A 116002-nucleotide genomic window follows, 5' to 3' on the forward strand; every position below is an offset into this window, starting at 1 on the left:
CGGTCTTTGTATCAGCAGCTACCCATTATACTAACGATATACCCCTCTTATAAGCCCCGCCCACATTATGCCTGTCGCCTATCTTTGGGACAAGGTGGTATATCATTGCCTACACGTCTACGTACTAGTTTCTTACTAGTAGTATCCTTACCGAATACTGCCAAAGCGAAATAAGCAAGCCACGTCTTTGAAAAGAATATAGACAGGGATAGAGTTTTAAGGATGAGAAGTCTGCTGCAAACTGGATTTGAACTCACCTTCTCCAGTTTTGCGGACATCCATATACCATATCCAATTCACTACAATACTCTGCAAATCATGTTTTGCATTATCTTCAACAATATTATTTTATTATATAATTTTTACAAGCAAAAATATTTTCATCTCGGCATAAAACTTTTATTAAAAATATTCATCAAGTTGTGGCCACTCAGATAGTATTAGCTGATACAATAAGAGAAATTCATCTACTGCAAAAAACTCAAACAAAACATCATGGCTTATGCAGCACGCATTCAAGTCTCTCTTTCCACTTTATGGCAGTTTCCACACTGACAAAGCTTCCTCGGCTGGTTGGACGACATAAACATTCTGCAATCAGTAAAAAAATGCAATAAATATATGTCATTCATAGATATGTCATTCTAAAGCGTATCTACTGACAGCTTCCAAATTGGGAGTTAAATAGATTGCGAGTGTAATTTTAAAAACGAATAAACATTTAATAAAGGCACAAGCAAGCCAAGCCAACGATTCGAAGCTTTGGTTCTGGAAATTAAAGATTTGCAATGATCAATCGATTTACCCACTTCCTACGAGTGAAAATAATTGGTAATCATGACTCTAATTTACCAAAGAAAATTCGAAAAAAATATTAAAGCTAGGTAAAACGGCGGATAAGCTATGAAAAGATGATTGGAGATAGCAAAGAATTATCATTTTATTAATTAGTAAATGTATTTATGACTATAAAAATATTATATTTACTCAAGTATAGACGACTCTAAGTTAATTTGCCTCCATTCCGTCTTCCTCTGCAGCAAAACGCTGCTGACGCCTGTCAACAGCCATAGGCTGTCTACTCCAATCTTTTACTAAAAGTTGCTCAAATAACTCTGAGTCGCAGTCGCTATACAAAACTATGTATAACTGAGTAATTGTTGAAACGCGTTGAACCAGTAACGTTGAGAATTCTCTAACGATGAGATTCTTCGAGATCACAGACAACGCGTTTTACGAGTGATAACATTTATTACGGCCTACATAAAGATTTCGCGCTCATGATTGGCTAACGAAGCGACCTCATATTTATCGCTCGTGGTTTCGTTTCAGATACCTTGCTTGTGACGTCACGAAATAGGCACCCGCTGGAACGTGAGCTTTTTAAAAGAGGGCATCATTCAAACGCATATATCTCTGGACAGGATTGGTCTACAAAGACAAAAATGGCATCAAATTGTAGCCGATGTTTTAGCCTTTTATGGGTCTTAATTGACTTTTTTGACGGAACTACTACACGACGCAAGATTTAGTTTGCATTGACACGTTTTCAACACAAATAACAAAATAATGCAGGCTATTATTTGCATTAAATGAATCAAACAAAGGATGAGATTGAATAAAAATTTTATATTTATAACCCTATGGATGCAAATTAAATTAATTTCTATTGGTAATGATTGCTTTGATGCAGCATTATTTAGCAAGAAAAAAATCAGAAATCCCAAGATTATCTAAAAAGCACAATAGCTTACCTATTAGTGTAAGACAAGCACTTAGTAAACAATGTATTATTAAAATATTTATTTTAAATAAAATTCACTGTAAGCCCTGATATTTGCTAGCAAGGGCAAACAACTCATGGCACTGGAGTAGTATGCAGAATAGTGTCGACTGTGATGATTGACAATGTTCACACACACTCTCATCAGTATTACTTTATTTTAAAAGAAGACAAAGCCAACCTATTTCATTGAAACTAACATGGAGCAGCAACTCACAATGTTTTTTACAGCCATTGTTTGGTATATTCTGTTTTTTGTAATATAGTAAATATCATTGTTTTGTTGAATATGAAAACCGGAATCATTGTATGTTAGCAATGCTAGTGTAATAATAATAGTTGATTAAAATTTTCATGCTCCCAACATAAAATCATTTAGCAATGCCTGTGTTTTATGACCAATTATCTATAAAAAACAGCTAGAAGTGTCAAATGTCCTAATTCACCAAGTTTTTGATGGAGCTATAAATTTTACAAGTAAGCCTATCATTATTTCTGCCAATTTTAAAGAAAAGCATGACACTGTAATACAAATTTTAATAATGGCAAAATGGCGTTTGACCAGTAAAATGAATGTGAATTACATTTAAACTGTAACCAAATTGTCTCCTTTCACTCTGAGAACATTTTGGATTTTGTATTTTAGCTTTACGCAGAGAACGAATGCGATGAAACTGAATGATAATTTTGGATGCATTACCATCATCACTTCAACGACCAATAAAACATTCATTTTAATTTCATTTAAAGTTCATAATTATTATACTCTACATTTTCTGATAAAATGTAAAGATTATGAGAATAAAGAACCTTGTTGAAAAATGGCATGCTGAAGTACACTTTTTTTGGCAAATTTTGACAAGTTTCATCATTTTGTGATTCTCACCATAAGAAATTTTACTAATATACAATTGATAAAAGCACCCATCCAAAGATACCTCGAAAGTTTTCATAGTTGTTTTATTGCATGCATAAAGCATCCTGTAAGCTGATAAAGGGTATTTGTCTAAAATATAGTAAAAGGGCATCATTGATTAGACTGAATGCACTGTGGTAGTGAATGTTAGCATAAATAACTTTGTTATCTGTTGACTCAGGTATATATAGCGACTTAATTTTCAATTCAATTTATAATTGTTACGTATCAGCACTTCAACCTCATTATGAACAATTTGGACAAAAAGTTGAGCGTTAACGCTTTCTGAACTGATGCAGAATACAGTGATGAATTCATTTTAATATCTTTCAAATGGTTTTAGATACTTATAATTTGTTATAATACCTATGGTTATTCAGACCTTTCAATATTTTATAGAATTTAAGATTGCGCTTAAATCATTAGTCGCTTCCACAATGTGTAATCCATATTGTAAGATTTTGAATTATCGACTGCAAGTAGAATATATCACCCTGAAAAGAAATTGTTTGCCTTGATGCCGTACATTAATTTTACACACTGCAAAACGTTGGAGGCAAATTAAAGCAGCTTTATACAGCGATGCCTAAAGTTAAACTTGTGCTACTAAAAGGTTCTGCATTTACAGTGCAGACGGCATAGAGCCGTGCACACTCATTCACTATAGAGTTAAGTGAGATTGAGACGGCTATGACATGTTTTCATCAAAAATAGCCAAAGAAAGCATGCTGTTCTCTATGTTAAGTATTTCAAACAAAAGATGAAATTGAAGCTGCACCTACTTTTGTTCCACATTGTTTGTTCTTTTTAATGACATCATTGAGAAGTAATCTGAACTCACTAAAGATAAAAGCCATCTCATTTCCCTAAAGAGCTGACAAACTTAACCACAGTTTACTTAGCTAGTTTTAGTTAAGATCGCTGTGCTTCAAGATGAAGGCTTTTATAATCCTAGTACATGTAGTTTTACTCAAGTTAAACATACTTTACATTGAAGGTAAGCAGTCGGAGTTTCAAGAAGTTGTAGAAAATCATTATTTTTACTAATGCATTGAAAATATCTACTTGTATTAATAGGTTAGGTGGCTTCAATGTTAGCCAAACTTCTAATGTACTTACTGAAGTAAATTCCACAAATTATTATTTCTATAATTTATTGAAATAGCCTTTATTGAAAAATTTATTGAAACATTATTGTGTTTTTTCTAAACTGGCTAACACTAAAGTTTTTCAAGGTTGAGTAATAAGGAGAGTCTATTCATGCCTTCGATTATGAGAAAGTAGACTTACTCTGTTTCATATTTTCATTCGTGCAAACTGCATAAGAACAATTTAACCGTGGTAGTTTCTATAACTTCACATACCATATTTTTTATCCATTTATCAATGTAACATGATTTCTATAAAATTATTTTAATTTTAACACTAACATGATCATATAAAGTCACTGTAATTATAGAAAAAATTATTTTGTCTGGTCTGACCCAAACAAGTTTACTATAATATAATATTCATTGTTTGACATGAATATTAAATTGGTCTTATTCCCTGAACAACTGGTTCATTCATAAACTGGATACAATCTTAAACACTTAATAAATAATTAATCACACATTCATCACAGGCAAAGTCAATCTAGCAGCAAGAAATGCAGCAAGTCAGAGTGGAACCGCTGGACCTTATTCAGCTAACAGAGCTGTGAATGGAGCAACAAATGATTTCTCCCATACAACACAAAACCAAGAAATAAACTGGTGGACAGTAGACCTTGGTGCAAAGTACAGCATTGGTGGAATAAAGATCTTCAACAGAGAAGGACATTGTAAGAAAGTTTAGATTCATGATTTGCTTGTTAAAAGTTTACAAATGCTAATTTGAGCTGTTTAGCTGTTTTGTTGTTTGATTAGTATTTTTGAAACCGCACAAGTCTATTTCAAACCATTTGGGTGTAACTGTACATTATTCCCCTCGAAAATATACCAGCTGTTTGATGTTTGTATGATACTTTAGGTCTAATTCATTTGCTGCAACCAATTTCAGAAGGGCAACAACCTGCAAGCATAGCCTATATGACATTTTATTGAGAGCATACAAGGTCTAACTTTATAAATAGCATTCCATGACATGTTTTGACAAAATTTATAATGTTAGTTAAAAATTCAGGCTCTTTTAAATTCCCAAACAGCTTTAAACAAACCTAACACTGTTTTTATGAGAATGTGCCAGAAGCCTATTAGATCACAAGAATATGCAATAACTCTCCTACTGTAGAGCTTATTAAAAGATTGAGCAGACAATTCTAACTTAATGAGAAATGGTTGACTTAGATGCATATTTACATCTGACATTTTGTATCTGTAATAGGCAAGTGGTTAAAACCTGAAAGCCCCCTCAACTACTAATTGCCTACAAAACCTGTTGAGTAAAATGACTTGCAATTATAGTTCTTCCGCTTGCTGTTGAATGAAATAAACAACAAGCCTTCGATGAAAATACAATGCTAGAAAAAAATGGATGCGCTCTAAGAGGCCCCTAAAATTCCTTCATCGATATTTTTCGCAGGATATAAACTATGATGTAACTGATAATTCTTACATTTCATGTTTGCATCTTAGCATATCATTTAATGATTCCAAGTAAGGCTCATATTTAAGTTAAAGAAAATCAGAAATCCGATTTAATGGTTAACTTAGCAGTTTAGTTAATGAAATTCCATGCAGCTTCCATTGTGAACATGTTAGTAATACTGATAGAACTGATTGGCATATTTTAACAATGGTTGTCTAAGATGTGAAAAAGACTTTTATATTTGGCTCAAATACTCATGATATTTACAATCAAAATTCACCAGTTTTGCTGTGACTAAGACATATTACCATCTGCAAGCAGAGAGTGAGCCGTTTGGGTTTGTGCTTGTGCTTGCATGCATTCATGCATGCATGCTGTGTGTATGCATGCATGCGTGTATGTGTTCATGTGTACGGGTCTGTGTGCATGCGTGTATGTGCGTGTGTGTGCATGTGCACAAATGTGCCTGTGTGCGCACGCACATGTTTGAATGCATGTTTGTTGCATTATAATAAGATCGCAAATAAAAAAAACTATGTTCGCAAATTCAACTGACAAAAAGTTTAAAACTAGAGACAAAACAGCCTAGTAGCGTTCCAAATTGCTAAAAAAAATTTAGTTTACAGCGGACATATTCTAGTTTTTTGCAAAATTTTTTGCTAAAAGTAATTTTTACGAACTGTTGTCAATACAATAAGCTGTTGTCAAAACAAACTGTTTTAGCAAGCCCTAAAATTGTGGTCTTTCAGAGTAGAGCAATACTTTAATAGAATTGAAAGAATTAATTGACATACATTTATATGTTGCGTGTCTGTGTTGCCATATTCACTGGAGCAAAAAGTACTTTCAATATTGTAAATATATTTGTGTAAAATACATTTTTGAGAAAGATACATGGAAAGTTAATACTTTTCTTCTTTCATCAAAAGTAACAGACAGCAAACTCTCAATCACCATACTCTGCTGAAAAGATATAATTGCAAAGCTAAAGACACTCAAAACTAATAATTCAATAATGTGTACCACAAAAAAATTTCAATTGGAAACAGTATTGATAATTCACACCAGATACCTGTGCCTGCTTCTGCTACATTGCTCAACATTTTCATGTAAAAACCGTCTTATTTTCAAGAAAGCCAAAATTATTTGATTAAATACTAACATTGCCAGCATTGCTGATCAATCTTCTCCAACTACCATATTTTAAATGTTACCAAAACTGAAAAAGTATTTTGCCATATTTTAGTACAAAAAACTATTGCTGACGAGCTTTTTGCGTCTATTACCTATAAACTAGTTAATTAAATAGGCGAAATATATATATGCTGCGTCTTTAGTCATTTTTGACTAAGGAGTTGCTATATTTGTGTACATACAATGCTTAAAGCATTTGATTCAAATTGTCAATTTCTAATCACACACATACATGTAAACCTCTTTATCTTGTAAAGACCAAACAAGATTTTCATTTTTCCACTTTAATCTAACCAGCTTTTTTTTCCTCTCACTACAAAGGAATGCGCTTTTTTATTTCTAACTTTTTGATAAACATTTAGTTACAGATGTGGAAATTTAACATGTTAGCCTATGAGATATACAGTAAAACCATAGGTTCCCCATTACAAAATCAATTGGGAAAGTAAGACTTCTAGAAAGATAGTTAACAGGAATGCACCATCATTAGTAACTATAGTTATTACTTTGTATCTTGTTAAAAAAACAAAGATATCCTGTTGTTTATCTGCGGTGCTAAAAAAGCTTTGTGGTTTTTGAATGCTCTTTGCAACACATTTATAAGTTGAATATCAATTGTACGGAAAACCCAACTAAAATTACTTTAGTATTGTTAGGGTTGGATAAGTTATTGTACTAGGTGAGAACCAACTCAATTTACAAAAAAAATTGTAAAAGTTTACAACAACGTTTCAAAGTATTAATGTTCAAAGTAATGTTTTAAATTTCTACCTAGCAACACTTTCAATTACATAGTGTGTGTTCTAAATCCAATTATACAAATACAATTATAAACTAAGTGATGGGAGTTGACTCCTCTGATATTATTACAGATGACCGGTTAGAGAAAGTGAGTATTCTCACCTCTAACAATACTAACCCATCAGATCCATCTCTATCATCTGATGATTGGACTAGAATCAACTACAGAGAGCCATCATATCCTGCTGCTTTGACTCACAACTTTGATCCTCCAGTAGAAGGACAACATGTCGCTATACTCAACACTCATGAGGAAGGTTTAGCACTGGCAGAAGTCAAAGTATATGGTAAAGTTTTCTACACATTAACTTTGTACCTAATAGCAACTGCTGTCATGTCTTTATGCACTAATTGTGTAGAAACGTAATGTTGATTTGTGGATACAACTTACATGTATATAAATTGACACTAAGTAGTTTACCGGTTTATTGTCATATGATTATTGTAATGTTAAAATTTAAACTTTTGACTATTTAAAATGTTCCATAGATCATTGCATCATTTCCATTCTGCTTTAGCTAAAATTACCATTTACATTTAGTAATTTTTGATAGTAGAACTCATAGCAACCACTTTATACAATAACCTGTTTGATCAGTTTCTCTAACAGCAAAAAAATATTTCAACTCATTTTAGCTTGTTTTAAAACCATTATTATAAATTGAAATACCTAAAAATAGGATAGAAAACTATTCAAACATAGATTTTACAGCTCAAATTATTAAATATACATAACAATATTGCTTAGAAGTGTGTTTTCTATATTATGCAATGCTGGTTAAAGATTTTACATATGATAAATAGTTAACACTGATGAACCGTTTACACCAAAATTTTATAGATGAAAAGGTATTTTAATACCAGAGATGAAAAACTTTTTAAGGAACAAAGAGTAATCATTTTAATGTCACATATACATTTTTAATTTGAATAGCTCAAAATATGATCTGTATGAAAAACTATGTATCAAAAGAGTACTATGAAGGAGAGCAGTCTACTCAATTAGGTTATAGCTAGATTAGAACAGGTTTAATATTTGCATGGCTTTGATTACGTCTCACTCAAAGATTTTCTCACTCAAGCAGCCGAACAGCAACAGATTCAAAATCTTTTTTTTCTTTTGCAAGACTTCTAAGGTCACCAAATGATCCTCAAAACTTGCTTATAATAAAAGAAAACTTATGCCATTCTTTATAACAAATAATAAGCCTTTGATCATTTTAAAATAATTACAAGTTTAGCGAGGTATATCATAGCCACTACTAAAGAAAAACAGTTTTTTAGCAGTTTTCATAAAAATTTGGGACTGAAATAAGCAATGCATAAGAATGTGCAACTTACAAGTTTTTGTCAGGTATACAGAAAACTGAAGCTCATGCCTGATTGGACGACTAATTTTACCGAATGTGATATGCCCTTTATTATTTTGCTTTCATCAAGTAGTATACTTTGTGATATGTTAATCAATATCCTGATAGGTAGGGTTACAAGCTAGATAAAAATTCAACAATATAATTAGAATCTTCTAAAAAAAGAACCATGAAAAGCTAGAGCAACATCAAATTTTGGTGATCATTTTTAAAAAATAAGGCCTTTATAGACTTGAGTTACTTCAGGAAAGATCGACTTGTGCATTTTGAAAGCTATGCATCGTTTGCTATATAGCGATACTTTTCAAGAAAGTGTATTTATAAAATTATCGTAAATTTAAAGTCATTTTATCAAAAACTAAATTGCACCATATTCACAGTTGCGACAACAATTCAAATGAGTGTATTTCACGGTTTTGTTGAATTGTTAGATTTTTTAAATTATTCACTTGTGGCTTTTTGGATTACTCAAAGTAGAATGTTTCAAGTTTCATAGCATTGGAGTTCTGTAGCAAAATGATAATTCCATGTCTACAAGTAAACAGTGACACATACTGAGTGCCGGTAAATTTTGCTTCGATACTAATGCAAATAATTTAGACTCAATTTTAACCTTGCGTAAACTCTGCTTATTACTCCTTTGGTTCATCAGTTTTATCATAAGCTAAGAATTAGTGATTAAACTTAATAAAACATATTAGAACTCGAAAGAGATTGGCGAAATTCAATTTTAGAGTATATAAACCATGTTTGCCTACCGAGTTAATTATATTTGCCAAATTTATCTTGAAATGGTTTCAGAGTTTTAGATTTATATTTTTCCTTGAAACGTCTTAAAAATATTTGGAGCTGCTTAATTTGCTGTAATGCAGGTGTTTAAATTTATACTTAGCTTACTACTTGACCTTATCATATCATAATAAATTGATTGGCTTACACTCACAATTTCTGTTATGGGGGAAACTATGTTTAATTGGATAGTTTTTTGGTCACAAAATCTTTCAATAGTCCAAGTAAAGCCTTTTGTTCTATATACATATATTACTAATAAGTAACAAAACTCCATTACTTTATTTTAGATTGTAACCAACTTCATGATGTATTTCAGACTATAATTATGCAAGAGATAAAAATGTTGATCAATCAACTAATAAACCCTCCCATCCAGCTTCATACGCAGTAGATGGAGATCTTAATAGATTCTCTTCAACTCAAAAAGGGCAAAACAGCTGGTGGAAAGTGAACATAAATCGAAATATCCTATTCAGAGCTGTGAAAGTCTTTGTCAAAGCTGGTCAGTGTCAAGTGGATAACGTTGAAGATTTGGAATGCTGTAAGTATAAAAATCATTTATACTCTGTCTACAGTATTTGAAGCTTGTAGAGAATTTTTACTAAATATTGTGAGTTCAAAGTGATTTGCTTTAAAGACAAATGTTGTCAGTATAAATATTTGTATGCGTGAAGGTCAGCAAAATCATTATAAAAAATTTCATTAAAAAATGTGATTTTTAGTATTTAGAGATAAGCAGTTGCAATATGCAAATCCTAAAATGTACATTTTAGTGAGTATCTGTGTTATATGAAACCAAATGGCCAATTTATATCGAGAAAAAAAAACTTCAGGCAAACTGAAAAAATATTTCACTAACATTTTTATTAACTAGAAATTTCGCTGTCATACAGCCCACTACCGAAGTGATATTAGAAAAAAAGAAAAGGTACGGATGGTTGAGAAAGGCAATATTAGCAGTCAAATGGCACTGCAGCGCAACAGGATGACTGCAATGGTAGCTGTAATGTACTGGGTGTAGGTGTTATTATATACAACAAATAGCAATAATGAAAGGAAAATATTATATGTTTATATTTTTCCTCCAGGAATAAGAGAAATGTAATATGGGCCAATATTGGAAGCAAAATGCACTGATATTATTAGAATAACCACTAATATTAATATAGTAATAATAGAAAATTAATGCACAATTTTGTTCATGTTTCAAAACGTCATAGCCAACAATATCATGAAGTTGTAATATTTATATAGATTTTTAGAAATTCTATTTAACAAAACTATTTACAAAAAATAATAACAGTAGCATATTACCCATCATCGATGTTGTTAGTGTGACTATAACACTTCAATAGTCATCCAAACTTATAATTAAATATTGTAATAATCTCATAAGAATCGTTAGAAAAAAATATCATCGTCGTTTCCTTTACTTTTGCTGCTTTGAACATCAGTTAGAATACCAAAGTACTCAAAAGTTTCCAAACTGTCAGTTACTTTGAAATCGGCAAAAAAGAAACAATTTCTGTACTTCTACGTTAATTACAGAAACCTTCGACAATTCGACAATGCTATAGACTGGTGAAATGTGCACGTTATTTTTTCGTGAAATGCGCACGACTTAGTGGTTCTATTCTCTGTTGCTCTGCGTTTCGTTTGCCAGTCTTAACATTTATTAAACCAAACTTTTCAAGCGTTTTGTGAAGATCTTTGGTCAAATTAATCTGTCTATTTGCGTATAATTCGATCAGGTGGGTAAGTTTTAAGAGACTGTCAACCATTTACAAAGACTTGGTAACATATTTAAATAGGCTTGTATGTGTTTTGTATTGTTATTATACTTTAACGACTCTTCAAAACGATGGTTAAATTTGTTGGTGTGATTTTAAAACAAGGGTTTGTGACGTTGTTGATGAATAATTTTCGTTAGTTTTGTGCACATGCATTTAACATAAAAACTCTCAAACTTCGCTCCGCTCGTTCGGTCGTGGAAATATTGAATGAAGTACATCAAGAAAAGCGTTAGAAACTTTTGATGGTTTTCGCACATTTAAAAGTTTTTGTGAAGTAGCTTATTAATTAGAGGCTACATGGCTACATTTTTTAAATATGATAAGTTGGAACCTAAACATAAAAGTTTACTTACTTCATGAAAAAGAAGACACTGGCTACTCATACTTTTTGTCTCTTTTCCTCAACTTTACTCAATAATCTTCTGTGTGTCGCAGTGCAAAAATTTACTTACAAGAGATGAATGCAGTAGCAGGACCAGTAAAGTGACTGTCGGGGCTGCTTGCTTATTTAACAAAAAGCATGAATGAGCACGTAAGGAAAGCCATAGTTAAACGTATATTAAAGATAAGTTTTAAAGAGACATCAAAGTATGTTAGACCAGCTGATCTCAATCTTCGCAACAAAGACATACAAAAAGTCGGTTGCCCATCCTGTTGTACACAAGTGAGTAGCATTGTCTACGTAAGTTCGCATCTTCTACCGGAGACCTAGGAGTTTGAGGATTTCCATCAAGTTGTTAGTAATTCATAAGAAAAACCTGTTCCATAACTCAAGTGTATTGATTGTTACCAGTAATTGAACAGACTACATTTAATGTGAATGTGTTATTGCACCTAATTCTCTGATAACTACCGGAATTCCAGCTGTACTCACAACCCAGCAATTTTCAATACCTCTCTATGAGAGTGAAATTTTTTTACTTTTTTTTGCTGACTATGTTGTAGCTATTGAGCACAGCTATATATATTATAGTTGCCTTCTTGTTGTCTTTGTCCATCACTACAATATTTAGTCTGTTTACAATTAAATACTTGCCAGTCTTGATGTAGAATTCCCAGAGCAGCTGAGCATGGTCATTCTTATTGACATTCTTTAGAGATTCTAATCAGTGTGGTAGTCTAATTAAGCTATATTTATTGCGTAGACCTTCGTGCACTACATTTGCATATATGGCCTGATTATGCTGCTCAATGTATTCAGGTCTCGTCAGCTGCTTGCATCCACTGATGAATTGTTGGATGGTTTCTGGTGCATTATTACACAGTCTGCAGTATGGATCATCTCTATTAGGATAGATCTGTGTTTTGGGATGCTCAGTTGAAAGCATATGCTCTTGTGCAGTATAATTAATACCTCTGTATTGACCATTAATCACCTTTGTTCAGACATGTAAGTTTCTGATGGAAGTCATCATACCTCAGATACTGGTTAGCGCTAGGCTCTATGGAGAGGTTTGGTATGCCAGTCAGGTTTCTCATAACAAGGGTGAGGTTCCATTGTCCAGCCATCAAGTGAAATTCATCTAGTAGCTTGCTCATGGCAGTCATTGAAGCTGCATAGGCTTTCACGCCTTATTTTTTTTAATATACAAAGGTAAAGAAATATGCACGTAATAGCAAAACTTAAACTGAGATCTCTAAAAAGAAAGCACACAACAAGTTAGTAAAGCTTTTTATAAAATACCATAAAATTCTAATGTTTATTTATCTTTGTTTCTAGCTATGGCAGGTTTAAAAAAACTGTTATGCACCAGATTTGAACTTGGAATAGCCTACTCTGTACTTAGGCAAGCTAACCAGTGTGCTGAGCAGTCAATAGACCATACTATGAAACCATTGTGCAAATAAGTATTACACCATCGAAAATATGTATCCTGAAAGCATTTGCAAAAATACTATGAGTTACTCCTTGCAAGCTTGAAGGTACTCTAAGCGCATGACTATTAGCAAAATTATTTCAAACGCTTCAAAATGGCTGCATGGCTGAATGGTTAGTGCACTGGATTTACCTTTTAGCTTAATTGGATCCATTCATGTGAGGTGTAATAGTGTTTCTAACACAGGCTTTTTTTATAACAAAGTTTTATACCACTGTAAGTTATGAGCTCAAGATATTCTAATCAGTTGGGTAAAAACACTTGATTATTAGCAATTATCTGTAATGTATTATAAGCAGTCTTAAATCTTTAACAAATGAACAGCATGAAAAATAAGGAATTGTTTCATCAAACTGTTTTAAATATACCGCAAGCTTTCAAATATTTGAATTATGCTCTGGCTGGAGGCACACTAAAATAAACAAATGTAATCAATTAAAAGATAAGTTGGTAAATGTTGTATGATGATTATAAATACATTTTCTGTGCTAAATACGTTTTGCTACTCATGCGAAGCTGAGCATTCAACTAGTATATATATATATATATATATATATACCCATATTTCCAAGTTAGGAGTTGAATAAATATATACCAGTTAGGAGGTTTCGGAATATAAGGGATTAGGAGTTAACGCAAATATATATGGGTAAGCCTCCTATATGGTCTAATTTATCTACATTGTAGATATATATATATTTATTCACCTCCTAATTATTATATATTTTTATGGAAATTTTAGGAGAATATGGTATCATACAATATATATTCATTGCCTTATCATACTTTGTATATATGCATACTAGAAAAACTATCAAAACTTGGAGAATGTCTAGATGGTTGTCGTAAATTACATATCAATTTGAAGGTAAAATAATTCATAACTCAATGAGTAAGCAAAAATAATGATTACCAGTTAGCAGATTGCTACAAAATACACATAAATTAGAATGTTACCATTGTAACTTATGTAATAGTTACAATGGAAACATTACATAGCATGGCATAGCTTACATACCCTTTGGTAAGATGCCATAACTTATATCATTAAGGAGTTTGCTATAACTTGTTTCTTTTAGAGGCTGCTCTGATTTACATATAATAAAGTATGTTGCTATAACTTATAGATCACTTGAGAAATTGCTATAATTTGAATTTCACATAGTTGGTAGCAATTATCTATATATCAGTGAGGAGGCTGCTATAAGTTATATATTATTTAGGAGGCTGCTGCTATTTATAAATTGTTTTGGAGGTTGCTATAACTTACATATCATTGCAGAGGCTGCTATGAGTTACATATAATTTAGGATGTTGCTATCACTTATAGATCACCTAAGACCTTGCTATAATTTGAATTTCATCTAGTTGGTAGCTACAGTACTATTTATATATCAGTTAGGAGACTGCTATGGATTATATATTAATTAGGAGGCTGCTGATATTTATATATCATTTAGGAGGTTGCTATTACTTACATATCATTGCAGAGGCTGCTATGAGTTATATATAATTTAGGATGTTGCTATCACTTATAGATCACCTAAGACCTTTCTATAATTTGAATTTTCCATAGTTGATAGCTATTATTTATATATCAGTTAGGAGGCTGCTATGGATTATATATTAATTAGGAGGCTGCTGATATTTCTATATCATTTAGGAGGTTGCTATAACTTACATATCATTGCAGAGGCTGCTATGAGTTACATATAATTTAAGATGTTGCTATCACTTATAGATCACCTAAGACCTTGCTATAATTTGAATTTTCCATAGTTGATAGCTATTATTTATATATATCAGTTAGGAGGCTGCTATGGATTATATATTAATTAGGAGGCTGCTGATATTTATATATCATTTAGGAGGTTGCTATAACTTACATATCATTGCAGAGGCTGCTATGAGTTACATATAATTTAGGATGATGCTATCACTTATAAATCACCTAAGACCTTGCTATATTTTAAATTTCCCATAGTTGATAGCTATTATTTATATATCAGTTAGGAGGCTGCTATGTATTATATATTAATTAGGAGGCTGCTGATATTTATATATCATTTAGGAGGTTGCTATAACTTACATATCATTGCAGAGGCTGCTATGAGTTTCATATAATTTAGGATGATGCTATCACTTATAGATCACCTAAGACATTGCTATATTTTGAATTTTCCATCGTTGATAGCTATTATTTATATATCAGTTAGGAGACTGCTATGAATTATATATTAATTAGGAGGCTGCTGATATTTATATATCATTTAGGAGGTTGCTATAACTTACATATCATTGCAGAGGCTGCTATGGGTTACATATAATTTAGGATGTTGCTATCACTTATAGATCACCTAAGACCTTGCTATAATTTGTATTTCCCATAGTTGATAGCTAGTATTTATATATCATTTAGTAGGCTGCAATGAATTATATATAAATTAGGAGGCTGCTGCTATTTTTACATCATTTAGGAGGTTGCTATAACTTACATATCATTGCAGAGGTTGCTATGAGTTACATAGAATTTAGGATGCTGCTATGACTTATAGACCACATAAGAGTTTACTATAATTTGAATTTCTTATAGTTGGTAGCTACTATTTATATATCAGTTAGGAGGCTGCAATGAATTATATATTAATTAGGAGGCTGCTGCTATTTATATATCATTTAAGAGGTTTCTATAACTTACATATCATTGCAGAGGCTGCTAAGGGTTACATATAATTTAGGATGCTGCTATCACTTATAGATCGCCTGAGAGTTTGCTATAATTTGAATTTCATCTAGTTGGTAGCTACAGTACTATTTATATATCAGTTAGGAGACTGCTATGAATAATATATTAACTAGGTGGCTGCTGCTATTTATATATCATTTAGGAGGTTGCTATAACTTACATATCATTGCAGAGGCTGCTATGGGTTACATATAATTTAGGATGTTGCTATCACTTATAGATCACCTAAGACCTTGCTATAATTTGTATTTCCCATAGTTGATAGCTAGTATTTATATATCATTTAGTAGGCTGCAATGAATTATATATAAATTAGGAGGCTGCTGCTATTTTTACATCATTTAGGAGGTTGCTATAACTTACATATCATTGCAGAGGTTGCTATGAGTTACATAGAATTTAGGATGCTGCTATGACTTATAGATCACGAAAGAGTTTACTATAATTTGAATTTCATATAGTTGGTAGCTACTATTTATATATCAGTTAGGAGGCTGCAATGAATTATATAGTAATTATGAAGCTGCTGTTATTTATATATCATTTAGGAGGTTGCTATAACTTATATATCAATGCAGAGGTGCCATGGCTTACACATAATTTGGGATGTTGCTATCACTTATAGATCAACTAAGAGTCTGCTATAATCTGTACAATAAAACAAAAATCTGTATAAAACAACAATAATTGTTGTTAGAACTTACATATTCTATAGTATGTTAAACTTTAACGTAGGAATCAATAAATTTGTATTTAAAACAACAACAGCCACCATGCTTGATACTAAAAAATTCAACTAGTCAAGTACCATAGAATGGTCGTTGCGTAGTCACCAAACGGAGTAAATTTATTCAGACGTCAAGTTTAATGCGATATTACAAAAGCCTCAACAACAAGAAGACCCTGCTGCCAGTTTAATTTTGCCGCTTCTTGAGTAAGTTGTGGGCTCGGGCATAAGTCATCATTATAATTTTCAAACACCAATTTCTTTTAACAGTATACAGCTCTGGCATTTTTGGTAGTTTGCCTCAATCTTCCGATCATGGCTTTTTGAACTCTCAATTTTCTTTTAGGCTGCATAACTTTCTGCTCACTAAAATAAACGAATAATTTAACTCAATATTTACAAATATGGTCTATGTTATAGTTTCTTATTCGGTCACATATCGCTGCTGCACTGCATACAAAAACTTTAAAAAATTAGTTAGTAACAATGCATGGACGCAACTCAGTTACTGTGATTGCTAAAATGAAACACACACATCTTTGCTTGCTGTGCATATTATCTACAGTAATAATATGAATTACTTGCACAACATACTTAGTTACTCAATCTAACATACAATAACAGCAATGTCTTTCTATTCATCTTAAGCCACTCTTAGAACGTTAAGTAAAAACATTTCCCCACTCGGGAATGGAGTGTCAGGTTGCAATACCACAGCACCATAAATTGGGTAGATTCCAAACAAGCCCATTGTGCCTATGTAGAACCCAGGGAAAAACTTAATGTCACATAGAGAGCCAATAAAAATACAATAATATTCTATCTTGAGGGCATTTTCGCTTTTCAAAACTTCTTTCTTACTGCAATTTATTGTTAGCAATGATCAGTCGGGCTGGACCCAGCACAGTACCAAATTTTTTATAACTTTAGATATCTTGACTTTGGGTGGTTTTATTGATCAATAGTAAAACTGAGTGCTATTATCCACATTTTACCAGTAATAATAATGCCCTGAACTGTCAAGAAATTGATAGAACATTCTACTCAGACACATTCACTTAAATTTGGAAAATGACCCAAAAAGATATATTTCTCATTGTGTAGTGAATTTCTGATTGTTTTTAGTCAAGCACAACGTTCTAAGTAATCTTTTGGGCTTGTCGGTTTTACAGTAAGTTGTCAGTAGACTGGCTGCTGCGGCATATTTCCTTATATTTGGTTTTTCTTTAAAAGAATTATTATAATTTATCTTAGAGCTTGTTTCTTGAATAATACATAATAGTGTACAGTGCAGTACAACAGATAATATCTATTGTCGGTATTGTATTATCTATCAAAGCCATTGTTTTATGCACATTTTCTGTACATAAAATAATAGCTAAGACTGCTTAATACAAAATAACTATACAAGTGCATTACTGCGGAGTTGGCCACTTTTAGTCTTCAAAAAGAGCACATTTATTGACAAATACAACGCAATGATAATAAGAAGGTTCAACAACATAAAAAATTCAGCTGGCATTTTTTCTCGCAGCCTTCTTTAGCAAGTTGTTGGCTCGAGCCCGAATCACTATAACACTTCTGTTAGGCAGCGTTGAGTGTATAGCATCCAACACTGATCTTGTTGGCAGTTTGCCTGATTTTTCAGTCCAGTGCTTGTCAAATTCTGCTATTTCCTCTGCACTTTACCGTTTTCTGCTGACTGAAATAGTAAATAATGTGAATTATCATTTATAAAAATCTGATAAGCTATGGCTTTGATGAATCACATATCATTGCTCAGCTCCATTCAAAAGTTAAATTAGTCTTAAATTAAAAGTTAATTAGGCTAATACTTGACCTATGGGGTCAACCACTGTGGTTAAACACGCATTGTTCAGGTGTTCATTGAAACCACTAATGCCTAGATTGCTCTAGATACCTAAATGCCTCTGACTAGGAGAGCTATGTTTTGTAACCTGACAGCAGCAGAACACAAAAACTAGTGTCAGCATTTATGTAGGCAACGAATTTGACTGAAATACTTGAAAAGTTAGACACTTTTATTTTTTCTACTGCATTTGAGCTACAGCAAAATAATCACGCTTGTTTCCCTAGTACATTGTGTTAGTTTAAAGCCACTTATCATAGCATCACCCACATTTAATCTGATGTCTAAAAATCACTCTTCGGTATTGATAATCCATGTATGTCACTCTGCACTTATTTAAAATCAATGCATTTTTGATTAGATGCTACTACACAAAGAGAAATATACCCTTGGGTTCTTTTTTTAAATTCATGCATTAGTGATTTGCAAATATATGAAAGCAGAGCCTTATTTAAAACTAAAATCTTTTTGCGTCGATATTTGCAAAGTTATGCTTGCTATTTTAACCTTGACCCAAAACTCCAATATTATAACATTCTGAAATACAGATAAATTGACATAAGGTAGAATCTTAATTTGAAGGCCATGTTCATTTGAGTGCTACTCTAGAAAACTACTCTTGAAAACTAGAGTGTCACCCTTTAATTGACAACCACATCCAGCTGACTGCGACTTCAACATTCTTTGATCTTTGGATCCGATTTTGGACAGGATGGATAGAAAAATGTTGACAAATTTTTACTAACAATGACTCAGTTACAACAAAAGCAATTAATACTTTTGTCAATGCATATTGAAGCGAGTTTTCTAACTTCTAAGCTTTACAGTGTTTTCGTTGAAGCTTTGAAAGCAGCACCGTGGAAATAATTAATAACTCTATCAGGCTGATAATAATTTTATTGTTTAAGCGGCCTTGATAGTTCGGCATATATGAAAAAACCGTTTAGCAAATATGATGAAATCTGTACTACTATTTGAGGCTAAAATTTCTTGCACATGCTACAGCATTAGAATAAGCAGTTAACGATGGCATTTTGCAAGCTCAACGCCCAGTGTATATGTTATCACTGGATCACAGCTTAGTTTGTGTGTTATATAGTTTTTATGTGTTTTTTTCAAAAGAAGTAACGTTCACTTGAACGGTGGCGTTCTATCTTTAACCGTCATCTATTATAGTACAGGTCTAGTAGAGGGGCGTTTAAATGAATGGGGATTCAATTAGAGATTACATAATATTTTATTAATCCTTTCACCGCTGCATGCGCATTTAGGTGAAATCAATGGACGACTGGCATATGTGCATGTTGCGAATTTCCTGGCAATTGCGTAGTAACTTAATTTTATTATTCGTTGACAACATAACTAACAGTCTTTAAGACTTTTTATGGTATTGACAGTGTTGTCCAAAGGTTTCCCTGTAAAATTACCCTAAACTCACGAAGCAATTTTAAATTTTTGTTTAGGACTTTTCAACATAAAAAGAAACTTTTGTTCTTTCTGATTTTCGAAATATTTAGTGCTATTATAGCTTTCGCAAGTACATCCAGAATTGAAAACAGATAATTACTTATGTTGATAACAATATTGATGATTGTTGATGACTGACGGATTAAGATTTTAGTGATTACACATATAATTAAAGTAGCAGCTCCAATAGTGACTCCAATGGTGGTCAAAGTAATAGTTTCGTAAGAGTAAGGAACATGGTAGAGCATTGTTTTTCGAGATTCGAAGGGATCGTAGCTTCACATAGCATTAGCAATGCACAAAGTAGGAATGCATTAAGTTTTTTGAATAGTACTATTTTTTAACGTGTTGGATAAATAAAATCTATAACAAAAAGGTTTTAGATAGAGTTGAAGCTAATAAAGATTGAACATATATTATGAAGCACAATCGACAATTTTTGCCACTATAATTGGAAGGGTTAAAAAATGCAGTGCCATGGCATTCAAACATAGATTTTATAGTAATATTATTTCTTATAAATTTTTTGAAATAAAACTTTTATTAATGTGGCACGCTCTTGTGGAAATTAACCGTTAATCAGCAACATACCCCCTTCAAGAAAGCGTCCAGCTGTGCTTCGTACCATTTTCCATCTGGTGGATATAGTGCTTGGATGCGGTGACCAGGTTTCTACCAAAATAAGCAAAACAATTTTAATAGCCCAAACAGATGTTATGCAGATTAAAAATTGATGCAAAAGATGCCTGATGTTTTTAGGTTTTTCAGCAAATCCGTGTCCCTACCTCCCATTACTAAAATTCTATGAAGCAGTAATATTTTATCTCTTGCGATATTCTTCTACAAAATTGAAACATAGATTTTAAAGCTTCAACGATTTAAAGGATTTCATTTACTCCAGTCACTTACTTATGACTCAGCCTCTAGTTTAAATCAGTATCAAATTACGACTAAAATGCATCAACTTGTTAATTACAACGAAAATAATACATTATCATAACTTTATACTGCCCTAAGCGAGCAAAACGCCCTATCTGAAAAGTTTTTCAAAATTCACTTTTTTGTGCTTATATGTAATTTAGGTTGAGATCTAACATGTCTCGAAATTTCATATATCTGAGACCACCAGAAATAGCACTTTTCACAATGTGCAAAATGCCCTATCCACATTTACCACACATAAAGTGGCAATCAAAGCTCTCTATCTGCAGATACAGCGTTTTGATTGGCCTGAACATACACAAAGTTGGACATTATGAGCAGCATTATGTAATCAAAGAGTATATAAACAAAGGGAAGCGAAACTGAAGCATATATATTTGGTTGTTTTAAGGCAGCTCATACAAGCTAGTGCACTTCTAAGTGCTCATCTTATTGCTATATTTTTTATCATAATATATTTATTATGACAGGACGATATCTAAGTGACAAAAGTCTCGATTTAAAGATCCGACTCAGAGATTTGATGAAAAATTTGTTTTAATTACATGTCCATTGGAAGGTTTTGCTTTTTTAAAATACTGACATTATTGCACTCAGTTGTTTGCTTTAAATTATTTTCAATAAAAGCGTTTGATCTTTTTTAAACTACTATTTTACTTACTCCTTTCATTTCATGACATCAGGTTTGAAGGATACCTAGATCTTTGATCATCTCTTAACTTTTGAGCTAAATATGGCTATTACAGGGCTTTAATCCATGTGTTGACTTGATGAGTAATAGGAATTGCAACATATATTATTTTGTTGACTAATTGCGGGTTAATATCAGAATTTAAACTTGTAATCCTTTGATAATCCAGTCATGGCAAATGGTCTTGTGGCAAACTAACAATGAGAAACCAGTCCAATTAAGCAATCAAAAGGCCCTATCTGCAGTGATAGGGCGTTTTGATTGCCTAGTGCCAGCTTAGTAAATTGTCAATTTAAGCAAACAAAATGCCCTAAGTGAAATAACTCCTTTGATTTTAAAGTTTCTCGAAAAAAAATTCGGTAAAGATTGTTGGATATCTCACCATAATAAATAAAAAAAAAACAACTAAAATACTGCTAATACTGATGCCAGGTTCGACCAAAACGCGTTTGTGCTTGTGCTGAACAATTTACAAATATCAAGATACAGCGTTTTGCTTGCTCAGGGCAGTAAAGTATAGGCTACTAATAATTCTGCCTGTTTGGTGCTATCAATCAGCTAACACTACTAATCAGAATAAAAAGCATCCATAATTATTTTAATGCTTTCTAAAAAGTTACAAAAGTTAGGAGCATCGACAGAGTCACAGATATTCATCAATTGCTGGCTACTGTGCTATATGTTACCATAACTATTTTAATGTGTGTCGGTTAATCTCACAAAGCTACCCTCGTGTATAATTACAAAGTTATCATTTTATGAAAATTAGTAATAATTTCATTCTTTTAGCATTATAAAGTTGGGGTTTCTTGACCTTTTTAACTTGACAATATTACGATCTTGCAATTAAGGCAGTAAAATCCAAATCCAAAATAGCTGCGAAAACCTATGCATTGTTGTTTGCCGTCGCAATTTGATGACATGAGTAAGTTGCTTTGATATAGTATTTAAAGTGGCTCGCCCTACAGGTAAAAAAATGGCCACTACCGGTCTAACCTTTTGCATTGGTATTGAGGCGAAGTAAAATACTTTTTCATGATGCCTTTTCACCATAATATGGTACAATTAATTCAATGACAAAATTGGCAAAAGTAATATCAAACAAATGTGACAAACAAATATACCAATTGTGACATGATTAGTCTGTTCTTCTGCTGCTGCAAAACCCTAAATGGCTAGACGCATGAAAAAAGCAAAATGTTTAGCGGCTACAATCTCGCTAGAAGGTTGAACTTATGTGATAAGTCTTTAGGTTGTGTAGGAGTGAGAGGTTGGCTTGTTTCTTACAATCTATTTAATCAATTGACTAGCATGCAAGAAGATAGCAAGCCATGCCACATTAGGAGAATGAGTCACTTTAAGCACAAACCACAATTGCATAAGTACATAGGTCATTTCTGCTAGTGAGAAGACCTTGGAGAATAAGACCACATTATGCAATTCTGTGAAGATTTTATTACTGCAGTTATACTTGTGCTGCAATATTTCTAAAACAGTGATAAGCAAATGAGCTGCCCAACCACAACCTCCTTCATTATAAAGTTACAAAGAATAGGAATAACAACAATAGCTTTCATTCGGAGGCTGAGGCTATTGAGAAGTAGAAAGTGAATTAGCTAAGAAGGCAATAGTAGAACACACATAATAAGAGCATAGGCATCATGATTGACGTGTATGCAGGCAATGAATTCATGTACAATTTCACTACCAATTTTTTTAGTAAAGCTAGACACCTTTGGCTAAAGAGTGCTAGATATAGGTCAAAACAGGCCAGTGACAAATCTCATGTTATGCATCCTTGTTTGGACACTTTATTTCTAAAGTGTTTAATGCATTGGAAGTTTAACATAAAAGTGTGCTAAGAATGCACAAAGAACATTGACAGCAATAACTGCATAGTACTGACAGCAATAACTGAATAGAACATGATGTTTAATTAAAATGTAACATAAAAATAAACGTTTTATTTTGTTTTGGTAAGCTTGCAGCAAAAATGTTTGCTGTGCACATAAAATATTGTTTTGCTCCAAATACTTTACAAACAAGTAATAATAACTTTATTGATGCAAATTGTACTGAAATTATAATTGCTACGAGCACCAATGGAAGTCAAAATAAGTAATACAATTCTTACAGACCTTCTAAAAACAATGGCCTTTGCTGCTACAGAAAAGTGAGTAGACCCATAGGAAGAGAAGTATAGGTTCTTATACTGCTAAAACTACCTTTGGTTCAGAAATCAGATTTGAAAAGAGCAATGAATTATTATAAGCATTGGCAAAATGTTTGGGATGGATAGGAAACAAAGCTGAGTATTGCACATGCTGGTAATTTAGCTAATGTAAATAGATTTCCTACACTACCTAATTGAAAGCATCAATGCAAAATCTAAATACATGTAAATACTTACTAGCCATAGTACAGAGTGACCGTTTAATGTTTGTCAACATAACATCCGTACCGCTTTGAGCATCTTGAAATTATATTAAAGTTGCTTTCATTATGAGCTCCCTATGACATTTTAAAGTATTAAAATGGGCAAATACAAGTTGCATTTTCAGAGAACTTTTAAATTCAAGTCAGATGCCACAAAAAGTTCCTCTGCGTTGTTTGTAGTATATTCTAAAAGTGCTAACACTACATTTGTTTTAAATTTTAAAGTTGACACAAATAATTGAGCAAATTATGTAGCTTATTAGTAAAACTTTTGTTAACATCAGCAAACAAACTGCATACATGCTGCCCGATATCGAAGGCCAAAAATAATAATGTATATTGCTATTTATATTTTAACCAATAGTTTTGCAGTTTTGTTATTGTATAGCAATTTGTATAAAACCTACTGTATTTCAGGTTTGAGTAACTATGAGTTTTAGTAGTGTTCTGGCCCTTCCTATCGCGTGTTTTCAACATTTTGAGGTAATAATTAAATGCCATGAGTTGAATTGCGCAACTTCAGCAGCATCTTATACATATATATCATTCGCCAAACTCATTGTCTTGAATCATCAAAGTTCACTAAATCATTCAAAAGGAAATACATACACTTGTATCTCTAATTCTGTTATAGCTTTACCCTTTTACTGCCACCCATGTACAAACTAAGCTACCGGCCTACCGCCAGCCATTTCACCGAAAATTGCCAATTTAGCTTCATGATATGTACATGAAGCATGTATACAATTTTGTTTCAACTTCAAAGTTTATCTAGAAACTTTTTGTAATATATTTTATTTTGCTAAAATGTTAACATATAGTGCTATGCAAAAATCAATGTACCTTCACTTTGTGCATTGCTAAAGCTATGTGAAGCTACAATCGCTACGAAGCTAAAACAATGCTCTACAATGTCCCTTACACTTAAAAAACTATTATTTTCACTATCATCAGAGTCACTGCTGCTACTTTAATTATCTGTGTAATCACAAAAATCTGAATTTGAATTGGCTATAGTGTCATCAACATACATGTAAGTAATTATATGTTTTCTGACTTGCGCGATACTTAACAAAACTTACACAAAAATTTCCATTTTTATTTTGGAAAATCTCAATAAAAAATTTGAAACTGCTTGGTTATCTTAGACTAATCTATTAGAGAAATATTCGAACCACACTGACATTACCATCAAAGTTTTAAAATCATCCGTTATGTTTTTAACGGATAATAAAATTAGGTGACCACGCAATTGTTGGAAAATTCGCAAAAATGTGCATACGGCAGTTGCTGACAGATTTAGCATAAATTCGCATACGGTAGGGTAAGAGTAAAAACCAACAAAATATTTGTCAATCTCCTGCCTCTAAACATGACATCTCAAAACTGATAATTACTCTCAGTGTTGACTGAGTAACTAAAAGTGGTAATGAGTAACCATGGAAAACTATTCATTTTATATAATTATGCAATTGCTCAGCAATTGCAACCATGACTCATAAAGACTAAGAAGAGCAATACTAAATCTCTTTGCTATGCTACATTCCTTTGATTGGTTTGCGCTATTTATATTATGTAATCTGCCAATAATAGAAGAATAGAACACAAAAGTGGCGTAATGGTTTATGTAAGCGTTTGAAATAATACAATGCCTGTAAAAATTGACAACTTTTCTTACTGAAGCTATGGCTATATCAAATTATCACACTAATTTTTGGCTCGCATGTATAATGTGCTAGTTGACAGCAACTTATTGCAATATCGCATACCTTTAATTTTATGTCTGCAAATCAGTCTTGGGTGTGGGCCATCAATGCTTCTCATCCAGCAGTTATCTATAACTAATTGATTAATTTGATTATGAAGCGTCATTGATTATTTGCAACTATACAAAGAAAAACTAATTTTTGGCATGCTGTTACATTCTTACGTCAGGTATACATTTGCTAGTTGCAGTAAAACTTTGTACAGTATATTTTGTGTTGGTGAATTTAAAGTTTTGCTTATCATAGTAACTTTGCCAAAACGTCAAACATTACTACATTTCAAAATACAACCTTACTGATATAATGTTTTATAGTTTGTAATCTATACTTATGTACATGTTAAAAAATATTATAAAGTTCGGTAGATGAAACCTTGATTATTTTGACACATTTTTTATGCAAACCAACGTGTAATTAGCAACATACCTTTTCTAGAAAAGAACATCCAACTTTGTCTAATACTCTCTGCCATCTGATGAATATACTGGCATTAATGCTTACCAAGTTTCTAAAAAAAATGAATAGATAATTCAAATAGCATAAACAGATATACAAACCGAAATGAATGCAAAATACACATTTTAGTTCACTGGTTAGGTTTTTTGGCAAACTTGAATGTCTGCCTCCTACTACTGAAGCTCTATAAAACAGCTAAGCTCTTAATTACTACACAATCGCTACACAAGATTCAAACTAAATATTAAAAGTTTTAAAATTCAAAGGCCGCATATACACCACTTACTTGCTTATGCCTATGCATGTACTACTATTACTTACAAAATCATAACTGAAATACGCAAACTCTCACTATTCATGATAACAATAATACAATTACATAATGATCATGATATTCTAACAACAGTTTTGACTGTTGGTAGAACCACATTAATAACTTTACTTATCATTATAAAAAAACATCAAAAATTATTATATTAATAACTGAAAATAGATTAATGTTAGAGAATTAACTGCTTCACTAAAATAACTATTAATTGTCAGCTGGCGTGTCTGTGTTGATGTTACAAAACCGAACATTCGTGTAACAATAATAAAGTCCAAAATTAGGATTTTACAAAAAGTTTTGATATTCTCCTTTATGGTATTATAATGCTGAACTTTCTTGACTTTTCTATGCAGAACAATATCAGCAGTTGGATGACATAAACAGGTGTAAAAAAATATATATCAAACGTGTTCTATGCTACATTCCTTAAAAATTATAATAATTGAAACATACTTTTTTCACGCTAGTCCTATTTCTTTATTAAATAAAATTTATACTGCTTTTCTACAACTGTATGTTTCAAGTAAATAAACTGTAAATTGACTAAAATAACATGAACAACTTACCAAATGTGACGTGCTCCCTTACATGTAGTTATTCTGCTGCTACCAAGCTCTAGTAGACTACATGGGTGAAGAACTAATAGTCCTAACAGCCACAGCAACATTATAACAGCCACATCTCGCTAGCTGTTATATACTGTGGTTATACTTTTGCCACTTTATTTCAATAAATTTAAAAAATCAATTCTTCGACTAAAAAACCATCTCTCAGGTATTGCATTCGGATGAAAAGTTTCAAAAAAGATTTATTTTGTGGCTGGATGCAACGGCAGCAAAAATATGAATTGTACTGATTATACACTTATTTAAACTTTTACTACAGCCATGCTTAAACATCAGTGGAAACCATAATGTGCAATTATTGTGAATTTTCACAAAAAAGAGCAGATCAATGAGAAACCGTGCAAAAAAAGGAAGTGCTTAAATGGCAGTCTTGAAAACCATAAAGAGGGTCAGCAAATAAATTGTAATGTATTGTAGTTTGTTAATATACAACTTTATTTCCCAAATCTAATAAAGCTATCATGAATATTAGCAAAACTGACTGTATCCGACATAACTGCTAATTCCTTGTATTGGCTGATGATTAGTCATAAGCTTATTGCAATATGTTTTTAAATAGATTGTGCTATTAACTGAAACGATACCAAAACACTTAGAAGTAAGAATATTTTAAAATTGATATATGCCTCCTAGTTCCATATATAAGAGCCTCCTAGAGTTGGTAATTTATTGATAGAAAATTACACATTTTTGTTGGAGTTGTCTCCTCTTTTCCATATATATATGAATATAGATATATAAGGCAATTATGGGAATCATGTTTAAAATACTTCTATAGGGTTGTTAAGCACTATAAACACTGCTAGAATTAGGAGGCTCCCTGGACGCCTCCTAATTTTTCAGAGCCTCCTAACATGGATTATATATTGATAGAAGCCTCCTAGTTGGGAAATATAGTTCTATATATATATATATATATATATATATATATATATATATATATATATATATATATACATATATATATGTTAACTAAAAGCAAGTGCAAAAGCATATAAAAAGAGAACTCTACACTAAAAACCTAAAAGATTGTTAGTGGAGTATGAAATATTTGAAAAATTATTGCGAAAAAAGTAAACTTTTAGTATTTGCGTTACAAATCTGTTTCGTGCGAAGCACTCCTCAGACGCAATTGTACTAAAATGAAAAGCTTTACCGAATGTGCCAAAATATCAGAAATGGGCTCGCTGTGTTAATAATGTAATTTAGTGCTAAGTGTAACCGAGAAGATAACTCCTAGCATGTCTGCAATTAGAAGTCAATTCATTTCTTTTATTTAATGTGCCTAAGTGTGGTTTGCATATTATGAAGTATTTTTCAAGTAAACATAATTTGCATCGTTTTGTCTTGTTTGTATATGGTTGTGCTTGAGCTAATATTTTCCATGTTATGTTGTATGTTGAGTTGTTTTCTTTCAACTTCCAAATGTGTTTGCTCAATTCTGTGTGGTGTTGTTTGTTTTTGTGATTAAACGAGGCTTTATGGTTGCTGTATCTAGTTTTGAATTCGGTTGAGCAAAGTCCTATGTAGGTCGCTACGTGGTTGTTTGTATTGTTGCTGACTGTTGCTTGATATATCACATTTTTGGCTCTGCATTTTCCTTCCAAAGGGCAGTTGTTCTTTTGTCTGCAATTGCAACTTTTTTCATTGTCTTCTTTTTGTAGTGTACTGGTTTTATTAAGGGTTTTGTTGCTCCCATCAATGATTGTTTTCATGTTTGGCATTACTGAGTAGCTCAGTTTTAAGGTTTGTCTATTAAATATTGCTTGGAGTGGGTGTTTCTTTGGAAAACATGTTGTAACTATGTTGAAGAATTTTTGTCCAATATTGGTTGCAACATTGGCGCTGAATGGTGGGTTGTACCATGTAATTTTTCTTTGTCTGTTACGTTTTTTAGGTTTATTCATGTTGGTTTCATATTGTAGTTTGTTGTTGTATCCACTCTTGTGGAGTGCTTCTTGGTATGGTTGCACTGTGCTGTTAAATTGTTGTTCATCTGATGAAAGTGCGTTTAATCGTTTGTTTATGTTGTCTGGTAAGTTTTTCAATATGGAAGGTGGATGGTTGCTTTGTTTGTGCACATATAGTATTGTGTTGCCGGATTTTTGGAAAGGCTTGAAGCTGCCATCTTGTAGATTTAAAGTTACGTCAAGAAAATTCACTGATCGTTTGTTCGCCTCAATAGTAATTTTCAAGTTGTTCTTATCAAATATGTTGCATATTAGTTTCTTTGTTCTCTCTATAGCTTGGGGTGTACCCTTGCAAACCGCAAGTCCGTCGTCTCTGTATAGTCCAATGCTGCAAGTCAATTCTTTGGGTATTTGGGTCAGTAAGTAAGTCCCTACTAATTCACAAGTCTCCGCTCCGTCGTAGCTACCCATAGTCACGTCAAACAATTTATTAGAGTTCTTCTTTGACCAGGCCGTGTCGTTGTGGAATACAAGCGATCTTTTTGCATGTAGTATGATTGCCTTTTCGTCTTCTGTGATATTTGTTATGTTGCTTGCAAAATCTAATGTTTTTTTTAATAGTGTCTCTGTTATTGAAGGGTAAAATTCACAAACGTCAAAAGTAATAAATGCTTGCTGTTGCTTTTCCTTTATTTCTCTAAACCAATTCAGTACATCACCCGTACTTCGCCATAATTTTACACTAGTTTCTCTTGTCACTTTTTTGTTGATACCTGTGAGCAGAGTAAAAAAAAAAACATTAGATTTTGCAAGCAACATAACAAATATCACAGAAGACGAAAAGGCAATCATACTACATGCAAAAAGATCGCTTGTATTCCACAACGACACGGCCTGGTCAAAGAAGAACTCTAATAAATTGTTTGACGTGACTATGGGTAGCTACGACGGAGCGGAGACTTGTGAATTAGTAGGGACTTACTTACTGACCCAAATACCCAAAGAATTGACTTGCAGCATTGGACTATACAGAGACGACGGACTTGCGGTTTGCAAGGGTACACCCCAAGCTATAGAGAGAACAAAGAAACTAATATGCAACATATTTGATAAGAACAACTTGAAAATTACTATTGAGGCGAACAAACGATCAGTGAATTTTCTTGACGTAACTTTAAATCTACAAGATGGCAGCTTCAAGCCTTTCCAAAAATCCGGCAACACAATACTATATGTGCACAAACAAAGCAACCATCCACCTTCCATATTGAAAAACTTACCAGACAACATAAACAAACGATTAAACGCACTTTCATCAGATGAACAACAATTTAACAGCACAGTGCAACCATACCAAGAAGCACTCCACAAGAGTGGATACAACAACAAACTACAATATGAAACCAACATGAATAAACCTAAAAAACGTAACAGACAAAGAAAAATTACATGGTACAACCCACCATTCAGCGCCAATGTTGCAACCAATATTGGACAAAAATTCTTCAACATAGTTACAACATGTTTTCCAAAGAAACACCCACTCCAAGCAATATTTAATAGACAAACCTTAAAACTGAGCTACTCAGTAATGCCAAACATGAAAACAATCATTGATGGGAGCAACAAAACCCTTAATAAAACCAGTACACTACAAAAAGAAGACAATGAAAAAAGTTGCAATTGCAGACAAAAGAACAACTGCCCTTTGGAAGGAAAATGCAGAGCCAAAAATGTGATATATCAAGCAACAGTCAGCAACAATACAAACAACCACGTAGCGACCTACATAGGACTTTGCTCAACCGAATTCAAAACTAGATACAGCAACCATAAAGCCTCGTTTAATCACAAAAACAAACAACACCACACAGAATTGAGCAAACACATTTGGAAGTTGAAAGAAAACAACTCAACATACAACATAACATGGAAAATATTAGCTCAAGCACAACCATATACAAACAAGACAAAACGATGCAAATTATGTTTACTTGAAAAATACTTCATAATATGCAAACCACACTTAGGCACATTAAATAAAAGAAATGAATTGACTTCTAATTGCAGACATGCTAGGAGTTATCTTCTCGGTTACACTTAGCACTAAATTACATTATTAACACAGCGAGCCCATTTCTGATATTTTGGCACATTCGGTAAAGCTTTTCATTTTAGTACAATTGCGTCTGAGGAGTGCTTCGCACGAAACAGATTTGTAACGCAAATACTAAAAGTTTACTTTTTTCGCAATAATTTTTCAAATATACATATATATATATATATAGTGTATAATAATATATTCTCCTAAAATTACTATAAAAATATATAATATTTAGGAGGTAAAAAAAAAAATATCTACCATATGAATAAATTACACCGTGTAGGAGGCTTACCCTTATATATTTGCGTTAAATCCTAATCCCTTATATTCCAGAACCTCCCAACTGGTATATATTTATTCACCTGCTAACTCTAGAAATATGGGTATATATATGTATATATATATATATATATATATATATATATATATATAATGCGCTATAATCAGAAGCAAGGAAAACATAGTGTAGATAGAAAAACATCTTTTGAGCAGACAAAATAATTTAGGAGAGCAAATAAGACATAGATGTGAAATAATTTTCAGGTAAATAAACTACAAAACAAATGGTTTGGTAATGATACAATCAATACAAACCGAAAAAATCAATTAAAACCGTTTTTTTGTCGTAATCAGTACAACAATCGTCAAATTTCTATTGTGAGAGAATTTTTGTTCATATCATGTGGAGGAAAACAATTTTGCCCTGGAATTATATGCAATGACAAAAAGGCATCGTATTTTATAGAGCTGGGTAAAAATATGTTATAACAGAGACATCGCGACTCGTAAGTGCAACATATCAATTAATACGTCATTCGACGTGTGAAATCAAAAAAACGATGTACAGTATACATAGCAAGATATATGAAATCGTGAAAGCTTTTGCAGGATTGTGACTAGACTTAGTGTCAACAATATTTTCTACTCAAAAAGCCATTTTGACCCGTTTTTCAGCCCGAAAGAAAGCATTGAAAGTTACAAATCCCTTTTGATATCTTGATTTTTTTTAAAAACTATATGAAAAGTACTTGGTTAGCTGTTAATGCTTTTATACCATGTTTACACAATAAAACAGATATGCGTGGCATGTATAATGATTTAATTGCCAAGAAAACAGTATTGTAGTTGACGATATTGCAGACCTAAGTAGCTGGCCAGCTTTATTAGATTTCTAATTGTTTAACCCAGTTTGTTGACTTAATAGCAGATAGTATCTAGTATCCCGTTTGATCCTACACACAAATGTGGTAGGAAATTTTTCTGTACTTTTATGTTAAAATTAAATCCATGTGACAATTATGTAATAATGTACTAATAATAATATAACATAAGTAATGATGCATAACAAACGACGATGTTTGATTTATGGCAAAAATTAAATTGTTTCTATTAAGTTGCACAATTTAGTAATAAAACTTTTATACTTTTATGAATTACTTAGCTTTTTTCTAAAGTTTTAGTAGCTATAGCTGGACACACCGATCAACGGAATCACAGAATCACAGACGACACACAGATTTTGAGATTTGTATATATAGATAGATACACAGATAGACCCAGTTGATAGGATAGATGAAAAACATTGACGAATCAATGAATCATATTTCCATACCTTATGTATTTGCAGCCACCCAGCTCAGAAAGGTCTACTTCCTGACTAACCCAACAAACACAAATTCTCAACCAAACATAAACAGTAGTAACGACTGGAAGATATGTTCATACAGTGAGACATCCCTAGGAGATGATTACATAAGATCATGTGACAGAGACCCACTCTATACTCTCACTAGACAGTTCAGTATCTTCAGTACGGCTTACACTCTCATACAGCTGAGACAAGTAGAGGTGTATGGACATGGTGAGTATTGCCTACAACTTAGCTCTGATATAGCTATGCGTACTTTCAAAAATGCCTTTGTCTATAAGAACCATGCATCTCTAACAATTTATTTTATAATGGGAATAAATTTAGTGAAAGTATATGCTTATCATTTTAAAAATTTATGGAAAAGCACAAGTTTTTAAAACTAGCTAGAATTGGCACCATATTTACCAACTTAGTCACGGATTATGTTGCGGTTATTATTTGATAAAATAGATAACAAATATTAAGCATTTTACTGTTTAAATAACAAATGCAGTAGATGATCATATAATTTAAATCATTTGAAGAACTTATGCAAAGCTTTTGCTATGCATTATTCATCAAAATAGATCGTCAAGTCAGAATAAGGTTTCAACTTTGATTTGAATAATGTGATTGCCATAGCTAGTTAGCTTTAAAAAATTGTTGTTTACTTTGCCACATTTGAGAGATAAAATGACATATAGAGATATCTTTATTGTATATACTAGTAACCTGACAGTCTAGTGTGATATGACAAATTTTCAGGGAGGTCGGTAAACCACATGCAAAAAGTAGCTGCCAAATTATTTAGAAATACGTAAGGGGGTTCTACCATGTTTTATGACAATTTTGACGGCCTGACGACAGGGATAATTGCAAAGTGACAGACAAGGCGATCATTTATCTATCACTGTAGGTGACGTTGACGAGGGGACGATGACTGCGTAAGTAGGATTACTGACTGCCTTATTATTTGTCCAAAAATCAACACGATCAAACGCAACTTCACTAGTTTCGGTTTGAAGCGTCTGGCCCAATGTTCATAGACTGACAGGTAATTTATGTGAACAGCTGTGAAATGCCATGATAGACTGACAGATGATCCATTTCAAAGTCTGTGACTGACAGTGATTATTAAAGACAATCTCCGTATATGTTCAGTACAAGAAGTGTAGCCATACCAACCTACATGTAAGATGCTTGTCACTCTTTGCAGAGTAATTAGCAGCGCTCCCAAATGTCACGCATAGTTTGTGAAGGTCGCTGGTTGAGCCATGTTTTTGGCTAGCAGAAGTTCAAGCTGAGTAAGTTACAGGTTTTTAATGCAACCCAGTGCCACTTGAATGGATATTTGTAATAAAATAACGAATGTGAAGAAAGAGGTTGGTTTGGCTACCGAATTAAAAAAGGTTACGATTGTGACGACAGTGATTTTAAAAGTGAAGACAGTGATTTTAAAAGTGAGCATTTTGACAACAACTTTGTGTGATAGGACCCCTGCTTAAATTAGTTGTCGAGTAGTGCAATTGTTAAAGTGTCGGTCGACCAAGATGTCATGCGTTGGAATTTCGTTTAAATCAAAACATTATTGTAACCTCAAACGCTGGATTTGGGCAAATAAGTAGATAAGAAAATATTGTTCTTACTATAGCTAATGTATATTTTATTCTACTTGATTTTAGATACAAACATTACTGTTCATTTTTTCTTTGCAACAGAGGCATTGCAGTCTAGAAGTTTTACAATGCATTATTTAGTAGTAACTTTGCTTCAAGCCATCTAAAGCGCTAAATATTTTCACTTAACATCCTATTTGTATCAGCCAATTATTTGTATTGTATACTTAGATACATGTACTGTAGAGCTGTGTCTAGCATAATGAACTGGTGTTTTAGGTTATCTGCATTTAGATACTACCTATTGAACGTCTAAAGAAACCTCACATGGCGTGCAATTTTACTCTTAAAAGAGTGACTATGAAAACCATATGTGTAGTTTTTTGGAAGCATTTTCTCTGTTGCAGTTTACTATGCTTGATTACTTTGGTTAGTATGTAATAACTTGGTGTTAAAAGCTGAGCTAATTGTTCATATGTGTTTGAGGGCTTATCTGTTATTATTATTATTTCATTCAGAGAATTACTTCATTGTGATTGTTAAAAAGAAAAAAAGCTGCAGAGTAACGCATAAACGTTAGTTGATTCTTAAGTCAATGGGTTTTAAAACACATATGGGTTGTATTAAGTCTCGAGCTATTTTGTAGGGCTTACAGATACAAAAAAAGCTAGTGGTATTTTCAACAACAATAAATTTTTTTGTAATTTTTATTGCGAAGCTGCTCTGTAATGTTTGTTGATCAAGATGAGTATTTGTCTCATTAGGTTTAACATTTATAACACGCAGCTAGCATGACTTATGTTATGTGTTTAGTACACATGGCAAACACTTTCAAGAATTTCCAGTATGTGTTTAGAAATACAACAATGGAGAACCTAAAAAATCACATCTGGAGTGTAATTTTACTCTCGAAATGTGAGGTTCCTGTAATTTTTGAAAGCATATTTAAGGTGTTTCAAACATGTTAACAATTTTTTGTTGCAAGAATACGCAAGAAGAAAATTACTAGCAGCATTTTTATCAACAAAGATTAACTTTGCTTGTTTTTCTGCAATAATGCTTTGTTGTAATGTTTCTTGAGCAAACCGGCTGTTTTCTAGGTATATTCAACATTTGAAAATTGTGCATACCAGAAAAAAAAACGATAACGAAAAGCACCTGCATAAAAACTTATTTTGCAAACAAAAAATGTTAATTTGTTGTTTATAGCTGTTGGTAGTGTTTTTTTCAATACAGTTTATCTGTTTTTTTAATCAAAGCTTTGGAATGCTCGTGAACAATTTAAATGATCCGAAAAAACTATTCTAAACAGTTTAAACAAAGCTCCACAACAATTAACATTTACTGCTCTCCATTCAGGATTTTTTATACAATGCAAAAGTACCTAGATATTTTATAGACATAGAATTATTCTGTTCCAGTATTTGTTTTGCATCACTTCTAAAAAAATTAAGAAACTAACGCTACAGTGATTACGATAAGTACATTCAATAAAAAATTATAATTCAATATAACAGGGACTTTCTTGTTACATTTTATTTGTATTCTCTAGAAATTTCTCAGCTCAGTGGTGATATTGATGTTCAATTGAGTGAAGTAACCGCCAACTCAATAACCATTTCATTCCAACAGTGGAATCAGTCTATGATAGGAGGTCTTCCACCTACTGAGTAAGTATTACCTAATATCAATAGGCCTATAAAACATAAATTCAACTTTATTAAAGGTTTTATATGTTACACAAGCTGCATTACCTGTTTACAGAAACAGATTCACAAACAGCAAGAGGTTTATGGTCTTTCATACTGTAAAACAACTCCAAATATGCAGACTACTGAAATTGTTGCCTTAAGCAGACTAAGCATACACATATGCAGTCATACATGTTAATAATTTTTGGGGAGAATAATGGAAATCTGCAATGTGTTTTACAGCTAATTGCGTGTAAAATCTAGCAAATATTCTAAATTCAGGCGTCTAGATTTATGCATCCGTTGGAGTTGTCCTATTTTTGTACAGGGAACTGACAATGAAATGGACATTGCTAGACAAACTGAAGAGCTTCAAACTGGCAGTATTGAACAATTTTGCATCATTTAAGAAATTCTACACAATAGTTTGCATTTATTGAATGGAGACTTCTACATGCTCAAAGCACTAATTATGGCTCGACAGTTTTTTTGTCTGTAACCTGCATTTTGACATGGTATATACAAACATTGCGGCAGAAATGTGGTTGTGTTGACAAAATTTAAATGTATAACAGCACAGACAATATGATGTCAAGGCAAATACAGCATTAGTACCTCAAAATAATAATAAAACATCACCCCAGCATAATAGCCCTTTTATGAGATACAATGAGGAAAACGAATGCATGAAAATATATATATGCTGAAAATATTTTAGAAATTGCTGCATGTGGATAAAATTTAGGTATAGCAGAACATGAAAGCCATAGAATTACATAACAATAACATAATGTAGATTCAATGCAAGCATGACATAGCAATAACACAATGTTAATTCAACTCAACACTTGCGGATAGACAACGTTTTTGGTTTTTCTTTCGGGTGTATGAACAAACAGTTTTCAGCTTGTGCCTACTTTTGAGCAGGCTATGTACAGCTGACCATGGCTATAGCAGGGTGACAGTAAGTCGATATCAGCTGCTCTCTTTCTTTTCACCCTTGCCTAACGCAATGTTCGGAGTACCCGTGCAAGTTCTGTAGTAGTAAGTTACAGTACGTAAAGCTGAAAAAAATAGTAACTCAGCTGAGGAAGCCAAATGAACATGTTTACTATCACGAACAGTAGCAAACTCAACGTTTTCAAGTAGTGGAAGAGTGGCAATTCATAGACAATACTCCATTGAATAAGAAATACTTACCTTTTTGAAGTAGGAAATTTCTGACGCAAAAACAATTTGTCTAGGTGGCCAGGAAACACAAACGTTTACGTGACTTTTTTCATGTGCTGGCAGTAAATATTAATTTCATTAAATTTATTACTCATTAATTTATTAAATGAGTAGTAAATTTTATTTAATTTGGTTGATTTATTTACTACTCATACTACTTCAGTTCATTTCATACGACCGAATCAACAAAAGGAAAGACTGCTCTGTAAGGTAGACACACACACACCCCCACACACCCACCCACACACACACACGTTACAATATACAATGGCTGGTCTGCTATTGTTGTTGTTTAATGTACTTATAATTAACTGGTTATTTCTAATCGTTTAGGTAAAATTTCTCAAATAACTAAATTAAATACGTTTGTACAGTGTTACGCGACAAGTGCTTTGTGTTTCGCTATCAGAGATTCGTGCAGAATGAGACAAAAGTTTGTAAATAGACTCAAATTTTTGCTTTTAAAAATTCTGCTAAAAAAATTTAACCGTAAGTTAAAACTAACTATCGTAAATGTGGTAACAGTTTTGGAATTTTGTAAGTTAAAAGATTTAGTTATTTCAGTTGCTAAGCAATCATTGTTCCACTTTTTACTGCAGGTACAGAGTAGTATCAAGTGGTAATAACAGCACACAAACTGTTCAACATGATCCAGCTTCTCCAAGACTGACAGTAGAATTTACCAAACTGGAAACTGGAAACTTATACACTTTCACCATATCTTGTTTAGTACAAGGTGTCAAATGCCCTGGAGATTCGTATCCAGCTATTATATTTACAGAGTGTGATGGTAACACTATTATTGGTTATATCATCTATAAATATTATTTTTTGAAAATTATGTAGCAAAAAAGATCACCTTTAACCCATCTACAACTTTTTTCTTAGAACTCACTATTGACCTCCATCCATTACAAATAAATCTGTTGATAACCAAATGAGTATTTTTTAAACTTTCTAAATTTTTCATGAATAACTAATACATCTATGAAAATTGTTGAATCAACAAAGCAAATACCTTATTCTATACATAAAGTATCAAAGACTTCTGGAATGAAACAGAACTTCAAACTAAATGTTCATTTCATTACAAACTATTTGTGAGCATATTCTCATTTGGTTTTCGAAAACTTCGTCTAAAAAAAAATTTTTCAGTTTACAAAGTTTAAAAAAAACTTCAGCTGGGTTACTTTAGCAGTACTTTACGCAAAATAGAAAAAATAATTTTCTCACAATTTAGAAAACAATTTTTTTCACATTTTGCAATCAGTTTCTGCAATCAGAGTAGTGATTTAGAGTTTAGTATCTACAAGAAAATTAAATAATTGCTATTAGGCATGTTCTAAAAATTATAAAAAGAGTGTAAAAGTTGAGTTACGACTTTTGCTGTTATTGTTGATCTGTTGGAGTTTAGAATTTAGTGATTTAAATTACGAACTTTCGGACCATAAGACTAATAAAATTCTAACCGAGCTTTAATAAATTTAATATAGTTTTTGGTTTGGTGGCCTAAATGAACACTCAGTATGATAATTTGATACCATTTTCTTGCTTCAGAATAATAAACAAAGCGTTTCCACATAGCTAATGCGATCATAAACTGCATGTGGTCTCAATCATACATTTGTACTAAGGTTTGTTTTTAAATCTTGAATAATTGGTGTTTTGAAATGACAAAAAACTGTTAGATTCTGATGGTTTCTAGAACACTGCCAATGAGTCATTAGTAAAATTTTAGATATGTACATGTAAGTCTTACGTGATACTCAGCTTTCACATAATTTTCATTGAACTGAAGGTTAACTCATCCATTGCTTTCATGGTCTTCAGTTCCAGACCTGCCTGGTCCAATCACCTTTACATCTGAGAAATTCCAGCATGATGGCCGACAGAGATGGAAATACACTGCATCCTGGGAGGTGAGAAAGTGCCTAAAATGAAATTATTTTTAAGGTCAAACTAAATCATGGTTCTTATAAAGGTTGTTATCCAGAGTTAATCATGTTTTGTCAAGTCTGCTAAAGATTCTCTGATTCATCATTCACAAGTTATTTTGTAGGTGCTGCAATCAAGATGAAAGTCTGCTACAGAGAGACATTTTTATTTAAAATAGTTTTATAAACTACATTTATTTTACCACAATATAGCCTGTACAGTAAATGCTCATACAGCGTATAAAATTTGTTCCAAAAACATTCACATTATAATGATTTAAAGTTATACAAATAGCAAAGCGCATTTAAACTGCCTAAGTTCTTTCAAAATCATCTTAAGCTCACGCCTTCAGTCTCTTAAATAAATAAAAGCTAAACCTAACTATTCAATTTAAATTCTGCACAATAACTGGGCTATTTATTACTGCTTTTCATTGACAACTTTTCTTTTTTTCAGTCTCCATTTTCATTTGATTTAGAAATTATGATTACAGTAATGTTATGTCAAGTTAATTGTAGTGCACATTTTTGATGTCAATTTATATTGATTAGTTTTACTTTTTCTAAACAGCAATGTCAAAAAGAATAGAAAACATCGGAAAAATAAAAAAGTATTGCGCATGTCTCAAATAACGTAAAACAAAAATATATACTTACTACTGTAAGAATGGTGTTCATCCATCTTTTCGTGCCAGGTTCAGAGGTTAGGATGAAAGACTGATTTCACCAAAACTGCAGTTTGTGAATTTCAGATTGGTAGAACAACATTTTAACTCCTGCACCTGTTAATCATTGTTAAGCATTTCTGAATAATTACTCAGCTATGTACTTAGGCAGAGACACCTGATAATCTCTCATGGCATCATAAACTGCAAGGGTACTAGTACATACAATAGTGATGCCCTTATATATCGTTTTCTCTTCGATGTCTGATAAGAAAGAACTAGTATTTTTAAGGCAAAATGACTCTTTGATATTCCAAGAGAATTGGGAGCTAGCACCAACTTGATGTTTACATTATATGAAATTTTTTACTTAGTACGAAACAAAAGCATACACAATTTTTTATATAAAGTAGAATTTACAATGTATAGAATCGTTTACAAAATTATTTTTATTGCTAGAGTGCACAATTATAACTTCAAAAATAATTGTAAATATGTGCATGCATGTGACATTTTAGCTAGCTTAGCTATTCCAAATATTTTATTAGTAAATAATAAAATACGCTTCATGCATGACCATAAGTATGCATCATCTGCATTTTTTTAAAAACAATCTTCTTTTTTTTCATAACTTGATGATACTCATCAAAAAACCGCTTTGCAATTTTATTTTGAGACATTGTAATTCAACTCTTACATTTTCCCAGTTTGAGAAAACTTTTGTCGTTTTAAAATAATAAAACTAATGTAACATTTGTCCTATTTATTGAGTGGAGTATTAGAGCTCATGAACAAGTGTAAACCAAAGTGGTTTTCCTATATCATTTCCTTCATGAATCAGTGTGTTCACTGTCTTATCAAGTTGTGAATATTTGTGTTATTCGTGCAATTTTGTCGCTTTTTTAAAATCGCTTTTAAAAGGTTTTAGCATCATCTTTATGCGGTGTATATATTTTTGGTCAAACAGACGGTTTATAAAAAAAGACAATATACATAAAAGAGCCCATAGCTAACTAGTGTCAATAATGTGCTAGATCAGACACCTAACCATTTTTTTCATAAATAATGAATAATACATAATAACAGGTTTGCAGATACGCGTTTAGCAAAAACTAAATCAGCTTAGCTAATGTAAAAAAATCCGTAATTCCTATCAAGTTTTATTATAATTTCCAGGCATCTACAAATGTTAATTGTGGAGGAGTGCTGAAGTACAGGTACAAACTGAAGGAAAGAAACACATCTGATCAACAGGAAGAGACTACTACAGTTTTCTATATAGATGGAAGTGAAGAGTTTGAGTTTATGGTCAAAGCTGAGAACTCTCAGAAAAGTTCTGAGTTTAGACGCAAAACTGAGACATCAGGAGTCCTGAGTAAGTTTATACAGCACTAGAACTATGGATTCTACTGATGAAAGATGTAGGGTTACTAAAACTATCTCAAGTATTCTTTACATTAAAGATAGGTTTAAAATACAAAAAATATTTCTTAATTATAACTTTATATGCTTACATAAGTTAATATCATACACGTACATGCAAATGGTTCTGTAGATCCACAGTTCAAGTCTTATCAGCCAAGTTTAACAGTGGTAAATACCAGCTGTGTGAGTCTCACTTGGATTGAGCCACAGTATCCAGGTGGAAGTATTAATCTGTATCAGGTATCAGTTTATAAAGGTCGTATATTGTTTCTCAATTCAAAACAAAAAGAACATGTGTAGATATTATTCATCATTTACACTGGCAGTAACAAATGTGCGTGATTGTAATCAGACCTTGAGGTAATGCAATTTCTTGCGTTTGGTATTAATTATACAGTTCAGATGTGATAGTGGAAACTGGAGCAATGTTACAACTTCGAAATCTGTCAAAATATGTGAGTACCAACCATATACATCTACTCAGTGTGAGGTGAGAGCTTGGAACTCTGCTGGCTCAGGCACTTCAAATAGCATCTCAGCTACTACTCAGTGTGCAGGTATGCGTTAACTTCAGCTAGTTATCATTTTAAGTTTGTCCTCACTATTCCTTCAGTTATTGTTGCCTCTTTATTTGTACACAAGTTCGATTATTTAAAAAATATTCACATACAACTATTTTGAAATTTTTTGTCTCTCAGCTCAAGTTTACTGTAACTCAATGATTAGTAATATACAATGCACAATAGTATATCTAGTTTACTTTCCATTATGGCCGATATTCTACCTTTAAACAAATTATATACTGTATGTGTTTATGGCTGAATAAAATATAATGTTGTCATGTGGGCTTGTTATCAGATGGTTTCTGTATATCATTGCTACAACTAAGCTATGAAAATCAAAGTTACCCTAAAACCGATGCAGCCGTTAAACTATATGTGAACTATCGTTTAGCATGTATATTTTCATTAAAAATAGAACACTGCGTATCTAGTTGTTTTGGAACCCTTAATTGTCATCTATTTGGCTTTTGTCAACTAATTTTTCTATAACAACTTGTAGCTCTAAAAATATGGCTCTAACACAAACCTATTTTTGCATATAGCTCACAGCAATGGCTAAAAAGGTTTGTTTGCTCAGTTTTCTTGATTTTAAACTTTTTAAAATTTATTCAACAAACTGTAAAACTTATCCATTTATTTAAATTTAAAGGTTGACTTGCAATAAAATTCACATTGCAGTTATTTGGTATCAAAAGATTCACCATGTCTTACTCTGTTGAGTTGTAGGTGCCAATTATGTGGAAATGTGATTACAAGCTCTTAAAAGCACAAAAACAAACAGTTAATTGCAGCCACACGAGACCGCCGTAGTTTGGATTCTCTTTCCAAAACGGCTCAACTGTGACATAGTCGTGAGAGATGGTTTCTGTTTACACTTTCGTGCAACCTTATTCGTCAAAATATTTTCACAAATTTATTTCATGCATTCAATAAAATCATGTCTATTGTTCTTACGCGTCTGTTTTATCGTCATTGTAAATTCTGTCACTTTTAGCAGTGATATCTTATAACGTGCCGTAAAAATTCGTTTAATTTTTAGCCTTACCTCGAAAGAATACATATAACTGTCTGATAATCATGACGAGCCTGTTGGTCACCAGTGATAATCGAAAGGTGCTGCAAAAATTATTTGCGAAGTGTTGGGTCACGTAATCAGATTACTACTTGCCAATTAGACCAGGATGAAACAAAATTGTAAAGTAGCGAGCATCTATATTTGATATGAGGTCTTCGGTAAAACCTGAAGTGTTTGTCATCAACTATTGCTACGATAAGTTTTATATTGGTTTTTTTTATTGGCATTTCAAATCATGTGAGAACATACGTGACAAGACAATAACCAAATTTCATGGCTACGTCTTCGAAATAAAGAGATTCTAATCTACGGCAGCTTTTCGTTTTGAGCTTTTAAGAGTGTGTAATGAGAGCTTAATTTTAAACTTTATAAAATTAGTAAAACAAACTAGAAAACTTATCCATTTATTAAAATTTAAGAAATTGAGTTTGATGCACTGATGTTCGAGCTCATCTAAAAACTCCTGTTCGCAAGTTTTGTTGTTACGTTTTTTCTTTTATACATTTTAAAGCTTTAATTACTGTTTATGTAAAGCAACTAAGATGAATTTACCCCTTACACTGACTTTTTTAGAAAATTTATATTTTTTAGAACCTGTCTTCTCCAAACCACCTACTTTCGAAGAGGGATATGATGGGGCAAAGCGCAGAAGACAAGTCATTGTTACAGTTGAGGTGATTATAATTTAATTGTTCATGTGAAAGAAACAAGCATCTGACATGATTATTTACGTTTTATCACAAAGTCCAATAGTATGACATGTTTGACAACATTTTTTGCATTATCAGACACTTCAAACTTACTTGAGTCAATCAAACTCTACCAAACTGTTAGCTTTAAAAACTAGCAATGGTCAAAGTAACAATCAGTTTTATACGGTTAAAAAAGAGTACTACTGAAGTGAATATTTATATCATGTATGATTGTTAGGCAGGTCATGGCTAAACACTATAAAGTATAACGTACCTCAATAAAACACTAGTAGCACAACCAGTTTAGTCACAAATAAGATAATTCCTTTTTACAGCATGAATATTATTGCAGGAATACTAGGCAGTGATATTTTTTATATATCAAATATCAACCAATTTTTTTAATACAATTCATTCATATCATAACCTAATAGTTTTTACATACATTTCTATATGACTCAAATCTAAAGCTAGTATTTTTTACTGCATTTACATGTATGTGCTTGTTAAAAATTTCAAGTTATATTTGCTTTAATGTATTCATTTATACGTTAATTATCATTAAAAGTGCACAGGGAGCTTCTTGACTGTTTGCTGTGCTAGACTAGACTAATTTATTTCACTGAAAGATTTTGTCACAAACAAGTCAGCAATGAATCAGACGACACACAATAAGATAAACAATATTATAGATTGCCACACTGAAAGCATAACAAGGAAACATTTCTGCACTAGCTTGTAAAAACTGTTGATTCACATAATGTGTTGCATCAGCTGACATACAGGTGTGATGATCATGAATAATCAGAGAATACAAACATTGGTACATTACATTTGCAAAATATACTTCTTAGTCAAAAAGACTCAATGCTAGCTCAAAACCTATATCTATTAAAAATTATAATTTTGTTGAGAATTTCGTTTTATAAAAATATACAATATAATTACCGATGTTCACTTTATAACACTTTTTACCCACTTTTAGGAAGTTGCACCACAGTGCGCTTCTCTCAACCCTCTGGAGTATAAACTTACAGGTAGAGGTTATTCGACTAACATGATTATAAGAGACCTGAATGCTCTTACGCTCTACAACATTACCATCAGGGCCAGTAACAATGAAGGTCTCAGAAGTACAAAGTACATCACAGTTAAAACTGGAGAACTTGGTAAGCTCTTTGTTTAACATTGAACATTAGAATAGTTATATTTGGAATGCTGGAACTATCAACCAATTCATGTCCTTTTGCTGACGATTTTCAATGGAATAAGTCCCTTGGTTATGCGAAATTGGTAATGTTTTAGGAAATTAAGGTAGTGTTCAGGATTTATTGTGACTTTCTCTAGCACGAGAACAGCTACTAATTCAATTTAATTCAGTAGCTAACATATAAGGTTATTTGACAACAGCAATGCCAACAGTTCATATTTTGCAATGAAACTTATGTTAAAGAACCCTGGAGTAAACCAAATCTTACAGATAGTTACTCTGCAAATAAGAGCTGTGTTGTTGCTGAATGGGAGGAGCCTGTTCAACCTAATGGAGTCATCATTATGTATGAGGTAATCTTTTTTTTTCTTATTTGTATATGAACAAGTACGTATATGAATGAAACATAATTCAGAATTAATATGCATAAAATAATTAAACCAAATTTTTCAGTTTAATTATATAATAAAACATAACTATTCTGTTTAATTACAATAAACGTAAGAATTATTTTAAAATGTTGTATGTTTATAGGTGGTTTCTGATTAACTGACTTTTAGGTGTTTATATATTTTGAAAATTAATTATAGTAAAGATGCCTATAGCAATAGTATAATATAGCATCTCTAACAACTCTACTGCTTTTATTATTATGTAGGGTGTAAACATTACTAATATTAATTGTCAAGTTACAAACAAACATTATTAATTATAAAATAATAACTCCCAATTATTACATAAAAATCACTGAAAGTTTATTGACCAACACTTAATAAAAGTTTTATAACTTTAATACATCTGACAGAATAGTCATTGCTAAAGAAAAATTCTGAAAAAAATCAAGTTTTGGGAAAGTGAAACTACACTCATGATGGAATGTAAATACATTTTCCATTGACCCAATGCATGCAAATATTCATTTCCTTTTGTTTACATACAGATACAATAATTAATAATTAATTCAGGTAATTAATAAACTATGCTAATCAGAAAGGATATGTACAAAGCCTGGTAATGTCGAACCATGCGTCTCTTGGGCATATGCAAACGTTTTTTCGAGCTGTACTACGCAGCTGGTAGTTGTGAAAGAGTTTATACATAAAACTATAATAGGTTCGAGTGACAAAAAAAGAAAACAGTTACAATTCATGTTATATTGAAATATTGCCTCAATAACCTTTCTAAAGATTAGTAGTTACAGTAAGTTAAATAAAATTTACTCAAACACTGAAGTTTTATTTGCTTTCTGTTAGATTTTATTACATATTTAGCGGCTAAACTTGATGACAACTCATCAGTAACCATGTAATAATTGAAATGTTCTATTGATATTTGTTCAATAGTACCAATGCGTTAGAGAAGAGAAAGAATACCCACAATGGACATCTACAACAGAGCAAGTATTGGAGGATTGTGGATATGAACCGGGAAGCATAGTAAAATGCAAAGTACGAGCTTGGACTGCTATTGGAACTGGTCCTGCATATGAATTCTTTGTAAACATCAAATGTGACAGTACGTACCGAGTTGAAATATTATATACATGCAGACTTAAGCAAAGTTACTTGAGAAAATAATATTTACAAAGCACAATTTGCCTGAATTTCTCGAACTTTAGTTTTGCATTGCAGAAGCTGAATGGCTTTTAAAAATATTTGTAGTCCAGCAATGAAAAATTTTATTATGAACATTATTTATTTGCAAAAACTTGCAACCAAAGGACTTGCTGCAAGAAATTGCATTCTAATGTGCTACTTATGCAGTGATTTAATTGAGATAGTAATAATCTTCAAATAAAATCCTCATTGCATAATTTTGATAATAACTCGTTTAGTCAAGTGTCCTGCATATAGACGTATAAGTTTATAAATGTTTTTTGTATGATATGACTATCATCACGATTATTGTTTTGACAGATCCATCTACACCTTCTTTTCTTCTGAACTCGACAAAGGTTTCATCAGAGGAAACTACTATTATCATTTCTTTGGAAGTAAGTGATTATGAACCTGTTCATACAAAGCATGTTAATTGATAGAAGTCACTTCTTTAATTTAAACTGATTTCACTTATCAATTATGGATAAAATTGACAAGCCTTCATCGCTATTAAAACAATCAGAAAAAAATACATATAAAACCACATCACTAGTTGTTATCATTGCTACAGTTGATAATGACTATTGCATTCATGTTACAGCAATACATATCTTTATTATGTCGGTTTTTCTGCAACTATAGATGCCATAATCACAATTCTGCTTGGCTTGAGCATTTTAATGCCAATCAAGTCTGGTCGATTTCAATCCTGGAGCATCTGGGCAATCATATGCTCTCAAATGATTAAAATTAATTGCAAAGGAAAGAAAAAAATCAACACCTTCTGATAGATTTTTCTGCACAAGCTCATATTTTAGTAACCTAAACACAATATATTATTAATTTACTTTAGCAGTTTATTACTTCAACAAACAATAAAGTGTGTAACTAGGAGAGTAGTTTTTTCTGCAGATTTAGCCACAAATTACTTTTATCATCAAAACAACTAGAAATTATTTCAATATGAAGTTTAAAAATGAATGGCGATGTTTATTTACATGTAAATAAACATCGGTTGTCTGTTTTTTCCAATTAATCAGTTTTATTTTCTGTTTTATGAACATCATATATTTTTTTCAATGCTTTAAAATTCATGATGTTTCTCAAAGGTGTTATTGATTGTGAAATAAGGCGCAAAAAGCTTTGAATATTTTATATGCCTCAACTCATCTCTCTAATCTTAATGTTAGATGTAACAGTTTTTTTAACTGAACTTTTAGCTCAAACACAATTGTTCAAAAAGTGAGTAAATCCTCTATTTAAAATTAGAGCTAGAATATCATTTGCCAAATAATTCGAGCATCTTCAAAATGATCTAAAATTGAGTGCTGGCATTTATATGTTTTTGTATACTATTTACGTACTTAGAGCTGTAGTCCTTTCGAGCATTCTCAGTCTTATATAGTCAGTGACAGAATAAACAGATCCTCTCATTTTGAAGTATTAACAAACTACATGGTATGTATAACTCTTTATTCACCTCATTACACAATATCATTAGTTACGCTACACCATTTAGGCTAGATAATAATTTATACATAATTCCAAGAGTTGTGCTACATAAGAGTTATGATACACAAGAGTTATGATACTAGATAATAAGTTATACGGAACTTTAATATTTCAGGAGTCAATGCACAAATGCAGGTCAATTGAGAACTATACAATCCTTATTCATGATCCTGAAGGGCAAATGCTATACTCAGATACAAATGCTACGGCTGGTTACATCACTGTTGAAGGAGCACTTCCATTTACTAGATACTCTGTGCTCATAGAGACAATCAATGATGCTGATTTAAGAAGTCAGACAAAGATGTACTTGACTACAGCTGAGACTAGTGAGTTATACTTTCTAAAATATACAAGTCACATTCTTACTAGCACATACTGTCTAACCAGGTACAATTGTCAGCATACACATTTGATATTGGTCCGCTGAACTCTGGATAACTGTATATCAACTGCCGCAATAGGCTAATACGGTATTCAATTATGTTAAGGGTACACAGATTTCAATCCTTTTTGAGGTTAGTTAATTAGATTTTGTGGTTAGTGACAATTGAAATATTGAAATTCTTATATATTTTAATGGTTCACATTGTGATAATTTTCTCACTAAAATCTGAAGCAATAGAATCAATTTGTAGAAACCATAGTTACCAAGTTGTGTAATTAAAAGCTATAAGACAAGATAGTACGCAATGATTTTATATAAGTGTAAATCTCAATTTTCCATAAAAACATACACAAAACTAAAACTTTATAAAATTAGACTTCAACAAACTGCAAAAAATGTTGAACATGTGTAAGCAAAATCTTATAAATTCTTCAGAAACTGGTGCATCTCTGCAACAACTAAATGGTGGCAACAGATCTGTTGAAACTTATCTTAATCGATACTTGTAAAATAACTATTTCAATTGATGATTATAGAGTGATTCTATAAAGACACTCATTCTGTTGGTACTATCGTAACTCTAACTACAAACACCCAACTTTTTGTTTAATTTATAGGTATAACACTACCTGGAAGTAAACCTAATTGTTTCCACATACCATACACTGATTTTGTGCTAGTAATAACTAATAAGCTTAGCAAATACTTTTAGAAAGTTAATCATTGCAACGGATCATTTCATTGAACAAATAATTAACATTTTCTAAATTAATAAATTAATTTTAATTCTTTGAGGTTTCTCACAAAACTTTGTGCTTTGTCTGCCCAAATTACTACCTCAGCGTAAGCAGAAATCCGCCTTGGAAAACACATAATATTATAGCATAACCCAGTATCAAATCTACATGAGTATTTTTTGCATAATAAACTTGTTATGTTGCAGCCCAAACTTGTATGAGTGATATACGACATTTTAGAAGTTCCTCTTTGTAATTTGCTTTAAATTTCCAATCTTCGGATGATCCAACAGGGAATCAACACATTTTACATAAGGAGTGTTTATATGTTACAACATATTTGATAGACTTAAATGAATTTAAACTTTGTGCTGTCTGCCCAAATTACTACCTCAGCGTAAGCAGAAATCCGCCTTGGAAAGCACATAATATTATAGCATAACCCAGTATCAAATCTACATGAGTATTTCTTGCATAATAAATTCGTTATGTTGCAGCCCAAACTTGTATGAGTGATATAGAACTCTTTAGAAGTTCCTGTTTGTAATTTGCTTTAAATTTCCAATCTTTGAATGATCCAACGGGGAATCAACACATTTTACATAAGAAGTGTTTATATGTTACAACATATATGATAGACTTAAATGAATTTAGACTTGGTTTGTTGTAAACATTGTTGTGTGTGCATGCATAAAATTAATAGCTAGTCAAATGACCAATGCCATAGCATATATATATATATATATATATATATATATATATATATATATATATATATATATATATATATATATATATATATATATATATATATATATATATATATATATAAGTAAGTAATAATATAGTAAGTAAGTAAGTAAGTAATATATATATAAATAAGCAAAACTCTGCTCACAGGTATCAACAAAAAAGTGACAAGAGAAACTAGTGTAAAATTATGGCGAAGTACGGGTGATGTACTGAATTGGTTTAGAGAAATAAAGGAAAAGCAACAGCAAGCATTTATTACTTTTGACGTTTGTGAATTTTACCCTTCAATAACAGAGGCACTATTAAAAAAAGCATTAGATTTTGCAAGCAACATAACAAATATCACAGAAGACGAAAAGACAATCATACTACATGCAAAAAGATCGCTTGTATTTCACAACGACACGACCTGGTCAAAGAAGAACTCTAATAAATTGTTTGACGTGACTATGGGTAGCTACGACGGAGCGGAGACTTGTGAATTAGTAGGGACTTACTTACTGACCCAAATACCCAAAGAATTGACTTGCAGCATTGGACTATACAGAGACGACGGACTTGCGGTTTGCAAGGGTACACCACAAGCTATAGAGAGAACAAAGAAACTAATATGCAACATATTTAATAAGAACAACTTGAAAATTACTATTGAGGCGAACAAACGATCAGTGAATTTTCTTGACATAACTTTAAATCTACAAGATAGGAGCTTCAAGCCTTTCCAAAAACCAGGCAACACAATACTATATGTACACAAACAAAGCAACCATCCACCTTCCATATTGAAAAACTTACCAGACAACATAAACAAACGATTAAACGCACTTTCATCAGATGAACAACAATTTAACAGCACAGTGCAACCATACCAAGAAGCTCTCCACAAAAGTGGATACAACAGCAAACTGCAATATGAAACCAACATGAAAAAACCTAAAAAACGTAACAGACAAAGAAAAATTACATGGTACAACCCACCATTCAGCGCCAATGTTGCAACCAATATTGGACAAAAATTCTTCAGCATAGTTACAACATGTTTCCCAAAGAAACACCCACTCCAGGCAATATTTAATAGACAAACCTTAAAACTGAGCTACTCAGCAATGCCAAACATGAAAACAATCATTGATGGGAGCAACAAAACCCTTAATAAAACCAGTACACTACAAAAAGAAGACAATGAAAAAAGTTGCAATTGCAGACAAAAGAACAACTGCCCTTTGGAAGGAAAATGCAGAGCCAAAAATGTGATATATCAAGCAACAGTAAGCAACAATACAAACAACCACATAGCGACCTACATAGGACTTTGCTCAACCGAATTTAAAACTAGATACAGCAACCATAAAGCCTCATTTAACCACAAAAACAAACAACACCACACAGAATTGAGCAAACACATTTGGAAGTTGAAAGAAAACAACTCAACATACAACATAACATGGAAAATATTAGCTCAAGCACAACCATATACAAACAAAACAAAACGATGCAAATTATGTTTACTTGAAAAATACTTCATGATATGCAAACCACACTTAGGCACATTAAATAAAAGAAATGAATTGACTTCTAATTGCAGACATGCTCGGAGTTATCTTCTCGGTTACACTTAGCACTAAATTACATGATTAACACAGCGAGCCCATTTCTGATATTTTGGCACATTCGGTAAAGCTTTTCATTTTAGTACAATTGCGTCTGAGGAGTGCTTCGCACGAAACAAATTTGTAACGCAAATACTAAAAGTTTACTTTTTTCGCAATAATTTTTCAAATATTTCATACTCCACTAGTAATCTTTTGGGTTTTTAGTGTAGAGTTCTCTTTTTATATGCTTTTGCACTTGCTTTTAGTTAATATATATATATATATATATATATATATATATATATATATATATACCCATATTTCCGAGTTAGGAGTTGAATAAATATATACCAGTTAGGAGGTTGCGGAATATAAGGGATTAGGAGTTAACGCAAATATATATGGGTAAGCCTCCTATATGGTCTAATTTATCTACATTGTAGATATATATATATATTTATTCACCTCCTAATTATTATATATTTTTATGAAAATTTTAGGAGAATATGGTATCATACAATATATATTCATCGCCTTATCATACTTTGTATATATGCATACTAGAAAAACTGTCAAAACTTGGAGAATGTCTAGATGGTTGTTGTAAATTACATATCAATTTGAAGGTAAAATAGTTCATACCTCAATGAGTAAGCAAAAATAATGATTATCAGTTAGCAGATTGCTACAAATTACACATAAATTAGAATGTTACCATTGTAACTTATGTAATAGTTACAATGGAAACATTACATAGCTTGGCATAGCTTACATACCCTTTAGTAAGATGCCGTAACTTATATCATTTAGGAGTTTGCTATAACTTGTTTCTTTTGGAAGCTGCTCTGATTTACATATAATAAAGTATGTTGCTATAACTTATAGATCATTTGAGAAATTGATATAATTTGAATTTCACATAGTTGGTAGCAATTATCTATATATCAGTTAGGAGGCTGCTATGGATTATATATTAATTAGGAGGCAGCTGATATTTATATATCATTTAGGAGGTTGCTATAACTTACATATCATTGCAGAGGCTGCTATGAGTTACATATAATTTAGGATGTTGCTATCACTTATAGATCACCTAAGACCTTGCTATAATTTGAATTTTCCATAGTTGATAGCTATTATTTATATATCAGTTAGGAGGCTGCTATGGATTATATATTAATTAGGAGGCTGCTGATATTTATATATCATTTAGGAGGTTGCTATAACTTACATATCATTGCAGAGGCTGCTATAAGTTACATATAATTTAGGATGTTGCTATCACTTATAGATCACCTAAGACCTTGCTATATTTTGAATTTTCTATAGTTGATAGCTATTATTTATATATCAGTTAGGAGGCTGCTATGGATTATATATTAATTAGGAGGCTGCTGATATTTATATATCATTCAGGAGGTTGCTATAACTTACATATCATTGCAGAGGCTGCGATGAGTTACATATAATTTAGGATGATGCTATCACTTATAGATCACCTAAAACCTTGCTATATTTTGAATTTTCCACAGTTGATAGCTATTATTTATATATCAGTTAGGAGGGTGCAATGGATTATATATTAATTAGGAGGCTGCTGATATTTATATATCATTTAGGAGGTTGCTATAACTTACATATCATTGCAGAGGCTGCTATGAGTTTCATATAATTTAGGATGATGCTATCACTTATAGATCACCTAAGACCTTGCTATATTTTGAATTTTCCATCGTTGATAGCTATTATTTCTATATCAGTTAGGAGACTGCTATGAATTATATATTTATTAGGAGGCAGCTGATATTTATATATTGTTTAGGAGGTTGCTAGAACTTACATATCATTGCAGATGATGCTATGAGTTACATATAATTTAGGATGTTGCTATCACTTATAGATCACCTAAGACCTTGCTATAATTTGAATTTTCCATAGTTGATAGCAATTATTTATATATCAGTTAGTAGGCTGCTATGAATTATATATTAATTAGGAGGCTGCTGCTATTTATATATCATTCAGGAGGTTGCTATAACTTACATATTATTGCAGAGGTTGCTATGGGTTACATAGAATTTAGGATGTTGCTATGACTTATAGATCACCTAAGACCTTGCTATAATTTGAATTTTCCATAGTTGATAGCAGTTATTTATATATCAGTTAGTAGGCTGCTATGAATTATATATTAATTAGGAGGCTGCTGCTATTTATATATCATTTAGGAGGTTGCTATAACTTACATATCATTGCAGAGGCTGGTATGAGTTACATATGATTTAGGATGATGCTGTCACTTATAGATCACCTAAGACCTTGCTATAATTTGAATTTTCCATAGTTGATAGCTATTATTTATATATCAGTTAGGAGGCTGCTATGGATTATATATTAATTAGGAGGCTGCTGATATTTATATATCATTTAGGAGGTTGCTATATCTTACATATCATTGCAGAGGTTGCTATGAGTTACATAGAATTTAGGATGTTGCTATGACTTATAGATCACATAAGAGTTTACTACAATTTGAATTTCATATTGTTGGTAGCTACTATTTATATATCAGTTAGGAGGCTGCAATGAATTATATATTACTTAGAAAGCTGGTGCTATTTGTATATCATTTAAGAGGTTGCTATAATTCACATATCATTGCAGAGGTGCCATGTGTTACACATAATTTGGGATGTTGCTATCACTTATAGATCAACTAAGAGTCTGCTATAATTTGAATTTCATATAGTTGGTAGCTACAGTACTATTTATATATCAGTTAAGAGGCTGCTATGAATTATATATTAATTAGGAGGCTGCTGATATTTATATATCATTTAGGAGGTTGCTATATCTTACATATCATTGCAGAGGTTGCTATGAGTTACATAGAATTTAGGATGTTGCTATGACTTATAGATCACATAAGAGTTTACTACAATTTGAATTTCATATAGTTGGTAGCTACTATTTATATATCAGTTAAGAGGCTGCTATGAATTATATATTAATTAGGAGGCTGCTGCTATTCATATATCAATTAGGAGGTTGCTATAACTTACATATCATTGCAGAGGCTGCTATGGGTTACATATAATTTAGGATGTTGCTATCACTTATAGATCACCTAAGACCTTGCTATAATTTGAATTTTCCATAGTTGATAGATATTATCTATATATCATTTAGTAGGCTGCAATGAATTATATATAAATTAGGAGGCTGCTGCTATTTTTACATCCTTTAGGAGGTTGCGATAACTTACATATCATTGCAGAGGTTGCTATGAGTTACATAGAATTTAGGATGCTGCTATGACTTATAGATCACATAAGAGTTTACTATAATTTGAATTTCATATAGTTGGTAGCTACTATTTATATATCAGTTAGGAGGCTGCAATGAATTATATATTAATTAGGAGGCTGCTGCTATTTATATATCATTTAAGAGGTTTCTATAACTTACATATCATTGCAGAGGCTGCTATGGGTTACATATAATTTAGGATGCTGCTATCACTTATAGATCGCCTGAGAGTTTGCTATAATTTGAATTTCATAAAGTTGGTAGCTACAGTACTATTTATATATCAGTTAGGAGACTGCTATGAATTATATATTAACCGGGTGGCTGCTGCTATTTATATATCCTTTAGGAGGTTGCTATAACTTACATATCATTGCAGTGGTTGCTTTGGGTTACATAGAATTTAGGATGTTGCTATGACTTATAGATCACAAAAGAGTTTACTATAATTTGAATTTTATATAGTTGGTAGCTACTATTTATATATCAATTAGGAGGCTGCAATGAATTATATAGTAATTAGGAAGCTGCTGTTATTTATATATCATTTAGGAGGTTGCTATAACTTACATATCAATGCAGAGGTACCATGGCTTACATATAATTTGGGATGTTGCTATCACTTATAGATCAACTAAGAGTCTGCTATAATCTGTACAATAAAACAACAATCTGTATAAAACAAAAATAATTGTTGTTAGAACCTACATATTGTATAGTATGTTAAACTTTAACGTAGGAATCAATAAATTTGTATTTAAAACAACAACAGCCACCATGCTTGATACTAAAAAATTCAACTAGTCAAGTACCATAGAATGGTCGTTGCTTAGTCACCAAACGGAGTAAATTTATTCAGACGTCAAGTTTAATGCGATATTACAAAAGCCTCAACAACAAGAAGACCCTGCTGCCAGTTTAATTTTGCAGCTTCATGAGTAAGTTGTGGGCTCGGGCATAAGTCATCATTATAATTTTCAAACACCAATTTCTTTTAACAGTATACAGCTCTGGCATTTTTGGTAGTTTGCCTCAATCTTCCGATCATGGCTTTTTGAACTCTCAATTTTCTTTTAGGCTGCATAACTTTCTGCTCACTAATATAAACGAATAATGTAACTCAATATTTGTAAATATGGTCTATGTTATAGTTTCTTATTCAGTCACATATCGCTGCTGCACTGCATACAAAAACTTAAAAAAAATTAGTTGGTAACAATGCATGGACGCAATTCAGTTACTGTGATTGCTAAAATGAAACAAACACATTTTTGCTTGCTGTGCATATTATCTACAGTAATAATATGAATTACTTGCACAACATACTTAGTTACTCAATCTAACATACAATAACAGCAATGTCTTTCTATTCATCTTAAGCCACTCTTAGAACGTTAAGTAAAAACATTTCCCCACTCGGGAATGGAGTGTCAGGTTGCAAAACCTGCGCAATACCACAGCACCATAAATTGGGTAGATTCCAAACAAGCCCATTGTGCCTATGTAGAACCCAGGGAAAAACTTAATGTCACATAGAGAGCCAATAAAAATACAATAACATTCTATCTTGAGGGCATTTTCGCTTTTCAAAACTTCTTTCTTACTGCAATTTATTGTTAGCAATGATCAGTCGGGCTGGACCCAGCACAGTACCAAATTTTTTCTAACTTTAGATCTCTTGACTTTGGGTGGTTTTATTGATCAATAGTAATACTGAGTGCTATTATTCACATTTTACCAGTAATAATAATGCCCTGAAATGTCAAGAAATTGATAGAACATTCTACTCAGACACATTCACTTAAATTTGGAAAATGACCCAAAAAGATATATTTCTCATTGTGTAGTGAATTTCTGATTGTTTTTAGTCAAGCACAGCGTTCTAAGTAATTTTTTGGGCTTGTCGGTTTGACAGTAAGTTGTCAGTAGACTGGCTGCTGCGGCATATTCCCTTATATTTAGTTTTTCTTTAAAAGAATTATTATAATTTATCTTAGAGCTTGTTTCTTGAATAATACATCATAGTGTACAGTGCGGTACAATAGATAATATCTATTGTCGGTATTGTATTATCTATCATAGTCATTGTTTTATGCACATTTTCTGTACATAAAATAATAGCTAAGACTGCTTGATACAAAATAACTATACAAGTGCATTACTGCGGAGTTGGTCTCTTTTAGTCTTCAAAAAGAGCACATTTATTGACAAATACAACGCAATGATAATAAGAAGGTTCAACAACATAAAAAATTCAGCTGGCATTTTTTCTCGCAGCCTTCTTTAGCAAGTTGTTGGCTCGAGCCCGAATCACTGTAACACTTCTGTTAGGCAGCGTTGAGTGTTTAGCATCCAACACTGATCTTGTTGGCAGTTTGCCTGATTTTTCAGTCCAGTACTTGTCAAATTCTGCTATTTCCTCTGCACTTTACCGTTTTCTGCTGACTGAAATAGTAAATAATGTGAATTATCATTTATAAAAATCTGATAAGCTATGGCTTTGATGAATCACATATCATTGCTCAGCTCCATTCAAAAGTTAAATAAGCTGGTTTACGTGCTGCAAGTCAAAACAGAATTGATGGTTTCTAAGATACAAGTGAACAATAAGGACATTAATGCTCGTTAGTGTCATTTCTCATTTAGTAATATAATACTTAACCGATGTATTGTTATTCAAAACACACATATACTGTAGAAGGTTCTTTGATGACCACTTCTATATACTACTTTAGTAGCTAATTATGAAACTAAATGGTGTGCCACTTGCATGCATGCGATAGAGCAGTTTGGATTTCTATTTGCTTCAAATTATTAGAGAAATGATCAGGATTAACATTTATTGAGCAGTCTCAATGGCCAGTGTTCAGAACGATTGCTGCTAAGCTTAGTGTGACCTGACTGGGTAGCTATTTATTGAGTCATTAATTAGGCTAATACTTGACCTATGGGGTCAAGCAATGTGGTTAAACACCATTGTTCAGGTGTTCATTGAAACCACTAATGCCTAGATTGCTCTAGATACCTAAATGCCTATGACTAGGAGAGCTAACCTGACAGCAGCAGAACACAAAGACTAGTGTCAGCATTTATGTAGGCAACGAATTTGACTGAAATACTTGAAAAGTTAGACACCTTTATTTTTTCTACTGCATTTGAGCTACAGCAAAATAATCACGCTTGTTTCCCTAGTACATTGTGTTAGTTTAAAGCCACTTATCATAGCATCACCCACATTTAATCTGATGTCTGAAAATCACTCTTCGGCGTTGATAATCCATGTATGTCACTCTGCACTTATTTAAAATCAATGCATTTTTGATTAGATGCTACTACACAAATAGAAATATACCCTTGGGTTCTTTTTTTAAATTCATGCATTAGTGATTTGCAAATATATGAAAGCAGAGCCTTATTTAAAACTAAAATCTTGTTGCGTCAATATTTGCAAAATTATGCTTGCTATTTTAACCTTGACCCAAAACTCCAATATTATAACATTCTGAAATACAGCTAAATTGACATAAGGTAGAATCTTAATTTGAAGGCCATGTTTATTCGAGTGCTATTCTAGAAGTGTTGAAAACTAGAGTGTCACCCTTTAATTGACAACCACATCCAGCTGACTGCGACTTCAACATTCTTTGATCTTTGGATCCGATTTTGGACAGGATGGATAGAAAAATGTTGACAAATTTTTACTAACAATGACTCAGTTACAACAATAGCAATTAATACTTTTGTCAATGCATATTGAAGCGAGTTTTCTAACTTCTAAGCTTTACAGTGTTTTCGTTAAAGCTTTGAAAGCAGCACCGTGGAAATAACTAATAACTCTATAAGGCTGATAATAATTTTATTGTTTAAGCGGCCTTGATAGTTCGGCATATATGAAAAAACGGTTTAGCAAATATGATGAAATCTGTTCTACTATTTGAGGCTAAAATTTCTTGCACATGCTACAGCATTAGAATAAGCAGTTAACGATGGCATTTTGCAAGCTCAACGCCCAGTGTATATGTTATCACTGAATCACAGCTTAGTTTGTGTGTTATATAGTTTTTTATGTGTTTTTTTCAAAAGAAGTAACGTTCACTTGAACGGCGGCGTTCTATCTTTAACCGTCATCTATTATAGTACAGGCCTAGTAGAGGGGCGTTTAAATGAATGGGGATTCAATTAGAGATTACATAATATTTTATTAACCCTTTCACCGCTGCATCCGCATTTAGGCGAAATCAGTGGACGACCGGCATATGTGCATGTTGCGAATTTCCTGGCAATTGCGTAGTAACTTAATTTTATTATTCGTTGACAACATAACTAACAGTCTTTAAGACTTTTTATGGTATTGACAGTGTTGTCCAAAAGTTTCCCTGTAAAATTACCCTAAACTCACGAAGCAATTTTAAATTTTTGTTTAGGACTTTTCAACATAAAAAGAAACATTTGTTCTTTCTGATTTTCGAAATATTTAGTGCTATTATAGCTTTCGCAAGTACATCCAGAATTGAAAACAGATAATTACTAATGTTGATAACATTATTGATGATTGTTGATGACTGACGGATTAAGGTTTTAGTGATTACACATATAATTAAAGTAGCAGCTCCAATAGTGACTCCAATGGTGGTCAAAGTAATAGTTTTTGTAAGAGTAAGGAACATGGTAGAGCATTGTTTTTTGAGATTCGAAGGGATCGTAGCTTCACATAGCATTAGCAATGCACAAAGTAGGAATGCATTAAGTTTTTTGAATAGTACTATTTTTTAACGTGTTGGAAAAATAAAATCTATAACAAAAAGGTTTTAGATAGAGTTGAAGCTAATAAAGATTGAACATATATTATGAAGCACAATCGACAATTTTTGCCACTATAATTGGAAGGGTTAAAAAATGCAGTGCCATGGCATTCAAACATAGATTTTATAGTAATATTATTTCTTATAAATTTTTTGAAATAAAACTTTTATTAATGTGGCACGCTCTTGTGGAAACTAACCGTTAATCAGCAACATACCCCCTTCAAGAAAGCGTCCAGCTGTGCTTCGTACCATTTTCCATCTGGTGGATATAGTGCTTGGATGCGGTGACCAGGTTTCTACCAAAATAAGCAAAACAATTTTAATAGCCCAAACAGATGTTATGCAGATTAAAAATTGATGCAAAAGATGCCTGATGTTTTTAGGTTTTTCAGCAAACCCGTGTCCCTACCTCCCATTACTAAAATTCTATGAAGCTGTAATATTTTATCTCATGCAATATTCTTCTACAAAATTGAAACATAGGTTTTAAAGCTTCAACGATTTAAAGGATTTCATTTACTCCAGTCACTTACTTATGACTCAGCCTCTAGTTTAAATCCGTATCAAATTACGACTAAAATGCATCAACTTGTTAATTACAATGAAAATAATACATTATCATAACTTTATACTGCCCTAAGCAAGCAAAACGCCCTATCTGAAAAGTTTTTCAAAATTCACTTTTTTGTGCTTATATGTAATTTAGGTTGAGATCTAACATGTCTCGAAATTTCATATATCTGAGACCACCAGAAATAGCACTTTTCACAATGTGCAAAACGCCCTATCCACATTTACCACACATAAAGTGGCAATCAAAGCTCTCTATCTGCAGATACAGCGTTTTGATTGGCCTGAACATACACAAAGTTGGACATTATGAGCAGCATTATGTAATCAAAGAGTATATAAACAAAGGGAAGCGAAACTGAAGCATATATATTTGGTTGTTTCAAGGCAGCTCATACAAGCTAGTGCACTGCTAAGTGCTCAATCTTATTGCTATATTTTTTATCATAATATATTTATTATGACAAGACAATATCTAAGTGACAAAAGTCTCGATTTAAAGATCCGACTCAGAGATTTGATGAAAAATTTGTTTTAATTACATGTCCATTGGAAGGTTTTGCTTTTTTAAAATACTGACATTATTGCACTCAGTTGTTTGCTTTAAATTATTTTTAATAAAAGCGTTTGATCTTTTTTAAACTACTATTTTACTTATTCCTTTCATTTCATGACATCTGGTTTAAAGGATACCTAGATCTTTGATCATCTCTTAACTTTTGAGCTAAATATGGCTATTACAGGGTTTTAATCCATGTGTTGACTGGATGAGTAATAGGAATTGCAACATATATCATTTTGTTGACTAATTGCGGGTTAATATCAGAATTTAAACTTGTAATCCTTTGATAATCCAGTCATGGCAAATGGTCTTGTGGCAAACTAACAATGAGAAACCAGTCCAATTAAGCAATCAAAAGGCCCTATCTGCAGTGATAGGGCGTTTTGATTGCCTAGTGCCAGCTTAGTAAATTGTCAATTTAAGCAAACAAAATACCCTAAGTGAAATAACTCCTTTGATTTTAAAGTTTCACGAAAAAAAAATTCAGTAAAGATTGTTGGATATCTCACCATAATAAATAAAAAAACAACTAAAATACTGCTAATACTGATGCCAGGCTTGACCAAAACGCGTTTGTGCTTGTGCTGAACAATTTACAAATATCAAGATACAGCGTTTTGCTTGCTCAGGGCAGTATAGTATAGGCTACTAATAATTCTGCCTGTTTGGTGCTATCAATCAGCTAACACTACTAATCAGAATAAAAAGCATCCATAATTATTTTAATGCTTTTTAAAAAGTTACAAAAGTTAGGAGCATCGACAGAGTCACAGATATTCATCAATTGCTGCCTACTGTGCTATATGTTACCATAACTATTTTAATGTGTGTCGGTTAATCTCACAAAGCTACCCTTGTGTATAATTACAAAGTTATCATTTTATGAAAATTAGTAATAATTTCATTCTTTTAGCATTATAAAGTTGGGGTTTCTTGACCTTTTTAACTTGACAATATTACGATCTTGCAATTAAGGCAGTAAAATCCAAATCCAAATTAGCTGCGAAAACCTATGCATTGTTGTTTGCCGTCGCAATTTGATGACATGAGTAAGTTGCTTAGATATAGTATTTAAAGTGGCTCGCCCTAAAGGTCAAAAATGGCCACTACCGGTCTAACCTTTCGCATTGGTATTGAGGCGAAGTAAAATACTTTTTCATGATGCCTTTTCACCATAATATGGTACAATTAATTCAATGACAAAATTGGCAAAAGTAATATAAAACAATTGTGACAAACAAATATACCAATTGTGACATGATTAGTCTGTTTTTCTGCTGCTGCAAAACCCTAAATGGCTAGACGCGTGAAAAAAGCAAAATGTTTACCGGCTACAATCTCGCTAGAAGGTTGAACTTATGTGATAAGTCTTTAGGTTGTGTAGGAATGAGAGGTTGGCTTGTTTCTTACAATCTATTTAATCAATTGACTAGCATGCAAGAAGATAGCAAGCCATGCCACATTAGGAGAATGAGTCACTTTAAGCACAAACCACAATTGCATAAGTACATAGGTCATTTCTGCTAGTGAGAAGACCTTGGAGAATAAGACCACATTATGCAATTCTGTGAAAATTTTATTACTGCAGTTATACTTGTGCTGCAATATTTCTAATAGAGTGAAAAGCAAATGAGCTGCCCAACCACAACCTCCTTCATTATAAAGTTACAAAGAATAGGAATAACAACAATAGCTTTCATTGGGAGGCTGAGGCTATTGAGAAGTAGAAAGTGAATTAGCTAAGCAGGCAATAGTAGAACACACATAATAAGAGCATAGGCATCATGATTGATGTGTATGCAGGCAATGAATTTATGTACAATTTCACTACCAAATATTTTAGTAAAGCTAGACACCTTTGGCTAAAGAGTGCTAGATATAGGTCAAAACAAGCCAGTGACAAATCTCATGTTATGCATCCTTGTTTGGACACTTTATTTCTAAAGTGTTTAATGCATTGGAAGTTTAACATAAAAGTGTGCCAAGAATGCACAAAGAACATTGGCAGCAATAACTGCATAGTACTGACAGCAATAACTGAATAGAACATGATGTTTAATTAAAATGTAACATAAAAATAAACGTTTTATTTTGTTTTGGTAAGCTTGCAGCAAAAATGTTTGCTGTGCACATAAAATATTGTTTTGCTCCAAATACTTTACAAACAAGTAATAATAACTTTATTGATGCAAATTGTACTGAAATTATATTTGCTACGAGCACCAATGGAAGTCAAAATAAGTAATACAATTCTTACAGACCTTTTAAAAACAATGGCCTTTGCTGCTACAGAAAAGTGAGTAGACCCATAGGAAGAGAAGTATATGTTCTTATACTACTAAAACTACCTTTGGTTCAGAAATGAGATTTGAAAAGAGCAATGAATTATTATAAGCATTGGCAAAATTTTTGGGATGGATAGGAAACAAAGCTGGGTATTGCACATGCTGGTAATTTAGCTAATGTAAATAGATTTCATACACTACCTAATTGAAAGCATCAATGCAAAATCTAAATACATGTAAATACTTACTAGCCATAGTACAGAGTGACCTTTTAATGTTTGTCAACATAACATGAACAACATAACACTTTGAGCATCTTGAAATTATATTAAAGTTGCTTTCATTATGAGCTCCCTTTGACATTTTAAAGTATTAAAATGGCCAAATACAAGTTGCATTTTCAGAGAACTTTTAAATTCAAGTCATATGCCACAAAAAGTTCCTCTGCGTTGTTTGTAGTATATTCTAAAAGTGCTAACACTACATTTGTTTTAAATTTTAAAGTTGACACAAATAATTGAGCAAATTATGTAGCTTATTAGTAAAACTTTTGTTAACATCAGCAAACAAACTGCATACATGCTGCCCGATATCGAAGGCCAAAAATAATAATATATATTGCTATTTATATTTTAACCAATAGTTTTGCAGTTTTGTTATTGTACAGCAATTTGTATAAAACCTACTGTATTTCAGGTTTGAGTAACTATGAGTTTTAGTAGTGTTCTGGCCCTTCCTATCGCGTGTTTTCAACATTTTGAGGTAATAATTAAAAGCCATGAGTTGAATTGCGCAACTTCAGCAGCATCTTATATATATATATCATTCGCCAAACTCATTGTCTTGAATCATCAAAGTTCACTAAATCATTCAAAAGGAAATACATACACTTGTATCTCTAATTCTTTTATAGCTTTACCCTTTTACTGCCACCCATGTACAAACTAAGCTACCGGCCTACCGCCAGCCATTTCACCGAAAATTGCCAATTTAGCTTCATGATATGTACATGAAGCATGTATACTATTTTGTTTCAACTTCAAAGTTTATCTATAAACTTTTTGTAATATATTTTATTTTGCTAAAATGTTAACATATAGTGCTATGCAAAAATCAATGTACCTTCACTTTGTGCATTGCTAAAGCTATGTGAAGCTACAATCGCTACGAAGCTAAAACGATGCTCTACAATGTCCCTTACACTTAAAAAAACCATTATTTTCACTATCATCAGAGTCACTGCTGCTAATTTAATTATCTGTGTAATCACAAAAATCTGAATTTGAATAAACTATAGTGTCATCAACATACATGTAAGTAATTATATGTTTTCTGACTTGCGCGATACTTAACAAAACTTACACAAAAAATGTCCATTTTTATTTTAGAAATTCTCAAAAAAAAATTTGAAACTGTTTGGTTATCTTAGACTAATCTATTAGAGAAATATTCGAACCACACTGACAATACCATCAAAGTTTTAAAATCATCCGTTATGTTTTTAATGGATAATAAAATTAGGTGACCACGCAATTGTTGGAAAATTCGCAAAAATGTGCATACAGCAGTTGCTGATAGATTTAGCATAAATTCGCATACGGCAGGGTAAGAGTAAAAACCAACAAAATATTTGTCAATCTCCTGCCTCTAAACATGATATCTCAAATCTGATAATTACTCTCAGTGTTGACTGAGTAACTAAAAGTGGTAATGAGTAACCATGGAAAACTATTCATTTTATATAATTATGCAATTGCTCAGCAATTGCAACCATGACTCATAAAGACTAATAGAGGAATAAAGAAGAGCAATACTAAATCTCTTTGCTATGCTACATTCCTTTGATTGGTTTGCGCTATTTATATTATGTAATCTGCCAATAATAGATGAATAGAACACAAAAGTGGCATAATGGTTTATGTAAGCGTTTAAATAATACAATGCCTGTAAAAATTAACAACTTTTCTTACTGAAGCTATGGCTATATCAAATTGTTACACTAATTTTTGGCTCGCATGTATAATGTGCTATTTTACAGCAACTTATTGCAATATCGCATACCTTTAATTTGATGTCTGCAAATCAGTCTTTGGTGTGGGCCATCAATGCTTCTCATCCAGCAGTTATCTATAACTAAAGCGTCATTGATTATTTGCAACTATACAAAGAAAAACTACTTTTGGGCATGCTGTTACATTCTTACGTCAGGTATACATTTGCTAGTTACAGTAAAACTTTGTACAGTATATTTTGTGTTGGTGAATTTAAATTTTTGCTTATCATAGTGACTTTGCCAAAACGTCAAACTTTACTGCATTTCAAAATACAACCTTACTGATATAATGTTTTATAGTTTGTAATCTATAATTATGTATATGTTAAAAAATATTATAAATTTCGGTAGATGAAACCTTGATTATTTTGACATATTTTTTATGCGAACCAACGTGTAATTAGCAACATACCTTTTCTAGAAAAGAACATCCAACTTTGTCTAATACTCTCTGCCATCTGATAAATATGCCATCTTAGCAATAATGCTTACCAAGTTTCTACAAAAATGAAAAGATAATTCAAGTAGCATAAACAGATATGCAAACCAAAATGAATGCAAAATACACATTTTAGTTTACTGGTTAAGTTTTTTTTGGCAAACTTGAATGTCTGCCTCCTACTACTGAAGCTCTATAAAACAGCTAAGCTCTTAATTACTACACAATTACTACACAAGATTCAAACTAAATACTAAAAGTTTCAAAATTCAAAGGCTGCATATACCCACTTACTTGCTTATGCCTATGCATGTACTACTATTACTTACAAAATCATAACTGAAATACGCAAACTCTCACTATTCATGATAACAATAATACAATTACTTTATGATCATGTTATTCTAATAACAGTTTTGACTGTTGGTAGAACCACATTAATAACGTTACTTATCATTATAAAAAACATCAAAAATTATAATAATAATAACTGAAAATAGATTAAAGTTGGAGAATTAACTGATTCACTAAAATAACTATTAATTGTCAGCTGGCGTGTCTGTGTTGATGTTACAAAACTGAACACTCGTGTAACAATAATAAAGTCAAAAATTAGGACTTTACAAAAAGTTTTGATTTTTTCCTTTTTGGTAATATAATGCTGACCTTTCTTGACTTTTCTATGCAGAACAATATCAGCAGTTGGATGACATAAACGGATGTAAAAATATATCAAACGTGTTCTGTGCTACATTCCTTAAAAATTATAATAATTGAAACATACTTTTTTCACGCTAGTCCTATTTCAATATTAAATAAAATTTATACTGCTTTTCTACAACTGTATGTTTCAAGTAAATAAACTGTAAATTGACTAAAATAGCATGAACAACTTACCGAATGTGACTTGCTCCCTTACATGTAGTCATTCTGCTGCTACCAAGCTCTAGTAGACTACATGGGTGAAGAACTAATAGTCCTAACAGCCACAGCAACATTATAACAGCCACATCTCTCTAGCTGTTATATACTGTGGTTATACTTTTGCCACTTTACTTCAATAAATTTAAAAAATCAATTCTTCGACTAAAAAACCATCTCTCAGGTATTGCGTTTGGATGCAAAGTTTCAAAAAAAGATTTATTTTGTGGCTGGATGCAACGGCATCGAAAATATGAATTGTACTGATTATAGACTTATTTAAACTTTTATTACAGCCATGCTTAAACATCAGTTGAAACCATAATGAGCAATTATTGTGAATTTTCACAAAAAAGAGCAGATCAATGAGAAACCTTGCAAAAAAAGGGAGTGCTTAAATGGCAGTCTTGAAAACTATAAAGAGGGTTAGCAAATAAATTGTAATGTATTGTAGTTTGTTAATATACAACTTTATTTCTCAAATCTAATAAAGCTATCATGAATATTAGCAAAACTGACTGTATCCGACATAGCTGCTAATTCTTTGTATTTGCTGATGCTTAGTCATAAACTTATTGCAATATGTTTTTAAATAGATTGTGCTAGTAACTGAAACGATACCAAAACAGTTAAAAGTAAGAATGTTTTAAAATTGATATATGCCTCCTAGTTCCATACATAAGAGCCTCCTAGGGTTTATAATTTATTGATAGAAAATTACACATTTTTGTTGGAGTTGTCTCCTCTTTTCCATATATATGAATATAGATATATAAGGCGATTATGGGAATCATGTTTAAAATACTTCTATAGGGTTGTTAAGCACTATAAACACTGCTAGAATTAGGAGGCTCCCTGGACGCCTCCTAATTTTTCAGAGCCTCCTAACATGGATTATATATTGATAGAAGCCTCCTAGTTGGGAAATATAGTTCTATATATATATATATATATATATATATATATATATATATATATATATATTAGAAATTCCACTGTCATACAGCCCACGACCAAAGTAATAATGGAAAAAAGAAAGGGTACTGTTGGTTGTCGAAAAAGTAGTTATCAGCAGGAATTGACAGAGTATAATGTAAACGAGACTTGTTTGAGATGATATAAAATAAATTTGAGGGAGCACGACTCTGAAAAGGCGCAAAAGAAATAACAGAAATGTAACAGAAATAAATATTAATAAAATAAATAATTAACTATCTCAAACTTATGTTTTACAATAATAAAATAAATATTAATTCAAGCTGTAGACCTAAACTACTGTACGTAATTTAAATAACAACAGCAATAATGATATATGTTTATTATATCTCTTATTATATTGAAATGCAATATTAAAAGTAAATGGCAAGCTGCCGTGTAATATACAATTTGAAAGTTGTTTGTTGGTTAAAATAAATATTAATTCAAGCTGTAGACCTAAATTACTGTAAGTAATTAAACTAACAACAGCAATAATCAAATATGTTTATTATATATCTGAAATGCAATGTTAAAAGTAAAATATATTGTAATATACAGTTTGAAAGTTGGTTGTGTTGAATGTAGAACGGTTTTGACAGCAATATGTAACAGAAATAAATATTAATAAAATAAATGTTTAACTATCTCAAACTTATGTTTTACAATAATAAAATAAACATTAATTCAAGCCGTAGACCTAACCTACTGTACGTAATTCAATTAACAACAGCAATAATGAAATATGTTTATTATAGCTCTGAAATGCAATATTACAAGTAAAATATATTGTAATATAGTTTGAAAGTTGGTTGTGTTGAATGCAGAACAGTTTTGACAACAATATGTAACAGAAATAAATATTAATAAAATAAGTATTTAACTATCTCAAACTTATGTTTTACAATAATCAAATAAATATTAATTCAAGCTGTAGACCTAACCTATTGTACGTAATTTAACTAACAACAACAATGCCAACAATAAAGAAATCTGTTTATTATATCTCTGAAATGCAATATTAAAAATTAAATGGCAAACTGATGTGTAATATACAGTTTGAAAGTTGGTTGTGTTGTGATGAATGTAGAATGGTTTTGACAGCGATATGCAACAGAGAGCAAGCGTTGGCATTTACGCGTCTGGAAGTTTTATGCAAACTGGAGTGAAATAAAGAAATATTCTTGTCATAAAAGGGCGTTGTAGTAACGCCCTACCTTGCAGATAAGATGTAAAGAAATCTGGCTGGTGTTCTAGATAATTTGAAAAACCTTCAATAATTGGACAAAAACGTAGGCTGATAAACTGTGTACCACATTTTCGTACCTGTAAATCGGTCAACGCCTCAAGCAGTAGACAAACAGTAACCAGTAAACAGTTCTACTATCTGTCGCACGGCTTTATTGGCGTTTCGTAGGTCGGTCGAAACTATTAATAAACCAAGCTGTTCAAGCGTTTTGTGGCGATTTGTGGCAAGACTTTATCGTTCTATTCTCTGTCGCTCGGCGTTTCAATTTCCGGTCTTAACTTTTATTAAACGAAGCTTTTCAAGCGTTTTGTGACGATTTTTGTCCTAATAAATCTGTCTATTTATGTATAATCCGATCAGATGGGTTAGTTTTAGGAATTTGCGTCAACCTTTCAAAGGCTTGGTAACATATTTAAATAGGTTTATATGCGTTTTGTATCATTATTATACTTAAACGACTTTACTGAAAAATATTTAAATTTGTTGGTAGGATTTCGTTGCAAGGGTTTGGTGACGGTTGTTAACGGATAATTTTTCGGGAGTTGTGTGCACATGTGCATTTATCATAATTCTCCCAATCAATCGTTTCACTCTTGTTTGGTCGTGGGATTATATGTACAGTAGCAGTGGTATAAAAAGTTGGGACACAATTTGATAATACTAAGCTATCTGCACAACTGGCAGCCATCCTGAACATGACTGGTTGTTTTTACTTTAGAGACACCAGAGGAACCTAAAGCCATGATTCTATCTAATACAAGTTGTATTACAGTCAGTCTAGAGAAACCCAATATACCAAATGGTGTAATTGAAAGCTATGAGGTGAGACAGTGCACAAATATGCTATTTAAGTATCAATCTCGACTTTTCATAAAAACATACGCAAAGCAAAAGTCCCAGAAAATTAGAGCTAAAAAACTTAAAAAAAAGACTGAAGCTGTGTAAACAAAAAATTATAAATCATCTAGAAATATGCGTATAGTTTGTTATTTTTGAAAATAGTCATTCAAACTCTTTTTTGGTGAGGAGCTTTCTCAACTACGCAGTTTTCGTCAAAACTGCAATAAATGTGTTTTTTGCGCTATTAATCAAGCCCTTTATCCCTCTCAATAATTGGTTCTGTTTTACTTTACATCAATGTCATTAGATTCAAAAAATTAAAGTCAATTTTATCTGCCAATTTATTTTTCATTTTCACAACAATAGTTCAGTGACCGAAAAAAACTATCATTTGTGTGTTAGAAGTAAATATACAGTAGAACATTTAAAATTGCCTAAAATTTAACTTCTCAAACGCCAGACTGTCGCCTTTCTAGCCTTCCTATTTACATATACGTGTTAGCATGCTCACACAAACACCCTACACAATACACACCACAACATACACCACCTAACACACACCACATACCGCACTACATAACTTTATATTATCCAAATTGCTTCTTATGAAGGAGAATCTTATTTTGGCATCCAGGTTTCCTGTAGCTATCCAGAACAAACTGAGATATTGCTAACAATGAAGGCGGATGCAAATGAGTCAGCAAAAGCAGAATTTTGTGCCATCCCATCAGCAACTCTTGTTGAATGCTGCAGTTCAGCTACCAACTCTATTGGAAAAGGAAATGAGACACAAAACAGAATCTACACCCAGCTTAAACGTGAGTTTTGTACACTTCTATGTAGAAAATTAACATCGATGAAAAGGAACAGCAAAGAATTTAAAAATAAGCCATTGTAAGGCAAAAACATAAAGGCCTTTTATATCATTTACTGACTTTCCATGCTTTGATTGTATTAGGAAATTTTTCAACTTCATATGATAGAAGCCGTAAAATCAAATGGACTTGGCGCTGTTTCAATTCGCTAAATTTGTAAGAAGGTATTCATAGTGAAACTGCCATTTGAAATCACAAAAGCGCTCATTGCGAACGAATTCGAATCAATCATATCTGGCAAGACTCCATAGTAGAGGTGAAAAAGTCACCACATTTGTTCATCATGCGAGTATATTCTAACTACTACCACCAACGATGTGTTGCTCGCTCATACAGCGATGATGAGATTATTACCTTTTCATTAATTTTATTACCTTATTCAATGTTGTACATATTCCCACTGCAATGATGCAGACCTCTTCGTAAGCTTAACTCTTCTATCATGGAAACAGGTTTTTCACTAAAAGCGGCTGTCGTTCACGCAACTTTTGAAATAATTACTGTATAGCAATTAGTAAATTATGTTGCTGTTTTTTCACATGAAAAGCAGCAATGAAGAAAATAAAAATAAAAACTCCAATCAGGAATCTAGTTAGTACAACAAATATACGAAGTGTGAATTCAAAAGTAACCATGACTTAAAAACAAATCTGTTTTAACAAGTTCTGGTTTGAGGAGTAGTACATTGCTAATCTAGAAAATATCGATAAAGTGCAACTCCAAATAGTTAAAATTGCAGGATGCAAATACATCTGCAGAGGCCAATTTTTAATTCATTCAAAGCATGGAAATCTAGTGATAGGAAATAAATATTGGTGGAGTATTTCAAAAGCAATATTAGTGTTTTGTAATTCGTCGTTTTAGGGCTAAATGTTTCCCATTTTTCATGTTTGATAAAGTTACATTTTCCCTAGAGCACTGTATAATTAATGACACAAAAATTGCAATTAGAATTTAGATCATACTTACAGGTATGTTTGTTGTTTTGTATTCATTTTTAATTGTACACTTCAGATAGCTAATTGGCTAACAGATTAAAAACATGCAGCTTGCAGCTAAAACAAAAAAATTATAAAAAATAATGATAGCCAAAAGAGAAAAATACAAACAAATTGTATTGCAAACATAATAATAATTTGAGTCCAATGGTATTCAGTGCATCTTACTGTACTGTATTGAATTTATCAGTGAATATAGAGCTGCACTGTTGCACTATTGCACTTATATTGCAATGTTAAATGTGTTGGAAAAAATACTGATATGTTTAATTTTAACTAATGATTCAATAGTTTTAAACGTTGAAAAGCCAGTTTTGGAGGAGACTGAAAACCCACGAAAGGGCACATCTCTCAAGATAAAGATAAAAAAGGTTGAAGCAGAAAAAGGAACAATAGGGTGAGACACACATTTATAATGGTTACTATTTGTATATGTATGTTGTATACAACTGTATAAACTTATATTTATTCATTTCCATCTGGTAAAATTTTCAATAACAATAATAATAATAATGATGATGGTAATAATAATAATCACCTCTACAGTCGCTCGCTCTTCCTCTGTTATTTGTACGATCAGTTGTTCATTCTCTCGTTGCCTGATACCATCCAAATCCTCATTCGTAAGCCATTATTTTTTCATAATTGTCTTAGCTTGCATTGCTATTTTGTTTTCCATAAGCTCAAATCCTCTTCGATCATGCCAGATCTTTGTCATCCTTGCTAAGTATCCTCTCCTAGCAAGTTTACTGGAATAGTAGGATTCTATGATCTTGATGGTAACATCCCTCGAGTACCTCATGCGTTAAGCTGCTGTTCTTTTTTTTCCAGTAGTAGGATAGGGACTGACCCCTGCCTGGTTCACCACAAGAAACGTTCCGAGTGCGGCAGATCGAGCGTTGCTTTCTCTCCTATTCACACCTATTCCTAGTTCGTATTGTACTGTTCTTGTTTATCATAAGATATGAGTGTAATTTTTTGTTGGGGTTACTTTCCTTAAGTCTAGTGAATCGTTGGGTACCAAGCTGGTATTGAATAATTCTCCATAAAAACTCCCCACCGGCACGGAAACAGTGACAGAATTAAGAAAAGACATAAGCGGAGTAATACCAGCAAGAAACAAACCACAGAATGACAGATGCAGAAGAAAGATGAAAAGGAAACACAAAATCAAACGCAAAAATTTCCGACTTGTATTATAATAGCTGAAAGACAGACTGATAGCGACAGTGGCAAATATCAAAATATATGATGATAGAGTGAAAGAGTACCAACAGAGCAGAATGTTGGAAAACAACTCGAAGAAATTCTTTGATGACATACAGAAAGAAAAGGATAGAGAGAACGAAATACCAAACGGAGATGAATCTCAGGAATTCTGAATAGGGATTTGGGGACATGCCACCGAACATGACAGAACAGCACCATCTATTGAGAGATTAAGAAACAAACTAGGAGGAAGAAACTAGGATGAAATACTAATCACATAGAACATGCTGAAAAGTACATTAGTGGAACTACCAAACTGGAAAGCTCCAGGCCAAAATTCTGTACTGGTTTCATGGATCAAAACCTGACAAACCTGCACAGGAAGCTTGGACTATACCTGAATGAGTATCTGGAAACAGCATAGACACTCATCTAGATGACAACTGGAAAAACTGCTTTTATTCAGAAGAATAAGACCAATAGAAGGACACCAGGAAACTATAGGCCTATTACCTGCTTACTGATTGTTTGGAAGCTGTTGACTGCCGTTGTGACCAGAGAATCTACAGACTTCATGAGGAAAACAATATCATAGGAGAAAAGCAGAAGGGATGCAGACCAGAATACATGGGAACCAAAGACTATTTGATGCTTGACAAAGTGATACTAACGGACTGTAAGAGCTGGAAAACTTGATTAACCATGGGCTAGGTTGACTACCAGAAAGTTTATGATATAGTGCCACACTCGTGGATTAGTGAGGCACTGGGAAAGGTGGGATACAGGAGAGGACTTGGAAATTGCTCAAGGAGAGCATGAGCAAGTGGAATACAATCTTATACAGACGCACACTTGCGAATGTAGACATCAAGAGAGGGATATTTCAGAAAGATTTTTGTCACCATTGCTGTTCATGGTGTGTCTGATTCCTCTAATCGTGGTACAATGCGAGACAAGGCAAGGTTTTTTTGCCAGACCACAGTCAAGTAAGATAAACCACTTGCTCTATATGGATGACCAAAATTAGATGGAGTCACTCGTGAAGACAGTGAGGACTTTTACCCAAGACATATGAATAAAGTTCGGAATACAAAAATGGGCGACACTGGTTATGAAAAGAGGTACACGTGAGCAGGATGAAAAATATGAAAAATTGATTACTATGAACAGAGCACAACACTCAAGGGCTTCTGTGGCAAGACTGTATTTGACCAGGAGTAAAGGAGGAAAAGGACTGAAAAATGGGGTTGAAACCATCCAAACAGAGGAATATGGATTATCCGACTACGTTAAATGCAAAGACAATGGGCTCAACAAATATCTGAAAAGTTTTGAGAAGGAACAACTTAAGCATGAGTATAAAGACACCAAGGCAAGAGAAAAACAACAAGAATGTAAGAACAAACACTGCATGGACAATACACCAAAATCGCAGAAAAAACAGACACAAAGAAAATATACAAATGGCTAAAGAATGAATTTATGAAGAAGGAAGCAGAAGGATTACACACTGCGGAAAAGGATCGGGCACTACCAACATGACTGAAGAAAGTTCACATAGAGACACAGGAAAAACATCATTGTGCAGAATGTGTAACAAAAGGGAAGAGACAGCCTTTTATATACTCGGCGAGTTTTCAAAAAATGGCACAGACCAAGTATAAGAAACGACACCACAAGACTGCACAGCTGATTCATTGGCATCTGTGCAAGTTGTATCGATTAGATCACAAGAGTAATTGGTATGATGATTAGGCACACACTGTGACAGAAATTGACATAGAAGAGATACTGTGGGACTTTTCTATACAAATGTACCAAATCATACCAGCCCGCAGAACCAGATATTGTTGTGCAAGACAAAGAGATTGACCATACAAGATACAATGTTAACAAAAGAGAGAAGTATCAAAGAGAGAAGTATCAAACCTGGCAAAAGAGATTAAAAAGAATATAGAAAACATCAGTGGCTGTAGTACCAATGATCGGGGGAGCACTGGAAGCAGTGGGAAACCTGCACGAGCAAATGCAACTGCTGGACATTGAGAAGAACGACTTAAATAGAATGCAATTAACTAGGATTGGCGAGAATACTGAGAAAGGTGTTAGATATCCCAGGTTAGGGGACCTAGCCCGACATCAACATATCACCAGCTGAAGAGCTGTGAAAATCGACAAGGACAATACTAATATCGATAACGACAATGGCAATGACAACAATAATGATAACACTAATAATAAAAATAATAATATAAGCAACAATGATAATGCAATGGTGCAAAAGACAGAAAACTATTTGCACAGTTGTGGAAAATATTAAAGTTTGGTGTAGCATAATAAAATAACTCCAACACAAAACTATTGAAATACATTCAGAAGATGTTTGATTGAGGTATAAAATCGAAAACAAAGTAAAACATCAAAAAACAAGAAAGCTAAAAATTCCTGTAATGGAACTTGGGAAAAGCTACTGTCTCTAACAAAGGCAATCTAACATCAGAATTACATAAAAGCTTTGAATAAAGAACTCAATCATGCTTCATGATAAGTTTGAAAAAGTGCTGAATAAATCTTTAAAGAATGGGAAACCTTCAACATAATTGGGAAACCATTGCATAATAACCTTATAGACCTTTATAGAAAATCTGAAACCGAAATAGAAATCTTTATTTATAAGCATTTAAAAACTGTTATTTAACCAGAGAACAATGAACGACTCAAGACATGTCTGGGAAAATAACCTTTCTAACCTTTAATAAGTACATCTAAAGTAACATACATAGGAACATAGCAGAGAGTTAGGTTTACATAAGCCAATGGATGGTCGTGGGACTGGTGAGATTGAAATTTAAAAAATAACATTTTTTTCACTGGCACATATCATAACTACCAAAAGTGTAAAATGGTTGAACCATTATTGTATGTATTTTCAAAACATCTTGAATGGTATGATGACCATGGATAGCATATTTCATCCCAAAACTATTATTTTACTACTGTTTTCCTTTAATGATTAGGTTGTCAAGAAAACTGAGATGAATGGAGAAAATAACATAAACAGAAGAACACCCAAATTCAGACCAAAATATAAAAACAAACCGCATGATCTGATATAATTACATAACGATCACAAGATATATGGATGCTAATACCAACTGTGTAACTTAGTTTAGATACATGTATGACATACTTTTGTCATAATTTACGATGCTTTGATGGTTTTTCACCCTCAAAACAAACTTCCAGAACCTACCAATTATCTGCCTAAGCGTTATAGATTAAACATAATTAACTAATCTGTTTCAGGCTGTACTAGCAATGGTCAGGGGGTTCTCATTCCTCAAAAACTCTTTATTCAGAGGAAAAGCACAGCCATTACATCTGAAAAGAAGTTCAGATGCAGGAGCTGCCAAAGAAAATCCTCATGGAGAATTGCAATTCCTTAACAGGTCTCCAACGCCATTTTATGTTGGAGGCAAAAGAGTATTTTGTGACCAGATGCCCTTTCTGACATCTCGTAGTAAGGCTTGAATCACATACCTACCACTTGGCAAACCATAGTTTTAACTGCTAAACCAAGGTCTATGTATTAGATACAGTGATACAAAACATAGAACTAAACCACTCATTATTCAGCTGTCTAAAAAGACAAGGCTGACGTACAAAAACAAAAATAAAAAGCCCCGACATACCAAGTGTTGGTCGCAGAGTTGCAGAAAACCTACAAAACTGTCGAGACAGATGCTATTTTTGTAGGGAGACAATTGGTACACTTCGAAACCTAGAACAAGACCGGGGTAAATAAAAAAAAGAATATGATCTCATCGGGCAAATCTAAAAATTAGCACAGATATCACAAAAATTAGAATTTTTATGCGCCTCAGCTAGGTTTTACCTATTTGAGATACATAAGCATTTAATGCAATTGATTTTAACTGCTTTCAAAGTAATCAATCAAAAATTAGTAAGAAATAATCAACAGTTACACATCATAACGCACTTGACTTCAACCTCAAAACTAATCAGTAGTTCGCATAAAAATCTTCAACTTTTTTTATTTGAGGGTATCAGGTTAGGTTTTCACTACACCTTGATAAAATGGGAGATGTTCATATTTACTTAAATCTTACACATCATCCATCATTAGAGAAATAAAAGTGACAAACAGCTATCACTTAGAGTTTTTGGTTTGTTAAGATGTTTGCTAAGTGTTTAAGAGTTTTGGTATTTTAACTATGCAACAACCAGAGGATTATTTCTCCTTATTCTTTCAGGTGTGTTCATACATTTAATTCACTGCTAAAAACTTGTATATTATCGCAAACATCCTGTATTCAGATCCTATCTAGTGCTGCTATCAAAGCAGAGCAGCGGAAGAGTAACACGGAATGTAGCTGACTGTGGATGTACAAAGGAGTCAATAAACCAAAGGTATATAGATGGAAGAGAGTGCTACTGCTATACAACAGCTGAGTTGACTGCAGAAAACGTTGGAGAAGAACTGATATTCAATATTGGAGACGGCAAAACTTATGGAGGATTTGCCAATGTTGAGTTGGAAGCACAGGCGCAATACAATGTTTACATAGCTGTAACAGTAGACACTGAGATAAATATATATTCTACATGTATATATATTGTACACATTTGATGAGATGTTTCATGAACCAGAAGGGATTCCAACTGTAGACTCTTCAAACAGCTTTTGATAGCAACAAAGTACTATAACATTGTATACTGTCAATATACATTATGTTTGTAGGTACATATACCGGTATATTATGTTAGATAAACGGCTATGATACTACTCAGATCACCAAAACTGATTCTACTGTATATTTTTAAAACAATCTAGGTTTCACATACATTTTCATTGCACTGTGTGGCCAAACAAAATAATATAAAGCCTAGTTTTAAAAACAAATTATTGTAGCTCCCTGATTTAATATTTGCTCAGAATTATTGATTTAATTTATCAATAGTCAATCAGTTCTTATAGGACATGTGATAAATATTTAAAAGATTATTCTTATTTGTAGGAAGGCTTTGACCCGCTAATTGAAATTCATCCTAGTTTCATAACCATTGTCGGTGAGTATATGTTTTACCTGATCATTGCTTGTGTATTCTACAACATTCTGGAAAATTCTAAGGCATTGCTTTGCTGCTATCTGATTTCGACAATGTTCATGTTCACTTCTATGCTTCGGGTTGCTTCACAAATCTCATAAACTTAATAAGTGCTACTACTTTATGTAGTAAGACAATCACGAAAGTTTCACTAAAATAAACTTCATTGTAGTTTGTCAAAACTAGTTTTATTTGCACATTTATCTTTTCACCTTTTTCTTGACAGCTTCAAAACAGGGATCGGGAGATGGAGTCATAGCTGGAGCAGTTGTGGGTGGCATAGTTCTAGCCGCACTGGTGTTACTGATTATTTTCCTAATATGCAGAAGGTAAACATTTATTTAAGTTCACTAAGTTTGGAGCTTAAGTTAACTAAGTTAACTCGTATTAGTTCCAAAACTTTGAGAGTCAATTTTATAAGTCAAAGCATTCAGAATCTACTTGGAATCAGAATAAGTTACCGTATATCCTTTAATTGAATGCAATTGCGCTCTGTTTTACAACCCTTCATTCAGAGTTGTTTTATATCAGAAGCTACGTTCGAATAAAGATTAACATTGTATTTTTCCACAATCTCCTAAGAATTTTGGAACGATAAATTTATATTTTATATACGATCAAAGCAGTGCTAATGTTGCCTATATTTTGCACACTTCTTTAGATGAATCAACATTAATGCCGTCGGCCTCAGCATTTTAGGTAATTTGTTTTTTGTACATGTATATGTCAAAGTATCAGACTGAGTTAAACTAGGAACTGCTTTGGTTATTAAATGATACAGTTATTATTTATTTTGACGATATCCCTTTCAAAGTTTTAAAGGAAAAAAAGCGTATAGCCTTGGAGCTAGAAAACTAACATAACTTTTTAATTTGTAAATATGTTTTTAATGTTTTAAAATTAGAATATGCCATCACAATGGCTGCTTTTACGATGTGCGATTTTTCTGAACAGTATTTTTATAGTCCACCAAAATGATATAACATTGTCAGTTGAGATTGGAGTTATATTTTTGATATTCCTATTAACAAACCCATATTTAAAAGTTCTGTAAATATGAACTATTGATACACTTCAAGCTGTTAAACTAACTAAAATATCTTATATTTTAGCATATTCTGCAAACCTACAGTTTCTAGTTCAACAATAATTATGACAGGTCATGGCATTTAAGAACGAAGTATAAGTTTTTAAAGATAATAGCAGAGTCATTTGTAAAATTTTTAAATTTACTTGACAACACTTCAGTTGTTTTCGCAGGCACATTTTAGCTAGTTACAAGAAATTTAATGTTTCAGATGACTAGAAATGTGGAAATCCTACGTATATAGAATACACAACTTTAAAACAACATGATACTAGCAGACTTTTTTACATGACAATGGCTTAACTGTACTTCAAAAACAATTCAGCAAGAAAAAGAGCCCAACTTCCATTTAACAAAAATTGTCAATTTTCTTTGAAGGCTACGCAATCAACCAATTGAGAAAGAAGATCCCCTAGAGCTGTCAAATGAGCCTGCAGCATCCGTGTCAGCATCAGCATCAGATCCACCAGGTACCACTTCATGAATCTCTCTAGTAACTTTTTGAAATTGCAGAAACTAGGAGTAGCTAATAAAAACGATTAGTTTTCTTTCTGAAAAAAACTACTAAATACAGTTCTTTGTTGTTGAGATTAAATGCGACTGAAATATGGCTTCCGTTGAATGTTAAGTTGATAAGAGACCGTAGCTGTTTTATATGAGTTGATTATGAGTCATAGCTAGTTGAACAATAGTACATAGATGGTTGTACAATCTTTTCTGCTATAGCTTTACTGTTATATCTGATAGCTGCCATCTTGTTCAACTTTGTATGTTCTTTTTTTAAACGTTTGGTAATGCAAGTTGAAACATGTGTTTAACTAATTTACAACCAATTTACTTTCTTTATCAAGACATAGTTGCATATTTAGTAAAATCTGCTACTTGAAAAAGGTGCATATACATTTTTATCACCTTTCTATAAAAATGTTAGGATACCAAATTAATCAGTGTAAGATACCTCACATCAGCTGATGCCATAAATAATGAGACAAATGTGTAGTGGAATGAGCTCAGCATGCAAACTTCATCAAACATTTTCAACACGACTGCAACCACTCCCGTGTTAGATGATTAATCAATATTATTAAAGCTTACATAATTATTATTATCAGTGATAAAAATAAAAAAAATAATCACTCAGTAGTACAATTATTCAATAAAAACCACCAAAAGTCCAATGATCTAAATTTAATGAAGCCTCCGTTGATGTAATGCGTATGACACAACTGGTCACTGCTAAGAAAAAATTGGGAGAGAAAAATTGAGGTTTTTGCAAAATGACAATACGGTAAGGATGAGTTGCAATCATATTTTTATTGGCTCAAAGCATCAAAGTAATTCTTTCCTTTCATTTAACTATATAGATACAGCAGGCTAATTAACTACTAATCAGAACTATTTTGTTAGGAGCCTACTAAAGTTGCACCATGCAGCTTATAGCCATTAGCAAATACTTTGTCAAGTCGTAGCGAGCCGAGTCGGTAGCAAAATAATTACGGTTGATTAGAGTCTATAGTCTTTCCCATATGATAAATTGTATTTATAGCTGTTTGTGTAAGAGAACCTCAAGAGAACTATCAAAACCTTGATGAAGTTCATCGATCAAGTATATCAGAATCTATACCAGTTCAGCAGCTAGAGTGGTATACAAGGAGTAACAAGGCTGTTATCAGAGAACAGTACCAGGTACATCATAGATAATTACAGACAACTAAAGAATTGCTAATATCAAATGTTGCTGATAAAGCACCGTTCAAATCCTCTTCAAAATAAGATGATTTTAATTTTTTTGAGTTTCATACAGTTACGGCAGTTTGAAATAATCATTCTCATAAATAATAATTATGAACAAAAATAATCATAATAATTTTTATTAATAGCAATGGCATACTGACAAACAAACTTGAATAGAGAATAATCTTCTTTAGATAATGTCTATCAATATATTATTGATAGACATTCCTATATTCCTATATATATTCTATTCCTGAAAAAACTTTCCTAGCACTTATGTTTTAATGAGCCAAAAAGCAACAAAGTTTATTTTTATTGAACAGAATACCAATAATTTAGAGGGATAAAACTTTAACAGTAAACAGTAGTTTTCTGTTGTTTAAAATATCTCAGCAATACCTTTCAATGATCTGATGAAAAAAATAAAAAACGAGTTTACTGCTAAATTTACAGGTGGGTAAAACTGTTGAACCTGCTTCACTTCAATTGCACAGTATGTCTCAGTATTTTTTACTATTCATAAGAACTTTATTCGCTTGTTTTTCAAAATTTGTATGGCAATTTTTGTCCAAGATAATCCAATAAAAAATCTACCTGACTCAAATTGTTTGTAATATCAAGCTAGGCCAAGCTAAAACTAAATATGTTACTATGTAGTTGAAATGGGAGCTATTTTATCCCGATTGTCTGTGACAACCAGGACAAAATACTGTTAGATAGTGTTAATCCTTCCATCGCTTTGATACTTGCTCATTCAACAAAGTTTATAAGTTGTGGTCTGTGTGGAGCAAAAATAAATGTATCCTAAAAACAAATTGTTGGTTTATGAATCCTATAAAAAAACTGGTGGTTTACTTCACCATGTTGCTTTCTCCAAGAACAAAGGTCTTGATTGGTTTGCTCAATCATCTTTGCAGAGGTGAGAAGCGATATTCAAAAAGCTCCACCAAATTTTCAAGTACTAATATAAAACTACTTTACCCATACATAATCACCCATACTTATGTAACTTTTGATAAACAACAAAGTAGTCTAGAAATACTGGTTTCGAAAATCTAGTTGCAACTTGAAGGCTCATAGAGCATTAGTTTGAACTACTCTAGAACTACTACTTCTGAACTGAATTTATAGAAACTCTATCCTTTTCTATTTTTGTCATGTACATTGGAACTACAGAGGAGATATGAAGTAGGAAGGAATCACTGTATAACATATAACTAAAATAGGTTCAAACAATTCTATAGGTTTCTGTTTTAAGAAATCTAGAGCTGTAAAACTGAGAGCTAATTTTTATTATTGACCTTTTTAATATAATTGAGTCAGTTCAATTACTTATGTATTCTTACAATTAGTGTCATTGTGGTGTAAGAGAGTGCAACTTATCTATTGTTTTAACTGCCTTTGAAATCTTTCTAGAATTTGCTTAGTGTTCTGGTGCAGACTTTCCATATCACACTAAATATCAGAATTCATCACTGAATTAATGAGTTTATTAACCTTTGATAAAATTTAAAATAATAATTTGAGCTTTTAGAAGAACTGCTTGTGCATCAAATGCTTAGTTTAAAGTTGTTTTATTTTTCTTTTAGAAACTTAAAGACATACCCGCTCCAGAGATGGATGTTGCAAAACAGGCAAAAAACAAGGGAAAGTGTAGATATTTGAAGTTGTACCCAGGTAAGAGTTGTCTAAGCAATAATTGATCGACATATAAATTTCTGTCTAACAAACTATGGAAACTTCCAAAAAATTAACTGTTGCGCAATTGATGATTATAGCACCTTAAAAACAAGTTTGTATTAACTACTTTTGAAACCATATGAAACATATCTACATCAACTTTACAGCTGATGACCACAGAGTGAAACTTCGTGAAGTCACTGAAGGGCAGACAGATTTTATCAATGCATCATTTCTAAAGGTAATTATCCACATGCAATAAACATAGTAGGACCTTCCAGTGTAGTTGAAAATTGATTCATGATCTGAAAAGGTGATGTTATTAAAAATGGTTTATTGTATTTTTGTATTTTTATTTAGTAGAAAATGTAGAACATAATAAATAAAAAAGCGTTCGATAAGGTTTTCTAGCTATGAAATATGCTTGCAGGGTTATGGAAGAGACAACCAGTATATTGCTGCACAAGGTGAGTCGGTTACTGTGATGTCCCTCATTCGGTCTGTTCGCTAACTGATAAAATGTTTCAGCTAATTTTGTAGAAGAGGCAGATATAATTCAGCAAGATGAATATAACTTGAGTAGCATGACCTGTGTCGATTCTCATCAAAACTATATTGCACAAATATGCACGGTAATGAAATAAACCATGGGTTTTTATAGTCAAAACAGCCAACCAGAGTGTCAGATTGCAGCTGGTTTCTCCTCTTTTATTTAATCATTTTAATAGTCACCTTTCCATTATTTAGATTGATCTCCTTCGTCAGACCACATCCAAACTCTTTTTTCTTTTTCGCTTTCTTTTTTTTTTCTTTTTTTCTCCTGTTCAATATCTTCACTGTCACCTCTTGACTTCCTGTTCTCATTCTTCTCTTTCTTTTTGGCCTTTTTTTCTTCATCTTTTCTTTTTTACTGCTTCATTCGTTTTTCCTCTCAACAAGCGATTGATAGAATCACCAGCAGATATGCGAATGCATTTCATGTTAATGTAAATTAAATGTAAATGTAGCAATCATGAAGTGAATAGTCTAAGAACAACATCCAGTAGCTATTCATTCCACTGGCTTTGAACACTTTGGGTAAACAAGGTAACCCTGTAGGTTTTTCTATTTGAATTTGAAACACAAAAAATAATCTATATATTAATTCGTTCTCAAGGTCCTTTTACTGATGAAACTGTCAGAGATTTCTGGCAGATGATATGGGAACAAAAACCCGCTGCTATTGTCATGGTGACTAATACAATAGAAAACACCAAGGTAAATTACACTAATCGGTTAGTTACTATCTACGCTGTGTTGAATTACCCTAGAGTTCAATAACAATAGTTTGATATCAAAACCATTTTCAGTTGAGGCTCAACTGAATCGAAAGGCATGATCTCAGAGTCGATAATCTTGCAGGTTAAATGCATGCAGTACTGGCCTCTGGAGCAAGGAGTCGTCCAAAATTTTGGTAGCTTCAAAGTTTCCCTGAAAAGCACGGATATGTTTTCTGAATTTGCTATGAACCGGTTAGAGGTTACCCAGGTACAGAGTATTTGTTGATACTACACTTATATATGCTATTGTAATCTGTTGCAAAAATAAACATAATAATGCGGACAAAACTGGCATAAAGATATAAAATAAATCGATAGTCAATCCCTGATGACCTGCTGATGAAAACTAACAGTCTATAAAATTTCTTTTTTAAACTTTTATTTTGGTCATTTACTAAAAGCGCATTTTATTTTAATACTATCAGATATATGGTCAATTCTAAGACTCTCTTTACATAAACTGCTGGCCTTTTTAGAATGGAGAAACAAGACGAATCCTCCACTTTTACTACTTGTCATGGCCTGATCACGGAGTACCAGATATTGAACTATTTGTATCCTTCCACAGACTAATCAATGCTTCCATTCATCATGGCAAAACTCAGCCCTTGCTTGTTCACTGCAGGTAGCTTTCCTGCTATATACCGCTAAAGCTTTTTTAAATGTTCATATTAATAAAATTAGCAGCTTATCTGAAGTATTTCTTTCATACTTTAAAACTGTTATAAATATGACCAACAATTTGGACCGTGCTGGTTTCTTTGTCTATTGTCAGTGTGCATTTGGTTGCAGTGCTGGAGTAGGAAGAACCGGTACTTATGTAGCACTTGACTACCTCTTAGATCAGGCCGAGGCTGAGGGTGTTGTCAATGTGTTTGAGTGTTTGAAGGAGATGAGATCCAGACGACCATGCATGATACAGACTGTGGTATGAGTTGTTTTGGTATAAATAATTTTAGGTGGTGTCTGCAACATATCGGGTCTATCTGCAAAGTTCTACAGGTTCAAATTGTGTATTAATAACAATTTTGGTTTGGTTCACACCGGCTTAACATCTTATTCAAAAATTTTTTATTTCTGCATGACAAGTTGCATAGCTGTTTTAAAACTATTTTAGCATAAAGTTGTCATGCTCAATAACCTGTAATTTTAATTACAGGATCAATATGAGCTTCTACATGATGCTTTGAGTGAGGCACTGGCAACACAAAACTTTCCTTTCCAGCCAACTGAAATTGAGACCAAAATATCCATGCACAAGCTACAACCTAACAGTGAAGCTGACCTCATTTCAGTTGAGTACCAGGTAAGTTATTATATTGGTGGCAGATGTCAGGAGAATGTTAGATTAACGTAAAGTTGTAATGATTGGATGGTAATAGCAGTGGGTCTGAAGCGATTACCCACATGAAACTGTCAGCATAATGCCTGTTTAAACCAATAAAATAAAAAACAATAAGGCTAAATGTGGCAATATTTTTCAGCACACCATTACAAGAGCTGCGTCTCTCGACCATTCTTATGCTACAGCAAAAGATGCAAAAAATCGGCACAAAAATCGATTTTCTGAAATTCTCCCAGGTATGGTATGTGTGAGTGCATGTTGCACCTGAAATTCTGAGGGTTTAAATGTTATTGCAAATGAAATCTGATTACAGAACGACATTGTTTTGTAGACACGTATGCATGTACTAATTTTAACTGAGCTGGTAAAAGATAGTAATAGCTACTTTTGTTATACTTCTAGCGGAGAGTGCAATGCTTTACCTCTTAAATGGAGCGAACGGTAACTACATCAATGCTGTGACTGTGGATGTGAGTATATTTATTAAAATGAATTTTAATAAATAAAATTCTTCTATAAAATGCATTCGGACACTGTTTCCAGTTGTCAGCTCATCTCTAATTACTCATTTCACTTTAGGGCTACAAGCAGAAGAAACAGTGGATTGCAACCCAACTGCCATTGTCTAACACCATTCCTGATTTCTGGCAGTTGATTTTAGAAAATGACATATCAGTTATTTTTCAGCTGGATACCAGCCCAGTAAGTTGAGTGTTGCCGACTTGAACAATCAGAGCTTGTCGTCATGACATTTACACTTACTTCCTGTAACAATTGAAACTTTCATTAGTATAGAATTGAACACATAAGCAGCAGTCAATAGCTAATTTTTATTTGTTTATGGTTTGAACACTAAGATATGTCCTGGAAGTCTAAAGACTTGAATTTAACTTACATCTTATTGAAATTTTAGGCAATAAACTTCGTTACGAGCAAAATCGTTCTGTAACATCGTGATGATAACAGAATTAACAATGTTTACAACCAATTTTAATGCATAATGTAATGTATGTTGTAGACCTTGTTCTATCCTAACAAGGACTCAATGGTTCTGGAAGTAGAACCATTTCTGATCACCAGAAAAATAACTGTGATAGAGGGTACTGTGAAAGTCATTCACCTTCAACTGGAAACTGAGAAGGTATAAAGCTGCCAAACTGTGTTTAATAATTGCTAAGAATGAGTTATATGAAACATCTTGACAGCTTTGAGTAGTTATTTCACTCAATACAACAATGTCTACATAACACACATTTGCATTGAACAGAGCAAGATAAGTGTGCAAGTGTTGGTAATGGATGCCTCCTTGGCTGAAGATCTGCCAGACACCAACCACATTCTCTCGCTGCTGAAATCATCAGAAAGGCAAGAAAAAGAGGTGGCTCTCAGGAGAATGTGTGTTACTTGCATGTAAGATATATTTACTAAAATTATTCGCATTAAAATAAACAATAAATCACATTTAAAATTTTATTTTAATGTTTATTAAATTATCATAAAAATTAAAATACGTAAATTATGTGCTCAAAAAAGTATGTAACTTTCTTGGGACAGGATTAGAGAGTGTATCGAAATACACTATATTTGGGCAGTATTCTAATAAAATCATATACTAAAAAAAATTATCATTTTAAAAGTATGCACTAAATCAAATCGAAAGATTATTGCTTTGACTGTGCTTTGACTCAGTGTATTCAATAACTAAATACTAGCTAATGATTACTGTCAAGGCACTATGAGCCTTGACAGTGCACACTCGATCACAAGTCTAATGCTATTGGATGTGTTAGATAAGTAGTCTGTTATGCTAGCTCTTATAATGGTTATGGCTGTCTCTGTTCTTTTGTTCTGCTTAATCTGTGTAAAAAGAATTTGGGCTATTAAGTGACCTTGTCTATTGGTAAACCAATATTCGCCAGTGTACATTATTTTACTGGTTTTACTTTTTTCCAGCATTATTATAAATATGCATAGTAACTGGCTTTGAATGTTGAGACGATAGGTTGGAGCAACGATTTTGATAGGAATAAGTTGTATTTCATTGAATTTGTTCTGCATCTCAAAAACCTAGCAAACGATATTTCTGATAATTGGGAGCACTATTCAAAAAAAATATTCATGTAAAACTAAATTAAAAAAACTTCCGGTAATAAACTAAATTAATAGCAAACACTAAATTAATTAAGAAAACCAAAATTTTCAAAACCACTTTATACTCATTCTAAGAAAAAGTGCATTGAGGTGGGCTGTTTGCAAGTGGCGCAAAAGACAATGCGTATCTGAAATTCATTTGATATACAATTAGTCTAATTTAGACAACATCAACTTTAATTTAATTGACTATTGTTTTTGTTTACAAATTTGATACCCGATATTATCATTTTTGTAAAGTATTTCATCATTGATTATCTGAACCAGCTTCACTACTTCAACTCATTCTGCCATTTTTGTCTTAATCTTTGGTAGCTGACTTTGTAGAATTTCCTCATGAAATGATCCAAGGATGTCTGCTGATGTTTCTATATTATCTGTGGTTTACATGGTAACAAACTGGGCTCAGCCTATTTCCACTAATACTACTCCTACCAATTTTTTTAAATTCATAATTTTAAAATAGAAAAGAACAATATGATGCGTCATTTAATATTGTCAGAGCAATTTACAACAAGAATATGTTTCAAAGTGAATACATACAAAAACTGATTTATTAAAACTTTGGTGTTTTGAGGAACTTCCTACACAATATGTTAATAAGTACTTAGTATGTAGGGACACATTTTAGGTGATGAGAGATCGAGGTTTGACTGCAAGACTTTTTTATCTGTTTTCATAATCAATTTTATACACTGTACATATTCATATTAAATTGAAGGGATGGAAGCAGCAAGTGTGGAATCTACATCTGTGCATACAATGCTATAGAGAAACTGAAAACTGAACAGATGGTTGATGTTTACACTCCTACAGTAATGGCAAAACTGAGGCGCCCTCAGTTCATCTCTACTATTGTAAGTGAAGATGAACGATTCTTCTATTGGTTATAACAATATCTATTTACAACACTTTCCACTTAGATTGGTCCTTAATCATCTCATAGATGTTGTAGTTAAGGTCTATTTCACTATCCCATAGTATTTTAGGTTCCCTATTTGTGTCTATATTACAAACTGTTAGCAATTTTTAAACCGCGCAGAGCTTGCTCACGTCTAAAATTATACCTAATTGTTTTGCTAACTCGGAACCAGCTAAAATTGTATAGTTAGTGATCGAAGGAGGGCAACTGTAAAACTGTAACGAGTAGCTTGCAATACATAAAGAAAATCGCTTAGACAGAGAATGGAAGGCATTGACAATCAACGCTAGACATTGACAAAGTCTACACATTTCATAAAAATGATTGTGGGGAAGACATTTTGCGAAAATCAAAAGTAATTGCTTGACGAAACATTATCAAGTAATTTGGTATAAACAAGCACACACTTGCAAAGGCCAATGGGATATACACTTTTAACATTCGCTGGATAGCTAATTATACACTTATATTATTGGAGCTTGGTTGAGACTTGTTTAAAATTCTTTTCATTGTTTGTTTCTTGCTTCACAGGAGCAGTATGAATATCTGTTCCAAGTGCTCAACGACTACTTGTGTGCATTTGGAGAATATGCTAATTTCGGATAGCCTCAGCAAATCTGAAAAGGTCAAGTCTGGTGTGATTTGTGATCTGCCGTCATAACTGAAGATACAGTCTGATAAGCATTGATATTCTAGACTTGAATTTCATATATTATTTGCTTATTTCCTTAGTGTGATACAACACTTGAACCTGCACAAAATTAATTAGAGTTCATCAGCAAACCCTTCTCTCCTCATCTATCAAACATTATTGCAGTTTATCTGTTATACACATTATTTTTCTCTAGCTGTTCCTCATTTCTGTGGTTTAAAAAAGTTTCTGTTTTTCTGAATTACTTAGCTAAAACATGCTACTGTGCATATACTTTTTATAAGTATACCCAAATCTTAAATATTAAATTTATTCTGCCATAGCTCTTTTTATTTTTTGTCAGGAGATGGTACATTTTTATCTTTATATGATATTTTTGGACACTACTGAGCATTCACCTTACTTTTGTTTTGTTCAACTGGTACTAGCACCTAAGCACTTGAATATATAGAAGCTAAAATACAGTAGTGAGTATACTGTGACACTGTTTTTGCCAACTCATTGATTTTAAAACGGTATATGTTTACTCAAATGTATTGTCACATGAAAAAATGATAATTATGTTCTTATATAAAAGAATTATCAATAATTTAAATTTGTAGTTTCAAATTTTACTCAAATGAAAATGAAACTTATAAAATATTTGTGTTTTTGCAGTTCTGTTTGATTTTGTGTAAAGGTAGCACTTTTGACTGAATTTCTCCCACAGCTAATAAATGTTTCAAACTGGCAAATTGGCTCCTGCCCGGCAAAGAAAATGTTCGCTAAAAATGTTCTCTACTGTCAATTTAATCCAGCGAATTTTTATATGATCTCTCATATATCTGTAATTCTGACATTAGTGGTCTTCTCCTGTATATGTATAGTTAACACTTAGTCCACTAGTTGTCTTGCCTCACTTGGGGCCAATGTTCATTCTTAAGTAGAATAAATGTTAAGAATTTCTCTATTACTAATGTATAGTCTATCTTGGGCGTCAATTGCGAATTTTGTATGCCATCTCGAATTTCATAGTCGTTATTGCCATCTCAACTATAGATAAGCCTACCTCAGGCTTCAATATAATGTATATTCGATATTTTCAAAACAAACTTTATTTGGCCATAGAATGAACAAAAAATACTTGTCCAAATAAATTGTATTATATAATATAGTTTTATTAAAAAAAATATAAGAAAAAAGTAAACTTTTAGTAAATGTGCTACAAACTTGTTTCGTGTGACACACACGCACTCACGTACACACACAGACAACGATTGTCGTTTATATAGTACATATATCGGCGTTGTTAATTAGTTACTTTGGCGATATACAAATATATATATATATATATATATTTATATTTATATCGCCAAAGTGATAGCGATGAAGTTTGTCTTTAAAAACAGATCAGCATAGTAGGAGTACTCAACTAAACAGCCTATCTGGCCTGTTTTCGCTTTCTCATCTTGATAAATAGCAGTAAAGGGTTGTAATAGTTTACCCATTTGGTCTGCCTTCTGGCCCTCTCCCTCTTCGTCTTATTTTTCCTCTCTCCCCTATTCTCCTTCATCAGGTAAGACTTTTTTACGCCACTATCTCAATTGCCGAAACTCTGTAGCTATCTATGGACTCTTATGGACTGTCGAGACTCACAGTCATAGAGGATTGAGCAAACAAGCATAGAAGACCATTGGATTAAGGATATAACTTTCATAACCTATTTTACCCTTTGTCATTAAAATTATTGTTTTAGAATTTTGTTAGTTGTGTATTTTAACAGTTGGACCTATCAAATGAAGAAGCAACTTTTACTGGTAAATATCAGCACTGCATACAATAGATTAACACCTTCATTAGTACCTGAACCAGTAATAATCAAATTAGCTCCCGCAAGCTAAGCAAAAGTGCACAAACTAAACATAGTCAAAATATGATAAAATAGCAAAGCAGTTTCAACACTGTTTATGTGTGTGAGTTCGGATTAGTTAAAGATAAAAAAGATTGACACAGAAAGAGGCACAATAGGGTAAGAGTAACTCTGTAATGGCCAGCCAAGTATACGGTAAAAATTTGTAAATGTGTTGAAAGATGGGATTCTTTTAATGAGCAGTTTTAAAATTGAAATGAATATCTGGTCCAAGTAAAAATGTTGTACTGTCAGTCTCAAGGAACTTAAAGACTCTAAAGGAAAACAGAGTAATTTAAACAGAAAACATATTGAAAGCGTGCCTATCTGTAGTTTGTTCAATAACCTACATGCTCATGACATGAACAAATGAGATAACACTTAATAAAACACCTAAAAACTTACAGATGCCAGTCAACAAAAATTTAAAAGCTGTCAATATCTGAATTTCACCTGGTTTAGATCTCTCAATCTTCAAGACAAGTAGGCCTTCGAAGTAATTCAGCTAACCCCTTTTTATAGAATTCAATCAAGCAAAAAATTGCAGTTAAAAATCACAGCTCAACTAACTATAACCCTTAAACCTTTTAACAACTAGAATAAAGTTATTATAAGTTAGTTTAAGGTAAGTTTATATATATAAGTTAAAATAAATTTATTAATATTATGCTTCATAACTCAAGTAGACCTTTCTTAGTTTTTCAAAAAACTAGACTAGCTGTTTCTTTGCCAAAAACTTGCTCATCATTTAACACTACAAAGCAGCAAAGAGCAACAATTTAAATTTATATGTTTTCATCATAATTAAATGTTTGGCGTTTTGCTACTATTTAGTATGCAAATGATGTACTGTCAACTCACTTTAACTTCACAAGTGTGTTTACAATCAAAATGTTTTGTGATAATTAAAGCGTCACCATAAAATGGTATATTCAGATCCTATCTAGTGCTGCTATCAAAGCAGAGCAGAGAAAGAGTAACACAAAACGTAACTGACTGTGGATGTACAAAGAAGTCAGTAAACCAAAGGGATATAGATGGAAGAGAGTGCGACTGCTATACAACAGCTGAGTTGACTGCAGAAAAGGTTGGAGAAAAGCTGATATTCACAATTGGAGATGAAGAGGACTATGAAGGATTTATAAATGCCGAGCTTGAAGCACAAGTGGAGTACAAGGTTTACGTCGCTGTAAAAATTGAAACAGAAGTATGGAAACCATTTTTTATTTTGACATGTGTCGAGTGAGATATTGCTTAAAAGCACATGAAGATAATCTTGCTAATTACTAGAATTTTGCAAAACTCATCAATTGCAAAACTATTAAAAGACAAGGCTAACAGATGAAATGTTGTTATGTTAACAGTGTAAATAATATTTTATCACGACTAAGTGGTAAAGTAAGCTACTTACATTACTTGTAGTTATTAAAGTTGAGTTTATCAATTGTTTACAAAGTTTTTTTAAAGCATTTAACTATAATTCATTGACCTTCTCAGATTCAAGTGATGCTAGAGCTTTAATTAAAAAAACGTTATGGATCTGTCATTTAAATTTTGTTCAAATTTGCAACTGCTATTCATGAAGATTTTTGCTTGCCTCATAAACGCTTTTGTTAACGTCTGTATAAAACAATAGCTGCTATTTCTTTGCAGAAAAATGTCGATCCACTTATTGCTTTCCATCCCAATTTTCTAACTGTCACTAGTAAGTACCTGCTCATCTTTTTAATTTTTGTTACATTGTGGAAGATCAATATTTTGTGAGCCATTATAACAAAAGAGTTAGCGTAAATGCAACAACTTTGAAATGTAGCACTTGTTGAAGTTATTGGATATCTGCTCATTCAAAACATTTGTGTTTTGTTGAGGGCTAATTTTCTTTTGAACTTATTTGACAGCACCAAGCTCTGGACCTGAAACAGCCATCATAGTTGGAGCTTCTGTTGGTTGCTTAGTTCTGGTTGCACTGGTGTTGCTGATTGTTGTCCTAGTTTCCAGAAGGTATAAAACCATCTCCTTCTCAACTTTGCAGAATATATGTAGTGTTTGTCTATTCTTTTATGGATCCTTAGCTACCATATTAACATGTATCCACCCTAAATTGATTTGCTAGCATAGTTTTAGGAACAGAGCATTTTTTTGATTTGATTTATTGCGGTCTGAATTTGTATTAGAGAGCAAACTTTTTCATTTTCTTTTCAGTGTGTACAAATTGCATACACGAGGCTTTCAAATTTGAATAATGAAAATGTGAGAAGTATTTATAGTTTACTATCTATCGATATAGTTATACACCCTTGGTTATAACATTTAAGTTGTTGCACTCATCATCTTCAGTTTCTGCTCTCATCATTTTACACTTGCATCTGGGGGCAGTTTTTGCAAGTTGGTTTTGAGCCTCATCGGCTATACTTTGCGGACAAAGTTTTGCCTAAATACGTCACCTAAGCAATTTAGTTAATAGTAGTACTTGTTTTACTAAGAATAGGTTAGGAATATGAAATGACAGCTACATCAGTGCCATTGAAAGCAGTGTATTGTTTTGCCGAGTTTGCACCATAAAGTGCCGAGTGTAAAAACTTTGTAACAACTTAATACCATATATTTTAAATTACCCAAATAAATTCTTTAATTAAAAGAGCTAACACCTCATGCATTTATTTACTTGCATTGTAATATGTTTGGTTTGCATAACTCTTTATTACATGGTGTATTACATTATTTATGGTGTTGCTAAAAACTTTACAAGGCATCTGTTGCGTTGAAGTTTCTGCTATGCTTTAGAAACCTTGTTTAGCTAAGTGAGTTGTTCTTACGTATGGAATCTAACTTTTACTTTAAATTAGCCATCAAATATGATTGTATATAATCAGCGGGTGATAAATTTTATGGGACCTTGAAGTCTGATTACGTTAGCAATTCGGTACTGAAAAGATAATTTTAGATACCATAGAGAGAATCTTTTACATTTTCATAATGTAATCGGATAAACCTATAAACATAACTTTACCTGTAACTTTATTTTTAGTTAGATTGCAATTTTTTCACACTTTTTAAAGGATGATGCTTTTGAGTTGTTTCAAAACAGAATACATCAAGTTAAAACTAGCCTAACATATTACCATTTGAAAAATTGTGTTGAAAAATTTGGTGCAAGAATTAGTGAGTATTAGCTGCGATTTGAGGATGATTAAACAATGTATAATGATTACATTAGGTTGTCTACACTAGTTTCGATGATTTGTGTGCTCCTCCAGTTTAGGTTTTGGTAGGTACTAACCAATCTACTACAATGATGTAGACTGGTCTTGTGATATTGAAGTTTAAAGGCCTGCAAGTAGATACACGTTGATAAACTGCTTGCTTCACTTGAACTACCAATTCCATGCCAGTAAAGTTTACCACTTTTTATGTTTTTAGGTGCCAAAATTAGGGATTGCAAAATAAAAATCAAAAAACCATGTCGTTAATAAAGGAAAAACCAACTACAACTGACTGTACTAAAAATCCACAAGGTAAAGTTGATTAATTGCACGAGAGATACTCAATCTCCTCTGTATTTTCCGCTTCACATTTTAGTAAAAGCAGAACATGATATAGGCAGACTAAGCATATGAACCATGTGAAAGCATGACAGGGCTTGCGCATGGTTCTAATGATTTCTGTTCTGTTTAATATCCATAAGTATCTAATGAGAACAAATTAAGAAGTCTGTGTAAAGTACTCGCCTAGATTAAGACTGACCAACACTGAGAAGATTTTGGGTGATACAAACTCAATAAGGCTTGTAATTTTTTTAAATGCATGTATGCTGGAGTCAACAAGTATATGTGTGTACTCTCTCAATAAGGCATTTATGTATTCCCTTTTCAAAGGGAATGTAGGAGTATGAAGGTGTACCTCAGGCACCAAGTTATTATAAACTCTTGCGGAGCAAATAAGTGCACAGCTTTGTCAGGCACAGTATGTTTCCATCAGCATATTTGTCGGCAAAAACAAAAAAAACAACGAGCTGCTTTGTAAAGAAATATTTGAAATAGTTTCTCTAAATGACCAAATTTCTACCGAAATTTTTTGTATTAATCCAGATAATGAGTAGGACAAAATTTCCTTGCCGCATTCTGAAAAGTGTTTAGTTTGTTTAAGTTTGATCTTGACCAAACAATTTTAACTAAACAGACAGACCATCAGAGCAGGGTGACTGACCGGCAAAACAAAAGTCAGATTTGTTTAGAGCAAATCAGCCAGAAGGGTTAGAGGAAGAAGTGCGAGAGTTAAAATAAAACAGGGGTTTGAAATCATTCCTGTTTCACTTGGCCTAGTAAATGATGGAAGCTAGTGATTTTGTGTAAGCTATGAAAACTTCAACACAATTACCTGTGATAATGCTTGACAATATTTTAGACTGGCTAGAGAAAAGTCATTTGTTTAGTACATTAGATTTGACCGGCAGCTACCGTATAAGCTAGAAAAAAGGAAAAAAAGAATACTAGACTCTGCCAAATCCATATTTTCTCAATGAAATATTCTATACTTTGGAAATTCTTACTTTAGAAAGCTATATATTACAAAGTAAGAATAGGTCAAAGGTAGAAATCACTAAAGTCTGCCTCGTTGGATAACTTTAATTGAAGTCGTGAGAGTCTTTTTAACTTCCTTACAGAAATTTGTAGATGCCTTCTTTAAAAATAGTTAAAATGGGATTCAATTGAAAGCAATGGATGACTAGCATGGTTTGCTATGACATGATACTAGAATGTTCTTGCTATAGCATACCGATGACATGATACAATGCGATGTAGTTTTTGTAATTCATCATCGTCAAGTGATATTAATAGTATATACTAGCACATAATACTAAAGTTAAATCTGTATGATTTAATAAGATGGAGCCACATATTGAAAAAACCTAATTTGTTTATTGACATTGTTTTTGTTCTGTTTTACTACCAAATACTTGAAATATCAATTGTATTTATGATGATTTATGTTTTATTTGAGTTACAGAAACCGGAGAAGGTACAGAAGATCCCACATACTCAGAAATAAAAGTTGGCAGTGAAGAGGTTACTGTTTATGATTCAGTTGACTTTGAACCTGCTTATGAAATGATGAGAAGAGATCAGACTGAAAATGTCTACAGTGCAGTAAACAATCCTGATGGTGAGGTACTTTCTACTAAATCATCATCTCAGTATGCCTATGCTGAGCCTGCCTATGAAACAACAAAAGTAGAGTCTGCAGACCATGTTTACAGCATTGCAGAAATATTCACTTAAAATCACCAATCAATTATTGTCAGATTTAATATGTTGTTCTTTCTAGATTTCAGCAAAATAATTAACAAAAAATCTATTCGATATCAAAAAACTGGTGACGTTTGCTTAATTTTATCACATATTGTTTTTACATTGTTTATTGTACCCGCTCAGCAAATAATCAGCCTTCCTATAACTATATTCAACCATCTTTCTAACCTAAAAATGCTTTAAAGTTTGGAATATCACATGCATTTTTTTTATTCGTCAGAAAACAAAGTTTTTGAAATTAAATGATAAACTAATTTTATCTAGCAAATTTAATGTTGCAAATTTCCACAAATACTTAGTCAAAATTTTATATAACTGCCTCAGATAACTAACAAATTTAATTTTTGGTTTTGATTGACACTGAAAGCATTTTAATATTTACATGGGCTGAAATATCATGCATTCGATTTAGCTTCAAATATCAAATAACTTACAGAGATTATTAAGTTAGCAAATTATACATATTTATGTTAGCTTTAGGGAGAAAACTAAAGATTGAGTTTTACAGTTTTTTTTTCAAACATTCATTGCTTTTGATAACTAGAATTGTCATATTAAAACTCATTTTACTGCTCAGGTAGTAGGAATCAGTGATACAAACAACAGTCAATGCTTGGGTTTAAGATTAGTCTAAGTAGTAGATCAGTCGCACTACAGTTAACCCTTTCAGCATTTTCAAGATTCTTTGATTTAAGATTAAAATTCACTTTGATTTTATGAGAGGACCATATAATTAAGAATAAATAACTGAGTTTAACTAAGTGTTTATTTTAGTGGTACAAGCCATGACCAAAGAAATTAACATGGTTTCTGTTAGTCAGCGGGCAGCTCAGCAACCAAGCTGAAAATAAGTCGCCAAGTTGTGAAGTATTTACTTGTGAATGTTAGACAGTCTGGTTTAAGTACACAAGTTTTTTCTCTAAAACTTGCAAATATTTGCCAGAGCCTAAATAAGAATCTGAACACAAACATCCACTTAAATGTACGTATGAAGCCTCCAGTGTAACAATACAAGTAATTCTTATTGAAATAACAATTTCTTCCTGTTTTATACAGGTTAACATGAACATGCAGTCTTCATCATGTTTGTTCTCCAAAATGTTCCAACAGTACCACTGCTAATTACCAAAGACACAACATAGTATAGCCAAGGTCAGACGGTGTAATTATATGTACACCTAATCTAGCGAGTATCAAAAAAAAATCAAAATACAGACAATCAGGTGGGCCTACTATAGCTTTCTTTCTTACGTCAGGCATGCATTTGAACAAAGGGGAGTGTAGGAAAAGAAACTGACATTGTGTGTAACCAGAAGTTGTGAGTACTCAGACTGAACCATATAAAAAAGATCATCGAGTATTTAGTGTTTTTAAAATAATTAGATACGCTAAGCAAGATTGAGCTCAACAGATCTTGAGTTTTATTCTCATAATTGATCTTTGAGTTGTAATTGTAGCAACATTGATAGTTTCTATTGGTTAACTTAATCACATGATCAACCTTATTGCACAATTTATAATAAGTTGAGGCGCTAAAAGCTAACTCTGAGAAACAATAGGCCTATTAAAAGAGCGACATCAATGTTTAATCTAGAGTAGTAATAACAAATTATTTGTTAGCAAGTGAGTATAGTGACTTTACACTCTTTCAGCAAGATAGCACGTGTGCTTGTGAAGACAGGTTTTAGAGGAGGGAGGACAAGAAGGAGCTTGTCTAAATGGCAGTTCTTTGACTGAACGTTTTAAATAGAGAAGATTATGAAAAGATCATTAAATTCAAAATCATAACATGAGTGAAAATATTAGTAGATTATTGAACAGAATTAAGACTCAGCTCCAGTTTAAAAATTTTCATCATATTGAGCCTGCCCAGTGTAGCTATCTTGTTTCCTTATTTTGAATGGTTGATTTTAACAATGTATGCATAAGACCAAACTAGAAACGACTACTCAATTTGATGACTGATTAAAAGAGTTGCCTTATCTATGATTTTGACATTGTCAAGAGCGGACAATCGCTAATTCTGCCAAATCACTTTAAGTGAGCATTTTATTTATTTGCTTCATGTGTGGCAGCGATTGGATTGAAACCGTGAAGAGCAGATTCAAATACCAGCAATTCCTAGAACATGATAACCAATCTACACACCAATTTCTTCAGATGGGTTGAAATGATAAATAGAAAAAATGGAGTGAGCAACTCAATACGTTTGGTTTCAGCGCCAACAAACATAGAAGACACTACGGAAAAATTAATTTGGTCCTTATCGAACATCAATATAAACTGGTCAAAGACTAGCATTCACCAAGAGACCATGTAAAATTTGTCTTTGTCACCTCTGTCCCCAAAAGACTACAAAAGGTTTTGAGTCAAACCAAATGCTAACTGATAGTTAATAAAAGTTATGACCTTTTATTAACTTTTGTAACTCTTTCCCCTTTTTGGTAACTTTTTATTTAGCATAAGTTTACAACAGCCTCTAGAACCCAAAAAGCTAAAACAACAAATTTTACTCAGGTGAAAATATAGAACAAAACTGAAGAAACATGCTTAGCGCATTGGAGTTATCCATGCCTACCCGGTGAGTTTACTAGTGGAAAATCCAACAACTATTTTCCAAACACTATGGTAACTAGAGCATTATATTAAGAAACATATTTAACCGAAACTTCTGCTTACACTATAGACCGTCTAAACACAGACAAAGCAACAGCTAACATGACTGATGTCAGTGACTTCCTCCATCTATAAAACACTGTTGAAACAATTCCCAAGTTGCTAACAATGTTTTAAAAGCTATTTTTAAAGTGATGTTTGTTACCAACAATCAATCCGACTTCTGCAAGGTAGACGCCAAATTTATGTGAACTTGACATGACAATCCTCTTCAACAAAAAAATTGAAAAAAGTCGCATTTTTACAGAAGCTTAGAAGTATGATTGACTATGACTGCAAGAATAGCTAGATGACACGTTTGTACACATCTGAAAATCTGTGCTGGTATCTGAGAACTAGAAATATGCTAAAATGTTCCGCATTTTCAAATAACGGAAGTGGAAAGAAATGCAGCAATTTTTGAACAACCATCTTTCTTTCCATTGCAAGAAAGATTTTTAGCTTGTGTCATGGTCAATTGACCAGTTAAAACATGTCATCCGGTCCTACCAAAAACTCAACGTAAATTCCTAAGAAGCCACAAAATCATAAACAGTGTCTTCAATATTTGTCAAATCTTGAGTTGTTTGTTCAACAAAATTTAGAGCTCTTAACAATATCTATATATTTTTACGGATGCCTTCAATTGTGTTTCACAAGATGGGCTGTGGATAATGCTACAAAAGTATGAAGGCACTGTGAAATTGATCAACCTGATTTGAGCACTACATTATAAAAAGCATGCCGGTTCAACATAACGACTTGTCAGATGATTTTGAGACAACTAATGAAATCAAACAATAATTTGTTCTACTTCCTGAAGTATTCTCTATCTATTAGGCTTCTATATTTATTGTAGCTTTCAAAGATGCTTGTCATAGGGTGCACATACAAACAAGACAGTGTAAATGTTTAGGTTTCTATTTCAAAGTTAGATCTCGCACTATCCAACACCACATTTGGAGATGCTGTTTGCTGACGAAGATGCATTTGCTGCTCATTCTGCTTATGATATGAGGCTACTCCTAAAAAGCGACTATCCGTGGATTTTAGTTTAGAATGAAGATTAATGTAAAAAAACAGTGTGTATTTTAAAACAAATCGGACTCCTTTTTTCCTTGAAGCCAAAGATATCTTCATCAACCAAAAACTAGTAGTTAAAGTCAAACACTTGAAACACTTTAGAAGCACTGTATGTAAAGTCTGAGTTTGCATACTACATTTACTTCTCAATTTAACAATATGCACATTCAAGCAAGAATTGCCCAAGGCATGCAACGAGAACAACATCAATTGGTCAGATCAAAAATTGTTCAAAAAAATAACCTCAAACCAAACTGGGAGTAAAATTATTCTACAGACAAAGGAAGCAGAGTCAAGAAAATAAAAAAAAATAAAAAAATTAAAATCAAAACAAAATTAGAATTGAGTTTAGATTCAGATAAAAAACATTTTAATTAACATCTCCTGAAAAACTTGACTAGCTACAACCATGAAAGTTTTGTCAAAAGTTATTTTTTATCACAGCCTGTTACTCTGGTAAAGGATAAACAAACAGACAGATAATATCTGTCTGTCTGATATTATCACTCTGATTTAGTGAATACATGCTTTTGTTCGCCAATACTTTAGACAAGGACAAGTTTTTCTGTTTCAAACATGATTTTACCAAAAAGATTTGAGGATTGATTAAAATTGACTATACATGTAGTTATAGACACTAAATCAAGTAAAAGTGCTAAACAATTTAGAAAAGCGGTAAATACAAGCTGATAAGGGAAACAGTTACTATTCAGAGATTTAATTTAATGTTAAGCATAACTTACACCTTTCAAGGGTCAATGGGTTGATTTCAGAGATAACGGAGAATGTATTTGGTAGTTTAACAAAGAATTTGCTATTTATAAATTCTAGGCAATAAGTTTTGCTTTTGATGAGAGAAAAAAACTCAAAAACTTAAGCATCCTCGAAAGAGATAATTTATGTTGTAAGAATGTTTACTGTATTAACAAAACTCATAAACATCAAAAAGTTATGCTTTGATGTTTAAAGAAACTTTTAATTAAAGTTGCTTTAATCCTTCTAGACACACAGTTTGTTATTCATTAATTAACCTTTACTATGTTTCACCAAGTCATTTATTGAGCAATAATGTGTGAATGTTTGTAGAAGCTGTAGTAACTGCAGAATGTCTATCTAGATCAAATCACACATGTTCATTGCTTAGAAAAAAATCCTTCATCATGGCCTGAAATGATAATGTCACAAATGGGAAAACAATGAATATGCTTAACTTCAAAAATTTTTTCTTCGACAATTTTTACAGAGTTCATATGCAATGTATTAATAGCATGAGTCATTAAATATTTTATTTACAAAAGTCAGTTAGAAGGTATGTACAGGTAACATTGTAAAACATATTATCAAATTTCTGAGACAGCTCACTTAAAGTTACCAAGGATTTAGTCAAACTCTATAAAATATGTATGTTGATACATGTAGATACACAATATTACGCAGTATGAAATAGTAAGAAAAACAAGAAAATATAACTCACTAGTCTTAGCTTTATTCTAATACTTAAATTTCTAATACTTCAAACTAGTTTCAACTTTATTCAAATAATTTATTTTCTGTTCGCTCAATCCAGCGCTGTTGTATGCCTTTATAAAGACATCGTCTCAGGTTAATGAAATTGCGCCTTTAATGGTTAGGTTGCACCCATCAGCATTTCTAACGCAATACCACATTTGCCTATTTGAGTCTTTAAGGATAATGGCATAATTCCTAAGTGAACTGTGCATGGACACCGACTCCTAATTTTGGGTTAATTTTGTATAAATTTTCAGGCAACTGCAGCACTACTGACAACATGTTGTTGAAGAATTTAAAATAGTTTTTACTTGAGAAATTAGAAATAAGTTCATATCACTACACTTTAATTGGTAAGATTGCTAGTGAGACATGACTGCGGTCTCAATAAATATTTAACACTTCTATACAAGTGTTATCCCAAAACTTTAAACAATTTTGGAGCAAAAAACTTCAGTAAACTATATTTTGTTTTTGATTTGATTAAACTTGAAAACTGTATAACTGAGACACTGAAAAAATTAGTAAAATGATAAAAACCAATATAGCGGATTTGCTACTACAGTTTAAATAAAGATTCAAAGATATCATATTATGTTACGAATTTTAAGCTTAGTAAAAAATAGTTGAGAATACTAAAAAGAAATGACTTTATTTTTTAAAGTTGCTGTAGATCTTTTTAGTCACCCTTTATTACTAAACAATAATAAAAACTAGCGAAATTGAGCTTGTAAGTATTAAGTTTGTACAAACCAGGGTAGTATCCTCCTATACTGCAAAATTCATATGAATGTAGACATTGCCATAGACATTGACATTGATATCATCATGTAAATGAATGTGGAAAAGGGCACAAACAAAAGCACAGACATAGACATGGGGTATAAACAAACATGGACGTAGACGTAGATGTTGGCATAGACATAGAACTATATGTAGCCTTAAACAAGGACATAGGCAAATACTCAGACATAGGAACAGGGCCGTATCCTCCTATACTGCAGCTACTTCTATGGCAGTACCTTCTTTTTAAGCTCAAAATCTCGGAATTCACGTCATCTTTGCTTGACTTTAACCCTTTGGCTGGGTAAATGACCAAAATGTTATTTATCAGCTGTGTGGGGAAAGAACATTCATGCCACTTTCTGTAGACGTTTATAATGCTGTTGTCAAGTAACGTTAATCAAAGGATATGAATGCTAGTAAGTTTTAAATATCATCAACAAGATATTAGTCGATGAATTACAATATGAAACGATTATCTTAGAACCGTTGCTTCGTGCTCAAAACTAATGAAATTGCGCATCTTTGGAAAAAATGAAAGTTGGAAAAGTCAGTCAACATTGGCTCGACTTTCAAGATGGTAAAATAAAACATTATTTGATCCTTTGATCGTTAGTTTTTTTATGTTTGATCAGAATAAAAGCAATTCAGATGATAGAAAGATTTAAACTTTTTGGGCTGTTTTTATACTTGGAATATACAGAGAAAGAACAATCGTTTTGGTAGCTCGCACAGCAACACTATGGCGTTGGACTTTACCAAATAGAATACTTCTAAGCATTTCATACAGAGACAATTGTACACGGTTGTAATTTTTTGTAGTAGAAGATATGTAAATGAATGCTTCTGTACAAAAAAATTTGTTCATAAAAATAAATTTAAGTTTGAGCTATGCATGTAACATGCATAGCACAAACTTAAATCTATTACTTGCTCAGTATTATCTAGTATTATAGTATGAGTGCATTATTTTTGAGAATGCTGCTCTATTAATTTTACTTTTTAACTCTACAATGTTATATAAATAAATTGTTTCATAGGAGACTATTCGTCTCCTACACCATTCAGCATTGTACCCGATGATAATTCTACCTCATGCTAGCTATTTTCAACCCTTTTAGCAGCTTTCATTTTTAATAAGCGTCCCCAAAGACAATCTCAATAAATATTTTATATTAAGAAAACTGGTTTATAATGCCCAATTTGCTGTTAGAACATGTGCCCCATCAGGAGCCAAGTGTCCTAGATTTGCACCATTTTGACTAGTTATACCACAATATGGTACCGGACCCCCTCCCCCTCCCCACAAAGAGAGGGCCCTCGGCACCCTTCTCGAACTCTCCCTGCAGTACTATTTTTCAACCAGGTAGATACAGCCCTGATACAATCAATAATGATGATAATAGCAATAATAATAAGCGGCAGTCATTAAAACTCCTGTGATGAATGAATTGGCTTTGCGCTTGTTAGTCCTTATATAGGGATGGAGCCAGGCCTACTATCAGCCAGGTCGATTTCACTTTTGTCGATCTACAAGCCAGGTTGAGATAAACTGTTGCCCGCTCGGCTTGGTTAAGCATTTAGTCTTTCACCCAATTAGAGCCAAGTTGTTAGTCACTAATTTCAGTTGAAACGAGCCGTTATATAGTTATCAGACTTGAGTTGGAAAAAAGGCTAGTTTTACGCAGCTCCCCCTGTTAAGCTACAGGCAGAAAAAGTACTTGCTAGCAACAGCCATATATTTCTCTTCATTAAAGGCAATGGGCTATAATTTTTTTCTCAGTGGCAGATCTAGCCAAATCAACCAGTAGTGTTATTAACATGCCGCACTGAAAAACCCATGCACCACTTTGTTTGTAACACTTTTTATTAGATTTTGCTACTGTACATTACTGTCAGCCTCAACACTTTGACCGGGTTGTCTGACATCACCATGCTTGTAGATACAGGACCAGCTTTATTGTTTTAGTGAAAAAAAATATTGTAATTTATGTTTAACAATCATACATAACTTTCACTGAATCATCAAAATTTTGCTAGATTTGTTAAGCTACATGTAACTATGACTGCAGTCAATCTTGACTAAGTTATCAATCATATGGAGGTGTTGATCAATATTATTTGGTTATAGCCTACTCACAGTTTGCTATGGAAGAGATTTTTCCTAAAATTGCCGTTTAGTTTGTGGTTTTTTTGATGCCCCACAATCTAATAGATGTGGCGCTTCGACTTTGCCATGCGTAATCTTGTGTGAGTTTGTCGGTCGTTTCTGCTGGCCAGGAGTTGTGCTGGAAAGCCTCATAAGTTTAAAAAACCGTTTTTGGTTGTTTGCTACGCTATAGTCAGAATAACTTGGTATGTTTTCTAGTTTATGTTTTATGTGTTTGCTGGAGAGATTCTGAATAGCAAGCTGTTGCGGTTGCATTCGTTGTACTCTTTTTTATTTTGGAATAATGTCTGTGCAGAATGGCGGGGCTTCTTAATTGTTCGGGTTTATTTTTGGCGTTAAGATGGTCAGGTTAAACCAAACTTTTTTGGGGCATTCATGGCAAGGTTACAGCTGGGTTCAATTTTGAATAAATTGCAACAAAAGCATTTCTTTTTGCGTTTGTCGCAGAGTGCACATATGAGATTAGGTTTGCAGTCTTTTCTGTTTCTCTATCACACTACTCATGATCTAATGGTAATTCCTAGAAAAGCGTCAACCCTCTTGCTGATCTGCAAATAGCAGCTCTCATCTTAACATAAGCATGTTTGCTGTCTTTTTTGTAGCCACATGTTGCGTCCCTCGGTACGCCCTCATCTGTTTGAAAAGCAATAGGTTCTAATGCTTCTGGCCTTCTTTGAAAAGCAGCTCTAGAAGTGACTCAGCTAGGTTCTGATCGTTCAACTATACAAATGTACTATCCAATTGATGCGATGGTGGTTTGAGTTTGCACAGAACTTGTACACATGTCACAGTATCCAGTTTTGCAATCAATTAGCTTTAGAACATTACTAGCTGATCTATGTGGATCTCCAAAAGCAACTTTGTGTAGCAGATAATTGACAGTCAGAGCGGTAGCAGCTACTGATATGGTAGCTAAAAGTAAACCTAGCACAATCGTACCACAGTAGAAGTGATCCATAAAAACTGGTACCCATTTTTTGTTTCGTTTCATGTTGAGCTACACTGTAGGAACTGACAGCTCCCGATGCAATACGTCGCCCAAATAAGCAAAAATAAAACTCTTGCTACTTATAGTTGCCTTTGCCACTCCGTGCTTTGTCACTTGCAACACCTCTTCTCACCTGGCCAGTCTAACGATCATTGATGTTTGACAAAACCAATATTATGTCAAAAAAAGATGGTTTGATGTCTTGATTCTCCTAAAGTAGCCAAAACTGCTTATTTGCTACACTTTGGTATTACCGATAACTAGTAAGCATAATGCACTGCATGTGGACTTGCTTTAACAATCATTGTGGCTTTTGCCACTCAATCAATGTTGTCCTGAGTGATTCTCTCGTTTCATACAGTTCCCAGAGCTTGTAGGCCCTAAATAAATGTTTCTGGTTCAGTTCATCATTGTTGGAATATACCTTATGCATGGTGGCCATATGCATTGACTAGTTGCATGCTTCTCTAACTTAATCACTTTTTATGGTGCCTCTAGTCATCACCCAGAATGCAGTAACACAGTTTATGTAACAATCTTGATTAGACATGTGATAACCATAGGGTCGGCCTTTTTAAGAGCATGAAAACAGGCCACTGGCAAAGTGGCTAGTAATTGTTGATGTTGCAATCTGAGAGATTAACAGCTTAACTGTTAATTGAATATGAACCTTGCTATTACACTTGTGTTTGCTGGTGCGATGTGTATGTTGGTGCAATGAAGGTGAAGTTGAGCTATTTGATGTTTGTAGAAAGATTCAGTGAATGCTGCAGTATATGTTCTATTGTGCACAATAATGAACACATCTATACAGGGAGGGTATTTATATCTTAGATGGCTGGCCTTAGCATGATCAACAAAGGTTAAAAAAGTAGCTAGGTACATTAGACTTTGTATTGAAAAAATAGGTCTTGCCATCAAAGTATGATTAGATAATGGCTACACATATAATGACTATGCATACAGAAACAAGGAATAATTATGGATACGTATAATTGGTCATTTTTATCAGCCCACATCACATCCTATGAAATAATTTTTTAACATCAGAAGATGAATGTTGAAAAACAACCAATTCCGTAAGTAGTACATAATCCAAGTTAACGAGGTGCTTGCTGACTTAGTTGCCTTTTGCCGAAGAAGTATTAAGCAAATAAATTTTGCTCAACAATTTGAAAGATTCTGTCAAACTGGTTGAAAGATTAATCAGCTCACTGTGAACTTTTTTATCATGTCAAAGAGTTTTCAAGACTGTAGTTCAAATCAATGATTACCGACAATTGATTGAACTATTAAAGTAGACTGTAAAATTTCGTGTTTTATTACACAGAGAGAAATTTTGATGGAATTTTAAATCATTAATAAATCTAAATTCAGGGTGACAAAACTGTACTCAAAATTGATTTAATTTGCATTTAATAATGATTTCCTTATGCCAACGCATACTGTGGCTATTAAATCATATTATGATTGATAGCTGAGCTTTTGTACAGCTTTGCTAGTGCCTTTTCAATCATATAATGATTGATGGTTGAGCTTTTGTACGGTTATACTAGTGCTTGTTCAATCATATAATGATTGAAAGTTGAGCTTTTGTACAGGTATGCTAGTGCTTGATCAATCATATAATGATTGAAAGTTGAGCTTTTTTACAGCTTTGCTAGTGCTTGTTCAATCATGTAATGTTCAATCATGTAATGATTGAAAGTTGAGCTTTTGTACAGGTATGCTAGTCCTTGATCAATCATATAATGATTGAAAGTTGAGCTTTTGTACAGCTTTGCTAGTGCCTTTTCAATCATATTATGATTGATAGTCGAGTTGTTGTACAGGGATGCTTTTTGTGGAAATAACCAAAACTAAATCATTCTGTGATTCAGTGCTGTGCTGCTATGGATGCTCCCTGTTCACTCATGGTACTGTCATTTTTAAATCACAATAAAATTGTAATTTTATACCTGGAGAAGACAATTACACACTTGAGTGAGCTGATTACTATGAACTTCTTATTTTTATTTTCATGAAATACTGAGGTTAAATATATGTATAAGCAAAATATATTATGATAACTTTAAAGCTATAATATGATTAAAAAGGTTAAAAATGAACTGTTTTGCAATGAAGTATTTACATGTAAATGTTTACAAATAATTATAAAAGAGAAAATATTTTAATTGAGTACTAGCGACACCAGCCGAGATACCATCAGTTGGAGTTCTAGAGAAGCTGTTACTTGACTATCCCCATCATTTGAAGAAGTCTCATCTGCCATGCAGAGGTTGTTGTCATCAATGATGAGAGCAGCCGTAACAGACATTCCACCAGAACCCCAACTGATGAATGGGCTTGGATGTGGTACCTCTGGTTAACCACAAACAAACACTTAACATAGGCCAGACATGCATCTACCTCAGTTGCCATCAGGAACACTGCTCCCGTTGGCAAAGCCAGGTAGATGCATTCCTGTTCATTTGTCAATACATTGGCTCCTCTGCTGGTTTCATCCAAGGTACTTTGCGAAAGTCTTTCCATAAACAGGCTGGTGGCTGTTGACTTGCCCCTCAAAACACATTGCTTTTCATCATCAAGCTTGTCACCTATAAAATCACAAAGGTAAATTGGTAAAAATTGGTACAAAGGTAAAAATCATAAAGGTAATAGCACAGTTCATAACTAATAGCTCGTGTAAATGTGCTAAAACTAGCAATTTAGTGATGTGGGTAGGTGGAATTAATGATTAGGAGTTACCTAACTCTGTGTTAAGGATTGAGTGATAATTATAATACAATTCATAACTAAGAGCTTTGGTTACAACTAGTAATATCGTTATGTGGGTAGGTAGGGTAAATGATTAGGAGTTATCTAGCTCTGTGTGAAGGTCTGGGTGATGATAATAATACAAGTCATAACTAATAGCTCTGGCTACAACTAGTAATATAGTTATGTGGGTAGGTAGGGTAGATGATTAGGAGTTATCTAACTTTGTGTTAATGATTCGGAGTTATCTAACTCATGGGGAATATTGATTTACTCAACATACTCTTACAATTTGAATTAATGTTTTTCAACTTACTCGTTTTAACTCCTTCTGTTTTCTAATAAGGTGAGTTTGAGTTCTTGAGATTATGTTAGGCTGAAGGTTGGCCAGCTGGTGTTCCATCAGTTCTATAAAAATATTTTCATCGACGCCTTGGTCTAAAATTGATAGAAAAATTTAAATGATATATTCTGAATATGTTGAATATGTGAGCAATTTTTTCATAGTTGTTCTGTTGTTTCTGTGAGGTTAAATATTCTATTATATGTTTTAAACAACAGACAATATATATTAAATTATAAAAGAGTTGAGATTGTGAATATAGTCTTAAAAATCCCAATACAGCCACCATTACTCTTGCTCCAAGGGGTGTGCGTGTGTTCTATGATTTTTTGTGATATCCAATGATGTAGTTCTCAGGAATTTTACATTGCTTAGTGACAGAAACATTAGTATGACATTTATTATAAATTTTTGGCTGAATAGTGCCATGTAGTATGTTATACAAACTCACCATAGCAGGCTTTCACAATTGATTATCCAAATGACTGCAGAAAGTGTGATGGCACAGATGACACAAGCTCTTCATGGTTACTTGCTTCAATATTGTCTATGTCGTCACTACGATATATTTTTTAATTATCTGAATAGTTGTCTATTGTGTTGTGTATCCTACAATGTAGGTGATCGCTTTAACAGTATCAAGTGCAAAATGACCATTGCCAGCTTTAATTCTACAAGGATGATTTGAAAATGTCTCCCTTGTTTTCATTGGTCAATGCGATGAATAGGCTGCTCAGCGCCTGAGCTACTTATCATCATCATAGATATTAGGCATTTATAGCTGTAAAGCAAAACATGGCCAATTTGTTGTACATGCATTGACCAAAAATACTGTGAATAATAGTTAACCGTGAAATGCAATGATTTTAGTTTGTATTTTTAAGCTAGGAATACAGAGAATTTAAAAAACCCCAAGAGGGCAACATAAGTAAAAAAATACGTAATGAATATGAGTTAGTCTGGATAGGCTCTCTTGGAGAGGGAAAGAGCCGTGCCTCTACCCCACCACACAATATGTGTAGTGTAGCTACTTGATTTGACTTGAAAACAAATAGCTTATCTTATACTGAATATTGTATTATGGATACATTAGTCATTTCAGTTGGGTTGAGTATCAGATAGATGTTGCAACAGTGGCGAATATGTGCGGTGTTAAGAATGCATTACTATCATGGTTTTTCCTTATTACCACGTAAATCAAATTTTGTGTATATAATGTGTATATACGATGCAACTTAATAGGAAAAATCAATCTTTACTCAGTAAAATAAAATACACTAAAGATTCTATGTATCAGATTAAGTGAAAACAATTGCCAGATTATTGCTCCCAACCAAATGTTTCGCTGGTAATAAGTGTATTTTATCGATATCAGGCAAGGCAAAGCATCCTAAATAAGTGTAATGTAGTAATTTAATCTAGTATTTCATCCTTTTAACTTTAGTAAAAAGCTTACAGATGGCTCAACTAATACTATACTATTCACTTATATTCGACTCCACAAACTACATTTTGTTTGTTGAATTAGGAAAGTGGAATTAGGAGATTTGAGTCAGACAATGGCCATCGAATGGGTTGTTTGAAGCCATCATTCAAATAGTAAGGTGATGAAATTTTGTCAATAGTACAGCCTCAAGCTTAGATTGCAGCAGTTTGGATACATTAGCTACATGCTACAATTAGGGGAATTCAGAGTCATGTTTATCCTTGAATTTTAACAAGATGGTAAGTTTTCTTAGCTATTGTATCTCTGGTGAAATACAGTCATACTAGTGACAAACATCAATTGGCTATTAATTATATCCATGAAGCATTGGTTAAACAACTGTGACTACATTGCACAATAATTTTGTATGATTAGCTGAAACTTTATTTTTGTTTTCATTGATAATGGGAGAATGGCTTCAGTTGCCTCAAAACCTGACATACAATAAGCTCTACCAAAAACCACTTTTTTCAAAAGGCCACCATAATTGAAGTGCCAAGCCATATAGAAATTTACATTTAAATCATACTCATTTCAAGGCATCATGAGTTTAGCTGTCGGTCAAGGGGTGGTTTCAACTACCTGTTTCTACTGCAAAAGCACATTACAGAATATTAGTATTAAGACTGCTTGGTATCATAGTGTACAGTGCTCAGCAAAACATCCTGATAGCTAAAAGAACAAAGTGGCCAACAATAATAACTAAATGCTTGTCTATAAAAATGTTCTTCTCAGCTGTGGTTGTAATATTACCAGGTCGCTCTAGTTGTTGCGCTGGCCCATACTGAAAGCAAGCACTCCCAATAACTCACAGCGTCATTGTTTCATATACAACATAAATCCCATCATTGAATTAAGTTATGTAACTCATAGCATCTGTTAATAATAAGACAAGGTAAAACCACGCTATAAATAAGCAATCATATAGTATTAGATAGTTGTAGTAGAAGAGTGTGGAGATAGCATTTTATGCACAATCCAACAGAGGTTTTAGGGCATTGGCTAGTAGATATTATTGGGCTCGCTGAATTAGGAAGGCTGTAGCATAACAGCCAATGAGTTTACCATCTAGCATGTATACAAAATATATCAACTGCATCTAACCTGAGACAGGCTGAGCTTAGGCTACAATAAAACTAAATAATAAATAAAACAATAAAACCAATAATATTAGATAGAGGGTTTTTACCATTGATATCAATTATATCTAAAACTGTCTACAAAAGCAATGGTTGGCTGATTGCCCCGTTTTCAACATTCCTTTATTGTAGCTCATTCCAATTTTCAGCAAGTGTGAAAAGATGTGATACTATAATTTTTATTGGTTTTACATTTGCAACTATTTAGTCAAGAGCTTCACAACAAAATTCTATGTTTATCAAGAAGAATATATACAAAGCTCTAATTATTAATATGTAAACATTTTAGTCATGCTTGTGAAATTTCAATTGCTTCAAAATGAAATTTTTCAATATCAAAGAAGTCTATAATAACTATACTGTTGACATTCCAGAGTAGACCAATAATATGCAATAAGGCAATTTTTCAATTATTCCAGATTTGAAACTCAACAACATTCTGATCATAGCTATTTCCTTACTACAACAGTCCAAGGTTTAATAGAAAATTTAAAACAACTATTGCAAGTTGATCATGTCAGTCCTTGGCCAGCTATTTCATTGGATTCATTAGATAGAGAGCATGCCTAAAGAGCTTTCATTGCTTCTGCATAAGCTAATTAATAAACAGCTTTGTAAATGACAGCTCAATTTTGTGTTGCTGGTAGAACGTGAGATATGACTTGCTGCAGTCTGTACAGCTAAATCTATGATATGGTGGTCTGGATTTATTAATGAGATCTCAGTCTTGGCCCTTATATTACTAGACTGTTGACATCCAAGCTAAACATATTATGATGAGATAAGTTGCTCGAGGAAATTTCGTATTTTACCATTTTAAATTTTTTAGGCAACAGGTTAATGCAGTTACCCAATTCTCAATAATTTACTCTGTTGTGTAGTCTTATTCCAGCATTTCATTATCCCAGCGATCAGACAAAAGCAGTCTTGGGCCAAAAACGGTGTTTGGCTACACACCATTTCCACAAAGTTGTGCAAAGAAACCTTAGTTCAGTGAACTCAACAATGCCATGTTGAAAACCTTTCTTGAGAGAATATCTAGCTAGGTTTGAACAAACTGACGAATTAATATATTTATAATTCTCCAAATGTATAAATTGTTCATATGAATCAATCAAGGGGGCAGTGCCCGGATCTCAGCAAGGAAGGATGTCCAGTACTTTTTATTTATTGACTGTTAGTTTCCACTACCAAGTTCAAATCCAACGCTTCTGTCTAGTTCCAATTAGGGAACAGATAATTTCATGAACTAACCCCAGCTTGATGCGGTTCAAAATACAATGCATTACATTTCTTAGCTCAGTTCACTAAACTGCCATGCAGGGCCGTATCCTTCTATACTGCGGTTTCTGCCATGGCAGTACCTTTTTTGAAGCACAAATCCTGGAATTCACGTCATTTTTGCTTGACTTCAACCCTTGGGCTGGGGAAAGGGTGTCATTTATCGTTTATCGTTTTAATGTCGTTTATCTGTTGCGTGGAGAAACGAACTTTATGTCGCTTTCGGTAGACGTTTATAAAGCTGTCGTCTAGTAGCGGTAAACAAAGGATGTGAATGCTAGTAAGTTTTAAATATCATCAACAAGATATTAGTCGATGAATTACAATATGAAACGATTATCTGAGAGACGTTGCTTTGTGCTAAAAGCTAAAAAAATCGTGCCTTCTTGGAAAAGAATAAAAATTGAAAAACTTAGTCAACATAGGCTCGAATTCAAAAATGGTAAAATAAAAGTTATTTGATCCTGCGATCGTTAGTGATTTTTTGTCAGATCAGAATAAAAAATAATTCAGATGATTGAAATGATGTAAACTTTTTGAAGTTTTATTATACTTGGAATATACAGAGAAAAACAAATCATTATGGTAGCTCACACGGCAACTTTATAGCGTTGGACTCTAGCAAATTGAATGCTTCTAAACATTTCATACAGAGACAATTGAACATGGTTGTAATTTTTTGTAGTAGTATATAGATAAATTAATGCTATGTACAAAATATTTTGTTCATAGAAATAAATTTATGTTTGAGCTATGCATGTAACATGCAAAGGCTGTAGCTTTCTGTAGCTAGGCTGGGACTTGGCTACCAGACTATTTGGCATTCAAATCAAAAGATTCAAAAGCATAGCTGTGGTGGGGGATCTCTGTGACATGGCCAGGATCTGGCTCACTCACCCAAAGACCCTGGCTAACTCTGACACATAACAAAATTAGTACCGACAAGAGGTGGACCAGAGAATGATTGATTCATTTATTATTGGGGTATATAATTTCATTGTGTACTAGTAGTGGCAGCACCATTGTGGTACTTGTAGTAGTACTAGTAGTAATAGAAGTAGTGGTAGGGATATGTGTAACCAGATTAAAGTGGGAACAACTTTTGGTCTAAACTGCTGTGGATTGTGGAATTAATATTAAATGGCAACTGTCTCAAATTCGATTTATTTCAACAATGATTTAAAACAGATTCATGAGGAAGTATGTGATTGAATTTTGATAGTCCCGGCTGTCAACAAATAATTAGTGATCATTAATAAATCAATCATCAGTGTCATATGATTGATTTTTTCATTTTGCTTCACTGATTTAAGAATGATCAGTTGTGATTGAAGTTTGAGTTGTCAGTTGAATGTAGGATAGACTCACTATTTACTCCAGCTCTTGATTAATTTGCCATTAATTATCATTATCAAATCATTTTTCAATCAGTATGGGTATGTGTTATGGGTAACAGTGATTTTTAGATCATTATCAACATAATATTAAATCTTAAGCCTGGCTAAATCAAATTACAATCATTTTTTTCTCTCTGTGTGGCTGATAAAAGTAACTAAGATATAGAATAGACAAAATAAGACTTTATCCGATGCAGTAGTACTAAAAAATAAAATGTTTTCATTGCACCAAGACTAAAACTAGATATGTTTATGATAACTTACCTTCAACATATAACATGATTTGATTGAGTAAAATAGCTATGAACATGATTAGCCTCTTCTTGACTAACACCTTTCACATAAAAAGCTGTTTAATAAGCTGTGCCTCCAGTAGTCAACTGGACAGTAAAATGTTGCTGGTTCTATTTTGTGTCAAGAATGTTAGCCTTGCTTTGATATTGTCTTTTGTTTATTTATATTTAACATGAAAAGTAGTAAGTGAATAATCATTTTTTTTAAAAACTTGTTCATATATTATCAATCTTACACAAGGCACTTAAACAAAACATTATAAAAGCAAATAAAGTATTAGGTCTCTATAGTTATATCTATGTTAGCTTGAGTCAATAGAATCTAATTTTATTCATGCTTACCTGCGCCATGACAATATAGCGAGTCTATTCAATGTTATCATTTTACTGACTGACTTTATGATGCTAGTGCTGCTACCGGACTAGCCTAAAGTGCGATTCAGGAGAACACAAATACATTTACATATAGTAATAATTTTTATATTTATATTTGTTGAATAATTTTATGACATTTATATATAAGCTACCAATCCTCTGGCATAACTTTGAGTTAAAATGCAAAGCTATTATTAAGCAGAGCATTACTTAGTAGCTATAATGGAACCTAAACGCAATGATATCAACTTAATTACACTTGTTCAGCTTGTCTTAGACTGTCAATTACATCAATGTGATTTATTTACATTTAAAACAAAAAGGTTTGCTCGACCCTACTTGTATTACATAATTTTTTTGATGCTGAATGGAAATCAAATAGACATCATCAACACACAGAGTTTGGATAATGCACAAACATCAGAATCCTTAACTTTTAACTTTCTCACTTTTAACAAAACATTGTCACTGCAGGATCATCAGAAAGCAACCAAAAAGCTTTACTTTTATTAGAAAACATTATTACAAACAACCACAAGTTAAAACTAACTGAACTATATTATTTTTCTTAAAACACAAGATGATTGAACGAATTACCAAAATCACTTTCTGCCAAAAGCTAAACCAACAAAAATCTGCATAAGCTTTTGAAGTTATTGTGATTATTCTATTAGCCCAAATGGTTAAAGTTGAATACATACGCATGCAGTTCTTATTAACTACATATAATGCTAAGAGATGACCTATTAAGAGCCTGATTGCCAAATTAAACTTTAAAGATTACATTTTCCTTAAAGATGAATGCAAAATGAAAAACCGAAAGTGATGGGTAAAATAATTACTTAACATACAAAAACTTTTATGCACACAGAACATATCAGAACACTGTCACAAGTACATGTATTTATTAGCAGATATGTGTACATGTGTGAGATACATGTATGTCTATCTCGACATTGAAATATTGTGATATCTCCTCTATAGCACAGATATCATTCCATTAAGAAGATTGTGTAGCAGATACACATACAATTTATTAGTATTCATTTCTTAAGACATTCATTTACGTAATAACTGCACTGAATCCACCATTACACCTGAACATGATCTTGTGAAGCACCCAGTTGCCATCTGTGCCAATGCTTACCTTCTTTGTCTGACCATTTTGCCTGCAACAAAATTATAATAGTATTATGTATTATTTGTGTCCTTTTTGTATATTGTGTTTGGCTCATTATACAGTATTATTAATGACTATTATGCTACCAACACTATATAAAGGAATGCTGACTTTTTACAGTGATGATGGTTACTCTTGTTAGCCTGTCAGTACTCGTGATAGACTTGGTAATAAATGCTTATAAGACCCGACACTCTCTCTCTCAAGAAATCTTAAGGCTTTAGGAGTTAAAAGCCACCTTAGAGCAACATACCACACTGCTACATTGGTTTCAGAAGTTTTGGATTGACGAGGCAATGAGAGGATGTCGGAGGATCATGAGAGCAACCCTCTGAAAGCTAGAGGAGATGAGCTGGCGGAGCAGGCTCTGGGCTTGTCAATAGCAGACCCAGACCTGAGATAGCAAATAAATGAAAAATTTGGGGGAGTCGGTGAGGCACTTGATGAGCAACAGACAGCCTTGAGGGAAGCCATCGGCAAAGCAGACAGAATTGAGGAGATTATGAAGCTCTTAACACAGAGAGTATCACAGTTGGTAGATGTGACCACAAACCGTGAGAGAAAAAATGATCGCAATTCAGAGGTAAGTTTTGATTTAGAAAGCAGTAAATGTAATGCGAAATACCGCAAAGAATGGGTGAAATTTGGTTTAAGATTTTCAGGCAAGAGCTTGGACAATGACTTTGATAGTTTTGCTATGAAATTTGAGACCTGTTGCCTTTTACATGAGGCACCAAGAGCATCCTATATTTTAGTTTTGCAACTGTACTTAAAAGATTTGG

The 116002-nt window shown here is 32.7% G+C and overlaps 2 protein-coding genes and 1 long non-coding RNA gene across 3 annotated transcripts; 2 read left to right on the forward strand and 1 right to left on the reverse strand.

Moving 5' to 3' along the window:
- Positions 1-17993: 17993 nt before the first annotated feature.
- Positions 17994-20578, reverse strand: LOC137405355 (uncharacterized). Its single transcript, XR_010979750.1, has 2 exons — positions 20496-20578; positions 17994-18269 (listed from the first exon to the last, which is right to left on the reverse strand). It is a non-coding gene; the product is annotated as an uncharacterized lncRNA (long non-coding RNA).
- A 9415-nt stretch (positions 20579-29993) lies between these two features.
- Positions 29994-86006, forward strand: LOC137404738 (receptor-type tyrosine-protein phosphatase delta-like). Its single transcript, XM_068090970.1, has 38 exons — positions 29994-30021; positions 32791-33024; positions 35962-36079; positions 37930-38120; positions 39161-39249; positions 41106-41304; positions 41485-41594; positions 41752-41911; positions 43584-43666; positions 44670-44853; positions 45165-45247; positions 46238-46409; positions 46811-46887; positions 48120-48333; positions 69361-69464; positions 70117-70300; positions 73100-73240; positions 73323-73424; positions 73592-73685; positions 73780-73936; positions 75871-76047; positions 76931-77161; positions 77604-77655; positions 77921-78023; positions 79160-79251; positions 80328-80467; positions 82105-82192; positions 82363-82436; positions 82626-82662; positions 83352-83452; positions 83597-83722; positions 83991-84139; positions 84307-84442; positions 84674-84820; positions 84999-85095; positions 85262-85329; positions 85439-85561; positions 85878-86006. Exons 1-38 carry the CDS (start codon positions 29994-29996, stop codon positions 86004-86006), a joined length of 4794 nt encoding a protein of 1597 aa, XP_067947071.1.
- A 146-nt stretch (positions 86007-86152) lies between these two features.
- Positions 86153-88570, forward strand: LOC137403505 (receptor-type tyrosine-protein phosphatase epsilon-like). The gene is made up of 3 exons (XM_068089439.1): positions 86153-86269; positions 87732-87867; positions 88464-88570. Exons 1-3 carry the CDS (start codon positions 86154-86156, stop codon positions 88536-88538), a joined length of 327 nt encoding a protein of 108 aa, XP_067945540.1. The 5' UTR covers position 86153; the 3' UTR covers positions 88539-88570.
- The last annotated feature ends 27432 nt before the right edge of the window (positions 88571-116002 follow it).

This window comes from Watersipora subatra, chromosome 9, assembly GCF_963576615.1.
Source record: "Watersipora subatra chromosome 9, tzWatSuba1.1, whole genome shotgun sequence".
Lineage (NCBI taxonomy): Eukaryota > Metazoa > Bryozoa > Gymnolaemata > Cheilostomatida > Watersiporidae > Watersipora > Watersipora subatra.

What these genes read in the sequence shown, in the direction of transcription:
- LOC137404738 (XM_068090970.1), top strand. Translation starts at nt 29,994, where the DNA reads ATGGGTAGCTACGACGGAGCGGAGACTT. An exon ending in TTTATGTTGGAGGCAAAAGA is followed by an intron (nt 76,048 to 76,930) that starts GTATTTTGTGAC and finishes CTATCAAAGCAG; the next exon opens with AGCAGCGGAAGAGTAACACG. An exon ending in ATCAGCATCAGATCCACCAG is followed by an intron (nt 79,252 to 80,327) that starts GTACCACTTCAT and finishes TTGTATTTATAG; the next exon opens with CTGTTTGTGTAAGAGAACCT.
- LOC137403505 (XM_068089439.1), top strand. Translation starts at nt 86,154, where the DNA reads ATGGATGCCTCCTTGGCTGAAGATCTGCCAGACACCAACCACATTCTC. An exon ending in AGAATGTGTGTTACTTGCAT is followed by an intron (nt 86,270 to 87,731) that starts GTAAGATATATT and finishes ATTAAATTGAAG; the next exon opens with GGATGGAAGCAGCAAGTGTG. An exon ending in CTCAGTTCATCTCTACTATT is followed by an intron (nt 87,868 to 88,463) that starts GTAAGTGAAGAT and finishes CTTGCTTCACAG; the next exon opens with GAGCAGTATGAATATCTGTT.